Source organism: Mesoplodon densirostris, chromosome 6 (genome assembly GCF_025265405.1).
Source record: "Mesoplodon densirostris isolate mMesDen1 chromosome 6, mMesDen1 primary haplotype, whole genome shotgun sequence".
NCBI classification, from domain to species: Eukaryota; Metazoa; Chordata; class Mammalia; order Artiodactyla; family Ziphiidae; genus Mesoplodon; species Mesoplodon densirostris.
This window is the reverse complement of record NC_082666.1, coordinates 132,201,033-132,345,211: the sequence shown is the minus strand read 5'-3', so window position 1 is coordinate 132,345,211 and position 144,179 is coordinate 132,201,033.

Below are 144,179 nucleotides of genomic sequence, written 5' to 3'. Positions count from 1 at the left end.
GTCTGTTTCTGGAAATTGTCCATTTTTTCTAGGATGTCCAGTTTATTGGCATATAACTATTTGTAGTATCCTCTTATGATTTTATGTATCTGTGTGGTATTGGTTGGTATTTCTTCTCTTTCATTTCTTATTTTGTTTATTTGGGTCCTCTCTCTTTTCTTCATGGTGAGCCTGGCTAAAGGTTTATCAGTTTTGTTTATCTTTTCAAACAAACAGGTCTTGGTTTCATTAATCTTTTCTACTGTTTTTTTGATCTCTATTTTATTTTCTCTAATCTTTATTATTTCCTTCCTTCTGTTGATTTTGGACTTTGTTTATTCTTCTTTTTCTAACTCCTTCAGGTGGTAGTTTAGGTTGTTTATTTAAAATTTTTCTTGTTTCTTGAGGAAGGCCTGTATCACTATAAACTTCCCTCTTGGAACTGCTTTTGCTACATCCCATACATTTTGGGGTGTTGTATTTCCATTTTCATTTGTCTTTAGATACTTGCTGATTTCCACTTTGGTTTTTTCATTGACCCATTGGTTTTTTAGTATCATGCTGTTTAGTCTCCACTTGTTTGTGCTTTTCCCATTTTTCTTTCTATAATTGATTTCTAGTTCCATACCATTGTGGTCAGAGAAAATGCTTGATACCGTTTCTGTGCTCTTAAATTGGCTGAGACTTGTTTTCATGGCTTAGCATGTGATCTATCCTGGAAAATGTTCACATGCACTTGAATAGAATGTGTATTCTGCTGTTTTTGGATGTAATGTCCAATAGAGACCTGTTAAGTACAACTGGTCTACTAAGACCACTGTTGCCTTATTGATTTTCTGTCTGGGTCATCTGTCCATTGATGTAAGTGGGGAGTTAAAATCCACTACTGTTACTGTGTTATTGTTAGTTTCTCCATTTGTCTGTCAGTATTTGCTTTATATATAAATATATATATATATTTGCTTTATATATGTTTGCTTTGTATATTTAAGAAAAGGCATATTGGTTTGAGAATTTGGAATAAGTTTAGGGAACATAAACTTATAGTTTGTGTTGAATATAGATGGTATGAAGGGAGAAGTAAAAGATAAAGATGGAACTGTAGGTCAATAATTATGCTAAAAAGTTTACTCTGGGGAGAAGGTAGGCCATTGAAGCATTTTGAGGAGTAATGTCTCCCAATGAATATAGTGCTTTTGAATGTTTCAGTCTGATTGCTGTATGTAGCATGGATTAGTAGTGAAAACCTAATAATGGTAAGCCATTGGAAAGCAAATTACAGTTATTCAGGTATTGGAAAGAGGGAATAATCTGGCAGTGTAGATTTCTACTCTAAGTAAATTAGATGTTTTATATAACTTTTTAGAGTATCTATTTCTGAATTATTACAGTAATAGTGACCTCAATAAGAAAGGAAAGTCAGAAGGACCTTATTGGGAGGTTATAGTGAATGTTAAAAATTGCTGGGACATTTGGTTAAAATATCTAATATTGAGTTTGAAATATGTATCTTGGGCTTAGGAGAAAGCTTAGAGCTAATAATATAGATTTTGGTGTCAGCTATATAAAATGGTATTTAAAGCCATGGGAAAGAAAATGCAGATGAAATTTTCAAGGAGAACCTATAGAATAGGGAGTGGGGGTAACAGGCACAAACTCTAGGGTTGTGGGGATTCCCGGACTTAGAATATTAGAGGAAGAAGAAAAGCCATAGAAGTTGGATGAAAGATGAATCAGGAAAATCTGTTATCAGCTATGCCCTGCAGAGCAGCAACTACATAATATGGTGGAAGAAAAGGGGGAGGTAATGGGGAGAGGGGGAGTTATTGAAAAAATCATTGGAATGTGTTTCATGGTTCGTTTATTCATTTGTTCATCACCCAAATATCTTTGGCCACCATGATTTGGTTATTAATGCCTTGTGGCAGGTTGGATTTTCCAAAGATGGCAGCAACAATAGCTCCCATTCCCCAGGCTCTTATAGAGCCTTGCCCCTTTTCCACCAAGAGGGAGTCCAAATCCCCTTCTCTTGAATCTGCTTGGGCTGGTGACTGGTGTGTACCAAGAGAATGTGCCAGCATTGTCATTGAATGACTTCTGAGGCTAAGTCATAAAAAGTGAAGCACCTTGCACGTTTCTTCCTGGAATATTCACCTGTGTAGTCTTAACCTGCCAGGTAAGCAATCCATCTGCCCCAAGCCTGCCCTGCTATGAGGAAATGCAAGCTAGTCCACAAGCTGGGGCTGTAGAAGAAGGCCTGAGACCATGTCAAGAGAGACAGGTGCCCGGCTAGTCCCTAGCTGCTCCCACCCCACTTGCTGTATTCTACCTACAGTCTGACTGCACCTACGTAATGGACCCAAAGCCAGAACCACCCAATCTAGTCATCCCCAAATTCCTGACCTATGGAGACCATAAAAGATAATAAAACGATCATTGTTCTTTCAAGCCACTGCATTTTTTTTTTTTACAACCCAGAATTTAAAAAATATTTTTCAACCTATTTTGCTATGAATTCGTAGGGCATAGGCCCCAGCAGCTCAAGTTCTTTTCCACTGCTTCTCATGACATGTGTGTCTCTGGGTGGGGCCAGTTGACTCTTCAGTTGAACCCAGGTTTGTATCTTTCACTTTGGCTTCTTTCTTTTTCTGGTAGTTTTCCCTCACACATTTCAGGAAGTTATCTCCACTCTTGGAGTGTATAATATTTTCAATATGTGCATTAATTTTCTTGGCAAGAATCTTGCCCTTAACCTGTTTGTTTACAACTGTGCCAGCAGCATACTGAGCACCACGGTAGACTCCTCTGGTTCTGCCGTGGTAACAGTGTGGGCTGTTCCTCTTTGAACAGTGACCCTTCCCTTAATGTCTGAAATGTCGCCTTTCTTGTCGATCCACACGTATGTGGCCAAAGGAACAATTTTATGTTTTCCCAAAGGCCTAGAGAATATATGGCAGGTGCCCCTTCTCTTTGCTTTTTGTTTGCCATTTTGGAGAATTCCTGGAAGATGGAGGTTCTGGTCAAAAGGCTGCAGTGAGTTGTTTTCAGTGATAGTAACGGGAACAGGTCACAATAAAAGAACCAGCATTCATATTTTTTGGCTTTGTATCCATCTGTTCCCTAAGAAATCCCACTGCCTCAGTTTCTTCCCCTGAATTCTGAGTCCTCATGTAAATTATATCACACTTCCCCAAACAGTTGTCCTAGGGTGGCTGCACTTTTCCCTGTCTCTTATTCTGACTCTGCAGAGCTGGTTGGGGTGGAGGGAGTTGATAGGTGCATCCGAGAGGTGCCCAGGTGTCCTCTCCTCCAGTCCAGATGTGTGATATATCTGGAGTGCCGTCCAAACAGTGCCCTCTACCCATGCTGGACTCTTATCTTCTTTTAGAGGCTTCAAGAAATGCAGTAATATGCTTTTGGTGTCTTACAGGTTTTTGTTGTTGTTGTTGTTATATTCTTTTATTTTTTTTTTAGATTCCACATGTAAATGGAAATGTATGGTATTTGCCTTTCCCCGTCTGACTTATTTCACTAAACATAATACCCTCTAGATCCATTCATGTTGCTGCAAGTGGCAATATTTCATTCTTTTTTATGGCTGCGTAATATTCCATTGTATATCTGTACTACATCTTCTTTATCCATTCACCTGTCAATGGGCACTTATGTTGCTTCTGTGTTTTGGCTGCTGTAAATAGTGCTCCTGATGCTTTATCAAACGTTCAGGCTCAGGCTTCCCTGGTGGTGCAGTGGTTGAGAATCTGCCTGCTAATGCAGGGGACACAGGTTTGAGCCCTGGCCTGGGAGGATCCCACATGCCGCGGAGCAACTGGGCCCATGAGCCACGACTACTGAGCCTGCGCGTCTGGAGCTTGTGTTCCACAACAAGAGAGGCCGTGCTAGTGAGAGGCCTGTGCACCGCGATGAAGAGTGGCCCCTGCTTGCCACAACTAGAGAAAGCCCTCGCATAGAAACGAAGACCCAACACAGCAAAAATAAATAAATTAATTAATAAACTCCTACCCCCAACATAAAAAAAAAAAAGGTTCAGGCTCTTGTTCATATGGTCCAAAAAGAATTTGGGGGACACACACACTGAGGAGCAAAGAGAACAAAGAGAAGTTTATTCAGGTCAGAAGTGAAAGGACACAGGAGAGTGTGGTTGTCCTTGCAAGTCAGGGGCTCCTCTCAGGGTTTTTTTTTTTTTTGCGATACGCGGGCCTCTCACTGCTGTGGCCTCTCCCATTGCGGAGCACAGGCTCCGGACGCGCAGGCTCAGCGGCCATGGCTCACGGGCCCAGCCGCTCCACGGCATGTGGGATCTTCCTGGACTGGGGCACGAACCCGTGTCCCCTGCATCGGCAGGCGGACTCTCAACCACTGCACCACAGGGAAGCCCTAAAATTTCAGGTTTCTTTTTTCTTTCTTTTTTTTTGCGGTACGCGAGCTTCTTACTGTTGTGGGCTCTCCCGTTATGGAGCACAGGCTCTGGACGCGCAGGCTCAGCAGCCACGGCTCACGGGCCCAGCCGCTCCGCGGCATGTGGGATCTTCCCGGACTGGGGTATCAGGGTTTTTTGATCCCCCTTTTATTTTAAGCCCTTTGCATGGGTGGCGCTCTTTTTAGTTAGGGGTGGAATATTCATGGTGGGGGGTTGGGGTGTGGCCTGGAGTGCACCAGGTTGCATCAGCTCCTGGTCCTGTGGATTCAGCTCCAGAAGCTGCTGCACATGCGCTCTAAGCGCTGTGTTCCCTTCAATTTTCCCTCACTAGTCGAGAGCCACACGTGGAAGGTCAGTATAGGTTCATCAGCGACTTGTGCATTTGCATTGCGCATGCTCCACGGTTTTCAAGGCCAGAGTTTCTTTCTTTTTTTTTTTTTTTTTTTTTTTTTTTTTGCGGTACGCGGGCCTCTCACTGCTGCGGTCTCTCCCGTTGTGGAGCACAGGCTCCGGACGCGCAGGCTCAGCGGCCATGGCTCACGGGCCCAGCTGCTCCGCGGCATGCATGATCTTCCCGGACCGGGGCACGAACCCGCATCCCCTGCATCGGCAGGCGGACTCTCAACCACTGCGCCACCAGGGAAGCCCCAAGGCCAGAGTTCCTTGCTCAGATGCTACAGAGTTTGTTTTAGATGCCATTTCTCCATGTGTCATGGCCTCACTAAGTCCAAACCAGGGAGGAGGCTTTGCCTTACGCTTGATGCCCTGCACATGAGGAGGCTGTCCTTGGGCCCTGCCCCATCTTTCCTGCCTCAGAACATCGGGGTGCCTATATCTCTTCAAATTAGTGTTTTTGTTTTCTTGAGGTATAAACCCAGCAGTGGAATAGATGGATTATATGGAAATTCTGTTTTTCATTTTTTGAGGAACACCCATACTGTTTTCCACATTAGTGGTTTCACTAATTTACATTCCCAGGAACGGTGTTCTAGGGTTCCCTTTTCTCCATATCCTTGCCGACGTTTATTTGTTGTCTATTTGACACTGGCCATTCTGACGGGTGTGAGGGGATACCTTATTATGGTTTTGATTTGCATTTGTCTGACAATTAGTGATGCTGAGCAGCTTTTCCTGTGCCTGTTGGCCATCTGCAGGTCTTCTTTGGAGAAATGTCTACTCATTTCTTCTGCCCATTTTTAAATCAGGTTTTTTTTTGGATGTTGAGTTGTATGAGCTCTTTATATATTTTGGACATTAACCCCTTGACAGTCACATCGTTTGCAAATATCTTCTCCAATTCAGTAGGTTGTCTTTTTGTTTTGCTGATGGTTTTCTTTGCTGTGCAAAAGCTTTTAAGTTTAATTAGATCTAATTTGTTTATTTTTGCTTTTGTTTCCCTTGCCTGAGGAGACTTATGCCTAAATATTGCTAAGACTTATTTTCACAGATACTTTGAATGTTAGCTTCTATTCCTTTATTGTGGTTACCTCTTTTTTTAAGGAAACCATGAGTCCACAGAAACCACACAGGAGGACAATCTGAGTGATAGTTACAATTGCCCCCTCCCTTTATAATAGCACTGTATTGTTCTCAAAACAAACTTGCTAACTCTTATTTTCCTTATCTAGAACAGGGGGACAATCACAGTAGTTGCCTTATGGGGTTGTCTGAGGACTCAATGTGGCGATGTTGACTAAGTTACTGATAGAGAGTCTGAAACAGACCGTTTCTCACAGTGGCTTCTTCCCTGTTTTGAACTTTAAGTCCTGAATGAACACTTATTTTATAAATTTTATAACTATAAGCTTATATAACATAACTAAACTTATAACTATAACTAAATTTATTTTAAAAAACTGGTAGAAATCTATACCTGAGTATACCGTAAGCTTACCTTCTTAAAATGTGCCTTAACCACAGATATCTGAGCAGCCACCTGTAATTTTCTACATTTCAAGTGCTGCTGCTGTTTTTAGCCTCTTCACAATGGTGACTTAGAAGCTCTTCTCTCAAAGTCCTTCATCACCTAACTGTTGGTCGCTTCCTTTGAATATAATGACAGAAGGCTAGCCTGTATTCCTAAATGAAGTGATTATGGTTACGTAGAGCAGAAGGCAAAAGGATCACGTGTAGGTTTTTTATATTGTGCCAAATATTTATCGCGGTGTTAGTAAAAGAGCCGTAAACTTGAGAAGACTTCTGAGATGCTGCCGTGGAGAAGACAGAGCCGTGACAATGTGGGAAAATGCATGGCTTTCGTCAGGGCCTGAGGGAAACAGCACTGGGTTAGAGTTGTGGGAATCAGGAGACCCGGTTCTTCATCTTACAGGAGAAAGCGATGCTGAAATGGCTCAGATTTACACGTCATAAATAGCAGTACTGGACTTTGGCTGTTCGTCCCCGCCCCCGAAGTTAAATTTCTCATGTTAGAATTAACAACACAAGGAAAAAAACTCCATGAATGGGAATCAGCTGATGCCAACTGCTGTGCAGAGAAACTCAAGAGTTCATATGTTTAGACGTGCCATCCTCTCATATTTTAGTAAATATGAGAGGAGTGATATTAGCGAGGGTTTACAATGACAACTCATTTTCATGGTTTTGGTTCATTGGCTGAGGTACAGAAATTAATAGCTTTATTTTATTTTGTAGCACAAGCAGCACTTTGTGGGTGATATCTCGGCTGCTTGGGTGATGGATGTATTCATGGCATCTTATGGCTTATGGTAATGAGTGCAGGTATCATGCACCAAGAACTAAAACAGATAAGTCCTATGATGTCCTCATCTCGCTTTATTTTCATTATGATTTTCCATCCACATAAACAGCACATGATGTACATACTTGACTACTTGCCTGCAATCTCCTATATTTCAAACTCCAAATATTGCTGTTTTGGAAGTCTACTGGGATGGGCTTTCTACTCCACACTCTTTGAAATTGATCTGCTAGGAATAGCATCATATGTCAAACCACCTCATGCCATAAGCCTTAGAAGCGTACTGAAGAGGCTTTTTGTGCTGATGACAGCCTGGTTACAGAGACTTACCAACACAGTCATAGCCTTGGCATGTCTCAGGACTCTGGTGACCACACAGTGTTTACAAATTAAGTGGCATTCTCTACTAAGTTCTAAGTAACTGGATTTCAGGAATGATATCTTAGTATCTGGTACTTGTTTTCTCCTGACTTTCTAAAACTCTTTTACCTTCCTGAAATATCTGGTAATAAGCCTGCAACAAGTGAAAAGAAATTCAGGATTCAAGGGTAAGGGGCTTGTGTATGTTTCCATAGGAGGGCAGTATTGTATTGGAAAGAAAATGTAAGAACTGGGAGGGATTTCCTGCACTCTGGCCTTATAATTAAACCACTTCCTGAAGGGGAATGGATGGTATTTCAAATCACACTAATAAATCTATGGATTAATAAAATGTGAGTCAGAACAGCATGCACTGAAAGCACTGCTGTTGGTCTCTTTGTCTCTCTTTGCATGGTGTATTGATTTTTTCCAAGAACGTAACAAAGGAAAGAACTTTATAAAATGTTCTCATCTTGAAACTCTGCCTGTTAATGTATTTCTGTTGCCGCTCATCTGTTAGTAATTTCCTGACCCGTAACTATTGCTATTACAATTGAAAATCGTCTTGAAAAGCAGTTGTGTTTCTGGTGAGAATTCTTAGCACTGGCAGCTGCCTGCATAGTGAATTGCACGGACCAGGTGGTTCCAGCTGAGATCAGACCTGACCATTAACTCACCTATCTGCAAACTGAGCATTTCTGGGACTCCCCGGTTAGGGCAATCTTCTCTTTTCTCACTTTTTACAAGGCTCAGCTTTCTTCTGTTAGGTTCGCACACATTTCATAATTACGTTGTCTTGTGGGACCTTTACAGCAGACGAAAAAGCATCTTTATTAAATCAGAAGTGTGGGAACAGAGAGAATTGTTGGTGCTTTCCGATTAAAAAAATAAGCTAAGCAAGCAGTCAAATGCGGTATAGAATATTTTAGAGACTGACAGCTTCTCTCATTAAAACGGATTTTGGGATAATTTCTTTCGCTGACATGGAATCTACCGAATGGCAGGCCTGAGTATTTGAGCTCAGACGACCCAGCGCTTCTCCACTCTTGGAAAATGAAGTAGATTACAAGTTCACATTTTTAGCAACTGATGATTATTTCTGTTTGCTCATCCTGCTTCACTATTTTTTCTCCTTTGCAGAAGCAGGGATAGAATCTGAGGAGTGATGAGGCTGAGGAAGGTTGAGCGTTGTTTTGGAAACAGGGCCGTGAGGACGATGGGGCCCAGGCAAGGGTGGAGCGACAGCGACATTCCACTAAACCAGGGCTTCACAGAAAGTTGGTACAAGCACACCTCGTTTCATTGTGCTTTGCAGATGCTGCGGTTTTACAAATGGAAGGTTTGCGACGACCCTGCCTTGAGCAAGTTTATTGGTGCTATTTTTCCAACAGCATTTTCTCACGTCATGTCTCTGTGTCACATTGTTGCTGAAACCCGGCCTCCCTACACTGGCACCGAATTGAATCTCAGAGGCAAGGGTTTGGGGTGAGGCAGAAGAGAATAGCTTTTATTTTTGCTTTGCTAGGCAAAGGGGGCCACATAGGCTCATGCCCTCAAGACTGTATTCCATCTCGGAGGAGGTACCGAGGAGTGTTATAGTAATGGTTCAAGGAGCAGGGTTGCTGATCATGATCAGGGTCCTTACAGGGCTTGCATTCTTTTCCACCCAGAGATCATCTGAAGACCATCAAGGCTGGTGTCAGGCGGTCTTTTTACGGGCTCCTGTGATTCTCGAGGTTATCAAACTGTGACCTCCTCTGGAATGAAGAAGGCTTACAAAGAACGGAGTGCAAAGTGGAGTGTTGAAAAGAGAAGAATACCAGGTATAATGATAGGGCTAAGCAAAAAGAAAAACAAGTCATCTGTGAAAAGCAAGTCAGAATGAGTTAAAACAGATTGGAGTGTGATGAGGGCTGTGTGCTCGTGGTCGTCAAGTAGTTAATTTCTTCCATTTGGTGGGGAATTTCCACATCTGTAAAACAACTCGGGAAATGTGCATCAGATACTGTTATCCGGGTACTTCAGAGAGGCGCTAAAGCAGAGGATATGGGGGGAGGGCCTGTCCTGGGAAGGCCCCACAGGGTCCTGCTCAGTTACAACACGTTGGTAATTCTCTCAGTATTCCAAATGTTTTCATGATTCTCATATTTGTTATGGTATCTGTGATCATTGATCTTTGATGTTACCACACAACCTGCCAAAGCCTCAGAGGATGGTTGGCATCTTTAGCAAGAAGGTATTTTTAAATTAAGGTACGAACGTGATTTCTTTTAGACATAATGCTATTACACATTTTCATGCACTGGGAGATCAACACAATTCGTGTGACTTGCTTTATTGCGATATTGGCTTCATTGTGGTGTCTGGAACCCAGCCTGCAGTATCTCCCAGGTCTTCCTGGACCCTGAAATCTGGTGGAATGGTGAAAAGGGAAATGGATATGAAAATAAGAATCGCCTTTAAAAGGGGCCTTTGACAGTCTTTGCTGCTGATGATTATATAAATGTCACCTTGGCTCAGTCGCGGGAGCTGATGGATTTTGTTGTTGCCAAACGTGAGCTTGGATCTGAATTGGGGCATGGGGGCTGGAGATGGTGGATCCAGCTGCTTTATGTGCAAGAAAAAGCATTTCCAGGGGCATCCGAGAGAGTGGAGGTGAGTGGAGATGGAACGGGCAGTGCGACAGTAAACCAGCGCGTGGGCGGGCCCTAATGGAGAGAAGTGTCAGTGGGGGGTGTTCAGTGGGTGTATCACAACTGCTGGCATTTCTCCAGCGTTCATTCTCTCCGCCCCTCTGACCTTCATTAAACTCGGCTCTGTGGGAGGGGGGAGGGGTGATGGTGGTCACTTTTGAGTCGATGTGGCTTAAGGGTTTATATTCATAGGATGAGAAGAAGACTCATAATAGCAACTGGCTGAGCAGACAAGTCACCCCTCCCGTCTGTCCTCTTAAGGGCCCATTTATCTTTACAAAAGTCTATTCGTTTGCCTAGAAGTGCCCTTCTCCCTTTCCTCTCCCCCATGAAGGCGGTATATAAGCCCTAAACCCTACCCTTTGAGGGATATTGTTCTGTGAATCCCCGATCTCTTCTCTTGCTCTTCTGACTTTCATCGGTTCCAAGGCCCATCCCTCCATCACTGACCCGAAGAGAGTCGAGGTTTCCGTCCCTGCGGAGCCACCACTAAGCAAGCTGCCTCAAGTTGTGTGAGTGCCAGACTTGCCTGCTGCTGTGTGGAGTGGGAATTCAGGCCAGGGCTGTGGAGGAAAACAATGTCCCTTCTCCCCAACACGCGCACTTCACTGTAGGGCCCCCTGTGACTCAGCGCATGAAACCGTCCCCCTTGGTCGCTGTGGCTGAGATTCTGATCTGTTAAGGATTCTACTGTGCTTCAAAAACAACACACAGAATTCACATTCTCAGCCCCCCTTCAAATACTTGAGCTGTTAAAAGCCAACCTCCAACTGAGTAAATGTTAAAGATCTCACTGGCTTTATTCAGTGATGCATGAGTCAGGCAGCATCCCATCAGCAGAGAGAAAGGAGCCCAAGGAGCTGTGCAAATGGAAGATGTTATGGGCGGGGGAGCAGGACGCGGCAGTGACACCAGTAAGGAGGGCGGGCTGGGTCAGGGTCCCTGACCTCTGGGGCCGGCGGGGGCTATGTGGCCCATGGGCTCGCTCGTGTTGGCCTGGGGATGCCCGGCTGACTGGTGTAAGAGTCCACTTCCGGGAGAGCCAAAGCTGTAAGTAAGCTAAGCCTGAGTCTTGCTTTGGGTATGTGGGGCTTAGCATAAAAAACTCCATTTGGGGCCTGTTGTCTTGTTGCTAACAGTGCAACATTTCTTTGAGTAAATCTGTTTTATTTCTTCCAACTGCATAGTTTTTGATCTTCTGCCCTCAGTTGGATAGGTGAGGTGTCTTTCTGTGTACTTTTTGGAAACATGCTGACTGTAAATAATAAATAGATGCACATGCCCTTGTTCACGTCTTGCACATGTGACATCTTAAGTAACTCCTATATGTTCTTTCTCTTCTGAGTATCATCATATGATCATTTATTGAGCACCTACTACACCCCAGGCACCATTCTGCTCTGGTGCCAACATACAGTCACTCTGTCCAAGGGACATGTAGGAAGAGGTAAGAACTGGAGGATATTTGCAGTTGAATTCTTTTCTTATTTCTTGCTGTGGCAGCTACTGTCTGCTGACCATGAAGGGGGACTTAGATATTGTTGAATGACCGAACGATTGTCCGTATAGTGGCCTCCATTCCTTTCTTACTGCCAATTGATATTTCATCTATTCTCTTTGCCTAAAAATTTCTTGAACTCGTAATTAAAAAAAGGCAGAAGTCCTTAATATACTACTTACTCTAACATTTTATAAAAATGGTCAAACTTTCCACGTGACTCTTGTTACTGTCATCTAGCTGTGCAGCTCTACCCTTAAGGGATTGTAATTATTTGCTCTTGTGTTTCATCTTGTCCCTTAACCCTGAATTACTCTGGCACCTGGATCCGGGGTTTCTAAACTGGCAGTACAGTGAATTTACAGCAGCATTCCAGGGTATGTTAAATTTTTGAGGGAAACACAGTGACATTTGTCAGATGCTCTGTGCACTGTTGGCTTATTTGTGCTACATTCCTTTAGATGATGTCATCTTTGTGAAGCTGGGTTTTCTGCAGTTGCAGTTATAAAAACAAGCACCATGTGAAAATTAAGTGGAGCAGGAAATGGAGGTGTGGGATGGAAGGTTCGATTCCTAAGGCTTGAGAAGTTGTTTGAAAAGTTCGGGAAGGTTTGAGAAGGAGTGTGGGGCCTGACAGGCTTGGGCACCCTATTAGTAAATAATTGTGCTCATTTAAAAATGAAATAAAGGTATTATTTTATTTCACTTTATTTATTTTTAAAACTGATAATTAGTGATGTTGAGCATCTTTTTATGTGCCTCTTGGTCATCTGTATGTCTTCTTTGGAAAAATGTCTATTTAGATATTCTGCCCATTTTTTGATTGGTTTGTTTGTTTTTTTTTGATATTGAGCTGCATGAGCTGTAGGTATATTTTGGAGATTAATCCCTTGTCGGTTGCTTCGTTTGCAAATATTTTCTCCCATTCTGTGGGCTGTCTGTTCATTTTGTTTGTGGTTTCCTTTGCTGTGCAAAAGGTTTAATTAGGTCGCGTTTGTTTATTTTTGTTTTTATTTCCATTACTCTAGGAGGTGGGTCAAGAGAGATCTCACTGTGATTTATGTCAGAGCATTCTGCCTATGTTTTCCTCTAAGAGTTTGATAGTGTCTGGCCTTACATTTAGGTCTTCAATCCATTTTGAGTTTATTTTTGTGAATGGTGTTAGGAAGTGTTCTAATTTCATTCTTTTACATGTAGTGGTCCAATTTTCCCAGCACCACTTATTGAAGAGGCTGTCTTTTCTCCACTGTGTAGTCTTGCCTCCTTTGTCATAGATTAGGTGACAATAGGTGTGTGGGTGTATCTCTGGGCTTTCTATTCTGTTCCATTGATCTATATTTCTATTTTTTGGTGCCAGTACCATACTGTCTTGATTACTGTAGCTTTGTAGTATAGCCTGAAATCAGGGGTTTGATTCCTCGAGCTCCGTTTTTCTTTATCAAGATTGCTTTGGACTGTTGTAAGACATGACTATTTTATAGGTTGTTTGGACTTCAGTACTTAGTGAAGGGAACTGTTAGATGACCTTTGGCTTCAAGGCACCATGAAAAAAACAATGATGGAGGCACTGAGGAAATTTGGGAACCTTTGACCTTGACACTGACTTTGCATCCTCTCTGCCTGGCATAGATCTGATTCACAGTGAATCAGGTGCTTATAGAAATTTTCTTAACATAAATAACTTCATTTAGAAATTTCTCCCATGCATACATGTAGAGAGACTCACAGTATTAGACACAGGACACATATTTTGCAATGATTATAGTTTTATATAGGAGTAGAAAAGAAAATGTTTTTATACCATATTTTGACTCAATAATAATACAGTAAAACCAAAGTAATTGAAGGTCTTATAAGTGCATAACTGAGGTTGACAATATTAATTATATTAAAATTTAGAATAGAAATTCTCAGTTAATTAATGAAATTATTATATATTAACATATACATCAGAAAAAATTGAATACAATTTAACTATTGCTAACATTTCTAGAACAAAAGTGTCCATTTTTTAATGATTATCTTTATAATTTCCTATCCTAGAGTTGTAATGGTACCTATTGAATTCTTTCTTGCATTTAGTAAACCTGTGTCTTTTACTATATCTACTCTTCCAAAATTGATACCATTTTGCTTATTATTGGTGCAAGTGAATTCATTCACTTAGCCATTCAACAAACATTTATTGACTACCTGCCATTTGCAGACTCTGTGTTGGTACATATTGAAGGTCATGGGAAAAAATTAATAGCTTACTTGGGAACACTTTTCTTCAAAGATTCTCTAAGAAGTTACTGGTTTTAACTAAAACAAAGGCATTTAAGCTTTACTGGGGACTGCTGGGGAAACTCCGTGAAGAGTTTTAATCATGAGATTTTGAATTATCATTGTTGGTGAAGGACAAGCCCTTTGCCTGCCAGAAGGAACCACAGAAATCCCTTCGTGTTCTAGGCCTTTCTACGAATTCCCTCGAATAACAATCTCCTTGTTTGAATTGATAATTTTCCTATTTTATCTGATGCTTTTTCTATTTTTAAAAGTTTTTCTTCTCCTATTATAGGCTCCTTTGATTTGCCAAACAAAAAAGCAAAGGACTCAGTGTGAGCTTTAGGAAGACTTGGGCTGCTTTCAAGGGTTTGATAACATCTCTGGGGTGATACTGTGGACCTGACTTCTTCTATATACCACTTTGTAGAAATTTTCTTTCCTGTGTCCTAAACACATTTCTTTATAGTTTATTTTCTCTGTTTTGCAATCACCTTCAATAATAAGTCTCCTGTTGCATATGCTATTGTTTGAATACCAGCTGATAGCCTTGGTAGTGAAAAACAGAAATCATATCTCACTGTTCAGTTTATGTTTCTATGGGAAAAGTGATTTGTTTATGCTTGGTTTGCATAAGTTAGCACTTGAAGGAATTGAATGAGTCCTCAACTATCAGCTTGAAAAATATATTTAAATCAAATTAAGTAGTGAAGTTTCCAGATACTAATGGCTTTAATTTTGTTAGAATATTTATAAATATATAATTATACTTGACAATAGAAATATAAGCAAGATTCAATTTCAACAAAAATTTTTATTATTTTGAATATTGTTTCCTTTTACTCGTATATAGGTAATCAGGGTGGTCTCTAGTAAGCTTTAATTTGCTAATTTTTCCTTAAAATTAAAAAAAACTTTTTTTCCTCTTGCTATTTTGGAAAATATAAATGAAAGCTGAAAGTGTGTAATATACCAAAAACTACATTCACTAAAAACTGATTTCCAAAAAACAATATATGAAAACATAATATGTAACATTATTCTTAAAATATATTTCATTCTCCGTGTAAACCTTGAACTAGCTTTGTATGAAAACATGTTGGAAAGTGAAAGCCTACTGAAATTCATAGATCATACATTATCCAAACAGAATTATTTTCCCACTGGCATTACTTTCTTTGTTTAAAAAAAATGCTTACATAAAATAATTTAAAAACTAGGCAGTTTGGGCCTCCCTGGTGGCGCAAGTGGTTGAGAGTCCGCCTGCCGATGCAGGGGATACGGGTTCGTGCCCCGGTCTGGGAGGATCCCATATGCCGCGGAGCGGCTGGGCCCGTGAGCCATGGCCGCTGAGCCTGCGCGTCCGGAGCCTGCGCGTCCGGAGCCTGTGCTCCGCAACGGGGGAGGCCACAACAGTGAGAGGCCCGCATACCAAAAAAAAAAAAAAAAAAAAAAAACTAGGCAGTTTTCTGGTTAGAAATATAAATGAAGGAAGCTAAACAAGTTTTCAATGATTCATAGATGACAAACAACTTCTCTAAGTTATTTAGACATTTTTCCCCACCTCTATTTCTTACCTCTAATTGACACATTAAATTGGTCAATTAATTTATGACAAAGGAGCCAAGGATGTATAAAGGGGAAAGGACAGTCTTTTTAATGGTGATGGGAAAACTGGACCTCTATCTTACACCATACACAAAAATTAACTCAAAATGGATTAACAACTTGAATGAAGACCTGAAACCATGAAACTCCTAGAAGAAAACATAGGCAGTAAGCTTCTTGCTATAAGTCTTGGTGATCATTTTTATAGTCTTGACACCAAGAGCAAAAGCAACAAAAGCAAAAATAAACAAGTGGGACTACATTAAACTAAAAAGCTTTTGCATAGCAAAGAAACCAACGGAATGAAATTGCAACATACTGAGTGGGAAAAAAAGTATTTGCAAACCATATATCTGATAAGGGGCTAATATCCAAAATATATGAAGAACTCATACAACTCAATAGCAAAGAAACAAACAACCCAATTAAAAAATGGGCAGAAGATCTGAATAGACATTTTTCCATAGAAGACAAACAGATGGCCAACAGGTACATGAAAAGATGCTCAAAATCATTAATCATCATGGACATGCAAATCAAAACCACAATGAGATACCACCTCACACCTGTCAGAATGGCCATGATCAAAGAGACAAGAGGTAAATGTTGGTGAGGGTGTGGAAAAAGGGCACCTTTATACACTGTTGGTGGGAATGTAAGTGGGTGCAGCCTCAATGGAAAACGGTATGGAGGGTCCTCAAAAAACTAAAAATAGAGCTACCATATGATCCCGCTGTTCAACTCCTGGGTACTTAGGGCAGTAATGGTAATCATGTGGGCCCTGTGATGGGCCTCAGGGGTCATTGAACAGGCTAAAGTTATACCACCTTTCTTCACTGCCCTTCCTCCTGCATCCAAAACTCCCATCAAAACTGCCAACCTTATTCAGACACCTATCAGGGAAATACTGGGTTGGCCGGTAACATCTTACGGAAAAACCCGAACGAACTTTTTGGCCAAGCCAATATTTTCTGTCCAGATGACTTTGCCTTTACGTGTGTAGGAATGATCAGTATTTAACAGCAAACGTAAAAAGTCCAACCTGGACTTCTCCACAAACCTCTAGACTCATACACTCCGTGTTTCTACTGAAATCTATACTTGGATGTATAATTACCTCATTCTCAGCATGTCCAGGCTTAACCTCTGATCTCCCCTCTCGTCCTCCAGCAGCCATTTACTGCCTGCCTCATTTGAGGGGAGCTCTATCCTACTCAGCATTCTGTCCGAAAAACCTTGGGGTACCTCTTCCCCACCTCTTTCCCTCCCACCTACTTCTGGTCATCAGGCAGTCTTACTGTGTAAACTTTAATTTATCTCTGGAATCTGGTCCTTTCTTACTACTTGCAACAAGTACCATCTTGAGAAATTTTAATATCATTTCTTGCCTGGACTATTGCATTAGGTAATAAACATTCCAGTAGGGTCTTCTCCTTCAGCTTTCACCCGTCTGGGGCTATTCTCAACATGGACGTCAGAATAGTCCTTTTAAAATGTCAGTTCACTTCACTCAAAACCTGTAGGGCTCCCCATTTGACTTAGAGTAAAAGCTGATGTCTGGACCACACTCTGCAGTGCCCTCCATGATCAGGGTCTTTAACCCCTGTTCTGTTTGGTCAGGTCTCCCACGACTTTTCTCCTCCCTCCCAATTTGCAGCCAAATACTAGGTTCTTCTGTAACACACTAGGCTACTAGGTGTCCTCTGTCCTCGGGGCCTTCACTCTGGCTAGTTCCTCTGTCTGAACCCCTGCCCACACCCCTTCTCACCCCAGCATCCCCTTGGTTCACTCCCTCACCTCCTCCATCAAGTCTGTGTCCAAGCCTCACCTCTCCACGAGGCTTACCTTGACCGTGGGACTGAAGACTGTGATCTGCCCCTTATCCCACCCCACCCACTCTTATAAATACTCCTTATTCCGTTCTGTTTCCCCCAAAGCACATATCATCTCTAATTCCATGTAATTTACTCATTATTTACCATATTTTTCTTATTTTCTCTCACTACCAGAAAGCTCCATGAAGGTGGAGTTTTTATTCATTGATGTTTTCCCAGGACCGAGTATAGTATCTCACACATAGACACTTGATAAATATTTGTTTAAAAATGGATAATGTATTAAGTCTTCCTGAGGTATTTACATGTTTAAAAACGTTGCTAATTTATCCACAGGAATTGGTCTCCGATAACAAAATTTCATGTCGGGTGGAAGGTTTCTGGGGCCATCCTGGGACCTTTCCATCACTCCTCATATTACACAGTTTGCATTTCTGAAACTTGTCCAATTAACATTTCTGAAACTTCAGAATTAAAATCTGGGTATATAAATATAAATGGAAGTAGATATATGCAAAACTGTTAATATGTTTAGAGACATACAAACAAATTCAAATTATATTGTGAATATATATATACACACACACTCAGGAAATGTTTTAATAAATTATTTGGGGGTTATGTGATAATTAGTAAAAAGCTCTTAAAAGACACTTATAGCTTAGCAGTTGATACCTCAGGTTCTGGAGTCTCAGGTAAACGTTGGTTATTCTGTTTCCTGGTGTGTGACCTTGGGCAAGTAATTAGACCTCTCTCTGCCTCTGTAAAAACTGTGCCTTCCTGCAGTTGGGTCTGCAGTGAGCTATGGAAAAAAAGCAACACAGTGGGCTGTATCCTTCTTACAACCTGCAGAATAATATGCCCAAATTTGTGTGTGGGTGTTTATATCTTTGGAATGTAAGTTCTTGGGTGAGCCAGTGAATTGTAGAGTAGGTGAGCCTTCAGTGATAACATTGTAAAGACATGATGGTAATAGTACGTCTCATGGCATTATTGTAAGAAAGAACATAATCCGTGTAAAACACTTAGATCAGTACCTGCTACATAGTAAGTGCTCAGTCTCTTGAGGTCAAAAATAGAAAAAAGAAAAATAGAGCACATGAACATTAAGTTCTTTAATCAAGCACTTTATTAAAATATATGCCAATTATTTTTGTTCTACTAACCTGTATTGCAGTATATGTATCATTTTATTCTCTGAAGATTTAAATCCATAGTATTTGCCAGGCAAAGAACAAAATGCAGTTCTGTTTCATTTCACTGACGCACATGTGCGTTTGTTATTTTCTTTATAACAAAGACAATATTTGTTGTTGAAAAGTTGCCTAGAAATGCATGATGAAGGCAGATCGAAAATATCAAGGAAACAAGTTACATTTTTCAGGGTGAAGCAGATCTTGGGAACTGCACACGCCAGCCCCACAGGACGTCCAATTAACCTGTTCCATGAAAAGTTCCCATTGTTGAAGGGCATGGAGGATCTTTCACACTTAAAAGTGTGTTTGTCTCTTTTCTTCACCCTCACACGTCCTTTCATGCTGCTGCAGTTTTTCAACTTCTCTGTATATCCTCCCCAAAAATCAAAATCGAAGGCAAAAATAAATGAAGAAAAGAAACCCAGACACAACATTTAAGGTTCAAGAATAAACTGTACAAAGGAATTAAAGAATTCAAATGGGGTCTTAAATCACTTCCTCAAAGCATTGAAATTCCTATTTGAGGTCACCCTCTGTGTTAAATCACCCCAGAATTTTACTACAGTGAGTGACCATTGGGAAGTAGATGAAGAGAAATGGGGGGAGAAGATGCTATATTTTACTTCTTTCGATTGTGGTTTGTAATAGATGGTAGAGACTGATGCTGGGGGCAGGGTGGCGCATGGGGGCCTCTGAGTTGCTGGTCAGTTTCCAGGTTTTGGTCTATGTGGACATTACTTTGTTCTCTTTTGTAATCACTTGGTGCAGTTCGCCAAGCTCTGCGTAAATAATTTGTGTACTTTAAAAAATGTCTGAATCGGGCTTCCCTGGTGGCGCAGTGGTTGAGAGTCCGCCCGCCGATGCAGGCGACATGGGTTCATGCCCCGGTCTGGGAAGATCCCACATGCCGCGGAGCGGCTGGGCCCGTGAGCCATGGCCGCTGAGCCTGCGCGTCTGGAGCCTGTGCTCCGCAACAGGAGAGGCCACAACAGTGAGAGGCCTGCGTACCGCAAAAAAAAAAAAAAAAAAAAAATGTCTGAATCAAAAGTTTATGTAAAACTTATTGTATAATATACAACAACAGGAGTGAACCTTGATGATATGATCTAAGTGAAATAAGCCAATCCTAGAAAGACAAATACTTCATGATTCCACTTTTATAAGAAACCTAAAATAGAGTCATAGAATCAAAAAGTGGCAGGGTGGTCGCTAGGCCCTGGGAGAAGGGTGGACATGGGGAAAGCTCTTGAGCTCTGCAACATTGTTACAGAGTCAACAACAATGTATTGTACACTTAACAAATTTGTGAAGAGAGTAGATCTCAGGTACGTGTACCTTCCACAATAAAAATTCATAATAAAAGGAGCACCAGATGTATTAAAATGAGGGAGGGATGAAATTTATCTTGTGCCTTCCTTTAGTTGAATATAGCAGTTAGCTTATGAGAGCTATGGAAAAAAGAAACATAATGGGCTGTATACTGCTTTTTACCTAGTTATACAGAGTACCTATCTTTCTGTGTCAAGGTTTATCTTTTTGGCAAATATGTTCTTGTGTGAGCCAATGAATTGTAGAGTAGGCGAGTCTTCAGTAATTATGTTTCAAAGGCACATTTCAAATGTATACTTCCTTTATTTGATCCTCTGTCAAAGTTGGGGCATACCATTAAATCTTAACTCACTAGACATTATGCTGTAGGAAGTTAAGATATTGAAGTCTAGGTATATTCCTTTCTGTTGATTTAACGAAATAAGGCACAGACACGTGATATCCAGGACAGTAGGTGGTAAATACATTCACGATTATCTGTTTTTAAAATGTTAGTTATCTGACAAGCCATTTGCTCAGCACTGTGGGGAATCACTGTGGGGAACATCATGGCCAGTTTCTCTGTTGAGAGTCAGACTCCTCTGCCCTAGTGAAGGGCTGGTCAATTCCTGTGCTTTAAATTCCTGGTGGACAGTAGGTAGAGTCACAGTGTGATCTGGAGAAACCAAAACTTCTAAGTTTTAGATTCTATAAAATGGGCTTTACTACAAAGGCATCTGGAAATTCCTCTCTGTTTCTTTGTTCTTTCATTTTCCCATAACAGACCAAATAGAGTAGCAAAATGTTATTCTGGAATGAATAGCAGAGTGTATTGGGAAACATTTCCTGAGTAGATGAAGTCTAGGATGCTTCAAACAGAATAGATATAGCCTCAAAAGCCTAAATCAAAGTAAGACAGGAAAACACCCAGGTGGATTTTTTATAAAAATTAAACGATTGTGTTTGATATCTTGCTAATTTTCTGCCTTTTAAGTTGTTATCATGGTTATTAGTTAAAGTCCTAATTGTCCAAAAATATATGTTTAAAAATATTTTTTCTGAAAGGGAAAATGAGATTCAAGGATGCAGGGCTTATTCGTTCTACAGAGCATATCATCTAGATCATAGTCATTATAGCACTCTTTTCTCTTTTTCATGATTGAGGGCACTAACTGTATATACCCTCTTGAAAAGAGAGAAGTATAATAAGCTCTAAAAACGGGTCTAATCCACTATGTCCAGAGCGAGGAAAGAGACAGGTCCCAGGCTGCCGCCTTGCATCTAGTTAGGGCTGGTCATGGAGTCAGCCATATGGGGAAGGTGTAAAATAGATTTCCAATTAATTCAACAGATGTTTGAGTGCCTTTAAGGGATCAAGGATAAATGAAGAAACTGTTATTTTTGCACAAGTAGCCAGTCAAGTGGGAGACACAGATGAATGGACCTATAATTGCAGCACAGTAAGGAGCTGTAATAGAAGCTCAAGGGCACTATTCAGAAAGGAAGGTCAGGGAGGCTCTGAGAAGAAGGTGGAGGAGCGCATGGGCTTCAGTTTTGGAAGAGCGGGTTCCTGCTGGCTTGCTGACGACGGGAAAGGGTTCCCACGGTAGAATGGCTGGGAGCCCTCAAACAGCCTGACACCTCCAGGGAGCTGGTGCCCCGAGAAAATCCAGGGCCAGTCATAGTGGAGGGTGGAACAGATGAGTGGACAGCTGAGTGTTCCATAAAGTAAGGTGCCTTGCTGGATGGGCAGGGCTCGAAACAGTGCTTGAAATAGGGTCATTTGAGGTAAGCTTGATGTCTGAGTGCGTTGAAGGCAGGACTGAGAAGCAGCCTTCCCAGTATTAGCTTCTTAGGTGGCGTTCTCTAGGGAGTGGCTGCTGGTGGTACGGGTCCTGGTGTGTGTGTAGAGAAGCATCAGACACCCAGGTAGCAGCAGCCTGAGTCCTGCTGGAGAAGCCGGTGTCGGCCTGTTTGATTTTTGCATGAGTTTTAGAAGACCGTAGTCATTTCTGGGGAAATGGAAATTTTCAGTCTTTTTTTTTTTTTTTTTGCTGTGGAGAGGATGTGATTTTAGCAGCAGCGAGAGAAGCAATATACTCAATTATATGTCATCCTTTTTCATTATTTAATAATTATTATACATAATCATTAAATAGCAAAGTAATAAGAAACAAAAGCCCTGATTTCCGTGAAGGGGTGATCTCAGCTGTGATTCCATGACGACGGCCGGCCGGGTGTGTGGGGAGATGGTGAGCCTGGATGGGCTTTGCACCCTTGGCTGTCTCATCGCCTGATGCCTCACGACTCCCTGACCTAGTGTGACTCCAGAGCAGCTCCGCTCTGCACATCTAACTGTGGCAGGTGAACAAGGTGGCCTGCTTCTCTCCTGAGCGCCACTGAACTTTAGACAGGTTTCTTCCTGACTCTGGGCCCCTGACTTCTCTTTTCATGGAGGATTTGCTTTAGAAAACTTTCAATTTTTCTGCCATTTCGGATGTAAATACTTTAAAAAGCCTCTTGCCAATTTTATGATCCAGGAATGTCTTTCTCAAGGACCTGGAACCCATTCTTCTTTTTTTTAAACATCTTTATTGGAGTATAATTGCTTTACAATGGTGTGTTAGTTTCTGCTCTATAACAAAGTGAATCAGCTATACGTATACATATGTCCGCATATCTCCTCCCTCTTGCGTCTCCCTCCCACCCTCCCTATCCCACCCCTCTAGGTGGTCTCAAAGCACCGAACTGATCTCCCCGTGCTATGCGGCTGCTTCCCACTAGCTATCTATTTCACCTTTGGTAGTGTATATATGTCCATGCCAGTCTCTCACTTCGTCCCAGCTTATCCTTGCCCCTCCCCGTGTCCTCAAGTCCATCCTCTACATCTGTGTCTTTATTCCTGTCCTGCCCCTAGGTGGAACCCATTCTTCTGAACCGAGATCATCAGGGAAGATAGAGCTCCTAGCCCCCTGCCCCCTGCCCCGGGGCTCTGCGGGAGGGGAGGAGCCTAACTTCCACCAGGACCAGTTAGAGCACAGATGGCCTCATCACATGGTCCAGCCCAGCACCTCCTCCATGTCCTTCAGTACTTTTCTTTTTTTTTTTTTTTTTTTCTTTTTGCGGTATGTGGGCCTCTCACTGTTGTGGCCTCTCCCGTTGCGGAGCACAGGCTCCGGACGCGCAGGCCCAGTGGCCATGGCTCACGGGCCCAGCCGCTCCGCGGCATATGGGATCCTCCCAGACCGGGGCACGAACCCGTATCCCCTGCATCGGCAGGCGGACTCTCAACCACTTGCGCCACCAGGGAGGCCCAGTACTTTTCTACTAGTTCACCCTGGCTTAAAAACTCCCCCACTTTTGGTTTCTGGGGAGTTGAGTTCAGTCTCTCTCCCTTATTGCAATCATCTTGAAAAAAGTCTGCCTTTCTTGTTTAACTTGTCCATTGCACTTATGTTTTGACACAGGGTGGGCTTAGCATCTCACTGAAAGATGGCCGCCTAGAACTATGGCCAACAGAGGGTCCAGTGTCAGGTTCATGGTACCATGTATTCATGCTCCGTGACTGGAGATAGTGAAAACTTAAGGAGAAAGCATGCTTTCTCTCCTTGAGATCTACATGCACAGAGTGAATCTTTGAGTGGTATTCCAGTGGGCTGAAGTCTAGGCCAGAAGATCTTTAACAACCTAGAAAAATAAAAATGAGTTGGGGCAGAATGCTAAGCTGTGCAGATGGGAAGTGAATGTGGAACCTTGAGATGAGGATGGAGGGTGAAGGTGATGCTCCCTCCCTCTGCAGGTTGACGTCTCCTTGAGTTATCCTTTCCAGAGATAAGATGGACAGTTAGGTTATATATGCAACAAGTCACTTTTTATGATGTTGAGTTTTCTTTGGACGTTTTCCCCCAGCCTTCCAACTAGTGGAGACAATAAGATAGGGTGTTTCAATGGTTCTTAAATGCCAACTTTGCTTGCAAAAACAAAGTGGGTCAAAAATGCAAACTTAGCCTTCTGCTTTAATGCAAAGATGGGACATAACATAAGCAATTATCTGACAAATGGCAGTTGTTTAAACTGCAGGATACTAAACTGGTATCTTAGCAGGGGTGTCATTATATATAGGCCATTAAAAGTTTGTTTTTTAAATTATTTTTATTGGCTTAGGTTTTAAAAAGGGAAAGATAAACTCCCCAACTGAAGACTTTATTACTTTTACTACATGAATGATGCTCTATTACTATAAAAGATATGTTATTTGATTAAAATACCCAAAAGATTAGCCCCAAGTTTCTTATTATTTGCCCTTAGAGATAAGAGAACTATCTGAATGTGTGGGTGTGTATAATGGTGAAGCTAACACACCTTTTATGTTGACATTATCCTTGTTAAAATTTCCCTTCACAATTCATACAAATTATCAATTCCTGAAAATTTTTTCATATTCTTACTAAGGTTTGGATATAGTTAGCATTTCAGGACAGGACACTCTTCATCCTAAGCTTCTGCTTGTCCACATGGAAGTGGGTATGAGATGGGGCTAATTGTAGTGAAACGGCCAAATAGATGAGGTTACCTTTCATTACTCTTATTTACTTCTTTTTTTTCTCACTCTTAAGTACCACCTCCCTACCTCATTTCAGCTATCCAGTATCCTACTAATTATAATCCAAGCTTCCCTGGAGAGAAATGGTCATTACCTGTGGGTTCATGAATACCAGCTGATGCTCTTACCTCATTATTTCCTTTGACAGGATAACTGCACTGATAGATCAGAACAAAATATGTACATTTAGGGTGTTGACTTCATCAAGACACTTTGCATATTACCTCTGATATATCTGTGGATTAGTTCTAGAAATATAAGCTAGATGCCAGAACCCCTAATCAAATGTGTGTGTTTTTGAGGTGCCTGTTAGTGAACTATTGTCAACAGAAAGAAAAACAAATCTGTTTAAGGTGTAGCTGTATCCTTGTTCCTTTGCAATATAATTTTTAAAATTAATACACCTAATGCATATGTAGAAACTCGTTTTCTAAAAATATGGTGAAAGAAAAGTGAGCCTGTTGTGCACAGTGGTGTCAGGATCTGTTTAGAAGTGATTAGATGGAGTTTGGGGGAGAGTGGATACACGTATACGCGTGGCTGAGTCGCTTTGCTGTGCACCTGAAATGTCACAACATTGTTAATCAGCTCTACCCCAATATCAAATAAAAAGAAAAACTGTAGCAATCATTTTGCAGTCTTGAAGGCACAAGCCTATAACCTGATGAATCAATGTTAGAAGCACCATTCCTTTGAATTTCTTGTTATATGAAATATTAAACATCCTTATTGTTTAAAGCATTAAAAAATGGATCAGATTGCAGTGTTTTGTGAGGTCTGAGATTCCTGCTCCATTGAAGATGAATGAGATCCTACACTTGTGGCCTCCAGCACTGTGAGGGCGGGATTGTGGCACAGAACCTCCTTCTGGGAGGAATCGAGATTTCGGTTGAAACACAGATGACATGATTATCTGATGTGGGTGTCACAGGGGCAAGTGCAGCTTTGGCTGCATGAACAGAAATGTTAAGAGAATGAAGAAGGCGATACTCTCTTCTCTTCTGGGTGTCAGGCCACACTCTCCTGATGGCTTTTAGCCCAAGTGCCACAGTTTAGGGGGAACATGCAGAAGCTGAGGACACTTAAAGGAGAGACTTGGGAAGGAGAGGGTCCCAGGCCATAGAAGAACCTAGGGGACCTCGGAGATATTTAATTTGATGAAAAGAAGTGTGTGTGGGGTGTGTGTGTGTGTGTGTGTGGTTGGCGAGCTGAATGTGAAATGGGTGTGTGGGAAGATCTGTATATTCCACTGGGATCCAGTAAGTAGAATTGAGATCAAAGAGTGTGTTCTAAATGAGAAATTCTTTTCTCTAATAAAACTGTGAGGCGTTTTCAAAGATCTGCTTCAGGTTGGAATGCAGTCTCTCCTGCTGAAGGGTATCCACACATCTCACGACACCTATTTTACATTTCCCGCCAGACTTACGTTCTTTCAGTAGGAATTCCTCATTAGTTTTCTCGCTTTACCTCTTTTCTCAGCTGCTTCTCTGTGCCTTTATGAGAAAGCTGATGGCAGTTGCTTGTTTGAAGAATGAGTTTTTTTTATTAAAGAGGTGTTGACTGCCAGTCTTATGGAAAAGTTGCTAAAATTGCTTGCAGTTTTTGTTAGTTACCAAATTATAAATTCCATTATCTTTTAATAGCCTCATTTAACCTGTATTATAGTTGATGTTGATATCACACGACTAGTCAGATAATTCCAAATATGTGGATAGAATGTAAGATTTTAATGAGTCACTGAAAGATCTGTATGATGGTTCTTTCTCTTGTTTTTGTCTTGCAACTCCAGAAGCTGTTCATTTGATAATTTTGTCTGGAATTAACGTCTTTTGACTGGATCATAGTTGTAGCTCAGCTATGGCTTTGAAAAGTCAGGCTCCCAACTTCAACTGAGATACAGAGAAGAGTCCACATTTCTACTCAGATTTTTGCCGTGAAAGTAGGACTGTTAATTAAATAGTCAATAATTGATATTAACATAAGCCTAAAAAATTTGATATTCAGTAAGATGTAAGATTTAAAGAAATGTGAACACTAGTTGCAAGTTAGTGAGAAAACATCAAACGTCTCTCTTACATGCCTCACACTACTTCTACCCATACTTGAATACAGCAGATTCATTCTGAAAGTGTCTTGAATTCAGGTTCCATTTTCCGGGGCCCATAGCTGGCAGCTGCTTTCCATTTACAGCCACAGATGGCTTCTTCCCTCCTCCAGGCTGTCCATTGGAGAGGCAAGGCCTTCTGTGTTTCATTCATTCCTGATGAGCTGCTGGAAGGTTTCTGCTTTCTTCCTAAAACTTTCTCATTTGACACAGTGGAAAGAGGAAGAAACAGTTGAGTGGATTGTCTGTGTGAATCCTCCTATGATTTTTATCACCACCATCACCAGCTTCCCTGCAGGTCCATTTCAATGTTCTATTCCCTTAGTTAGTGCGTTATTGGTAATTTAAAAATAAAAATGTGGCTTCCTCATTAAATGCTGCTCTGCTGGTTTCCTTAGCAGTGGTCCTATAAGGTTTCCAGATCATTTACTAACCTGCATCTGCTTCATTCTGCTTTCAGTTACAGCCCAAGCTTCTTGGTACATACATTTTAAAGCATATTTAAACATAACAGCATTCATAGTTTAAAAACAGACATGTAAAAATCGTGGCTTTGCAGTTAGGTAGACTGGCTCCTGAATGATTTACTAATGATTTCACTTTTTAAAAATACATTTTACTAAAATTAGTCTGGATGTTCTGGCTGGTTTGTGAGTTAAGTGTTAGTTCCTTAGAGAGATCCATCCCATGGAGTTTATAATCAGGTTAAGAGAGGCAGGGGATCATTTAATTGACATTAATATATTCATAAAATAGAATGGATATTCTTTAAACTCACCTGTTAGACTGACTCAGTGAAATCTTCTAAGTTCTCTGTTCCCTTGGAAACATATACTGACTTATGGTCAGGATAAGTAGTAGATTACAAGATTACATACAAGCCTGAATACTTCTTCCTATACAGGTTGAGTCATTTTCTTGCCAAGAATGACTTGGTTTCCAAACCATTTTATGACAGTTGTATATATCTTTGTATTTATGTAAGTTGATACTATAGAAACTAATGACATAGAATGTGGATAAAAAGGGTATTTTTTTCTATGAAGACTAAGTTGAATACTCTGGAGATGATAAAGGTAAATAAAACATAATCTCTTGAATTACGTATATAGGCAAGATGACTACAAAAGATTGGGGAATATCTTAAATTCCCTAAAGGTTTTACACTCAAATTAGTTATTTAAGGAGTCTTTAGGTTTTCACTCTATTTCAGTAGCATGTATACTGGGACTCATGGGTTACTGCAAGAAAGATATTTCAGGATTTCAATCAGCAGATTCATAAAGAAAAGGCCTTGGTTCTATGTCAATATATTGACAAATTATGTGTTTTCAGGTAAAATAAAATATGTCAGTTTTTGATTCCTTTTTTTTTTTTTTTTTTTTGCGGTATGCGGGCCTCTCACTGTTGTGGCCTCTCCCGCTGCGGAGCACAGGCTCCGGACAGACAGGCTCAGTGGCCATGGCTCATGGGCCCAGCCACTCCGCAGCATGTGGGATCTTCCGGGACCAGGGCACGAACCCGTGTCCCCTGCATCGGCAGGCGGGCTCTCAGCCACTGTGCCACCAGGGAAGCCCCTGATTCCTTTCTTAAACTAACTTTTAAAATTAACTTAGTAACTCTTAGCTTTGCCCATGTGTGTTAAGAGGACTTTTACAAAGATAAGCAATAAGAACTAACTGAGGATATGAATTGTTTTGGTTCAGAAATTGGCAGAGCCATGAAATAAGGCACACGCATGAAGAGAATTCTTTGGAATAGAATTTACTCCTGTTAATTGGGCTGGTTACTCTTAAGACTTTGATTTGTATTTTTCTTTTCTTTTTTTAAAAAATTGAAGTATAGTTGATTTACAATGTTGTGTTAGTTTCTGCTGTACAGCGAAGTGATTCAGTTATACATGTATGTATATTCTTTTCCATTATGGTTTATTACAGCATATAGAATATAGTTCTCTGTGCTATCCTTGTTATTTATCTATTTTATATATAGTAGTTTGTATCTGCTAATCCCAAACCCCTAATTTATACCCCTCCTCCCCTTTCCCCTTTGGTAACCATAAGTTTGTTTTCTGTGTCTGTGAGTCTGTTTCTGTTCTGTAAATAAGTTCATTTGTGTCATCTTTTAGATTCCACAAATAAGTGATATCATATGGTATTTGTCTGTCTCTGACTTATTTCACTTAGTATGATAATCTCTAGGTCCATCCATGTGGCTGCAAATGGCATTATTTCATTCTTTTTTTATGGCTGAGTAACATTCCATTGTGTATATGTACCATATCTTCTTTATCCATTCATCTGTCAGTGGATATTTAGGTTGCTTCCATGTCTCAGCTATTGTGAATAGTGCTGCTATGAACATTGGGGTGCATGTAACTTTTGGAATTAGAGTTTTCTCCAGATATATGCCCAGGAGTGGGATTGCTGGATCATATGGTACTTCTATTTTTAGTTTTTTAAGGAACCTCCCTACTGTTCTCCATGGTGGCTGCACCAATTTACATTCTTACCAACAGTGCAAGAGGGTTCCCTTTGCTCCACATCTTTGCCAAGTTATTTCTTGCCTTTTTATGATAGCCATTCTGACCGGTATGAGGTGGTACCTTATTGTAGTTTTGATCTGCATTTCTCTACTAATTAGCGATGTTGAGCATCTTTCCATATACCTGTTGGCCATCTATATGTCTTCTTTGGAGAAATGTCTATCTAGGTCTGGTTTGTATTTTTCACAGTCTTTCCTAATAACAGTCTCACATAGAATACAGAGAAACTTCTTCAGTAGCTCATAGGAAAACCATCATCTGTTCCACTTGAATGTAGACGCCTTCAAGTTTAAAATGGAGTCGTATTGGTGGCAGGTGATTCTTCCTGAGCATGGATCTTGGACTTATTCCAGGATTATTAACCCCTCAAATGCAGATGTCTCCTGTTTCTGCCACAGTAAGAGGGCAAATGGAGAGTCAGGAAAATTCCAAGTTTAAGTGTTGTTGGCTTGACTGTCTTAATGTCACACCTGTCAGCGGGACAAATGGGTACAACTTCTCACCCTATTTGACAGCCCTGTTGGGGGCTAAGTGAGACAATGCAGTGGACATTGCTGTGCAGAAGGAAAGCCTGCAAGCTCTTTTTTGGCTTGGGCACAGTAGGGGTTTAATGACTTTGTCCAAACAGACTTGAGAGGGAGTGTTTACTTGCTGTGTTCCATCCACATATATTTCACGAATGGCAGAGTCCTCTTTGGGGATTTGAACATGAATTCATCCAGAGCCCAGTTTTCTGTTTCAGCCCTGTGGGGCACAGAAGTGATCTCTCCATGTAGCCAAAAGGAAAAAAATGCTGTGTCAACACTGCATCAGGAAATCTGCCTTCTAATCTCTATGTAAAATGTCCACTTGGCCTTCTGAAATGCTTACCGAAGTCTGAATTCTTCTCATTTTACCTATTGATGAGCCTGTCAAAACTCCGTAAAAGAGTACCAATAATCACATTGGATTCTAAAACATGTATGGTGATCCTTATAAATGGATGGATGATAAACTCTCATTAAAAGAGACAATAGAAAACGTTATCGGGTGTGATCAATACTCTTCTCTGGAGACAGGCATTGAATTTCCTCTTTAGGTCTCTTTGGTTTTGTTTTGTTTTTTCCTTGCTTCATCTTTGATAAATAGTAAATTCTGGTATACATAGAAGAAGTTATTGTAATATGCCTCTTCCTTTCAGGCACCTCCTGCCCATTTCCTTAGTGTGGAAACTTATTCTTACTGAAAAGGTCAATTGAAATGAGGGTATTATTTACTTAGGGGTGATGGGGCTTAGGCCACACTACCCCAAAATATGGCTCCATGGCATATTGATTATTATAAACTGGAGGACTTTGAGAAATGGCAGGTGCAGGAAGGCTTTTCTAAACTTCTCCTGAGGCAGGTTGTAAGACCCTCATGTGAGAGGTGCCCTCCCTGTACCCAGAGGAAGGAGCCTCCTTAGCTCTGAAGATAAAAGGGCACCGAGGGTCATCCAAGCAAACAGGCCTTGCTGTTTTCCAGGGTTCACTGCACTGAGCTCAAACTCCGTCTTCTCCCATCTTTCCACGACTCTCCAGGCTTCATCAAACCTAGATTAACACTGTTTCTTCATTTCCTTATGAAGGCTCTCGTGTCACATAAAACTTATGTTAAATAAACTTGTATGCTTTTCTCCTATTAATCTATCTTTTGTTATAGGGGTCCCAGTCAAGAACTTAGAAGGATAGAGGAAAAAGATTTTTCCTTCCCTACAAGGGGATGTATGTCAATGTTGCTTTCATAAAAGTTACCACTAAATACTACAGCTCAGTATCATCAAAAAGTTGACTAATAAGATGTGGACGAAGAATGTCACCTGCCATAACAGCAAACAGTGAATGTTGTGGCCACCAAGCCAGCAGCCTCTGTAGCCACCCCTGACTGTGTACCCTGAGGGCACTCAGGATGGAGAAAAGCAGGACCTGGATAGCTGAGGTGCATATTAGAGGAAAGGTTTCAGTGAGTCCAGACTCTTGCATATGGGACGATGAGCTTAAAATCCATTAGAATTTATAGAAAAGCGCTAAATTCATTAATTTGAGATGTTTGTTTTTTCTTTCATTAGCAGTAATCGTTTTTGTAATTGAAGGATAGTTGATTTACAGTGTTGTGTTAGTTTTGGTGTACAGCTAAGTGGTTCAGTTATATATATATATATATATCTTCAATTAATATATATACACACACACACATATTCTTTTCCATTAGTTTATTGCAAGATACTGAATATAGTTCCCTGTGCTATACAGCAGGTCTTTGTTGTTTACCTGTTTTATATATGGTAGTTTGTATCTGCTAATCCCAAACTCCTAACTTATACTCCCCACCCACCTTTCCCCTTTGGTAACCATAAGTTTGTTTTCCGTCTGTGAGTCTAGCATTAACCTTTTGATGTTCGACTATCTTTCTTTTCTTTGCAAAAAATTCCTGTATGTCCTGGCCCCTGCCTGACCTCTGCAGAGCAGCCCCTCGGAGCCATCTGAGAGCCTGTCTCCCAGGCTTAAGTCCTCAGTATGTCTGCCAAAGAAAACTTAATTCTCAACTTCTAGGTTGTGCATTTTTTTTCAGTTGACAGTTTCTATTATTAATATGGGTTTTTAGGTTTCACCTAAAAACAAAACCCAGTTGTCATTGAGAGTTTACAGGCTCTAGAGCCTAAATACATGACTTAACCCCTATATCAACCCTGAGAGGTAGGTGTTTTTTACACGTTAGGAAACAGACTTAGGTGAAGTGACTTAAAGTCAAAGAAATTTTAAGAAGATGAAACAGACTTGAATCCAAAACTGAATCCTAAGAAGGGGCTCTTGACCCTGTGGTTTCAATCCTGGATGCACAGGAGAATCACCTGGGACACATTTGGAACTTCCCCTTGTCTGGGTGACACACCTGGAAATTCATTGAATTTGGATGAGGCCTGTGATGCCAGTGTGCAGTCAGGGTTAACATACAGGTTAGTCAGTATCTTTGGTTCCCTCAAGTGTAATGACGGAGCAGATGGGAAACATGGTCCCCTCTTGCCTCTTCTGTGTCATCATTTCAGGAATTATGAAGAGAGCTGCAGTTGGGGGTTCTGCCTGGTTCCCATGTGTTGGCTAAGCCTTAGGAAGAGCTTCAGAAATAGCACAACTAGAGCCCTCAGCACACTGAACAGAAGACAATAAAAAGTGTGCTGTTATATCTGTCTTATAAGCCTAGGTGTGTTCATTAAATGGAAATTCCAGTAAATCAGAGGTTAGTGTGAGATTGTATCATTTTTCTAGGCAAAGATGGACTTACAAATAAAATTAATATCATGAAGTCAGTTGGTCATTACCCTAACTGAGGCTAAATCTTGTTTAAAACATTTCAGCTAAAAGTAGTGAAGGTACATTTCTTGGTCAAAGTATTAAGGTGCTTCATCCCAGCAGTTTTTTTTTTAATTTATCTATCTATCTATCTTTGGCTGCTTTGGGTCTTCATTGCTGTGCGTGGTCTCTAGTTGTGGTGAGCAGGGCTACCCTTGGTTGCCGTGCGCAGCCTTCTCATCATGGTGGCTTCTCTTGTTGCAGAGCATGGGCTCTAGGTGCACAGGCTCAGTAGTTGCGGCGCATGGGCCCAGTTGCTCTGAGGCACGTGGGATCTTCCCGGACCAGGGCTCGAACCCGTGTCCCCTGCATTGGCAGGTGGATTCCCAACCACTGCGCCACCAGGGAAGTCCCATCCCAGCAGTTTTATAGCTCAGCATATCCATTTAATCTACAGAATCAGCCAAATAAGGAATGTTTGAATTTGTCGTTCTAGCTTCAGTATTCTGTTATCTCCAGTTACTTGTGTTCCTGACATGTTAAAAATGCTTATATTGTTTTAACCTCTACTAGTAAAATATGTCCATTGGTAGAATGTGAAATTTTATTCTGATTTTCATCTGGAAGGAAGTCCTGATCTGAACACATGAGAAACAGAGGCTGATGGAATTTTCTTGCTTTTACGGCTGCACACTTCTCTACTCTGGTGGGTCCACTCTTCCCCACCTGTGAATTCCATCTGCCCAGGGGTTGGCCTCTGTGTTGCCCTGGGTAGGGAATAAAGAGCCTTTGCCTTAGAGAATAAATATGCTCTTCTTTACCTTGGCCTCTTTTATCAGGTGCCTAGATTTCTGCCTGGGTTCTAATGCCAGTTCCTCAAATGCCAGACCCCATGCCTTGGATTATGCTTTCCTAGTCCTCTGGGTCCCAGTGTTACCAACCAGGGTTCTTGACTTTCCCTAGTCAATAGAAATTGATGAGGCCAGACAGGAAATTCAAGCAAGGCTTTATTGGGGCCCCTGCTGCAGCAGGGGGAAGCAAGAACAAACAACAGGTTCCCTTGCTCGCTCCCCAAGGTGGGAGGTGCCAGCTGGTTTCTTGTATGGGGTGAGGGTGGGGATGTGTCCAGGGGTTAGGCTGGAGGGGTAGCTTGGGTGTTTTGCCCACCCCTATGGTGGTGTTGAGTGCACGGGGCATGCACAGTACCCTGCTTTTGCTCCTGGCTCTTCAGAAGTGGCAGTTGTGCTTTTTGGTCTTCTGTATCTTTGCATCCATACTTTGCCCCAACTGTGCATGCATGCAGTTATTTTTAGTCCCTTATTGTTTCTTTGTATTTTATTGCTGGAGGAGATGTTTGTCCAGGTGCCAGCCCTGCAACAAAGGGTCCCAGGTCCCAGCCTGTCTCACCAGAACCCTGAGGCCAATTGGAAACCCACTCTCCTTCTTGAAGCTTGGGGTATCCTTACAGACTCTGGATATATGTAAGGATTCCTCCCCCATCCCAATTTCTGACCTTTTAAACCAGACTCATAGCTCTGATGTTTCTGGATTCCACTATCCTGATGTACCTCGGCCATTCACGTCTTTCTCTGTATTAGCTAATACCCCATCCAGACTCTTCATGTTTTTAAGGAATCCCTTCCCTCTTCCAACACCTACCTACTAACTAGATGGACGGTCCTGTGTCTCAGCCACCTAAGGCTGATCCACCAGGGAAACAAGCTTTCTGCTGTCCCCTTTGGCATTACTGTTGATCAAGTGTCAAGGCTGACATGACATATGCGTACATTGTAAACTGAGTCATAATCTCTGGCCTCTGCCTGGGTAATATAAAGGAAATACTCGTGTTTCTAACAGCAACAAGGTTACTATGAGTTTTTATGTTGGAAATTCTCAGTGATTCTTGTGATTACCTTTTAATCTAATGCAATTTATTTTTCATTACATTTTAGTTCAAAAAACAGATCAAAAGCAAAAGGAAAAAGAATAAAAAAAGTAAAATAATATGACATAAAAGATATATTAAAGCTTAAGCAAAGCATTTTAATGAACAGTGACTTTTTTTTTTTTTTTTTTTTTTGCGGTACGCGGGCCTCTCACTGTTGTGGCCTGTCCCACTGCGGAGCACAGGCTCCGGACACACAGGCTCAGTGGCCATGGCTCACGGGCCCAGCCGCTCCGTGGCATGTGGGATCTTCCTGGACCGGGGCACGAACCCATGTCCCCTGCATCGGCAGGGGGACTCTCAACCACTGCGCCACCAGGGAAGCCCTGAACAGTGACTTTTAAAAGCCTAATCTTAGCTTTTTCACTTGTATTTGACAGAACCTCCCTGTGATCATTATTTTTAGAGGCCAAGTCACAGGTGAAGTATATTTTATAAAACAAAAAATTCAGGTGCTTATTTAGCAATTCATACACAAGTATGTAAATGTCTAAAATAAAGCCCAAGCTATTCTCTGTGGTTTCCTACTTCTTAAAAAGTAAATGTAGCCCAAATGTCTGTAGCATCTTTTCTCTCCAGATTATTCCTTGACTCAACATAGGAAAATGAGATGACTTTTTTATTTTTTGTAGAAAATATTGTGAAAAACAAAGTGAGTTAATATGAATTGACAGTTTTTACTGCCCAGATTTTCCTTAGTAATGGGATTTGGTTTTTGTGTCCTGCTTTTCAGCACATTTTGTGTTTACATCTTTTGGGGATTTGAAGGGTCCAGATAAATAATAGAGTAGTATTTTCTATCATGATGTTATTTTTTTCCTCCCCATTTTATTCTGGGAAATTTCTACAACATAATAAGTTTGTTTTTATTATTTTCATTTTGGCTAAGAGATGACTACTAAAATCTGATTTTTCATAGGAATCCAATATTTTAATAAATCTTTTTGCAAAAAAATAATTTTAAAAGCTTTTCAGTAGTTAATATTTTTGCCCTCTTGTTTCTGTGTCCCCCCCCACCCCCACTTCTGCCTCCATGGGCCAGTTCTTTTTTTGGTTTGCTTGTGGCCAAGGGGGATTTAAAGTTCCCCTGCCCTTGACTAAACTTGTGATCCTGACCTCCCTTTTCTTAGAGGCTTAGAAAATTTATAATTGTGATTTCTCTCTCTGCCCCTTGGAGATGCAGATCACTTTAAAAGCCTCTTGTAGACCTGGGAATGTCTTGCCCAAGGACCTGGGAGCCATGTTTTGAAATGCAAACATCATGGAAGACCACACCCATCTCCTGGGGAGTGTGACTGGGCAGGGGTCTAGCTTTCCTGGCTGCCTTGCTCCGTGTTGTGAAACTGCCCCCTGTCTTGAAATACGAGGGAGCGAACTCCTTTGGCAAGTCCAGTTGTCAAAAGCAGATGGCCACTGGTCCTCCCCCTCTTAAAAACTCTCTCGTCCCTTGTCTTAGTGGAGTTCAGAGTGAATCTGGCCTCTCTCTCCTGTGGCAATAGCCTTGGATAGTTTTCCTTGCCTGTTTAACTTTGCCTGGTGTGATTTTTGCTTTAACACTTGTTTTTAATCAGTCTGTTGCCCTTTTAAAATGTCCTTAATTGAGGTATAATTTATACATCATAAAATTTACCCACTTTAATTGTAAAAGTCAATAATTTTTAGTAATTTTATAACATTGTCTTTCCCCTGAATAGGAAGCCTGACCAACAGTTCTACATGAACGGTTAGGGCTTGGCAAATGGCAGATTTATTTGAGGCTGAGCCAGTGGGAAGCCAGGGATGAAGCTGTAGGATTCCAAGTACTTTTCTTTGATCCTCTCACAAGTGTTTTGATCTGAGGCCTTCAGATCTGTTTTTTGGTTGTTTTTTGTTTTTCCCTTTTTTTGTTTTTTGATGTTTTGTCAAAATTAACTTTATCCTTCAGCTTTATTTCATTGGGATGTGGTAACAAATTGGCATGAGAAGGAAGCTGATATTGGACCTAATTACAGAAGGTGTCTCTGGCTAGGTGGTAGGAATATCAAAGTGGCCAAGATAAACATGAAGTTGGAACTGTTAAAAAGTGAGCTCAGTGTTAGTTCTGCCACATTTTTTAAAAATTAATTAATTTATTTTTTTACATCTTTATTGGAGTATAATTGCTTCACAATGGTGAGTTAGTTTCTGCTTTATAACAAAGTGAATCAGTTATACATATACATATGTTCCCATATCCCCTCCCTCTTGCGTCTCCCTCCCAACCTCCCTATCCCACCCCTCCAGGCAGTCACAAAGCACCGAGCTGATCTCCCTGTGCCACATGTTTTAGGTGACAGGAGATGAGTTGTCCTCCCTAAGCGTATTTCCTCATCTGTCGGTGTTTGGCTTTAGATCACTCATGTTCACATTGTTCCATTCTGAGCTTTTTGTCACTGGCGTGTCACTTCGTGGCCACATGAGGACACGCTCATCTGAGCTGTGGAGAGAAGACCATAGTGGCTGAGGTGCTCTGAGGACCTGGGCTTGGCTCAGGTTGTATAGCTTGGGCCCAAAGCCAGGTGGCCCAGCAGGCTGGTGACACCACACCCAACCTTAGCTGTTAGGGCACAGAGGGATGGGGAAGGGTCGGCACCTTCAGGATTCTGGAGGGAGGGACCCAATGAAGGTTGCACTCTTCAAATCTAATTTTTCTACCCAGGTTGTTTGTCTTAAACCAGGTTCTGCCCAAATGGAAAACATCTGAATTCTTCTGCAAACTGTTCTCCCCCATATGTTGTTTTAAAAAAATCTGTCTTTATTTTGACAAACCTCCAAGTAATCATGGCAGCCTCTCTGTAGGCGGTGCCTCCAACCACATCCTGGCGTACCTTAGGACCCTCATCTCCCTGATGGTCTGCCATTCTCTCCCTAAACTAATATGGGCTCTCCCAGGGCTCTGCTGTTTTCTTCTAGTTTGAGGTCCTCCCCTCCCAGTGTCCAAAATGCTACATATGCTCAGAGTAGATGCTGTTGAGGAGGTGAATAACCCTTCCCCCACCTCCACCGCCTTGGGCTTGTTACCACGTCCAGGCTCATAGTGCTCACCACACAACAGGCCAATCAGTCGAGAGATGAGGTGTAGGAGCAAGGAATAGTGACTTTATTAGGAAAACCAGCAGACCAAGAAGCTGGTGGACTCATGTCCCAAAGAACCATCTCGCCTGGGTTTGGATGCTCATTTCTTTCATAGAACAAAGAGGGAGAGGTGAAGTTAAAAAAAAAAAAAGGGGGAGTAAAGTAAAAAAAAAAAAAAAAAAAAAAAAAAGTGATAAGTTGGTGCAAATATTTCCAGTGTGGTTCCAGCCAGCCTCTGGAGGGGATGTGTTAGTTTCTTCTTTCCTGCAGCCATTCACAGGTGGGCCTGGTCAGGATGTTTCCTGTGAGCTAAATACAGAGGTATTTTATCTTAATATTCAGGCATGGGAGGAGGGCCATGAGATGGGCCACTGTGTACACTTTCAGCTATAGGCAACATCCCTTTAGTGATTAACTTGTAGTGAAAGCAATAGAATACAAAGGTTAAAGTAAAAGGAACAGATGCAATGTGGAGTCAGATTTGTCCTTCCCTATTGTAGGCTGAAAGGCTGTGGGGAGCAGGGAGGGCATGAGTGGGGAGGATGAGCCCAGGAGTTCAGGCGAGCCCCCTGGGGCACATTCCTAGTTTGCTCTCTAGAGATGGGGTTAAGCTGTTTTTATCTTTTAAAAAACTATATTTCAGTATTAGGCCGATAAGCTTTGTAAGAGGTTATCCTGAATTCCTAGCTGGTCTCCAGCGGAGAAAGGTACTTGAACAGAGTTGACAGTGTAAGATGCCTAATGACAGGAGTGATAATCCCAAACTGCGCTGATTTTATCTTCCTATTTCTGGTTTAGAGCTATGAAGTGATTATATTTAACCCACTGCTTGTGCTCAGAAATAATGCTGTAACATAATTTAGGTTACAGAATATTTCTCACAGCCTTTATGTTCTTTATGACTGAAGCTTGTGTTTTCCTTGTGACTGCAAATTCCATATCTCACCACTTGTGCTCACTGACTGCTATTTTATTAAACTTGGAATTACAAGTAGGGGAGCAAAGGGAAACCCCTGGGGACCCCATTTATTTCTAGGAAGGAGAAAAGACTGAGTTGCCCCATCTGCTCACTTGCTTGTGGAACAAGATGTGGACTCCTCGTCCTAAGAGTGTCCTGTTCGTTGGGTGGTGGTTAGAGGAGGTGAATCAAAAGCTGAAGGGATTTTTAACAGCCAGCAACCCTGTCTACTAGCTGTTGAGGCGAGACCTGAGACCAGGTGCCCACTTGGTACCCCGGATGGAACAGGAGACCCAAATCGGTAGATCCCTCGGGGCCCGATGTCTCCAAGACCACAGTCCTGTGCCCTGCCTGCTTCTGAAAGTGGGGAAATCACTCTTTCAAGAGCTGAGGCAGACGTGGGTCACACCCAGCCCCCAAGTGAGCTGAGCGCCCAGGCACTGCCTTGGCCGGGCCTCAGATTCTGAGCACTGGCTTCCTTTCTAAATCTCTCTCGGAAGGCTCCGCAGATCCATCTCCTTCCAGCCTGTGGATACCCGAGGTTTGCAGGCGAGGGTATGGAAGGCACCGCGGGGTCCCGTGAGGTGGGCTCAGCCCTCACCTGGTGGAACATCACTGCTAAATCTCTCCTGGTTTCTGGGCTCAGTAGAGCTTCCCTCTCTGCTCACCAACCACCTGCCCCTGCGAAAGCAGAAAAGGGAAGCAACAGAGTGCTTGCAGCTGCCCCAAACTCTCCATCCTTCTGAAGCTGAATCTGGCCTCTCCACCCCGACACCGAATTAAATCTCAGAGACCGAGTTCTGGGTGAAGTAGAAAAGAACAGCTTTATTGCTTTGCCAGGCAAAGGGGGGCCATAGCGGACTAATGCCCTCAAAACTGTGTGTCCCAACCTGGAGGGAGTAGTGAGGAGTCTTATAGGAATGGTTCGAAGAGGGCGTGGTCAGCTCGTGGACATTCTTCTGATTGGTTGGTGGTGAGGTCATCGGGAATCAGCATCATCAGCCTTCTGGTTCCAGCCAGTCTGGGGTCTCTGTCCTTGTGGGCAGCATGCAGTTAACTTCTCCCACCTGGTGGAGGCTTCAGTATCTGCAAAACAGCTCAAAGATACTGTTCTGTGTATCCCTTGAAGGGGAACCCGGACCCTGCCCAAGGCCGCACTACTGTTTCTTGGCTGCTCCTCCCTGGTCTCTGCAGCCCCTCCCTTCCCTGATTAGCAGCTGTTTGAACCTGCCTGTTGGAACTCAGGGAAGGTCATGGAGGCTGAATGAAGCCTATTTCTAGGAATCAAGAAACGGGGGATGCAGAAAGGCTTTTGTGCCCAGGAGCCCCACAGGGCCCTGCTTGGTATCACCCCCTCCTGGGGCCCGCTTCTCTTTGGGTCCTGGATCTGCTCCTGGAAGATAAAGGGTAGGGTTCGGGTCAGAGCCTCATCTCCTCAGCCCGCCCGTGCTGGATCCTGGGTTGTAGCAGCATTGTCCCCAAGCTCCCTCTGCTCCGGCTTCCGGCTCCTCTTGCAGGTGGGGCTGTTGTTCCTGGTCGGGGGAGGGCAGCTTGTAGCCAGAGCGCGGGACCCCTGCAGCGAGTGGGTGCATTGAGGGTGGCTGAGCGCAGGGCTGGACTGGACTCTGGGCCTTGCTGGGCCCCAGGGGCAGCATGGGGGGCCGCCTTGGGTAACTCTGTCCAGGTGTCCTGGGAACAAGATGGTGCACCAGCTGGACACTGGGATGTCCACTGGGCCATTCCTGAAGGCAGGCGTGTGGGCGCTGCAGGCTGTGTAGACGTGGTGGAGAGCCCATCCAAGTTCCCTTGTGATCAGTCTGCGCGGGGATGTGGATTGTCTGTGTCACCCATGCAGTGTAGTCACTTTCTAGGAACCTGACTATGAAGAAATGACCCAGGAAGCCTTTTGTTCCCAAGAAGGGTACATAGGTGAGGAGGATGTAGAATAGAAAGTGACCGTCCAGGCCATGTCTACCCACTTCCGCTGGCTATAAAAACAGGAAGCACGTCGGTGGAAGCGGAGAGGCAGCTGGTGGGGGCCTGGTCAGGGGGAGGCGTCTGTGCTGGTGGTTGTGTGGCAGGTACTCGTTCTTGGTCCCCAGGCTCCACAGAGGCCATCCTTGGCCAGGCAGAGAGGAAGGGGCGCCGTCAGTGTCTGGTCTCCGGGAAGCAGCCGGGCATGGGGTGCCACCCCTGGGCCTGCCAGGCAGGCGGCCAGCCAGGGAGCCAGGTGGCAGGTGGTTCCAGGTGGAGGTGCCACCGCCAGATGCTGCAGGCGGCCAGCCAGGGCCTTGACTGCCTGGCACAGTGACACACAGGCCAGGAAGGGCAGAGGGTGTCCGGGGCCCTGGGAGTGAGCAGGCAGTGATGTCCAGCGGTGGGTGCAGCGGGGAGGATGTGGTGGTCATGGGGGCCCATCCATCCCCTGCAGTGTGCCGCTGCTGTATTCTTGGTGAGATGGAGCTGCGCAGAGCCGGCCCTCACATCAGGAGGCCCTTGTGGGTGTGGGTGCCGCAAAGGCCTTCCGCCACGGGGGCTGGTGACCAGGGCCGGGCTGGTGCTGACCTCACCGATGTGTCCACCTTTGGGTTCTTCAGGAGCCAGTGCATCCTAGCACTGTGCCGCTGGACCTGCAGGTAGTGGGACTGTGTTTGTCCTTGTTTTAAATCAGTAAATACCCTTGCTCTTCCTCCCCGTCCTCCAACACTATTTGAAGGCCTCTAGTCTGCTCATGTTCCTTCTTGTTCTCTTTACTGTCATGGTTTATTTAATTTTTTTTAGCATTTTTTTTGGAAGTTGGGAGGCAGTTGTGTGTGTTTCCTGCCATCGTGAATTTCAGCTTAGTTGTCTTCCAAATAAAAGTTCTTGCAGGCTGGGGTGTCCGCCGGGAGACCTACAACACGGCGGCCAAATGGTGTCGCTCCTTGTGGGGAGGGTGAAAGGAAGAGGTGCCCTCACCCTCCCACCTTCCCTGGGGGAAGGTATTTGGCCCCGGTGCCTTAGAGAACAGGGTGGAGGGAATTACGCTGAGAATTTAAAACGTCAAGCCTGCTGTGTTCAGAGGCCAAACTCATGTATTTTGTATTGCTCATAAAACTTTAAGCCACACATGCATTGAATTGCATTGATTTCGTGATGCAGCTTCTTTTCCTCCCATTTTAACACCTGTAAAGTCAAAGCGCATCCTTCTGTCAAGAGCTTACAGTCAATGAAATACTGCAGTTTAAAATTTCCTGGCAGAAGCTAAAGCAAATTCTCTCTGAAGCAACCCAACTTCATCCCAGTCTTGAAGAATTCCTACAGATAACATTTTGTGGAAAGTAGCTTGCTGTAAACAATTCTTACCCATACAAGTAACAGAGAGCACATCTGTGGGCCAGCACGAAAACACAGCCGGAACACGTCCTGTAAATTGGTTAGGTTATTAGAAATTGAATGATTGTTAAAGAAGGAAACTTTGACACAGCTGTTTAAAGAGATAACAGACAAGATTGTGAAAACATCTTCAGAGAACAAGGAATTGTAAAACAGACCTAACAGATTTGAAAGAGAACCAAATAGATAATCCATAAATTCTTTGTATTTGTTTAGTTATATGGAGTAGTTTTCTTTGTTTTTCTTTTCATGATGTCGAAGTAAGGGCATTATTAGGATTCTCCAGAGAATCGGTAGGGTGTGTGTGTGCGTGTGTGTGTGTCTGTAAAGATAGGGAGAGATTTATTTTAAGAAGTGGCTAAAGTGATTGTGAAGACAGCCAAATCCAAAATCTGCAGGGTAGGCTAGCAGACTGCAGACCCGGGGAAGAGCTGATGTTGCCACTCAGGTTCAAAGACAGACCCACAGGCAGAATTTTCTCTGCCTTGAGGGGAAGGTCAGTCTTTTTCCTCTTAAGACCTTCAACTGATTGGACGAGGCCCACCCACACCGTGGCAGGTAATCTGCTGTACTCAAAGTCTACTGATCTAAATGTTAATCTCATCTAAAAATACCTTCACGGGGCTTCCCTGGTGGCGCAGTAGTTGAGAGTCTGCCTGCTGATGCAGGGGACATGGATTCGTGCCCCAGTCCAGGAAGATCCCACATGCCGCGGAGCGGCTAGGCCCGTGAACCATGGCCACTGAGCCTGCGCATCTGGAGCCTGTGCTCCGCAACGGGAGAGGCCACAACAGTGAGAGGCCCACACACCGCAAAAAAAAAAAAAAGAAAAAAAACCTTCACAGCAACATCCAGATTAGTGTCTGACCAAACATCTGGGTACCGTGGCCTTGTCAGGTTGATATATAAAATCAACCATCACAATTATATTTCTCATTCTGTACATTTTTGACTTTCTAGAATTACTCTTCAAGCTTGAGAATATTTTCCTTTTGAAGACAACTTTCTGGACCATTTTACTTAGACTAATTTCAGTAACATGATTCCTTTTTGTAGGAGACTATTGTCTCTTACTCTTGTGTGGGGAAAACACTTTATATATTTTAGAGCCATATCTTCAGTAAAAAGATATTTTCCTATATTCTTTTCTATCTCAGAAGTCTGAAAAGTATCCTTGTGACGTGTTAGATAGGATTTCTGGGCCGTAATATTGCTCCTGTAAATTATGATTCTAGACTGAGCATAACAGGGACCATACTCTGCCTATATGACAGGGGGTCAGCACATTTTTCTATGTAGTTTTTCAGTATCACATTGACTCACTAGCCCAGAGATATCTACCTTCTTTTTTTTTTTTTTTTTTTTCTTTTTGCGGTATGTGGGCCTCTCACTGTTGTGGCCTCTCCCGTTGCGGAGCACAGGCTCCGGATGCGCAGGCCCAGCGGCCATGGCTCACGGGCCCAGCCGCTCCGCGGCATATGGGATCCTCCCAGACCGGGGCACGAACCCGTATCCCCTGCATCGGCAGGCGGACTCTTAACCACTTGCGCCACCAGGGAGGCCCTCTACCTTCTTTTTGAAGTGAGCATATTACACAGAAGGTGGAGTTTAGAGTCGTGTTTGGGGACCATGCTGGCAGCACCGTTGGTTAGAACATAAAACTCAGGAGGAAATAAATGTGGCTTCCCCTGTGGGTGTCCATCTTCTTCATTTGAAACTCCAGCTCTAGAGGACTTGTGCCTTTGTACAAAAATGTGAGTTACTGACATATTAGCTGTTAGGTAGATTCAGTACAGAAAAATGATGCAAATTACCCATCATACTGCAGGTGTTTACATAGCTGCATTTTGTATATGAATTACAGCATTTCAAAGAAATTGTTTTGATTTACTTACCTCCATTTTCCTGACTCGGTCTGTACTTGGAAATAGTACCCCAAATGGGAAATCCCTAAGAAATTTTTCATCAAGGACATTTATACATGTTAAATCCCCCAGAATTTTTACACAACAACCTATTTCTGCAGAGGCAGAATTCTTTCTGTAAACTTCTTCAAGTTGATGGGTATAGTTTGTTTTCATACCTTCCCTGTGAAGAACTGTTCTAGCATCACAGCGTGCGTCATAAACATTTCCTTCTTAGGAATTTTTCTTCATAGGAATGGCTAGGTGTAAATGGCAGTTTTCATCTTTGACGGCTGCTAAATCTCTGTGCTTTTTTTTCTGACAAAGAGTAAATGGAATTTGTTTTTCCTCTTAATTTGACAGCATCTCCTTGTCAAAGCCTTCTTTCTTAGGTAGTTCAATAATCATGTGACAATTACAGCAGATGTTTTTTCCCCAAGGAGTTTTCAAAGTTTTTTAGACTTCAAAGTCATGGCAGTCACCATAGCCACATAAAGGCACGTGAAATGGCTGGGGGTTGAGGGGTAGATGAGAAATACTTCATTAGTGCTAGGTGCTACCTCCAAGCCAGAGGAGCCACGATGCCACAGTAGAGGGAGACGTCACCGCTGACATGGATGTTGGTGAGGGTGGAATACACTGTCAGTGACACTTGCTTTGCACTTGATGACTCCCTGTTTCCGAGCGCTCTCCTGGGCCTTGCAGGGTGTTTAGCAGCGTCCCTGGCCTCCGTCTGGGAGATCCACCTGCTTGTGACCATCAGAAGATTTCTGGGCACTGCCAAGTGTTCCCAGGGGGGTAGGGGGGCAAAAATCGCCCCTGGTTGAGAACCCCTGCCCTAAGTCACTGTCATCAATCCTGGTCTCATGAAAGGCTGGGAGAGATACCACGTTTAAGGAGTGACAGTCCACGTGTCTTTGGTGAACATCAACAATAGGAAGTGTCTAAAGTTTTCTTCCAGCCTGTGTTGCCGGACACAGGACATTGTTGGCTTCCAGGACACTGAAGCCCAACTAGGCAGAGCAGACAGATGTGAGAGCTTACAGTAGGGCCTAGTGCTGCCGAGTGAGACCCAAACAGGGAGAAACACCAAGATTCAACTAAATCACTCAAGTCCTCTGAGTCTGCCTAAGTAGCTTTTATTCAGTGCTGGAAACACACGGAGAAACTTAGCCAGAACCTGAAGTACCATGTAACTGCAGCAATATATTTTATGGTTTAGATGAAAAAAAAAAAAAAGGTAGAAAGGAGGTTTTTATTATTATCTACTATTGTGAGTACAGATACTTGGGGTTCACAGAAATAGCAGCTGGCCCTGGATTCCTGTTCAAAGCATGAGTTCATACTGAGTTCCATGCCTTGCTGCCTTAAAAAGTTATAAAAAGCCCAGGTTAAGCCAGACATGAAGCAAATATTATGTGGATAATAATAGTAACAGTGCCATTATTATTAGTAGTATAGCAAGTAACTTACATGTTAAGATGCTGGTCATAGTACATGATTTTAAAGCATAGAGCAAATATAAATTTGTACAATATTTCATACCTCAGGGTTGTGAATTGACGGAAGTCAGCGTGCAGTGGACGCTGGGCCCAGTTCAGTGGAAAATGAAGGCACCAGAGTCTCCTCAAAGACCTGTCAGGGCCACCCCCTTACGGGGAGAGTCACACAGGAGTGGGGTTCGCTTGCATCTGTCTCCGGGTGCCCACTTGTCTTGTCTGGAGGTGTCAGCTGAGTTGGCCTCCTGCTTCAGTTACTCCTCTGAAACTACCTCAGAGGGGTCTCGACGTTTATAAAGACAACCAAAGAGGGTGGTTTCAGTATGTTAAACTCATACCAGCAGGAAAATCTAGTTTACTAAATCATTAGCTACATACACATTTGCTGTGAATTGTACTTGACAAATTTAATTGGGCAAAAAAGCCCCACAGTCTCATATATTTATTTTTTTCAAAACTAAGTATCCAAGCCCTGCCCCCCGCTTCTTCCTGCCATGTTTAAATTAGGGAGACGTTGGATGTGAGCCATTGTTTTGCACGTTCTCTCTCTTATGCCAGTTGTATATGAATCCAGAAGTTTGCGTTTATTGGAAAACAGGAGAAGGCATTTAATTGTCACTGCATCACGGCTGTCCACAAAAAATTGAGGTGGCCAGTTTCACTACAGCCGTGTCTGGCAGGCCACAGGGGCCCCCTGAGCCTGGGGCTCTGGTGTGTAGAGTCCAGCATCAGAGTCTGATCTTATTCTCTCCTCTGTGTCTTACATTTTTCTCTCAGGACATTTGTCCTGAGAGAAGGATATATTTTTTTAAGACAATGCTGATCTTTTTTTTTTTTTTTTTTGCGGTACGCGGGCCTCTCACTGTTGTGGCCTTTCCCGTTGTGGAGCACAGGCTCCGGACGCGCAGGCCCAGCAGCCATGGCTCACGGGCCCAGCTGCTCTGCGGCATGTGGGATCTTCCGGGACCGGGGCACGAGCCCGTGTCCCCTGCATCGGCAGGCGGACTCTCAACCACTGCGCCACCAGGGAAGCCCAATGCTGATCTTTTAACATCACGCATAGCATCATCAATTTTACGTTCCTAGTTTAAATCTCTTTCAGCGACAAGCAAAATGATAAAAGTAATATATCCTTATTGTACTTTGTCTTATGAATGTTGAAACAACCATGGCTATTTATAACAAGGTTGAACATTGCTGCTAGATGTCGACACCCCGGAAGGAGTCATTTCAAGATGCTGCGCTGTCCCTAGCGGGCGTGTGCTGTGAGGTCTGTGCTACTTTGCATATGGTGGACCCTTCTCTTCTTTGTGAAGCCCTTCCATGACACCTCTTCTCCATCTTGCCTCTCCCGTTCTTGGATGTGCGTGGAAACGTCCTGAAGCTGTACAGGGCACATCCGGCCGAATGCCACTTGCCACTTCATGATGTCGTTGTCCAGAGACCTCTGTGGGGCTTCAGTGGCCTTGAGGGCATCCAGGCACGATCAGTTCAGTGGTGCTTTCTGGGCTTGCCTGTTCTTAGCGTTGGGAGTTTAGGTGGCAGAGGTATGGTGGGGTAGGAGGCTTTCTGGGTATGTGTTCTCCAAATTTCTCCTACCTTGCACCTTGACCAAAGCTTTTGAAATGGAAAAAGAAAGGAGACCCACAAATTAAAGACTGTTTTTAGGTGTTGTGGAAATAGAACATGAGTTCTATCACTAGAACTTTAAACTCTTACTTACTCATTGACTCTGGTGGTAGGTGACAGGCAAGGGGGACTCTGAACGGGGAGCACTTTTGGTCTCATTGGAGGCAGTGGCCTGCTGCTAATTATTACAGACGTTATCAACCATATTTACAGCTTCACCTGTGTTCCTAGTTTGCTACCAAAGGTGTGTTTTCCTTCCGCGCAGGCTCTGAAAGTGTCATTCCCACTGCCAGCTACCAGATAGGGCTCTGCTCTTCTTTTTTTTTTTTTTTTTTTTTTTTGCGGTACGCGGGCCTCTCACTGTTGTGGCCTCTCCCGTTGCAGAGCACAGGCTCCAGACGCGCAGGCTCAGCGGCCATGGCTCACGGGCCCAGCCGCTCCGCGGCATGTGGGATCCTCCCGGACCGGGACATGAACCTGTGTCCCCTGCATCGGCAGGCGGACTCTCAACCACTGCGCCACCAGGGAAGCCCCATGGCTCTGCTCTTCTTAAAAATCCTCTTAGCCTTGTGTCGCCTCTTCTTTGCACCGGCGGTCGGAGAGCGTGAGAGACAGCCTTGGCTTTTTGGCAGGAATAGAGCAGCTTCGAGGCAAAGTCAAACCTGAAAAAACCTCCCACTGTGCAGAAGTCCTTCCTTTCTGATGCTTTCGGTGTCAGGCCATCCAGACCTTTGTGGCTGCAGAAGCCCAGGGTTTAATTGCTCTGTGGGTTCTCTGGATAAAGCAGAAGGAAGAAAAGCCAGGTTTTGATCTCCCATTTAGCAAGGAGACATGAGTGATAGATGTCCACATTTTCCTAATTTTTATTTGGGCAGTATTTTAGTCTTTCTCCTCTGAACATATTTTTTCCTGACTTTTAAATCTCTCATACATTTTCCCAAAGGGCCAGCCTTGTCTATTTCCTTCACTTAAAAGCGTATGAAGAAGTTGTTTTCGTTTGATCTCTTGTGTGACCACCTCGCCAGTAGATGTTGAAACAGACCGCTGTTTAAATCTTAATTCACACCCCTTGCAGGGGAATGGGAGAGCTCACGGAGTTAAAGTTTAAGAGATGGTACGATTAACATGCATCAAGCTGAGGCAAAAACGGGACATTTAGCTTGCAGTGGGCTCATGGAGTGTTAGAATAACTCCATTTAAACACATTTGTTTATTTATTATCATGATGCTGATAACTGGCAGTAATTAAATGAGACACTTTATTCCCTGCTCTATTATTATGCCTATTGTTTTTATTTATTTATTTTCTTTAAAAATTGTATTGTTTAAATTTTATAGTTGATTTACAATGTTATGTTAATTTCTGCTGTACAGCAAAGTGATTCAGTTATACATATACATATTCTTTTTCATTTTATTTTCCGTTATGTTTTGTCACAGGATATTGACTATAGTTCCCTGTGCTGTACAGTAGGACCTTGTTTATCCATCCTGTATATAACAGTTTGCCTCCGCTAATCCCACACTCCCAGTCCATCCCTCCCCCACCATCCCCCGCTTGGCCGGCACAAGTCTGTTCTCTATGTCTTGTTAAACCTACTGTCGTAAGTAATCACTGACATAACTGCTGCCACAGGGTTATTGAAACACATCTATTTGGGTCTTCCTGTTTTAAAATAAAATGTGAAAGAATGTTTTGCCGATTGTGGTCCTCAACAGTGTATATTTTGAGTGAAGTTTATTGAATCTGAAATGTCCTTTCACAAGGATTCAACATCCTATAACCATAGAAACAGAAATTTTATTTTTGCTCATTGAATGCACCCCTTCAGAATCTAAGAGAACCACCTGTAGTTGGTACATCTTCTTCCGTTTATATTAATCTTGGCTTTACCCACTTAGTCTAAAGGAGAAGGGAATATCATTGTTGGGACATACATAAAACCAGGGTCTTTTGAAAATGAAAGCTAACTATTTTGTAGTTTCCATTTGAACCCTTGAATGAGAATCAAAATCTTCTTTTAAAGGCAACTCTGAATAATTAACTCAAATTGCGGAGACTCTGATTTTTTTTTCTAAGATGATTTGGTTAATTTGGATTTAGATTTAGCACATACTAAGAATCCTCTCATTGAAGACCACCCGATCGGCTGGACCCTTTCTACTGCTGTCCAGAAAATCATCTTTAGAGTGAAGATTGAATTTTGTCAGAAAGGGAACCAGAAGAGTTAGGACTGTAAACCGCTTTCGAGGACACTTGGGTGGAAATTGCACGTAGTCCCACTTCAGATGCTGCTCTAAGGATCGTTGAGTGGCAGGTCCCGTGACAATTAGACTGGTGCCTGAAAGTGAGAGGGGACTTTGATACGTTTTGAAGCTCCCATGGTATGTTCTTGACTCTTGTAGGCACCTGAAATATATAACGTAAGACTGTACACTGTACTGCTTTATCTAACATGGGGACATTTGATGAATTTACTGAAGTTTTGGAGGTGCTTTTGTCTCCGGTGTCATTTTTCATCCACAAAGATTTAAAATAATGGAAACTGAATCAGCAGTCATTCTGCTGCTCCTGCTTCAGTCACACCTCTGTTGGGCATATTTCTAGATTTCATCCGGGGAGGGTCACCAGCAGCACGTTTAACTGAATCCACTTGGCACTCACCATGGCCCAAGAAAATGCCCAGGCTGAGGAGACGACATCATCACGTGTTCAGAATTTAAGGATCAAATGCCCGTAGAAATGCAAACTCTAATATCTGTGTACAATTAGGTAGTCAGCATTGAAAGATTTCTTCGTATATCCTGGTGTTATCAAATGCTGGGTCCCACTGCTTGCTGCTCACAAAAGCAATTACATACTCACAAATGTCGGTAGAAAGGCAAGGTTCCTTTAATAAGAATGCCGGCAATCTGGGGAGATGGTGGACTCAGCATGCCCCGAAAACCACTTCCAAAGATTCTTCTAGGCCATGGAAGTTTTTTTGTTTTTGTTTTTGTTTTTCCCGGTACGCAGGCCTCTCACTGTTGTGGCCTCTCCCGTTGCAGAGCACAGGCTCCGGACGCGCAGTCTCAGCGGCCATGGCTCACGGGCCCAGCCGCTCTGTGGCATGTGGGATCTTCCTGGACCGGGGCACGAACCCGTGTCCCCTGCATCGGCAGGCGGACTCTCAACCACTGTGCCACTAGGGAAGCCCCGCCTATGGAAGTTTTAAAGGGGTGGAGGGGAGTAATCTCAGTTAATCACTGAGATGGGGGGGTCAGGGTCATTGCCGTCCCCCACTGTGTGCAGGCTCGTGGAATCCTCGTGATCTTCCTCTAGGTGTTCTCTTGTTCACACAGTTTGTTCGGGAGATTACTGAAGGGGAAGCCTGGGAAGAGATCTGGTCACCTGTTAATTACTGACTCTTCATTGCTACGTCTTTGATCTATGGGAAGAACTGACAAGTTAGGCAAAGTATTGTGTGATCTACAGACTTGAAAGGTGTACTTGGGCTGGAGATAAGTAGAGCATGGGGTACCTGGTGAAAAGTCACAATACAGCTCTGCTAAAGTGACAAGGAAAGGGGCTTCCTGCTGAGGGCGTTTTCCTACAAAGAGCTGCTTACAAATCCCTGCTTGTCAGACATCATTCCATTTCTATGGGATTAGGGGTGAAGATCTATCTTCGGTAATTTCTTTATGCTGACATAGGGCACCAAATTCTCAGAGTGGATCAACATGGGTCTGTAGCATCTCTTTGCTGACAATTTTAGTTGCCTGCTTACATACACAGGCAGAGCAAGCTACAATTATTTTGATACCCACAAAAGTATAGGTTAGTATGAGCAATATTGTTAATCTCATTCTCTTGAGGCCAGTTCTTGGAACTGTACCAGCCATAGGTTCAGTGCTGCTCAAGATGGAGCAGCTTATGTCATGGCTACAGTCCAGTCATCATGCAGTTAGCTCTTCCCCTCTGGTGGCAGTTACAGTATCTGTAAAACAACTCAGGAATATGCCTTAGATGCTGAGTCCGTGCCTCTGTTGTCGTAATCGTTAACTGCTTGGTTTTGTACTTGGGGGGGCCCGCAGGGTTCTGCTGGGTTCCACTGGCCTCCACGCTGTCTGTTCCCAGGTAAGCAGTGTATCAGAGTGACATACAGGGACTATGGCAACCTCACCTGTGTCCAGGGGTGTGTAATCACACAATGAATTGGAAGTTGGGGAAGATCTTTCGTGACAGTCTCTCCTTCACCCGCCACAAGGTTTGGCAGGTGGCAGCCATTCAATAAGCATTGCCAAGTAGAGTGAAGAGCTTCCCTGAGGAAACAGGTTTCATTAATTCAATGCACTGGGAAGCGAAATTGTATCTTTTGCTTCAAATTTGAAAAAAAAATTCAGAAAGCTTTAAGCATCGGCTCAAACAAAGAACTATTACTTTGTTCATGGAGCCATCATCAGATATTTATTAAGCGTCTGTTGTATTTCAAGCTCACTGCCAGATACTACAAATCAAAAATGAGTGGCACATGATCTCTGAATGCAATAGTTCTCTGACCAATGGGGAAAAGACACGTGGAACCCTTTATAGAGTCAGCTATGATGGACAAACACCCTTTATAGAGTGAGCTGGGATGCTATAGGCATGCAGAGAGTGTGTACATGGCGCTTTGGCTGGCAGACTGGAGCAGAAAGGTTGGTGAGGGGTGACTGATGAAAGATGTTGAAGATTTTTCCAAGTGGACAAGGGAATGGTCCTCTGGGCAGAGGAAGTGACTTTTCTAGAGGTATAGAGGATTGAGAGGCTCTAGTTTGGAACTGCAGTGTACGGATGGGTTGTGGGAAGGTGATGCTGGAAGGAAGTGGATCTTATACGTCGTAGTAAGTCTGGATTTTCCTATAGGAGATGGAACAATGACCCATATTAATTTTATAGATCTAATGTGGGCCAAATTACCTTGGTGGTGGTCATTCTTTCTCAATATGGCCCAAAGGTCTACCAGTTCATCTCAGAGCTCAGCTTTAACCATAACAGTGTATTCATCTGTTCATGCATTCTTTCACAAAATATTTAATAAACATCTATTTTTTTTTTTTTTTTTTTTTTTTTTTTTTTTTTTTTTTTGCTGTACGCGGGCCTCTCCCTGCTGTGGCCTCTCCCGTTGTGGAGCACAGGCTCCAGACGCGCAGGCTCAGCGGCCATGGCTCACGGGCCCAGCCGCTCTGCGGCATGTGGGATCCTCCCGGACCGGTGCACGAACCCACGTCCCCTGCATCAGCAGGCGGACTCTCAACCACTGCGCCACCAGGGAAGCCCTAAACATCTAATTTAAGCCAGGCACTAGAGCAGGCTTAATGATGAAAGATTCCTGTGTTGACAGACTTCCAAATGAGTATCTACTTAAGCTGTAATAATCTTGGCCACTAGTGGCCTTCTTATGCACAAACCCAGTGGATTTTGATACTGACCCTGCTCCAAACACAGAGGAGTCATATATAAAGTAAGAAAAAAGAAAATTTAAAATATGTAGATGGGGGCCTCCCTGGTGGCGCAAGTGGTTGAGAGTCCGCCTGCCGATGCAGGGGATACGGGTTCGTGCCCCGGTCTGGGAGGATCCCATATGCCGCGGAGCGGCTGGGCCCGTGAGCCATGGCCGCTGAGCCTGCGCGTCCAGAGCCTGCGCGTCCGGAGCCTGTGCTCCGCAACGGGGGAGGCCACAACAGTGAGAGGCCCGCATACCGCAAAAAAAATAAATAAATAAATAAATAAATAAAATATGTAGATGAATTTAAACAAGGTCTATGTCTTCATAGACCACACACAAAACAACACAATAAAACAAAGTGGTAAGTAGGGCTGAAGACTGCTAAGATCTAGACTCCTTCAGGATTAAAATAGCCCCTCTGAGGTAGACAGTACTGATTTCTTGTTTTCTTTCTTTATGTAATTAATTTCTAAATTCTTTAAAAATTAAAAAAAATTATTAATGTATGATTTTTTTTTTTTTTTTTTTGTGGTACGTGGGCCTCTCACCGCTGTGGCCTCTCCCATTGTGGAGCACAGGCTCCGGACGCACAGGCTCAGCGGCCATGGCTCACGGGCCCAGCCGCTCCATGGCATGTGGAATCTTCCTGGACCGGGGCATGAACCCGTGTCCCCTGCATCGGCAGGTGGACTCTCAACCACTGTGCCACCAGGGAAGCCCTTAATGTATGATTTACTTAAGTATTATATTAGTTTCAGGTGCACAACATGGTGATGAATATTTTTATAGATTACACACCATACAAAGTTGTTTTAAAGTATTGAATGTGTTCCCTGTGCTTTACATTTTTTCCATGTACCTGATAACAAATAACTCGTGGTTTGTACTTCTTAATCCCCTTCACCTATTTTGCCCCTCATCACACACACACACACACACACACACACACACACACACACACACACACACACACACACACACACACACACACACACACACACACACACAGGAATATTACTCAGCCAAAAAAAGAAATCTTGCCATTTGTGATAATATGGATGGACCTGGATGGCATTATGCTTAGTGAAATAAGTCAGACAGACAAAGACCAATATTGCACGTTTTCACTTGTATGTGGAGTCTAAAAAACAAAGCTAACAAATATAACAGAAAAGAAATAGACCCACAGTACTGATAGCTTCTTAATACAGGAGACTGGGGTGAAGTTTCCTTTCTCAGAAGAGGAAGCTGAAAAAAAATGCTGCAGCACCTTTACAGGTCAGTGGATTATACAAAGCTGCACACCTACAAAGGGAGAAAGAAAGGATTAGAGGCAGGTACCCAACCAAATCTAATGTCAACTGGCTCTCCGGTATCTGCCGTATTCCATGGGATAGAAAACCTGCACTGCAAGTATAAGACGTGGTCCTGAATTGGGGCTTCAGGGAGAGACCCAGTGAGGACGCTTACAAACCTCTAGATAAGAAAGCAGGGAGGAGGAGGAAGAGTCAGGCAAAGAGAGACACTTTCTCAGGCGAGTCAGTATAAATTACTAAGACACGTCAGAAGATCTGATATTAAGGAGGATAGACAACACAGTCAACAATAAGGAGACAAATTTAAAAAGAGACAAAGTTGATAATGACTTTGAAAGCTAAAGGAGTGACATCCATAAAAGAGCAAGAAATTATGAAACAGTGAGCAGAATTAAAATAGATGAATACAAAAGAGAACAAGTTAGAAATTCTAGAAATAAATAACAGGATCACTGATATAAAACAGATTTATTAAACTGGATGAACTGATGGCGAGACCGAGTCAGAGAGAAATTAATAAATTGAAAGGTGATACTAAGGAATTCATACCATATAGTGGAATGAAAAGGTGTGAAACAGTTTATCCATTCTCCTGTTGATGGACGTCTTAGTTATTTTGGGCTGTTATCACAAAATATCATGGACTGAGTGGCTTATGAACAGCAGAGATATATTGCTCACAGTTCTGGAGCTGGAAGTCCAAGATGAAGGTGCCAGCCTGGTTGGGTTCTGGTGGGAGCCCTTTTCTGGGTTACAGACTGCTCATTTCTTGCTATGTCCTCACATGGTGGAAGGGGCAAGGGAGCTCTCGTGGGTCATTTTTATAAGGGCACTAATCCCATGCATGGGGGTTTGCCCTCATGATCTAATCACCTCCCAAAGGTGATTACACCTCCTAACACCATCATTTTGGAGGTTAGGTTTCAACATAATGAGTTTGAGGGGACACTAACATTCAGACCATAGCAGTGAACATTTGGGTTGTTGTCAGTTTTTGACTGTTATGAAGTTGCTGCCGTAAACTTTTTCGTAGAAGTCTTTTTGCACACCTGTGTGTTTATTTCTCTTGAGTTGATAACTAGGAGTAGAATTGCTGGATTACAGGGTAGGTTGGTTTTGCAAGAAACTACCAAAATTTTTTTGAGGAGGTTGTATCGTTCTATCCTCATCAGCAAAGTGTGAGAGTTCTCGTTGCTCCACGTCCTTGTTTGTACTTGACACTGTCAGTCTTTTCAATTTTATCCATTCTAACGTGTGTGCCTTGGTATCTCACGGTGATTTTAATTTGTGTTCCTCTGATAACTTAAGATTTTCAACAGCATTTCATATTATATTGGCCTGTTTGTCATCGTTTGTGACGTGTCCCAGTATTTTGTTCATTTGTAAAAAAAATTTATTTTTCTTATTTTTGTGTTGTAGGAATTACTCACATATTCTGCATCTGAGTTCTTTGTCATATATGTGTATTGCATGTGTCTTCTAGTCTATAGCTTGCATATTCATTTTATTAATGGTATACCTTGATTTTTTATTTTCTTTGAGGTCCAATTTGGCAACCTTTAATGTTATGGTTATTTTTTTTTAATATACGGTCTAAGACTACAAATATATTCTCTTATGTCCTAGAAAAGAATATTTACAAATTCATAATTATGCCTTCATATATGGACAGGTGGATTCTTTATAGAGATTTACAATGTTTATTAAAAATATTATTTTAATATTTGCTTGTACTATAGAACGTTGCTTATAAAGGGGCCCATTTAAAATTTAATATTTCAGGGACTTCCCTGGTGGCACAATGGTTAAGAATCCACCTGCCAATGCAGGGGACACGGGTTTGAGGCCTGGGAAGGTCCCACATGCCACGGAGCAACTAAGCCCTTGCGCCACAACTACTTAGGCCGCATGCTGCAACTACTGAGGCCTGCGCGCCTAGAGTCCGTGCTCCACAACAAGAGAAGCCACTGTACTGAGAAGCCCACGCACCACAATGAAGAGTCGCCCCCACTTGCCACAACTAGAGAAAGCCTGCGTGTAGCAACTAAGACCCAGCACAGCCAAAAATAAATAAGTAAAATAAATAAATTTAAAAAATTTTTAATATTTCAATAATAGATCTGTAGGCTTAAATGGAGGAATTTTCATTTTTAACAGTGTACTTCAGAATGAGAGAATCTGATATTATGTACTATGTTATTTTTATATATTCATTTTAGACTACACAAATAATGTATATGCTACTGTTTCCATAATATTTGTTCTTTCCAAGTATACATTTTAAAATTTGCTTTTTTGCCTTTAACATTGCATGTTTTTCTGCAAAATGTAAGTTGTGAGACATGAACTTTTATATGTTAGCTACTGTGGACATAGGGAGCATGTGTGCTAAGTGTTATTAGTATAGCTGTTGGGAAGGAATTTAGAAAGAATTAAATATTTCATTAATTTAAAACATTTGACGACACCACTTGTATCTTGTTTTGATCCAATATATTTTCTTTCCAATATGGTGAAAATACAACAGGGGTCATAATCAAACTCGCCCCCCTTTTTATTTTCCTTCTGTATTTTCAGAAGCTGGAAAACACGAAGGGAAAGGGATTCACAGCTTTTGTTCCTTTGTGTGCCAAGGTTGCCCTTGATATTTACTCCAAAAGGGCCAATGGGACTGTTGTCATACTAAGTTACAGAGGTGACTGTCTGGATTTTTTTCTCTGGAATCAATGAGAGTTGTATCTTCCTATTTATTTGCTTTGCTTGTGTTTATTTTTTAACAGCTTTATTGAGATATTATTCACATACTGTTCAATTCCCCAACTTGAATTGTATAATTTGACGTTTTTTAGTATACCATGAGTTGTGCAACCATCATCATGATCAGTTTTAGAGCACTTTTGTCACCCTTAAAAAGAAAGCTGGAACTCATTAACAATCACTGTCGACTTCCTCCCTGCCCTTACCCACTCCCCAGTCCTGGGCAACCAGTGGTCTACTTTCTGTCTTTATGGATTTTTCTATTTTGGACATTTCATGTAAGTGCAGTCAAACAATGAGTGATCTTTTGTGCCTTGCCTCTTTCACTTAGCATAATGTTTTCATAGTTCATCTACATTGTAGGCTGTATCAGTCCCTCATTCCTTTTTTTTGGCTGAATAATATTTCATTATATGGCCATGCCACTTTGTTTCTCCATTCACCAGGTGGTGGAGATTTGGGTTGTTTCCACTTTTTGGCTATTGCGGATTATGCTGCTCTGAACATTCATGTATGAGTTTTTTGTGTTGACATTTGTTTTCATTCATCTTGGATACATACTTAGGAATGGGATTTTCGGGTCACATGGTAACTCTGCTTTGCATTTTGAGGAATTGTCATTCTGGTTTTCTAAAGTGATAATTTGATTTATTTTAAAATTTACCTTAATCCACTTTCAAAAAGGAGTACATCAACTTGTGATAGATGTTGGGTTTGGCTTTCTCTTTCCTCTCTCTGTCTTCTGGATAACACATTTCTTCAGCTCACTCTTTATGTGTTCTGCAAAAATACATGATTAAAATAGTTGGAGATTTTGTCTCATTTTAGGGATATATGCCAGAATTTGGCATTATTGACTTTTAAAAAACTGAAATACAGTTGATTTACAATGTTATATTAGTTTCCGGTGTACAACGTAGTGAATTATGTTTTTACAGATTATACTTCATTTAAAGTTACTATGAAATATTGGTTATTTTCCCTGTGCTGTACATTACGTCCTTTTATCTTATTTAATTTTATGCCTCGTAGCCTGTACCTCTTAATCCCCTTCCCCTTCCTTGCCCCTCCCCCCACCCCTGTCATGTGGTACTTTTATTGAGGTGGTGCCTTAGGTACCTAGGATCTTGCCCGAGCTTCTGTTTGTGTTCAGTTGCCCGCACGTGGTGAGATTTTACTTTGTCCAAGCAAGGGTTGCAGGCTGAAAAGGTGGAGCTAGTTGCCACAAACTTCTGCTTCATCCTTGTATATGTGAGTTGAATATTATTCCTTGACAAAGTGTAGGTTACCCAGGGATGTTCTTACAGCTTTATTTGTAGGTGTGCTATTGCTCCTTATGAGCAGGCATACAAGGAAACATTGGGGGTTCTTGATCAGTGTATTAAAGCCCTGAGATTAGACAGAACTGGAGGTAGGGTTGCCAGTGTGGTCTAGATCAAGGGCTCAGGTGGAGCTTTCCCTGGACAGAAGGAAATCTATGCAGAGGTCAGGGGGCTGAGGGGCAGTTACATGTGCTGCAGAGACCAGCTGCCCTGTTCAATCTAGAGGGCTTTGAATCCTTTAAAACAGGGGTCCCCAACCCCTGGGCCGTGGACTGGTACCGGTCCAAGGACTGTTACGACCTGGGCTGCACAGTAGCAGGTGAGCGGCAGGCGAGCGAGCGAAGCTTCATCTGCCGCTCCGCATCGCTCTCCATCGCTTACATTACCGCCTGAACCATCCCCCTCACCTGCCCTGTCCGCAGAAAAACTGTCTTCCATGAAGCTGGTCCCTGGTGCCAAAAATGTTGGGGACTGCTGCTTTAAATAACCTTTTTTTGACATCCCACAGTGGTCCCTGGGTGTCCCGGAAGAGGTGTTTGAGTGCTGTCCTCCCAGGACCACTGTGGGATGTCAAGAAACGTTATTTAGTGACTCAAAGCCCTCTGGGTTGCACACGGCAGCTGGTCTCTGCAGCACGTGTAACCACCCCTCAGCCCCCTCCCCTGTGCACAGATTTCCTCCAGTTTAGTGGCGGTGTGACGTACTCTCCGCTCCTCCAGGAGCAGCTCTCGGATGACACGAGGTGGGAGAAACCCAGTGACGGCTGTCGCAGGCAGCTGGTGAGGGCCCCCTGGGGCTGATGCCAGCAGGAGCAGCTGAAGGGGACAACTAGCATCTGGGGAGAACGTTCTCTGGGACCTGCATCCAGAGTCACTGCCCTCCACATCTTCTCCTGGGACAATACAATTAAGTACCAATTTGGAGAGGATGCATTTTTCACTGGTACCTCCCAGCCTTTGCCGATTGAGCACAAGCCATTTAAGGGAGAATGTGGTGGGTTACTCTTTGCAGTTGCCAACCTAATACTTGTCTTTTATTATTTACTGAGAAGAAAGAGTAAATAATTGCTTTCCAAGAAACTTGGATGGATGTGGATCCTCCCAGAAGCACCTGGTTTTATTAACCAGTTCTTAGACTTCTGGTGATGAATGCACTCCAGAAGGAAAAGATCATTTCTGTATCAAAACTCTAGAACCTGTTTTAACATATTTCAGAAATTATAAAATAAAAATTCAGAAAATAAAGAATAGAGAGAAAATCTTCACACTTACAAGTATTTTTGTTCTGCATTGATATGTCTGCCACATGACTGTTTCTTCCAACATTTTATCTAGCCACGCTGCAGTTTAAATGTATCTTTTTAAAAAATTTACAATGAGGGCAAGAAGCTTTCTGTTATAGCCCTTTACTGCTTCATATTATAATTATAAGGAGGAGCATGAGATTTGGGGTTAGTCACATCTGAGTTAGAATTCCATTCCAGGACATCATAATTTTAGATGTGGAAAAGGACAATTTTCTCAAGTCTACACTTTCCTTAGCTGTTGAATGTGGAAAAGACCTGTACTGGGAACTTTTCATGTGAGCATGGTGTTCTGATGGCCAGGAGTCTTTGTTTTTATCCAGATCAGCAGCTGAGATACCTATTTTTATGTTCAATGTGGGTTTAGAGCAGTGGTTCCCAATGTGGGGAGACTCTGCCCTCCAGTATACAGCGGGTGATGCCCGGATATGTTCTTGGTTCTCGGCTTGATATGGGTGTGCTAGACTGTACTTGTGGCATCCAGTGGGTAGAGGCCAGGGATGCTGCTACACGTCCCATTTTGCCCAGGATGGCTCCCCCCTCTCCCCAACACAGACGTATCCAGCCCCAAATGTTGACTGTAATGAGCTGGATGAACCCTGGTTAGGGGATGAGAAAGAAGGGAGCTTTCACTGGGCAAAGTCCTGTCTGAAGGGAGACAGTCTGTGGTGGAATATCCCTCTTCTTAAGAGCCGATGGTGAAAGGCAATCTACAGATTCAATGTAATCCCTATCAAACTACCAATGGCATTTTTCACAGAACTAGAACAAAAATTTCACAATTCACACTGTAAGTGTAAGCGAGCGTCAGACCTCACTCGTGTATTCCGGTTGCCGACGAGCTACTTAACTCCTCTGAACCTCAGTTTGCCCTATCTCCTCTTTGCTGGTCTTTCTGCATAAGAACAACTGATCACTTTTTAGTTTCAAGCCATTTCCCTCCAGTCATGTATATAAAACCCCTTTCAAACTAAACTTTGTCTAGACAGCCTCCCTGTTCTCTAGACAAAGGGTGTTTCCCCGCCACGTCATCCAGGCTTGAAGTCTGTTCTTGTCGCTCCTCTGGTTTCTTAAACCCTGTCCTTCCTCCACATTCATGTGTTAATCCTTTATTCATACTGTGTTTTTATTTATTGCCGTGATCGGATCGCACTCCTACCTGCTAGGCTATCCCGTCACAATGTCCAGGCTTGAGCGTCTGCGTAGCCCCTGGTGGTGTTCTTCCCTTCAGCGTGCTGTCCACACCCGTCGGGGCGCCCAGTTGGCGTCTGTGCCACATAGTCCTCTTCCATGGAAGGTGCTTCCTGGCTTCCGCACAGCTGGCGATGTGACACTCACTGTATAGGTCCCCTCTGCCTCCAGGCCGACTGGTCACTGCATCCCACATCTCACCCGGTTACCAGCCCTGGAGCCCCACTGTGAGGTTTCCACACATATTTTGTGCCGTGTGTATATGACACCTACAGTGTAGACACATAAGACCTAGATGGTGTTTCTCACGTGGCGTGACGTTTCTGTTTTATCCATTTCCTACTCTAACCTGTGAGCTCCTTGAGGATGAGGGCCATATATTTTCAACTTGGTACCCAAGAACGTGGCATGGTGCCTTGTACACGCACGTGATCAAAGGTTGAATGAACCCGTGTGTGAACCACATACTCTAAGCTCACAGTGTTGATGTTACATTTTTTACATGATGAAGCTCTGATATTCAAGCATGGTCTGAAGTAACACCGTTTTCCTCTGTGAATCTTGTTTGGGTGTTGTTTTTTTTATTGACTTCTGAGATTTCTTTCCAAGGGAAAGGATATACATTAGTTTAACACTCCCGGGCTCTGATTCGGGGTCTCCTACCTGGAGTGAAGAGGTGGAGTCTGGTGGGTAGTTTGGAAACAGAACTGGAGCCCATGGACCTAAGCTCCTCTCTCTTCACCTGTTTTTGGGTGACACGTGGTCCCTGGAAACACGGTCTAGCTTACTACTCACACCACGGAACCAGGCTGTGGTTGTTCAGTGTTGCCTTGGCTGGCTGGGTCAGTCTGTCTAATTTGGGGATGTAGAATTTGTAGACCCTTTAGAATTGTAGTTCTAGGCACTTTAAAATTTAAATATGTTTACCTATATTCTGACTTCATATATTTCCTTTTCCTATAGACATTGAAGCTCTCCTGTGTTCTATCTGCATGTTTATATATTAAATGCTCAATAATTTGTGAAATAATTCTAATTACTTTCTATAAGAATAAGTAAAACCTTTTAAAAATAGTTACATCTACATGGTAACCTCATTAACATTTTACTAAACTAATTTTTGATTTATATCTAACTTCGCTGACATTTACTGTATTTTCTTTCATGTAGCCTAGGGTACTACAAACTCTTATGTGATTTAAATGTGAGAAGCCCTTTGTAAGCTGTCAGGTGCAATTATTTACACCAATTTGTTATTAAGATTAGAAAATTTCAAAAGTAATTTCCTTGATGATTATATAGCCTAATATTTTTTAAATTAAGAGGGTTTTTTTTTTCTGTCTTGCCTTATTTTCTTTACTTCGTGCTAGCGAGTCTCCATTGGGTCCCTATTTTTCTTCTCTTTCATATTCTTACTAGTTAATCATACACAGTTGGCTATGGGGAGATTGCTGCTTTAAGGCTAAATTCATCAGCTTGGTGGTGTGGTATTTTGGTGATTTATGGATGTTTATGACTCAAGTATGGATACAAACAAGGGCTGTCAAAATACCTTTGTTTTCCTTCCCAGCTCGCTGTGGTGCCTGACCATCCATGAACCAAACCCAATAGACAAAAATCTATAATTGCAAAAGCAGTCACACCTCCAGCAGGAAAGACCCCAAGACAGATTGCCGCAGACAGCCTTAGGTAAACCAGCAGAGCACGATGGCACGGGCGGCCTTGAACTGCATTGGTTCCAGAAGCAAGAATTAGTAAGATAGTCAAACGTTCTCATTACACGCACGTGGGTCGTTAGGAGGCATGTCGTTAACTTCGGTTTTTCTGGTTTACCTTTTTCAGACTTTGCAGAAGCGCTGCTTGAGGGAAAGAGAGAGGAAATGTAAACATCTGTATGTGCTGAATTTTTTGCATTAGTTAATCAGCAGTTCACCCTTATTGGATGGTGTGTGGGTGATGGTGATGTGGCCCGAGGGCATCCAGAAAAAAAAAAAGTTCCAAACTCAGTTAGTGAAACTGTCCAGTGCTGACAAGGACATATAAACAGGCAGGGGGAGATATAAAAGAAATGGTCCTTGGCCCATGATGTATGTACTGCGCCTGGGACATTTAATGATGAAGATTATTGGAAGCCATCAGCCTGTTATCTAATCCATTATTTCAACCCTCTTGTTTGGGGCAGATAAAAATGACTGCTTCTAATTGAAAGAAAGGTGAAAGAATGTACAGTGGTTTCTATTAAATGAAAATGTTTTTCGTGGCTAAATCAAATAAGCATCATGTTTTAGGGAAATTAAACATACTCTTAACTGCCAGACTTCTGTCAATCATGTTGAAATTAAATAAGGAATATATACATTTAAAAGAGCCAAGGGTGATTATTTAAGTAATGAAAATGATGATTATAGAATTTTACTCTTAAAAAAGTGTTACATTGAAATTAACCATCTGTATTACAGCCTTATTACTAATATAGTAAATATTTTACATTTTTTCTGAAATACTGTAATAAGACATTATAGCAATTTAAATTTGTATATAAGAAATGGCTCTCCTATGGCTGGCCCATATTCTTAAATGGTTTAATATGTAAGTAAGTCCTCTGTAAAGTGTGATATGCAATTCCCCTGTAAAAAATAGAATGAGAACGTTTCCAAAGGTTTGGAAGGCTTCAGATACTCTGAAGGTTATCTGGCACTAAAAAAGGACTTGGAAGACACATCAACCCCCCAAAAAATAGCAAAGTAGGCAATGCAACTTTCCAAAATATTAACTCTTAAATGTTAATATACTCCTAAGACTTTAAATGCTTAAGAGCTTAATGGCATTTTGTAATCATTTTATTACTTCAGAATTTCAAATACACACACACACTCTCTCTCTCTCTCATGGCTTTCTATTTCCAAATCTGCCTCATAGTTCACCTTTTCCTTCTGATTTTCCTACTTTTTCCCCTTGTCTTTGGAGATTATACTTTTAAGTATTTCTCTCCAGACTTTGATCATGTCTGTAACGTGTGGCATTTCTGTATGAACTCAGAGGGAATGAAGAATCTTTGACTTCACTAATGTCAGCTCCGTAACAGGACAGGGATGTGTCTGACAGATTTGCCAACACAGTTCAAGAATGTAAGGGTCCTTGGATGACAAAAAATACTCGTGCTCAAAAGACATCAGGATGGACGGGAGCCTGTGTCATGGAATCCGCATGGCAGGCAGGGGCTCCCTGGGCCCCATACAATGCAGGAAACCTCAGCCATCTGTGATCACTCCTGCGTGAATTACTGATACCAGGAGCTGCAGGAAGGTCGGACCTGATTATCAGGTGTTCTTCCTATAGTCCTGGCCTCTCATGAGAGTCTGGTCAGGAGAAAACACCTGGACGGCATCCCCAAAGCTGGGAGTGGGTCTAGATGTTTGAGGAGTATGTATGGTTTCCTAAAGCTCCGGAACAAAGTACCACCAGCTGAGTGGCTTAGACAACAGAAATTGACTCTCACAGTTTGGAGGTCAGAAGCCCGAGATCAAGATGTCTGCAGGTTGGCTCCTTAGGAGGCTCTGTGGCCTTTTTTCCCTCTCTCTGTGTCCTGTTTTTCTTGTCTTGCAGCAGAATGCTCAACATAGAACATAACTGCAAATATTTGGCCATGCCACAGAGGGTAGTGCTTAAGTACAAATGGGAGATGTGATTTAAAAAGTGAATATTTAAACACAGCTTGGGTCCTACAGGCACTTGGACCCCAGGGCTACAGGGTGGAGCTGCCTTGCCTGAGGTGCAAACAAGTCTGTTCCAGCCTCTCTCCTGGCTTCTGGGGCTTTGCTGGCAGCGACTGGGGTTCCTTTCCTGGAGATGCATCACCCCAGTCTTTGCCTCTGTGTTCGCACATGGTGTCCCCCTGTGTGCGTGTCTTTGTACACATTTCCCCCCCCCCCTTTTTTTTTGTGGTACACGGGCCTCTCACTGTTGTGGCCTCTCCCGTTGCAGAACACAGGCTCCGGATGCGCAGGCTCAGCGGCCATGGCTCATGGGCCCAGCCGCTCCAGGGCATGTGGGATCCTCCCGGACCGGGGCATGAACCCGTGTCCCCTGCATCAGCAGGTGGACTCTCAACCACTGCGCCACCAGGGAAGCCCCCACATTTCCCCTTTTTATAAGGACATTTGGATTAGGGGCCCACCGTGTCCCCAGCCTGACTGCATTTTAGCTAACCACATCTGCAATGATCCTATTTCTAAATAAGGTCACCATCTGAGGCACCGTGAGTTAGGACTTGAGCATATGAATTTTTGGAGACACACTTCCATCCGTAACAGAATGCCTAGGAGGCCAGTGGTTCTGGAAACCATGAATGGGGTGCAGTGTGAGGGTGGTGGGGGGCTGAGGTCAGAGAAATAACAGCTGCCAGGTTGTCTCGGGCCTTATGGGTCAGTATACCCTCTAAGGTTTTTACTTTGAGGGACATAGGGTTTTGAATAGCAGATTGACATGACTGATCTTAAAAAGACAACACCAGCTGGTGGGTTGAGAACAGACCAAAGGCTGGTGGGGGTAAAAAGAGGGAGACAGTCAGCAGCCGTCGTGGGTGCCCAGGAAGAGATACCAGGGCAGAGAACTGTGAGGCTGATACAGCCACGGACCGTGGTCAGGTCTGACCATAGGTACTTGTGATGGCAGATGGGGCAGGACTTGCTGAGGAACTGCACGTGGGTGGTGAGGACCAGGAGAGTCAGGTGAGGTTCCCACGTTTTGTTCTGAGTAGCAGGAGGGAGAGAGTTGCCATGGAGTGATGTGTGTGGGTGTAGCAGGTGTGAGGCGGCGGGGGTCAGGGGAGGGCTGGGCCTCCCGCCATCTGCATGTCAGTTCTCCTGGTTCTTGTGGCTTCTACTTCTTTCTGTCTTTCCTCATTTTCTGTTGCTTGTTTTTGTTTATTTTTTCCATTTTTTTGAGGTATAACGACAAATGAAAATTGTATATATTTGAGGTGTACAATGTAATGCTTTGATCTACGTAAATGTTGTGAGTCAGTCACCACAACCAAGCTAATTGACATGTCCACCTCTTCACATCGTTTCTATTTTTTCTTTTATGGTGTGTACACTTCAGATCAACTCTTTTAGTGCATTTCACATATGAGATATGGTATCAGGTTGCTGTGTGTAGATCTCCAGCACTCACTCATCCTGCAGCACTGAATCTTGTGCCCTTTGAGCAACATCCCCCCATTTCTTCCAGCCACCTTTGTGGTATTTCCTTACTTGACCTTTCAGGACACATCCCAGTCTTGACAGTGTCATTCTCATCTTTAATTCATTTTTACATCATGCTTTTCTTCCTTTACAAGGTTTCACTATAATAGTCACCACTTTGCAAGAAAAGGATGACTACTTATTACATTTCAGAGAAATGTACCTGTTTGATTTTCCCAGTTCTTTAGTCTCTGCCTTTGCTTTCTTTCTTGTCATGGTCCAGCAAACAAAGGAAAACAATATGGTGCAGTATGACACACTGACTTAATTTAAACATACACAAAAGACTTTTATAGCTGTCTTACTAATATGCTTACAAGTTTCCCTCTTCCATTTACTTAGTTTTCTTTACAAACAGCACACACAAGATGACTCTGCACGGGATAAAGATAGCCTTCTTTAGAAGTGATTTTTTTACCTCTTTGCAGAAAGTAATATTTAGAAACATTCACATAGATTTTTAATGAGTATATGGACATTTTTCTGTAGACACTTGAAGCCAGTTATTTATAATGTTTAACATCTAGCTTATCTGGCTTTAATTAATTAGTTTATTGTTGATTCAATTGAAATTCCTTGTTGACTTTCTACATGTGTCAGGGATTGTGGAGAATGAAGCACAAAACTTATTTTGACCTGTTTATTTCCCTTGGGAAGCTCTTAAAATGCCTTGGAGATACCACTTCTAAAACAGAGCACACTCATTTACTGATGAGGCTCACATGGGGAATTTGGGTTTTCAAGCCTGCGTATCGTTGGCCTGCTTTCCCTTGGCTCTCAGCTGTTGGTTTTCTGTCGTTCAGTTCTGGTGTCCTTGTCTCTGCTCTGTCTTCCTAGTGGACAAGCAGTGGCGTCCAGTTAGGAGATCCTGGGAGCCGAATCAAGTGGAGCGAGGTGGGGAGAGAGAAGGTAAAGCTGATGTGGTTCAAGGATGGAGTTCTGGACAGAGAGGCAGAACTGGTGAACCACACAGAATTACTCAGTCGTAATTTGGAGACAAAATGTGCTAATGAGAGAAGGACATACACGGGCAGCAGACTTGACAGCAGAAGAAATGAGGGTCAGTGTGAATTATGGACTAGTTTCCAGGGATGCCACACCACCCCCTCCCAGTGTATCCATTGGACCGCCCCCCCCCCATACACAGACTCAGGTACTTTTGGAACTACAGTGCTTTCAACTTGATAACGACAGACTCATGAGTGGATGAGAACACACGTCTTTAGTGACTACAACGTGCCTTCATGGCTGGTTTAAATCACTGTATGGTATGTGTCTCTAGATGGGTCTGACCAGTAACCCCTGAGCAATCCAAGGTAAGAAGAGGTTGTCTTTAATTCTCATCGGTCAGCCTCCCTCTGTTGTTTATCTCAGGCCCAGGCCCCAGAACCCTCCTGGATTGCTGTTCACACTCTTAAGTTATGCCAGTTATGCTAAGTTCCTTTCTGCTCTGTCTGTTGGTTTTATACTGACTCGTGTTTATGAGCCCACCGGCCTCAGTCCTGATAGACATACACCCCGTTCTGACTTCTTGGGCCCTCTGTGCGGTGCATATCATGTTGATCTCATGCTGTCTGACTAACCTCAGCTCAAGACGGAGGGATGACCCCAGTCTACTTCCCCTACTTAGGACACACTTGGTTACAAGAGATGGAGGGAGCTTCTTACCTGTTCTGTAAACTAATGTTTACATAAGCATTGGCTAAGCTCAGAGTCACTGTTTTCCTTACTGTTCAGAACAATCTTCATTTTCTTCCAGGGTCGTAGTTAGAAGTCTGACTCAGATAAGAATTTCATCTTTGCTGGTGGGAGGATGAGTAGCGTGCATCAACTGATTATTACAGTTTCTCATGGGTATTCCACACTGTGTTTACACTGTTGTTACATGACCTTTTTACACCAACCACAAACTTTCATATTCTGATTTTTCCTACTTGGGAGTGAAGGAGAGGAAGAAATATGACTCAGTAGGAATGCATTTTTTGGTATTTGTATTTGCTTTTCCTAGTGCTAATTGGACTTTATGTCTCAGCAAATGTTGAGGTGTTCTCTGGATGCAAACAATTATAAATGTATACAGTTGGAAGTAAAAGTTGGGATTAAAGAGAAATCGGAAAATGACATAAAGTTAGGAAAAATCCTCTTAACATACAGCCAAATTAATAAAATCTAAGGATCCATGTATTGTGCAGAAATACTGAAGTGGGTCTTAAAGAAAGAAAGCTCCTCATGTCTTTGAGGTTGATGAGAGAAAACCTTATGAAAGCAGAATGACTTCATGTTCACACATCTCTGAGGAAAGGCAGGGACTCTTGGGTCGACAGGAGTGTTGGATATCATTGTAAGAAAGGACGATCTGACACGTCAATCTTCCTACCTGTCGTGCCCTTCAGTACCTTCCAAAATGGTAGTTGTCGTGTATTCTTTAATTGCTCTCCAGGGACTTATCGGGAAACATTGTTTTGTCATATATTACTAAAACAGTTTTTAAAATATCTTGATACTGTTACCAGACAAAAGTTCATGTAGCAAGGCCAAATAAACCTAAATGTTGGAGCTTGGAGCAGAGAAAGGTTTACTGCAGGGCCAAGCAAGGAGAATGGGTGGCTTGTGCTCAAAAACCCTGAACTCCCCCATGGTTTTCGGAGAAGACTTTTTACAGGCAAAATTGGGGATGAGGGCTGCAGTGTGTGTGACTTTTTTCTGATTGGTTGGTGGTGAGGTAACAGGGTGAAGCTCCAGGAATCTTGTACTCAACCTGAAGTTACCATCCTCTACCTGGTTGGTGGGCGGGAAGCCTTAGTCCCTGCAGAAGAACTCAGAGATACTGTTCTGTGTATCCCTTGAGGGGAACCAGGACCCTGCCCCAAGGCTGCACTGTTGCTTCTTGGCTGCTCCTCCCTTGTCTCTGCATCCCCTCCCTTCCCTGATCAGCAGCTGTTTGAATCTGCCCTTTGGAACTCAGGGAAGATCATGGAGGGTGAATGAAGCCTATTTCCTACAAATAAGAAAATGGGGTGAGGGGGGACAGAAAGGCTTTTGTGCCCAGAAGGGCCCCACAGGGTCCTGCTTGGTTACAATATTTTAGAATCAAATGCTAAGATAAAAGCTTTTGCTAGACCACGTGACAGTTTAAATTTGAAAACAGAGGCCTAAATATTACAATTTTTTCAAAACATAATTTACTTATACCTTTTTTTTTTTTTCGGATGGGACAAGTGGGTCTTTCATTGAGTTTTGAAGGTGAATCAGGACTTGTAGGCAGAACTGTGCATCAGGCTATAGCAAACTCTGTGTGGATTTTGCTGCCTCTAATGAGATTATAATGCCCTCACCATTTGTGGTTTTACATAAAGCTTGGGACGAGCAAGGGATGGAGTGAAACTTATTTTTATTAATATATTTTTATCTTTGTCGAGCTGATATTTTCTTTTGAAAGCTCCCCAAAATGACACCTATGTCAGGAAGAAATGTTTTCAACCTGATCATGTCCCTGAAGATGGCTGTAGTGAGATTGCAGAGGATCAGAGGATATCAAGGGAGATTTGATAGAGTTTCTCCAAGGATTTAAGGCATTTAAACATGTTCCAAAACTGTGTGAAACATATATCACAGATATTGATACTTGGGGATGACTATGGGTTCAGTAGCCAAAGGTTGTGTCTAAGGGTGAAACTGTCATCAGCAGAATTTAGCCTGAGCTACGCAGTGCTGGAAATCTTACAGTCAGTAGCTGCAGGGGCTTGTATTTAGCTGGATCTTTGTGGGTTTGACCTTTTCCTACTGGAGAATGCCAAATTGTCCCCTTTTTTGTCTTTTACAGGGATTCAACTCTTCTACTTCCTTCCTCCCATCTATTTTCTTATCAATTCCTATTCCTAGGCTTTTGAGGACATATATTGGCTTTTCTTAAAATGTTTCAGGGAGGGAAATTGTGACTTAATACGTTTTCTAAAGTGACTGTGTAAATTAGCAAGTCAGAAACTGCACATGATGGGGTAATAGGCTCCTAGCTGATAAACAAAGGACATGATTCCAGTGGTGCATTCCCAGATACAAGGGGAGACGTCGAGATTTCCCCATGGAGGTCCTGTTGTCCGTCCTCAGCTTCTGATCTAGAGGTGCCAGCTTTCTTCCAATGTTTCGCTCAGTCTGTGAAGGCTGCTGTAACAGAATACCATAAACTGGGTGACTTAAACAACAGACGTTTGTCTCTCACAGTTCTGGAGGCTGGAAGGCTAAGAGCAAGGTGCTGGCAGATTCAGAGACTGGTCAGGCCAGCTTCCTGGTTCACAGCTGGCTGTCTTGTCACTGCGTCCTCACACGGCAGTAGGGACTGGGAGCCCTCTGGGACCTCTTTTATAAGGGTACGAATCCCATTCCTGAGTCCTCCACCCTCCTGACCTCATCACCTCCTAAAGGCCCCACCTCCAAATACCATCACATTTGGGGATTAGGTTTCAACCTACGATTTTCAGTCTACAGCAACCTTCCTTCCAGAAAATGGTTTACATGAGTCGAGCTGGTATGGAAATATAACATTAAAGTGGGGACAGTGACCTTTGGGAATTACCTAACCGAACAAACTAACCTTTTAAGACTGCAACGTGGAGCGTTCCAGAATGTTCTGGCTCCTGGTAGGCTTCTTTTGGAAGCTCCACTTTCTCTGTCCTAAAGGAAATGCCATATTTCTTTTCTTCCAACTAAGACTTGGGTCTCTGCGGGGTGTACAAAACCAATCATGATAGTAGAGGAATCCCCTGGAGGGGACGAGTTTTTTATTTTTTCTTTAAATCAAGCAAATGAATTCAAGTCTTTATGTTTCCAGATTTATAGCCATAAGATAATGTCCTTTTCATGTAAAGAGTCTTTAGAGCACTTTTTATTTAAAGTTTTATATTGGTTTCTATGGCAATCTATTTCAGTGGCTGCAGGCTCTGCTTTTTTGGCACAAAAGTTTTGCTGTGCTGTTCAAATCAAGCCATGTTCAAGCCATGCCCCGGCATCTGCTCTGCAGGGCCCAGAGTGGCTACTGCTGTTTGCCTTCTTGCTGATATAAGTGCTTGTCCCTCAGGAAAGGCACCAGAGGGGCGCCGTGTAGTTAGCAATCAGTAGAGATTCTCACAGAAAGACAGAAACTATAAATACCAGTCATTTGTTTGAACTCGTGAAGGCAAAAGAGTTCCTTTCTAAGCTTACAGGGTCCAGGAAGAATGCAAGGGAAATCGTGGAATACAGACAGTAAAGGATTTGTAGTAAATTCAGAACCTTTGACAGGAAGGCAATGGGGACCTCACATGTGAAATTTTTTATCCTATTTCCATCTTAAAACAGGTGGAATAGAAGTCTACTGTGTTTATTGTTCCAGGAAAGTGAGTTTTGTTTCCAATCTAACAAAATAGAACCTTTGGGGTCCATTCTTTTCAGTAATTTAACTTTTTTTTTTTTTTTTTTTTCTGTACGTGGGCCTCTCACTGTTGTGGCCTCTCCTGTTGTGGAGCACAGGCTCCAGACGTGCAGGCTCAGCGGCCATGGCTCACGGGCCCAGCCGCTCTGCGGCATGTGGGATCCTCCTGGACCAGGGCACAAACCCGTGTCCCCTGCATCAGCAGGTGGACTCTCAACCACTGCGCCACCAGGGAAGCCCTAACTTTTTGATTAAACTTTCTGGTGAGAGGTTCTATGTAAGAAGAGGTGAAGCTCACTCAACAGATGTACTTCCTTGTGTCCTGACCACAAGGGGAGGGAGTCCCACGCCCTCTCCAGGGGTGGCGGGCTCTGGCTCAGGGCTGTTGTGTCTCCACACCGCACCTGTCCTGGACCTACAGGCTTTCTGGGTTTCTGCGCAAGTTTAGTGAGTGGTTGGGAAGTGCCTGCAGGAGATGCCAGGGAATAAAATCCCCTGTTATCAGAGAGCTTTTAGGCAAGTGGTGAGTTGATAGTTCTGATGTATGTTTTTTCCCCAACACCAAGCAATTCTCTGATACTCAGCAGACACCGACTGGGTATCCTACAAATGTGATTCAATTCTAACGCCGTCCGTCTACCTGGAGCGGCCTCAGTTCACACAGAGTAAGGTCTCAGTCCCACAAGACTGCCCCCTTTTCAGATGCCAGTCACAAGTCCAGGTTGTCACCTGCGCTTCTGACTGACTGGTTACATATTGGAGGTTCTCACGACCCCTTCCTTGGGTTTGATTAATTTTGTTAATTCTCACAGCAGAGAAACATTTACTTATTTTATTATTTTTTTATTCTCGTTTTATTTTAACCTTATTGAAGTATAGTTGATTTACAATGTAGTGTTAATTTCTGCTGTACAGTAACGTGACTCATTTATACATATATATATATATTCTTTTTTGTATTCTTTTCCATTATGGTTTAACCCAGGATATTAAATATAGTTCCCTGTGCTCTACAGTAGGACCTTGTTGTTTATCCATCCTGTATATAATAGTTTGCATCTGCTAACCCCAAACTGCCAATCCTTCCCTCCCTCACCCCTCACCTGCCTTGGAAACCACAAGTCTGTTGTCTATGTCTGTGAGTCTGTTTCTGTTTTGCAGATAAGTTCATTTGTGTCTTATTTTAGATTCCACATAGAAGTGATATCATATGGTGTTTTAAATGGTAGAAAAATCAATGATTTTAAGTATATAAGGGAAATTACTGCTTAGATTTCCATCTAATTCTGTGATAAAACAGATCATATAATATGTGAGAAAATACCTCATAAATTGAAAAAAGCTGTAATAGTATTAATGCTTTCATTTTGTATTTTAACTCTACTTTTAGTTATCAGGAGCAAGGTGACCTTATAATGAATCAACAGAGCGTGTTGGTTTCCAACATCCCTTTGTGTTCACAGGTGGGTGCTCACCTGCCCGAGAGGAGCTGTTACATAGAGAATGGTGTGAGGGTGGCCTGGGTGGACCGGTCTCAGTGACTGATAAGCCCCCATCTAGGCATCCCCATTTTCACCACCATCAGGAGGCAGGTATACGTCCCCATCTTGAGAGCTGAAGCTTGCTTAGGTGACCTAGGACACAGCCAGGACTTCCATCTCCCGCCAAGTCCTGTGGAGCAGGACTACTGACGTTTTGGACTGGGCGCACCTGTGTTGTGGGGGCTCTTCTACACTTCGTCGCATGTTTAGCAGCATTCTTGGCCTCTACGCCCTGGATGCCACTAGCATCCCCTCTACCGGTAACGACAACTAAAATCATCTCCAGACATGGCAAAATCACCCCCGACTGACAACCACTGTTCTAGAGGGTAAATCCTTGACTACATAGATGTCTCTGGGACTGTAATACCGAAAACGGAAGCGTCCAGGTGTCTGTGCGTGTGACAGGTAGCCCGAGGAAGGTGTGATACAGTGATGTGATGAAGGGTGTGGGCAAAGTTGAAAATGGCAGACAAGTGAATTCTGGAGGACGGGCTGTTAGAATTTTCACTTCCATTTTCTTTTTGAAGTAAACCTAAGTAAGTGTCATTGAAATTCAAGACCTTGCTCTGGAGAACTGCTCCTGAGTATATTGTGATAGCAGCTTTCTATTTTATCTAAAACAGTGCCTTTCATCTTTCTTTACACATCCTATTTCCCAAGCACTTAATCACATTGATGCTCACTTTTGGATGGTTTCCAGGGTTGGCATGTCTGGGTAAAGTCTTGGGATGCTGAGAAAGAAAAGGTGGAGGAAGAGGGAGGGTATCAGAGGGATTTCTGAATTAGAGTAAGATATCAAAATATTTTGCTAATAACTGCAGTGAGAAGTAAGGGATTTGCAAGGAAGAAGGATAAAACACCGATGGAGGGACCTTCTTGTATCTCCTCTTGAAATTTAATAAGACGTAGTAGTGTGACATCATGACTTAAAAGTTTTGAGACTTAGTGAAGAAATAACCTACGAAATAGTATAAAATTAACATGAGCCAGTAGATAGTAAGCTAGGAAAAAATCACTCTACTGACACGCATATTACTAACCTGATTTTTCTCTTAAGCAGAGTTTCATTTAGGTTTTGGAGTGAAAGGATCTTATAAATCATTCTCAGGGAAATGCAGTTTCATGATAGATGCACATCCCCTACCCCCTGAAACTTGATTCAGCTGTTCTAAGGCTTTTTTGCTGTTTAGTGTGGTGCCACTTTATGATGTCACATCCACAAAGCCTCCATTCTTTTCATTTCTTTTTTAAACATCTTTATTGGAGTATAATTGCTTTACAATGGTGTGTTAGTTTCTGCTTTATAACAAGTGAATCAGCTATACATATACATATACCCCCATATCTCCTCACTCTTGCGTCTCCCTCCCACCCTCCCTATCCCACCCCTCTAGGAGGTCACAAAGCACTGAGCTGATCTCCCTGTGCTATGTGACTGCTTCCCACTAGCTATCTGTTTTACGTTTGGTAGTGTATATATGTCCATGCCACTCTCTCACTTCATCTCACCTTACCCTTCCCCCTGCCCCTGTCCTCAAGTCCATTCTCTACATCTGTGTCTTTAGTCTTGTCCTGAGCCTAGGTTCTTCAGAACCATTATTATTATTATTATTTTTAGACTCCATATATATGTGTTAGCATACGGTATTTGTTTTTGTCTTTCTGACTTACTTCACTCTGTATGACAGATGTTAGGTCCATCCACATCACTACAAATAACTCAATTTCGTTTCTTTGTATGCCTGAGTAATATTCCACTGTATATATGTGTCACATCTTTTTTATCCGTTGATCTGTTAATGGACACTTAGCTTGCTTCCATGTCCTGGCTATTGTAAATAGTGCTGCAGTGAACACTGGGGTACATGACTCTTCTTGAATTATGGTTTTCTCAGGGTATATGCCCAGTAGTGGGACTGCTGGGTCCTATGGTAGTTCTATTTTTAGTTTTTTAAGGAACCTCCATACTGTTCTCCATAGTGGCTGTATCAATTTACATTCCCACCAACAGTGCAAGAGGGTTCCCTTTTCTCCACACCCTCTCCAGCATTTATTGTTTGTAGATTTTTTGATGATGGCCATTCTGACTGGTATGAGGTGATCCCTCATTGCAGTGTTGATTTGCATTTCTCTAATGATTAATGATGTTGAGCATTCTTTCATGTGTTTCTTGGCAATCTGTATATCTTCTTCGGAGAAATGTCTATTTAGGTCTTCTGCCCATTTTTGGATTGGTTTGTTTGTGTTTTTAATATTGAGCTGTCTGAGCTGCTGTAAATTTTGGAGATTAATCCTTTGTCAGTTGTGTCATTTGCAAATATTTTCTCCCATTCTGAGGGTTGCCTTTTCGTCTTGTTTATGGTATCCTTTGCTGTGCAAAAGCTCAAAAAGCTTTTAAGCTTCATTAGGTCCCATTTGTTTATTTTTGTTTTTCTTTCCATCTCTCTAGGAGGTGGGTCAAAAAGGATCTTGCTGTGATTTATGTCATAGAGTATTGTGCCTATGTTTCCTCTAAGAGTTTCATAGTGTCTGGTGTTACATTTTGGTCTTTAATCCATTTTGAGTTTATTTTTGTGTATGGTGTTAGAGAATGTTCTAATTACATTCTTTACATGTAGCTGTCCAGTTTTCCCAACACCACTTATTGAAGAGGCTGTCTTTTCACCATTGTATATTCTTGCCTCCTTTATGAAAAATAAGGTGACCATATGTGTGTGGGTTTATCTCTGGGCTTTCTATCCTGTTCCATTGATCTATATTTCTGTTTTTGTGTCAGTACCATACTGTCTTGATTACTGTAGCTTTGTAGTATAGTCTGAAGTCCAGGAGCGTGATTCCTCCAGCTCTGTTTTTCTTTCTCAAGATTGCTTTGGCTATTCGGGGTCTTTTGTGTTTCCATACAAATTGTGAAATTATTTGTTCTAGTTCTGTGAAAAATGCCATTGGTAGTTTGTTAGGGATTGCATTGAATCTGTAGATTGCTTTGGGTAGTAGAGTCATTTTCACAATGTTGATTCTTCCCATCCAAGAACATGGTATATCTCTCCATCTGTTTGTATCAACTTTAATTTCTTTCATCATTGTCTTATAGTTTTCTGCATACAGGTTTTTTGTCTCCTTAGGTAGGTTTATTCCTAGGTATTTTATTCTTTTTGTTGCAGTGGTAAATAGCAGCGTTTCCTTAATTTCTCTTTCAGGTTTTTCATCATTAGTGTATAGGAATGCAAGAGATTTCTGCACATTAATTTTGCATCCTGCTACTTTACCAAATCCATTGTTTAGTTGTAGTAGTTTTCTGGTAGCATCTTTAGGATTCTCTATGTGTGGTATCATGTCAGCTGCAAACAGTGACAGCTTTACTTCTTCTTTCTGATTTGGATTCCTTTTAATTTTCTTCTTTTGTGATTGCTGTGGCTAAAACTTCCAAAACTATGTTGAATAATAGTGGTGAGTGTGGACAACCTTGTCTTGTTCCTGAACTTAGTGGAAATGGTTTCAGTTTTTCACCACTGAGAATGATGTTGGCTATGGGTTTATCATATGTAGCCTTTATTATGTTGAGGTAGGTTCCCTCTGTGCCTACTTTCTGGAGAGTTTTTATCATAAATTGGTGTTGAATTTTGTCAAAATCTTTCTCTGCATCTCTTGAGATGATCATATGGTTTTTCTACTTCAATTTGTTAATATGGTTTATCACACTGATTGATTTGCATATATTGAAGAATTCTTGCATTCCTGAGATAAACCCCACTTGATCATGGTGTATGATCCTTTTAATGTGCTCTTGGATTCTCTTTGCTAGTATTTTGTTGAGGATTTTTGCATCTATGTTCATCAGTGATATTGGCCTGTAGTTTTCTTTCTTTGTGACATCTTTGTCTGGTTTTGGTATCAGGGTGATGGTGGCCTCATAGAATGAGTTTGGGAGTGTTCCTCCCTCTGCTATATTTTGGAAGAGTTTGAGAAGGATAGGTGTCAGCTCTTCTCTAAATGTTTGGAAGAAGTCGCCTGTGAAGCCATCTGGTCCTGAGCTTTTGTTTGTTGGAAGATGTTTAATCACAGTCTCAATTTCAGTGCTTCTGATTGATCTGATGATATTTTCTACTTCCTGGGTCAGTGAGGGAAGGTTGTGCTTTTCAAAGAATTTGTCCATTTCTTCTAGGTTGTCCATTTTATTGGCATATAGTTGCTTGTAATAATCTCTCATGATCCTTTGTATTTCTGCCCTGTCAGTTGTTACTTCTACTTTTTCATTTCAAATTCTATTGATTTTAGTCTTCTCCCTTTTTTTCTTGATGAGTCTGGCTAATGGTTTATCTATTTTGTTTATCTTCTCAAAGAACCAGCTTTTAGTTTTATTGATCTTTGCTATTGTTTCCTTCCTTTCTTTTTCATTTATTTCTGATCTGATTTTTATGATTTCTTTCCTTCTGCTAACTTTGGGTTTTGTTTGTTCTTCTTTGTCTAATTGCTTCAGGTGTAAGGTTAGGTTGTTTATTTGAGATGTTTCTTGTTTCTTGAGGTAGGATTGTATTGCTCTCAACTTCCCTCTTAGAACTGCTTTTTCTGCATCTCATAGGTTTTGGGTCATCGTGTTTTCATTGTCAGTTTTTTCTAGGTATTTTTTGATTTTCTCTTTGATTTGTTCAGTGATTTCTTCATTATTTAGTAGTATATTGTTTAGCCTCCATGTGTTTGTATTTTTTACACTTTTTATCCTGTAATTGATACCTAGTCTCATAGCGTTGTTGTCAGAAAAGGTACTTGATATGATTTCAATTTTCTTAAATTTAGCAAGGCTTGATTTGTGACCCAAGATATGATGTATCCTGGAGAATGTTTCATGAGCACTTGAGAAGAAAGTGTATTCTGTTGTTTTTGGATGGAATGTCCTATAAATATCAATGAAGTCCATCTTGTTTAATGTGCCATTTAAAGCTTGTGTTTCCTTATTTATTTTCATTTTGGATGATCTGTCCATTGGTGAAAGTGGGGTGTTAAAGTCCCCTACTATGATTGTGTTACTGTCGATTTCCCCTTTTGGGGCTGTTAGCATTTGCCTTATGTATTGAAGTGCTCCTATGTTGGGTGCATAATTATTTACAGTCGTTATATCTCCTTCTTGCATCATTAGGTTGTGTCCTTCTTTGTCTCTTGTAGTACTCTTTATTTTAAAGTCTATTTTGTCTGATATGAGAATTGCTACTCCAGCTTTCTTTTGATTTCCATTTGCATGGAATATCTTTTTGCATCCCCTCACTTTCAGTCTGTATGTGTCCCTAGGTATGAAGTGGTTCTCTTGTCGACAGCATATATACGGGTCTTGTTTTTGTATCCATTCAGAGTCTGTGTCTTTTGGTTGGAGCACTTAATCCATTTACATTTAAGGTAGTTATTGATATGTATGTCCCTATTAACATTTTCTTAATAGTTTGGGTTTGTTATTGTAGGTCTTTTCCTTGTCTGTGTTTCCTGCCTAGAGAAGTTCCTTTTGCATTTGTTGTAAAGCTGGTTTGCTGGTGCTGAATTCTCTTAGCTTTTGCTTGTCTGTAAAGGTTTTAATTTGTCCTTCAAATCTGAATGAGATTCTTGCTGGGTGGAATAATCTTGCTTGTAGGTTTTTCCCTTTCATCACTTTAAATACGTCCTGACACTCCCTTCTGGCTTGTAGAGTTTCTGCTGAAAGATCAGCTGTTAACCTTCTAGGGATTCCCTTGTATGTTATTTGTTGTTTTTCCCTTTCAGCTTTTAATATTTTTTCTTTGTATTTAATTTTTGATAGTTTGATTAATATGTCTTGGTGTGTTTCTCTTTGGATTTATCCTGTATGGGACTCTCTGTGCTTCCTGGACTTGATTGATTATTTCCTTTCACATATTAGGGAATTTTTCAACTATAATATCTTCAAATATTTTCTCACTCCATTTCTTTTTCTCTTCTTCTTCTGGGACCCCTATAATTCGAATGTTGGTGTGTTTAATGTTGTCCCAGAGGTCTCTGAGACTGTCCTCAATTATTTTCATTCTCTTTTCTTTACTCTGCTCTGCAGTAGTTATTTCCACTATTTTATCTTCCAGGTCACTTATCCGTTCTTCTGCCTCAGTTATTCTGCAATTCAGTCCTTGTAGAGAGTTTTTCATTTCATTTATTGTGTTGTTCATCATTGTTTCTTTGCTCTTTAGTTCTTCTAGGTCCTTGTTAAACGTTTCTTGTATTTTCTCCATTCTATTTCCACGATTTTGGATCATCTTTACTATTAATACTTTGAATTCTTTTTCAGATAGACTGCCTATTTCCTCTTCATTTGTTAGGTCTGGTGGGTTTTCATCTTGCTCCTTCATCTGCTGTGTATTTCTCTGTCTTCTCATTTTGCTTAAGTTACTGTGTTTGGTGTCTCCTTTTTGCAGGCTGCAGGTTCGTAGATCCCATTGTTTTTGATGTCTGGCCCCAGTGGCTAAGGTTGGTTCAGTGGGTTGTGTAGGCTTCCTGGTGGAGAGGACTGGTGCCTGTGTTCTGGTGGATCAGGTGGGATCTGTGTTTCTGGTGGGCAGGACTGTGTCCAGTGGTGTGTTTTGGGGTGTTTGTGACCTTATTATGGTTTTAGGCAGCCTCTCTGCTAATGGGTGGGGTTGTGTTCCTGTTTTCCTAGTTGTTTGGCCTAGGGTGTCCAGCACTGTAGCTTGGTGGTTGTTGAGTGGAGCTGGGTCGTAGCATTGAGATGGAGAGCTCTCAGAGAGTTTTCACTATTTGATATTATGTGGGGCTGGGAAGTCTTGGTGGACCAGTGTTCTGAACTTGGCTCTTCCACATAAGATGCTCAGGCCTGACACCCGGCTGGAGCACAAAGACCTTGTTAGCCACATGGCTCAGAAGAAAAAGGAGGGTAAAAAAGAAAGAAAACAAAATAAATATAATAATGAAAAAGTTAAAAATTACTAAAAATTAAAAAGTACTAAAAAGAAAAAGAAAGAAAGAAGAAAGCAACCAAACCAATGAACAAATCCACCAATGATAACAAGAGCTAAAATCTATACTGAAAAAAACAAAAACAAGAACAGACAGAACCGTAGGACAAATGGTAAAAGCAAAGTTATACAGATAAAATCACACAAAGGAGCATACACACACACCCTCACAAAAAGAGAAAAAGGAAAAAATATACATTTAAAAAAAAAAGGAAGGGCACATCCAAATCAGTAAATAAATCTACCAGTGATAATAAGGTCTAAATACTAAGCTAAGATAAACATAAAACCAGAAACAAATTAGATGCAGGAAGCAAACCCCAAGTCTACAGTTATTCCCAAAGTCTGTTGCCTCAATTTCGGGATGATATGTTGTCTATTCAGGTATTTCAGAGATGCAGGGTACATCAATTTGATTGTGGAGATTTAATCCACTGCTCTTGAGGCTGCTGGGAGAGATTCCCCTTTCACTTCTTTGTTCGCACAGCTCCCGGGGCTCAGCTTTGGATTCGGCCCCGCCTCTGCGTGTAGGTCGCCGGAGGACGTCTGTTCTTCGCTCAGACAGGACGGGGTTAAAGGAGCCGCTGATTCGGGCGCTCTGGCTCCCTCAGGCCGCGGGGGAGGGAGGGGCACGGAGGCGGGGCGAGCGTGCGTCGGCGGAGGCCGGCGTGACGTTGCGTCAGCACGAGGCGCGCCCGTGCGTTCTCCCGGGGATGTGGTCTGTGGAGCCCGGGACCGTGGCGGTGGCTGGCAGCACAGGCTCCCGGGAGGGGAGGTGTGGAGAGTGACCTGCGCTCGCACACGGGCTTCTTGGTGGCGGCAGCAGCAGCCCTAGCGTCCCACGCCCGTCTCTGGGGTCCGCGCTGATAGCCGCGCCTCGCGCCCGTCTCTGGAACTCCTTTAAGCGGCGCTCTTAATCCCCTCTCCTCACGCACCAGGAAACAAAGAGGGAAGGAAAAGTCTCTTGCCTCTTCGGCAGCTCTAGACTTTTCCCCGGACTCCCTCCCAGCTAGCTGTGGTGCGCCAGCCCCCTTCAGGCTGTGTTCACGCCGCCAACCCCAGTCCTCTCCCTGGGATCTGACCTCCAAAGCCTGAGCCTCAGCTGCCAGCTTCTGCCCACCCTGGCAGTTGAGCAGACAAGCCTCTCGGGCTGGTGAGTGCCGGTCGGCTGATCCTCTGTCCAGGAATCTCTCCGCTTTGCCCTCCGCACCCCTGTGGCTGCGCTCTCCTCCGTGGCTCTGAAGCTTCCTCCCTGCCGCCCGCAGTCTCTGCCAGTGAAGGGCCTTCCTAGTGTGTGGAAGCCTTTCCTCCTTCACGGCTCCCTCCCACTGGTGCAGGTCCCATCCTATTCTTTTGTCTCTGTTTTTTTCTTTTTTCTCTTGCCCTACCCAGGTACGTGGGGAGTTTCTTGCCTTTTGGGAAGTCTGAGGTCTTCTGCCAGCGTCCAGTAGGTGTTCTGTAGGAGTTGTTCCACATGTAGGTGTATTTCTGATGTATTTGTGGGGAGGAAGCTGATCTCCACATCTTACTCCTCCACCATCTTGAAGGTCTCCCCCTATTTTCTTTTTTAAAAATTCTATTGGAGCATAGTTGATTTACAATGTTGTGTTAGTTTCAGGTGAATAACAAAGTGATTCAGTTATACATATATTCATTCTTTTTCAGATTATTTTCCCATATAGGTTATTGCAGAATATTGAGCAGATTTCCCTGTGCTGTACAGTAGGTCCTTGTTGGTTATCTATTTTATATATAGTACTGTGTGTATGTTAATAATTTGGGTGATTTCTAGGTTTGAGTGTGAATAGCTCAGTGCCATAATGTGATCTGATTCCCAAGCTTTTAGCTTTTCCCTCTGAGTTAGAATTTGTGCCTATAATGATTTCAGCAGTTTTAATCGCAAAATGTATGTCCTCTAATGAGGTCCCAGGTGACATGAAACCCTCCTCTTTCAGGTCAGATAAAAAATTGGTATGTCTTCACCAGGGAGCTAATATAATAATAAGATTCAATGTATGGTTATATCAGGGTAACTGATCAAGTCCTAAAAGTGTGCGCTGAAATGAGACTGGACTTCTTTTGCTAGGTCCTTTCAACTGACACGTGGACAGTGATTTGGGCCTTTTATTATCCACTGTGTGCCAATACCTGTCTCATCCAGGAGCAGTTTTCTGGACTGGGGACTGTACCTGTCAAGCATTTCATATATCATAACTTATCTAAGCACTTGGTGCCTAAAATTCTGCTCCAGTAGCCAAATGGGTCTCCTGAAGGGACACTTCAACAATTCCTCAGTGTTTTAATATTCTAGAGATGCAGCACAGAGGGTTTTTTCCTTTCATTTTATTTTGTTTTGCTTTTTTTTTTACTTAATGTATTTTTTTTAAAGTGAGGTCAGCTGAGGTCATTTGCCTACCAGATATGTCTTCAATAATTTATTGTGAAGTGTGTCTATTATTTTTCCTTGACACTATTAAGGAAAGGTTTGCTGTGAAGGTATTATTTGGAAGAGTACAGATGAAGCATGTGTTTCAGTCAGCTAGTCTGGTCCAAGAGGTGATTCTGAGGTTCATTAGCTCAACACCTCCATCATCCAGTAACGGGCATCCCAGAGTTGCTGCCCGAGAAAGGAACGCAGTGCTTCCTGCCTACTGCTTTTATGGAGAAATGCTTTAAAATCAATCTGAGAGAGATTGTTTGAAAAGGATCCTCGTTTACCTGACATTTGCATAATCCATGGTTTTTTTAATCAATGCTCCATGTACTGAGAAAATAAAGTGTTTTTGCATCCTATATCCATTATTCACCAAAACGCTTTCAGGAAAAGCTTCACTGTAAAACAGTGTGGCTCATTTCATGGAGGAATCGACTGACATTTTAGTGACTTGTCATAAATAGTGCAGGGCACTAAGTAAACTGAGTTTAATGACGAGTTTTACAAAGTAGTTTGTTCCTCTTCCTTCATGGGCTCCATGACCTTTCCCCGAGAGAGAGGGATTTATGTCAAGTCTCTGTCTCTCTCTTACATTCTTCTGAACCATTGGTTCTCTAACTAGGAGTGGAGGAGACAAGATGGAATAAAACAAAAAATTTAAAAGAAAGAAAGAGAGACAATGCTTTTACCAAGTGAAAGGAATCTACAGTATCCAGAAGACAGCTTTTCTCTGTGAGGGAAAAATTAGAATGTTAGGGCTGAGGGGATCCTGAGTGATCAACCAGAGTAAAGGGGAGTCTAGATTCCCCCACACCCCTGTGCTCTGCAGTAAATGGCACCCCCACCCTCACTGCTGCTTGGCTCAAACCCTGACATCTCCCTTGGTTACCCTTGCCTTCACCCACCTCCCGCCCCCCATCCCCACCCTCCTGCTCCATTTCCCGTCTCCACCACTGGTCCTTTTCAGTCCTTCAACTTTCAAAGTATATCCCATCTGTTTATCTTAACTGAACACTCTAGTCCTAACCACCAACTCCCTTCACCTTATTTTCTTTCTTGGACCACCGAAATCCATCTTCTAACTAGTCTCACTGCTTCTACTTGGGCTGCCCACAACGCATCCTCTGTGGGGTAGCTAAAGGGATCCTTGCAGAGCTAACTCTTCATGTCACTCCCCTGCTGAAATAGGAAATGGCTTCTCAGTTCACTTAGAATAAGAATCTCAAGTAAATAAGAATCTTAAGTAAACATCAGAATTTATTCTATCACACTATATGGGCATATACTGTATGGATTATATATATGTTTATATACACAATCATGCATGTTATAGATGGAATGTCTCAAAAGTCCACGATGGAACATCCAATTACCTAGACATTTTCTATTTCTCAGACATTGTATGGAAATGAGATCTTATGAAAATATCTTGTTATGCTAATGAACATATATCTTAAAATGTTTCTTGTAGTATAAGGTGAGTCTTCCTTTCTCCTGATCTTAGCTTGTAGGTCATTTGAATATTCATTTGGAGAGACCTGGTTGTGTGCCAAGCATTTTGCTGGAAGTTGAAATAAAAAAGATGACCCTGGACTGCAAGGAATCTGGTATCTAATGTGGGCATAGCTGCAAATAGCAAGTTCTTAGATTTCTATTCACTCTTATACTTCGATTCTGGTTATGACATAGGATGACAAAAATAATAGTAATTGCAACAGCATAGGTTAACATTTATTGATGGCTTTTTCATCTCTGACATTATATGAAGACCTTTATATGCATTGTCTTATTGCACACTCATAGTCATCCATGAGGTTATTATTATTTCCATTTTACAAAACTGAGTTTTGAGAAGTGTTTTGGCCACAATGGCCTAGCTAAAAGGTGCCAGAGAGCAATTTCTACTCCAGGTTTTTGAAATTCTGAAGCCTGACTAAACCATCATATAATGGCAAGTGAGAATTAGGAAGATGGGAAAAGAAATGATCAGTATTCACATCTATGCTTACAATATTGCTGTACTAGTGTCTAAAATCATGATGGTCATTCCAGATAAACTAGGCTGTCTCTTTAAGAAAAAAACACACATTGAAATTATTATCTCAAGGAAATTTTGCCTTGAGAAAATGGGGTCTCCTGTCAGTGCGTGTGGAGAACGCCACTGTTCATCATGACCAAGAAATGTGACACATCGGACAACAGGTCGTCATTTGGCTTTGCCGGTGAGGTAGACCTTAAACCTCTTGGTGTTCATAAAACGCACTCTTACATGGATTTCTCTTCAGTAAGCAGTAAAGAAAGTAGCAAAATAGGAAGCTCTGCTTTCACACTTCAATAAAGGGAGCTTTTATATCGGATGAGGCTGCAATATCTTTAATGTAAGTTACATTTTACCCCAAAGTTAGAACAGGAAAAACACCACTCCACGGATGTTTGACATAGTCATGATGATGTGGTTATTGATGGCACTGACCCTTTGCTGGAAGCTTCTGTTAGCATTTTATTTTTAACGGGACCTCATTCCTCAAAAGTGAATTCATCATTGTCTTCCCATCAAAGTAACTCTCTTTTCAAGTCCCTTTGGTCCAGAATGACACTAGTTTAAAACCTCTGAAACCTTATGTCTGTTAATTGTTTTTGTGATGTTTTCTCCTTCATTACCTATACCCAATGTCACAGAATCCTGTCAGTTTTACATTCAGGTGCCTCTCACATAATTAAAACAACAACAAAAAGGTTTCTCTCACAGGCCTTGTTGTCATTCAGGCATTCCTTTAAGTGCCTTTTAATTAATCTCCCTACTTAAATTGTTTGCCCAATTAGACTAATACTACGTGCAGTCCACAGATCTATTTCTCTAAGTACCTGGTTCATGTTATCACTGTGCTTCTAAAACCTTCAGTCATTCCCTATCATACACAAGACACAATCTAAATCCTTTAGTCTAAACTTCAAAGCCTGTCATAATCTGTCCTTGCTACCTCTTCACACACATTTCCCAAAATATTGAACAGAACCTATGTCTCATTCTGGCTATGTGAAAATTTTTGCTATGCATAAAATACATCACACTGTCCACTCCCAATACAAATTGACTTCCCCTCTCCCATCTCAGACACTGCTTTTTAATTATTTTGAAAAATTAGCAAATATCACTGATCTCTTAACTATTTTGTGTTAATAAATTTGTTTAACATTATTATGTAGTGGGGCTGTGGGAATTTTAAAAGTAATTTATTATATGGTTTCTTCATGGGGCTTTTTTCAATTGGAGTATACTTGATTTACAATGTTATGTTTCAGCCTGTGCTATACAGTAGGTCCTTGTTGGTTATCTATTTTATACATAGTAGTGTATATATGTTAATTCCAACCTCCTAATTTATCCCTCCCCCCACTATCCCCTTTGGTAACCATAAGTCTGTTTTCCATGTCTGTGGGTCTATTTCTGTTTTGTAAATAAATTCATGTGTATCCTTTTTTTAGATTCCACATGTAAGTGGTATCATATGGTATTTGTCTGGATTACTTCACTTGGTATGATCTTTAGTATAGTTGGCGTCGTAGGGAAGAATAGAATTCGGTGTTCAATTGCTTCAGTCTGTAAATTTTCAGTAGTTGGAAACATAACTGTCCAGCCTGTGTTTATGTATCATATGTGTTCCTTTTTTCTTTGCTCGTTTGTTTTAATTATATTTTAAGCTCCTGAAAGGACAGATGCTGTCTTCTACATTTGTGAATATGTGTTTTTGGATTTCTTCATACTGTTGAATAGGTGCTTGAGAAAAATGTATTGCATGAGCTTGTAGAGCTGGGAAGGAAGTGCTTTTTCTTGCCTAATAGCTTAAGCAAGTTAGAAATACTTACTTCTCATAAGCAAGGCCTTAGAGCACAGTTAATAATTGCAGATGCCCATGGAAACAAGGCAGTAGGATGAGGGTGTGGCTGGCAGGTTGGAGAGTGAAGATGGGTCTCACTGGAGGGTGGTAGGTAACCTTTTCCAAAGGGTAAGCTGGTCAGCAGGAGCTGTTATTGCCACAGTCAAGTCCAGTGGTACCTGATCTAATTTTTCAAGAGGAGATGGAGATTGGAATTTTTACGTGAAATGTCCAAATTTTATTTTTCCTCTGGAATTTGACTGGCCAAATTCCACACCCATATAAGCTGCATTTGTCCTGCAGGCTGCTAGTTTGCAATTTCAACTCTAGAGAGAAGTTTGTTGTTCTTGATGATGTGATTATAGTAGAATTCTCATCTGACATAATCAAAGTTGGTAGCTGGTCAAGGCAGGTAAAGCTGGAAAGGCAGGTAAAGTGGCAAAGCATAAACAAATGGTTGACCTGTATTGTGAAATTCTTAGAATAATACACCATGATGTCTATGCCAAACATTTTATGTTACATTAGAACATATGAATTCAGCCATCCTTTCATGTGCGGGTAAGGCTTTTTCTCTGGGTATGAGTTCACTGACTGTATTGCTAAATTTTCCTGTGTAGGCCACACACAGTGTCCTCCATTTCTAGCTTCCATTTCCTTAAAGCAGAGGGGGAAATACAAACACTAGCCAGGCAGGCTGAGGGCAGAATCCTTTTAAATTTCTATGATGTTCTTCCAACTTTCACATTTTCTGGTCCCCAAATGAGGCTGCTTTATTTTTAGTGACTTTAACCAAAGCATTTAAATTAGTTTTCTTAGAAGCAGTTCTCTTTTCACACGCTTAGTTCATCAGTTTACACACTATTTAATTAATCTATATAATTACAATGTAAAATAAGTCAAGCATGAACAAGTTTGGGAACAGATGAAACTGACTCCTGGCAACCATGCAGTTCAACACATGGAAGCAGGAGGGCTCAGGAGAATAAAGATTAGCCTTCTTTTCACATGATTCAGCAGGTTGTCCACAACAATCAGTAAGTTTTGGGAGAAGACTGGAGAACATGGATAAATCCAGTCACTCAATTAAGTGAAAGTTCATTAAGTGAGCAACATGGTAGAACATTACAGTTCATTGTGCTGACCTATAGTATTGGCCCCTACTGTGCAACCCTTGGGTTAGCACAACATCAGTACCATCTGTGAATCCAGGTGATGCTCCAGAGTTGGGTTATGTAGGCTTTGATAAATGCTTTTAGTGACTCTCATGGGGAGAGAGAGGGGGGTTACTTCTAAACCAGTGACAAGATATTTGCTTCCGAGGAGGTTGTCTTGAGTAGGAATCATTCTTCTACTATGAGAACAAAAATACTTTAGTGCAACTTTGCTTTTTGCAGGTATAACGAACCATGCTTTGGAAAGAGATAATGTGTGAATGTATTATAAGAGCAAGAACAGAGAATGTCCCAAAGTTCAAGTTGCTTCTCTAGGACAAAAAAAATCTGTGTTCTCACCCACAAATTTTATCCCATTTTTTTCTCAGTTCTTCCAAAGAGCAATTATTTATGACCACAAAAGAAAAAAAAAGATTCACACTCAGATTAGAATTTAGATTTTCTTTGTCCTTGTAAAGCAGTTTGTGCTCTTTGAAGGAATCTAAAAATATCCTGTGCATTTCTTCCCTTCATCCTCATTATTTTTAACCTATTGTGGACGATTGTTCTGTACACAGTGGTCTGAATACATTAAATCCTAGAGGCATTGTTTAGACTCACAGACATTATGTGCATTTACTTTTTTTTTTTTTTTTTTTTTTTTTGCTCTACGCGGGCCTCTCACTGTTGTTGTGGCCTCTCCTGTTGCGGAGCACAGGCTCCGGACGCGCAGGCTCAGCGGCCATGGCTCACGGGCCCAGCCACTCCGCGGCATGTGGGATCTTCCTGGACCGGGGCACGAACTCGTGTCCCCTGCATCGGCAGGCGGACTCTCAACCACTGCGCCACCAGGGAAGCCCTGTGCATTTACTTTTAAATAAAGGATACATTTGAATTGCAGAATTACAAAAAAGTTAACGTTTAGCTAAAAAACTAGTTGTTTTTAAAAATACTTGTGACAAACTGACCTTTCCTATAGGTTTAATAATTTCCAATAGGAATGATAAATTGTTATAGTAGAGATTTTAACACTTACTCACCAGCAAGCATTTACAAATCATCTGTTAAGTGAGACATCTTTCCTTGGGGAGTGCGCAGTGCTTCTCCAAATGATTTACAAACCTCCTGCTCAAGTTTGTTCAGCTTTCAGTTTTGTGGAATCCATTCCAGGTCGGTGGCCTTGAGTCTTTAGCTGTAGACTCTGGGATCTGCATGTTTATCAAAACCCGATGGTGATTTCTACATGGAGTGACATTGAGAATTAGTACTCTTGGCATTTTCCATCCACAGAGAAAATAGAAATTATATCCTTCCAGGAGTAGGTCCAAAGTGGTGGCTAAAATCTGGCAGGGGTACAAGTCACCTTTTCATAAGATGAGAGCACCCACTGAAATTTTCCTGCCTTGGCCTTTCTGCCTGTTGAACTTGGGAAATTTGCACCAGTCAAGCTGAGAAATGGCTTACAATCAAATAGAATACACCCAGAATACAGCTAAGCAAGGGGTGGCAATGTGTTTAGAAACAAAAGAGATTCAACCAAGAATGTTACCCAGGTCTAAAGAAGCAAAGATGCAGGCAGAATCCCTTAGTGCAGGAACACAATAAAGCAGAATCCATAGTTGAATGTTTCTCTCATAGACCTCCTGTGGGGCATGGCAGGTCCTAGACCTACAGACATTGCTTACAGCCAGTAAGAGATTCAGAAACCTGCAAATAAGTCCTATTCGTGACTGCCTGCCAACCTAGGAGCTAGGATGGCCACACAGCCTGGCTTGAATCTCAAGATCTTATCAGTTTTTTCAGGGTGCATAGCTCAGAGGCCATCCCCATGCTGGGGGACATTTAGAAGCTGAGCTTTATTGATAGTTCATTGTAAAGAGTCTGTGGGCTGTGTAAAAGCCATCAGTGAAACAGCAGCATAAAGGAATCTTTGTTCTGTTTATGTATTTTGCTTCAAAAGGAGACTCATTCTCTTTTTCACAGATAAGTACCATCCTGGAATTGATTATAGAGTCCATTAAAACCTTTCAGAGGTCTGATGTTTAAACATAAGAATGATTCTTCAGTTCTTTATTCAATATATGTGTGATAGGCAGAGGCTTGTGCCTCTTAAAGTTTTATTTGCTCAGAATATCGTGAAGTACTCAAAGACTTAATATTCTAATTTCTACCTATGTTCACTTTGAAGGATCCATATCATCCTCTTTCTAGTGAGTCACATTTTGCTCCATTTCACCTTTTGAAAATGTTGTGTTCAAACTTGTAAAATTAAAGACCAAATGGCTGATAGGAAGCCTCACACAGCACAGCAGAGGTGAGGGTTTAGGGTGTGTGCTGGCCGCCAAGAGAGGCTACATGGAGTCATAGGCCATGGATCTTGGATGAAAAAAAAGGGTGGATGCTGTTTTTTTTTAAATGCTTCCACAGCAAATAAAGAAGAGCAAAGGGAAGGCTGTGTGAGTTATGAGTTGGTTCCAGCACAGACAACTCGGTCCCCACTGTCTGCTGTCAGGAGAGTTCTGCTCCTGCCCACAGACCTCAGCCTTGTCCTGGGACCCCTGCCACCTCTCCATCTTTCCCAATCCTCCCATTTAACTGCACAGGCTATAAAGCATTGTATGTTTCATCGTTTTGAAACGTGGTGTCTCATTTTTTTTCCAAGGCTGGATGAGCAGAATTTTCATCGTTATCCCATCTAATCCAGGGATTTTAATCTCCAGGAATTCGTTAATTCTTCGGGGTTATTGATTTCTTTGGCCTAGGTTAAACCTAATTTGGTCCTAAATTTAAGCACAGAACTAAAATTGGGACCAAACTAAGTTTGACGAGACCAAAGAAATCAGGACCCTGAAGGACTAACAAATTCCTGATCATATTTATGTGTCAGGAAAGGACATTTTAGTTATTTGCTTGATTCATGTGAAAACGTTAAAGATTTGAAGATTTTGAAAATACACTATGGTACCTCTGTAGTCTAGAAGTTGCCCTTAGCTCAGATTATTCTACTTTTCCTTACTCATTTAAATTATATTCCTATTCTTTAGTTGATGTACTTTTTTGTATTAAAAAGTCTTGAAAAGAAAGAATTTTCCTACTGAAAAAATTAAGTTCCTTCTGGTTTAGTACAAATTAAGTGCCAGTATACTTCAAGCAGGAAGTTGATATTCATATAACTTGAACATGTGCGACACTATAGAGAATAAAGGGTGCTAATTCTTTTTTTTAATATAAATTTATTTTATTATTTTATTTTATTTTATGTTTTGGCTGCGTTGGGTCTTTGTTGCTGCGTACGGGCTTTCTCTAGTTGCGGCGAGCAGGGCTACTCTTCGTTGCGGTGTGTGGGCTTCTCATTGCGGTAGCTTCTCTTGTTGCACAGCACGGGCTCTAGGCACGTGGGCTCAGTAATTGTGGCTCACGGGCTCTAGAGCACAGGCTCAGTAGTTGTGTCGCACAGGCTTAGTTGCTCCGCGACATGTGGGATCTTCCCAGACCAGGGCTCGAAACTGTGTCCCCTACATTGGCAGGTGGATTCTTAACCACTGCACCACCAGGGAAGCCCAAGGGTGCTAACTGTTTAAGAAAGGGATTTCTTAAGAGAAATGCATACTGGTTCTAGAGTCTAGTCTCATGCCTTATGTAACCAACAGATTTTTGGTTTCTAAAGATATATTGTACAGCACAGGGAAATACAGCCATTATTTTGTAATAAATTTAAATGGAGTATAATCTATAAAATATTGAGTCACTATGTTGTACACCTGAAACTAATATAATATTGTGAATCAGCTATACTTCACTTAAAAAAAGGTGCATTTGTACCTAGAAATTAATTTGTTACCCATATTTTCAATAGGTGATAGCCCAGGATTTTAAAGGCACGTGTTATGCACTAAATGGTGACTTTGTTAGTTTTAGTTTTTGTGTTTCCTCCTTAAAATATAAAAATCATGTAAAAATAGTTATTTTATCAATGAAAAGGAATAGTGACAAGCTTATTTTTTTATATTGGGAAGTTGTCCAGGAAACAATTTAAATATATTTTGAAAGTATTTTTCTTTCTATATTACCATTTTACCATATATACTATATGCCATATATACCATAGAGTCCAAAGACAATTAATATCCATGGTATACTTTCACAGTGATATGTATTTAAAAGTTTGGCATTTGGGGAACTTACTCAACTTGGTAAAGAACATCTCAAAAACCCTATACCTCACATCATAATTAATTGTGTGTTTTTTTAAAAAAATAAATTTATTTATTTGTTTTTGGCTGTGTTAGGTCTTCATTGCTGCGTGTGGGCTTTCTCTAGTTGTGGCGAGCAGGGGCTACTCTTCGTAGTGGTGTGTGGGCTTCTCATTGCGGTGGCTTGTCTTTGTTGCAGAGCACGGGCTCTAGGCATGCGGGCTTCAGTAGTTGTGGCACATGGGCTCAGTAGTTGTGGCTCACGGGCTTAGCTGCTCCGTGGCATGTGGGATCTGCCTGGATCAGGGCTTTAACCCGTGTCCCCTGCATTGGCAGGTGGATTCTTTACCACTGTGCCACCAAGGAAGTCCTAATGGTGTTAACTGGACACTTTTCCCCTAAGATCAGGATCAAGGCAAGGATTTCCTCTCTTACCACTCCTACTCAGTGTTGCATTGGAGGTCTTAGCAATGCAGTAACACAAGAAAAGAAAAGAAAAGGAGTATAGAATTGGAAGGAAGAAATAAAATTGTATATGTTTGCAGATGATGTGATATGTCTATTAGGTATAAATCTAACAAAATATGTGGAATCTATATGTCAAAAATTACTCTGAACAAAATCAAGCAATACCTAAATAAAAGGAGAGTTATTTCCACGTCCATGGATTGGAAGACTCAGTACTGTCAAGTTTATATGGAGAGGCAAAACACCCCAGTAGTCAAAAGACATGAAAGAAAGAAGAATAAAGTTGTTGAAGTGATATTACCTGACTTGAAGACTTATTATAAAGCTATAATCATCAAGATAGCATGGCATTTATGAAATAACAGACACATAGATAAATGGAACAAAATAGAGAGCACAGAAATCAACCCATACACATATAGCCATTTAATCTTTAGCAGTGGAGCAAAGGCAGTTCAATGAACAAAGGACAGTCTTTCAACAAATGGTGCTGGAGCAATTAGATTTTTTATGCAAGAAAAACTCTAGACACAGACTTTATATATTTTATGAATCGATTCAACTTAAAATGGATCATGGATCTGAGTGTAGAATGCAAAATTATAAAACTTCTGGAAGGAAACATAGAAAATCTAGGTAACCTGTGTTTGGTAATGTGTTCATAGATATAACAACAAAAGCACGCTCCATGAAAGAAAAAAATGGTTATGCTCAACTGTACCAAAATTAAAAACTTCTGTCATAAGAAAGATACTGTCAAGAGGATGAAAAGACAAGCTGCAGACTAGGAGAAATTGTTTGTGAAACACGTTTGATAAAGGAATGTATCTAAAATATTCAAAGAACTCTTAAAACGGAACAATAAGAAAACATACAATCCAATTAACACATAGGCAAAAGGTCTGAAGACACCTCAACATATATATACAGATGGCAAGTAATCATATGAAAAGCTTCTCAAAATCATTTGTTGTTAGGGAATTACAAATTAAAAAATATGAGATAGCATTATGTACTCATTAAAATGGCTCCAATCCAAAAAACTAACAATACCCAATGCACACAAGGATGTGGGACAACAGGAAAGAATGCAAACTGGCACAGACACTTTGGAAGACAGTTTGGCAGTTCTCAGAAGGCAGTCTTACCATATGATCAAACAATTATGCTTCTAGATATTTACCTGATCGAGTTGAAAACTTGTGTCACACAAAAACATGCGTGCAGATGTTGATTGCAGCTTTATTAATAATTGACAGAAACTGGACGCATCTGTTGTCCTTCAGCAGGTGAACTGATCAACTGTGGTCCATCCAGACAATGGAATGTTATGGCAATAGAAAGAAATGAGCTATCAGACCACAACAAGACATGCAGAAACCTTAAATGCATATTGCTGACTGAGAGAGACTAGTCTGAAAAGGTCCATACTGTATGATTCCAATTATACTACCCTCTGGAAAAGGCAAGATTATAGAGACAATAAAAAAGTCAGTGGCTGCCAGGGGTTCAGAGGAAGGGGAGAGGAGTGAACGGGTGAAGCACAGGGGATTTTAAGGTAGTGAGACTCTTCTGTACAATATGTAATGGTGGATACTATGATGATATTATGCATTTGTCACAAAGGCACAAGACCAAGACCGAACCCTAATGTAAACTGAGGACTTTAGTTAATCATAATGTAATGATATTGGCTTATCAGTTGTAATAAATATACTAGTGTAAAAGGTAAATAATAGTGGGAACTGTGGAGAGGGGAGAGGAAGGAAGGATGTGGGACTTCCTGTACTTTCTGCATGATTTTTCTATAAACCTAAAACTGCTCGAAAAGAAAAAAATGACTTTATGTAGCACTCATGCAGCTTCAACATTTTCCAGTATTTTGCAAATCCTTTTACTCATCCACCCCTGCTGAGACCAAAGTTGAGAGCAGTGGGGTGAGCTGGTGACAAAGTGCCAGAGGGCATTTGGGGAGAGGTGGGTCCATGAGATGTGTTGCCGTGTTTCTGTCTGTGATGAGGCCATCTGTGCTTGCTGGTTGGTACCCATGGAAGTTAGGCTTCTTCCCTCCCACAGAGCCTGGGAGACAATGGAAGTATCTTTCTTCATGATCACACTTCAAAGGGACAGCTCCCAGGTCCTGGAGAAAGATAACTCCTAGGTTGCCAAACTGGCAAGTGACTTTTCAAAATATTTTCATCTCACAAGGATAGAGAAATAATTTATAATTACAAATGTTCTAAACTTAATGTTATAGGAGAAGGGAAGCCAGGAGTCTAGAGTTGGGAAGAAGCCTTTCTGAAGTTTAGTGCAGCTGAGGGAAAGGCTTTAAGGCTGTCTCGATCACTTTCATCTCTTGCTCCTCTTGTTCTTATAAAAATACTTGTTCTTATAAGAATTTCTCTTATGATTTATAAGGAGCTCAAGTCCTATTTGTGAATCCCATTCTTTCACTTGCTCAGCTTCCAGCTCTAATTTATGGATGCTCTTTTTTATTAAAGAACATTTCCACATCAAGACGAGAAGCATGGGTTGGATAAGACCGACTGCGTTCTTTTTTTTTTTTTTTTTTTTTTTTTTGCTGTACGCGGGCCTCTCACTGTTGTGGCCTCCCCCATTGCGGAGCACAGGCTCCGGACGCACAGGCCCAGCGGCCATGGCTCACGGGCCCAGCCTCTCCGCGGCATGTGGGATCTTCCCAGACCGGGGCACGAACCCGTATCCCCTGCATCGGCAGGCGGACTCTCAACCACTGCGCCACCAGGGAAGCCCTGGGTTCTTAATAAGCATTGAAAATATTATGTTGCCCCAAACCCCTAATATGTAATTTAAAACAATTAAAATTCATAGGAAATACCAACAGCATTCTGATTTTTCACATGATTTCTGTTTCAATGCTGTTTCTTAAATGTTAATTTTCAAATTATTATAAAACATTGGCGTTGGTCCCTCTGGTTTGTGGGAGCTTCAGGCTTTGCTGCCTGTTGGGTGTCTACACTGAGGAACAGTGGTCTATGTAGGACAAATGACCCGGCTGCCTTAGGCTAGCTTCTTATTTTGGTGACAGGGGATCGTTCACATGAAATTCTGTATTTTATCTCCTGCCATTTGTACCAAAACCATTGGCACAGTGTTACCTTTTGTTCCTTAAACTTAGAGTCATGAATATATTTCCCCCTACTTTCTTTCTTGGGCTGCGTACAGGGGAAGCCTTATCATTCAAATGTTCTTTTAATCATCCCATCTATAATATTACCAGCAATCAGAACAGATTTGTAATTTGTGAGCCATGTGCAAGGAAGAGATATCCTGCTTCACTGAGAAAATACACAATTTTGTGAAATATTGGCCATTTATCTGCCAAAGTGGGCCATTATACATTGAACCACAGTGAGAAGCCTCTATGCACCTTCAGTTCTTGTCATTTATGCTTTAGTGAAGTTTTTTGTATCTGTTGTAAGGCTGATCCAAATTCTGCTATCTTTGAATCACTTTTGACAAAACTAGGTATATGAAAATCTTAAACAGGAGAATACAATTAGAAGAACAAAATTAGAATGCAGAGTCAGGCCAAATGCATTTTTTTAAATGAAAAATATATCAATCATCAAGAAAACAATGAGAGAGAAGAGAATGGAAAATGGTGTGATTTATCCTTTTCTCTCCACTGCCTCTACTTCATAAGTTGGGTGTCTTCTTTTTTTTGGCTGTGCTGGGTCTTTGTTGCTGCGCGCGGGCTTTCTCTAGTTGCGGCGAGCGGGGGCTACACTTCGTTGTGGTGCACAGGCTTCTCATTTGAGGTGGCTTCCCTTGTTGCGGAGCACGGGGTCTAGGCATGTGGGCTTCAGTAGTTGTGGCACGTGGGCTCAGAAGTTGTGGCTCGCGGGCTCTAGAGCACAGGCTCAGTAGTTGTGGCGCACAGGCTTCGTTACTCCGCGGTGTGTGGGATCTTCCTGGACCAAGGATCGAACCCGTGTCCTCTGCATTGGCAGGCAGATTCTTAACCACTGCGCCACCAGGGAAATCCAAGCTGGGTGTCTTCTAAGGCCACAGCCATGAGGCTGTCATAGTGTCTGCATTTAGGGTCCATTATTCTGGGTGGAACATTCAAAATGCTGGAGGCTCTCCATGATATGTTGGAATAGGTATAGAAAGCAAGTCAGAAGACTTATTTTTAATTCTTGCTCTATAGTCTGCAACATATAAGTTATGTGACACTGGATGAGTTATTAAATCTTTCTGAGCCCTGATTTCCTCATCTGAAAAATGAGAATACTAAAAATATTCTTGTTTTCTCTGTTACAAAGTTGTAACAAGCAGCAAATAATGTAATGTACATAAAAAAAATCATAGTGTAAACTGAAAAGCACCATGATTATTATTTATGCTTCAGTGCATGCATTGAACGTGGTCTGCGTAATCCATCATGTTGACATTTGCTAATTTTAAATCATGCTGCAAATGAGTGATTCAGATTGGAACACCTGCTATCATCATTTTTAAAGAAAATGACTATCATTTGATATACAAGAACATTTTATCTTAATAAGTTCAGTTCAGCATTTATTAGCATGTATTAGCCTGAAATTCCCTTAACAGAAAATCATATCTAATTCTTTTCTCAGACATCAGAGTAATAAGCATATTTTTCGCAAACACTGTGCTCTGTGGGAATTGCTGGCCTCAATAATTCCCATTATTTTCCCAGGAGGACTTTAAAAATTGTAAGTTTTGGAAAAAAATCAAGGAAAAGATTATAGTGTGGCTTAAGAGGATATAAACCTTTGGACATCATATTTCTATATTATGTAAATAGGATAACTGCATTCTGTATCTGTTCAGAGCAAGGAAGTGTTATGTTTGGGGGAAGACTCCTGAATACATGGGAGAGCTGGGTTGAAGATGCACACAAATTGGAAGAGGGAAGAGAAGATAAAGAAGTTGCAGAGTGGAAGAACCACATAAGCTCAACTAGCACCAGAAAGGAAGATTTATGAAGTACTGTTCTTCAAAGAGTGTATTGTGACTTGCTGCCTACAAAGACTTTATGGTGTTTATCTCTGAAAATACGATTGTGTTAAGTGAAGACAATTTAAAGAGCCAGTGAAAAATTCATCATCACTGTTGCCTTTACATGGAGCTAAATGTAACATACTCATTTTTTGGTTATTTTTAAACCTCCTTAAAAGAAGACCATCCAACCGTTCATTTTATAGCATTTAAGCTTCATAATGAATATCGTTGCTCCCACATAAACGTTGGCGTTGGACCATCTTGAGACATCCTGACCTATGTGTTTTGAAGTTGTATGTTTTCTCAACTCAAAGCCTCAGAAGTTGTGAATGGCTTCTAAAGTGTGGTGTTGAAATAACACTATTGTTTGTGAGTTCTTTTGTCCACCCTGAATAGGTTCTAGTAAAGAGCGGTTCTTGAAAGCTCTGCGGTACAAGAAGATTTAACAAAACCGAAGTTGTTTTGCCTCCTTCAAATACTATCCTTTACAGGGCCTGACACTCGGGAAGATTTTCTTTCTTAGCATTGTTTAGCATTTTGAATAGCAGTATCACTTAGAGGATAGGATCATCTTCAGATCAGTGGCCCTTTAAGTGGTATCAATAAATAAATACTCCAAACTTTGTTCCATTTTGTCAAGAATCTTCCCGAATCTTTCTCACTGTGCATAGAATGATGGAGTCCATACACATATTCTGTAACAGCCTGAGGGGAGGGAGGGTAGGACATGTGTGTGTGATGTCTTTGCTACTCCAGGACATGTTGGCATTTTACAAATGGTCTAGGCATGGAGAAGGAACCTTTAGAAATCAGGTTTCTACTCTAAACTTTTAAGGACATCCTGAAATATAGTACTTTAGGAGTACATGCAGTTCAAGGATAGAGGAGTAATTTGCCATTTGTACCAAATTAAATCAGACTTTCAGTGCAATCAAAACAGCTTGCAGCTGGATGCAATAATCTGATTTCCTGACACTCAGAGAAAAATTGAAGGCCTCCAAAAGACCCCTGCTGATCTTCAACATGAAATACGGTTTGCTGGCAATTTCACTCAACCTCTGAATGCCTTCACTTTTAATAAGCTAAAAGAAAAATGCAAATAAAGCATAAGGTTAGCTGGAGACGGCTCTCAGGTAGCGTTTTATTCCAACTAAATGAAACCCAGTACAGTGCCTCTAAAGGATCATACCCTTGTTCTTTATCAAAGCAGACATTTTGCTAAATACACCATTAGATGAATCTCTGTATTAGTGTCCTGGGAGTACTGTTTTGACATTGGATGTGTGTTGAAAACATACTAAAAGCCTTCAGAGAACAAATGCTAGAAATCAGTATGAAAAACTTGATATTTTCTTGGGAAGGTAATAAGGCAGATAAAGATAAATCCTCAAGTATCCATTAACAGCTGATTATTCCAGCTAGGGAGGATCTGAACTTACAGATATATCTAGTCCTGACAGATTAGTTCAGTTCATGACGATGTGTATTTATCTTGAGTTTTGACTATATAAATTGGTAAATGTAGGTCTTTCAGGATGTCGAGTGGACTGTTTCTGCCGCCCCCAAATTGAAAATTGCTGAATTAAGAACAAAGGAGCATGAAGTGATACACGGTCTAAAGAAGCCTTTTTGCGTGTGAAGTCTAGGACTCCCTCAGGGCTTATACTGAGGTCTTCAAACTGACCCTGATCCATTATCACAAGTCTATCCCCTTCTTAATAGGCACCCAATTTAAAGGAGAGACAGAGGTCAAAAGGACATTGTTCTCAGCAATCAGAGGTGCTGGCATTTTTCCTCCTTTCTGTTTGAGGCAGGAAAAGTCTTTGGCCCTTAGTGTCGGGCACATCCTGACAGTAAGCAGATAGTGTGCACTCAAATAGGGCAGCTCAAGAGAGATTGATGAAGGGACGGTTCACCAGGTGTGACTAGAGCTGGGGAAGCCAGCAAGGCGCGGTGAAGCATCCTGGCCATCACAGCAGGGGTAGCTTGAACCACCGCAAACCCAGAGGCCAGGAGGGGACATGGTGACTAGGACCCAGAGCTGGAGCTGAAGAAGAGGTCAGCCCAGCAGGACCGATGGGCTTCTGAAGACGGACTTGGTCATTGGCAATCTCCAGCCTGGCAAGGAGAGGGTCAAGGAAATAAATACCTCAGTATCTTTGTCCAAACTCTGGTCTCCCACCAGAAGGCAGGGAGCAAAAGAGCTCAGTTGAAGCTTCAGGTAGAAGTCAGCCTCCTGGGCGCCCAGAACAGAAATGAGAAGCTGGGTGTCGGTCTGGAGGGGCAAACAGAGGTTGCTCAGCACCCCAAGATGGGGTGCTCCAAGAATCACTCATGAAGCCTGGAGAGATCTAGGAGGGAGCTTCGGGGTCTCGTTTTCTGGCTAGAATCTTAGCTACGGTGCTGGGGGAATAGCCGTGAAGAAGGTGATCCAGCCCTTGCACTCGTCTGAACCCTGTGGGTGATGCTGGGGAGGGGGAGGGGAAGACATCAAGCAGATGTGATGTTGATATAATATTGTGGTGGTAAACTGCATCGAGTTGAATTGGAACTTTTACTCCCTGGAAGTGAGTGGGAAGCCTTAGGATTTATTTAGGATGTTGTTAAGGGGATAAGAAACGGTGGCAGAGAACGGTTGTAGTCCGTGATTGTAGAAAAGCAAAATGGTTACCTGTTTGTACTGCGCCAAGTTCAGACTCTTCAGTAAACTGGTTACATTGGAAAGTTTGGGAACAATAACACAGGCGTACAATCTATATGACAAGTGACAATGATGATCTTCCAATCTCATTGTGGCAACACTCCAAAAGTATAAACTGCCCATTCTCGGTTCTGATTTGTTAGCTGAAAAACTAGGACCAACACTTCTTTGCCTAAAAACTAGTTTGGGCCAGTAAGTCATCATTTAAGGTGGTGTTTCTAATTTTCAGGTCAGGGCACCTGCGCTCGAGAGCCTGGAGTTGTTATTGCTGCTGCCACACACCTTAGCCTCCTGTTGCTGATGTCCCGGGGGGGAGGGGGTCTGGGCGGCGCAGGTGCTGGAAGTCAGGAAACAGAGATCTCTGTCTCAGAGGCTGTGCGCACAGCCATCCGATATGCAGGGGCCCAGAAAGGTCACCTGAGTTCCTCAGCCTGATTGGGAGCCATGCCCATGGATGGACGTGCAGTGTGATGATAGTTTGACATTTGGGGAGAAAAAATAGCCATGCAATGCTCTATTCGTCCTCCTGGGCTGCCAGAACCTGTGAGATATTTAAAACCTCTTTTGGTAAAAGAGTGGAGCCTTTTACAGTGTGCCCCGCCTCTTAAATAGACATGACCACTTGACCCAGCTCCCCTGCAGTAGCGTTCTGTAAAGTTCCTTTCTTCTCGGACTCTTCGTAATTTCTTTGCGGTATGAAAGTGGAAGAGAAGCGGTCTGGTGTCAGGATTGCTGACACCAGATGTCACTCCTCTGATTAATGGTTCCCAGAAGAGACCTCTGAGCAGAGGCCTCCGCTCCCATTTCTCCAAATCCATGGTGACAACGAGGTCAGGACTGGAAGTTCAAAGTTCTTTATGGGAAAGCTGCAGAGCTCACTAAAAACACTAGACATTTCTTGAAAAAAATATGAATGAATTCTTTTGCAAAACCGCTAAGAACCAACAGGCTACTTTGTGTGGTCCTGAGCTACTCAAAACAATCAGGCCACACCCTTTAACTAGGTCCTGAAATATTATTTCTTATTTTTATTATACCAATTATACATACACATATTCTTTTAAAATACAGCTCAGGATGCTGTTAACTTCCTTTTGACCACATCTTGGTCTGAGTTGTCTCTTGGCCTTTCTTCAAGGTGACAGACCCAGGAGCTTTTTGAGCACAGGAGCTGAAACTTAACACGGATTCTTCTCACACAGACCCTTCCTGGATAGTTTTCCTGTCCTGCAGTGTTTCCAGTTCACCTGCCCCTTTGTTCAGTTCCCTGAACACTGTTGCAATCGAGCATCTTGTTTCCTATCTGGGGTCTGACCTGTTGGTACTCTTGTCACCTGTTAATGCTCGTCATCCTCTCGGGGATAATGACCCCTCACATTTCTTGGTCAATTACCTGATGAGCCCCATCTCCAATCTGCCCCTCATAGAATCCCAGCCTTAGACTATAATTGTTGCTTGTCTTGCAGAAGCTCATTTTTGAAACCCTCCTTTCTTGGGGGGAATGGAATACAAAGTCCATCACTGCCCCCCCCCAACCCAGCCACAATGTGCTGAGTCATTCAGTGATAGTTTAATCCAGGAGCATCAGTAACAAGGTCCTGAGGTACGTGCAGAGTGATATATATTGATATACACTAAATAGAGTTCTCTCTGCTGTACAGCAGGACCTTGTTGTTTATCCATCCTCTATACAGTAGTTTGCATCTGCGAACCCCAGACTCACACTCTTTCTGCACCTTCTCCCCCTTGGCAACCACCAGCCTGTCCTCTGTGTCTGTGAGTCTGTTTCTGGTTCATCTGTGTCATACTTGAGGTTGCACATGGAAGTGATAGCATATGCTATTTGTCTTTCTCAGGGAGGGAACTTCTTTAACCTCAATTCTTTCATACTTCTGAGGTGGATTGGAGCCAAGGCTTGCAAGTCATCTTTTTGAAGCCCTCCTCTGAAAGTTCTGTGTGGTCAGCCCAGGTCCTCCCTCTGCGGTGCAGGCGTAGGTGCCATGGTGGCTGTGTTCTCACCCTGCCGTGGCCCCACCCATCCACCCACACGTACTCATTGTCATGTCCAACATCACAGTGATTTTTCATATTCTTTGTAAGGTGTTCCTTTATATAAATGCCTTCCCTCTCTCTTTCCTTCCTTCCTTCTTTCTTTCTTTACTTTTTTCCTTCTTTCTCTATTTGCTTTTTCTTTCGCCATTTGGTTTTTGCACATGCATTTTCGTCTTTTTGGAATTGTATTTCCTCCTTTCTGGTCCTTTCACCTGGATACCCCTGACTCAGTCTTCAGGAATGAGAAGACTCCTCTGGCCCCCATGAAACAACTCTGCAGGATCCTGCACCTGCCCCTCTGATAGCTCTTCTCCTTGCTGTTAGGTTGTCTGTTGTGTTTGTATCACATCTGTTAGAATTCCGGCCCTTTGAGGAAGGGAGGTTGGCCTTCCCCATTGCATCGTTAGAACCTAGTATAATGACTGGGACAGAGTGCCAGAAATAATTGTTTAGAATGAAATGTGACGTCTAGAAAACCACCCAGTTGCCCTCTTAATTATGAATATTGGTGGGTTCACTGGAGCAGTGGACTCCAAGATTTGTGCTCATTTACCCTGTAGGAGAATGTCGAAAAGTTTTGTGTGCTCTCATGCATTTTAATGGTGATATCTAAAAGTTCTAATCATACGTTAAAATAGTTATTTTTTAACATGTTTATTGGAGTATAATTGCTCTACAATGGTGTGTTAGTTTCTGCTTTATAACAAAGTGAATCAGTTATACATATACATATGTTCCCATATATCTTTCCTCTTGCGTCTCCCTCCCTCCCACCCTCCCTATCCCACCCCTCTAGGAGGTCACAAAGCACTGAGCTGATCTCCCTGTGCTATGTGGCTGCTTCCCACTAGCTATCTGTTTTACGTTTGGTAGTGTATATATGTCCATGCCACTCTCTCACTTTGTCCCAGCTTACCCTTCCCCCTCCCCATATCCTCAAGTCCATTCTCTACATCTGTGTCTTTATTCTTGTCCTGTGCCTAGGTTCTTCAGAACCATTATGTTTTTATTTTTTATTGTTTTAGATTCCATATATATGTGTTAGCATACAGTATTTGTTTTTCTCTTTCTGACTTACTTCACTCTGTATGACACAACCTAGGTCCATCCAACTCACTACAAGTAACTCAATTTCGTTTCTTTGTATGCCTGAGTAATATACCACTGTATATATGTGTCACATCTTCTTTATCCGTTGATCTGTTGTTGATGGACACTTAGGCTGCTTCCATGTCCTGGCTATTGTAAAGACTGCTACAGTGAACATTGTGGTACATGACTCTTTTTGAATTATGGTTTTCTCAGGGTATATGCTCAGTAGTGGGATTGCTGGGTCGTATGGTAGTTCTATTTTTAGTTTTTTAAGGAACCTCCATACTGTTCTCCATAGTGGCTGTATCAATTTACATTCCCACCAACAGTGCAAGAGGGTTCCCTTTTCTCCACACCCTCTCCAGCATTTATTGTTTGTAGATTTTTTGATGATGGCCATTCTGACCAGTGTGAGGTGATACCTCATTGTAGTTTTGATTTGTATTTGTCTAATGTTTAGTGATGTTCAGCATCCTTTCATGTGTTTGTTGGCAATCTGTATATCTTCTTTGGAGAAATGTCTACTTAGGTCTTATGTCCATTTTTGGATTGGGTTGTTTTTTTGATATTGAGCTGCTTATAAATTTTGGAGATTAATCCTTGTGTCAGTTGCTTCATTTGCAAATATTTTCTGCCATTCTGAGGACTGTCTTTTTGTCTTGTTTATGGTTTCCTTTGCTGTGCAAAAGCTTTTTAGTTTCATTAGGTCCCATTTACTTTTGTTTTTATTTCCATTCCTCTAGGAGGTGGGTCAAAAAGGATCTTGCTGTGATTTATGTCATAGAGTGTTCTGCCTATGTTTTCCTCTAAGAGTTTGATAGTGTCTGGACTTACCTTTAGGTTTTTAATCCATTTTGAGTTTATTTTTGTGTATGGTGTTAGGGAGTGTTCTAATTTCATACTTTTACATGTACCTCTCCAGTTTTCCCAGCACCACATATTGAAAAGCCTGTTTTTTCTCCACTGTATATTCTTGCCTCCTTTATCAAAGATAAGGTGACCATATGTGCATGGGTTTATCCCTGGGCTTTCTCTCCTGTTTGATTGATCTGTATTTCTGTTTTTGTGCCAGTACCATGCTGTCTTGGTTAATGTAGCTTTGTAGTATAGTCTGAAGTCAGGGAGCCTCATTCCTCCAGCTCTGTTTTTCTTAAGATTGCTTTGGCTATTCGGGGTCTTTTGTGTTTCCATACAGATTGTGAAATTTTTTGTTCTAGTTCTGTGAAAAATGCCAGTGGTAGTTTGATAGGGACTGCATTGAATGTGTAGATTGCTTTGGGTAGTAGAGTCATTTTCACAATATTGATTCTTCCAATCCAAGAACATGGTATATCTCTCCATCTATTTGTATCATCTTTAATTTCTTTCATCAGTGTTTTATAATTTTCTGCATACAGGCCTTTTGTCTGCTTAGGTAGGTTTATTCCTAGATATTTTATTCTTTTTGTTGCAATGGTAAATGGGAGTGTTTCCTTAATTTCACTTTCAGATTTTTCATCATTAGTGTATAGGAATGCTAGAGATTTCTGTGCATTAATTTTGTATCCTGCTACTTTACCAAATTCATTGATTAGCTCTAGTAGTTTTCTGGTAGCATCTTTAGGATTCTCTATGTATAGTATCATGTCATCGGCAAACAGTGACAGCTTTACTTCTTCTTTTCTGATTTGGATTCCTTTTATTTCTTTTTCCTCTCTGATTGCTGTGGCTAAAACTTCCAAAACTATGTTGAATAATAGTGGTGAGAGTGGGCAACCTTGTTTTGTTCCTGATCTTAGTGGCAATGGTTTCAGCTTTTCACCATTGAGGATGATGTTGGCTATGGGTTTGACATATATGGCCTTTATTATGTTGAGGAAAGTTCCCTCAGTGCCTACTTTCTAGAGGGTTTTTTTTTTTTATCATAAATGGGTGTTGAATTTTGTCGAAAGCTTTTTTTGCATCTATTGAGATGATCATATGGTTTTCCTCCTTCAATTTGTTAATATGGTGTATCACATTGATTGATTTGCATATATTGAAGAATCCTTGCATTCCTGGGATAAACCCCACCTGATCATGGTGTATGATTCTTTTAATGTGTTGTTGGCTTCTGTTTGCTAGTATTTTGTTGAGGATTTTTGCATCTATGTTCATCAGTGATATTGGCCTGTAGTTTTCTTTCTTTGTGACATCTTTGTCTGGTTTTGGTATCAGGGTGATGGTGGCCTCGTAGAATGAGTTTGGGAGTGTTCCTCCCTCTGCTGTATTTTGGAGGAGTTTGAGAAGGATAGGTGTTAGCTCTTCTCTAAATGTTTGATAGAATTCGCCTGTGAATCCATCTGGTCCTGGGCTTTTGTTTGTTGGAAGATTTTTAATCACAGTTTCAATTTCAGTGCTTGTAATTGGACTGTTTATATTTTCTATTTCTTCCTGGTTCAGTCTCGGCAGGCTGTGCATTTCTAAGAATTTGTCCATTTCTTCCAGGTTGTCCATTTTATTGGCATAGAGTTGCTTGTAGTAATCTCTCATGATCTTTTGTATTTCTGCAGTGTCCGTTGTTACTTCTCCTTTTCATTTCTAATTCTATTGATTTGAGTCTTCTCCCTTTTTTTCTTGATGAGTCTGGCTAATGGTTTATCAATTTTGTTTATCTTCTGAAAGGTCCAGCTTTTAGTTTTATTGATCTTTGCTATTGTTTCCTTCATTTCTTTTTCATTTATTTCTGCTCTGGTCTTTATGATTTCTTTCCTTCTGCTTACTTTGGGGTATTTTTGTTCTTCTTTCTCTAATTGCTTTAGGTGTAAGGGTAGGTTGTTTATTTGAGATTTTTCTTGTTTCTTGAGGTAGGACTGTATTGGTTTAAACTTCCCTCTTAGAACTTCTTATGCTGCATCACATAGGTTTTGGGTCGTTGTGTTTTCGTTGTCATTTTTCTCTAGGTATTTTTTGATTTCCTCTTTGATTTCTTCAGGGATCTCTTGGTTATTTAGTGACGTATTGTTTAGCCTACATGTGTTTGTGTTTTTTTACGTTTTTTTCCTTGTAATTGATTTCTAATCTCATAGCGTTGTGGTTGGAAAAGATACTTGATACGATTTCAATTTTCTTAAACTTACCAAGGCTTGATTTGTGACCCAAGATATGATCTATCCTGGAGAATGTTCCATGAGCACTTGAGAAGAATGTGTATTCTGTTTTTTATGGATGGAATGTCCTATAAATATCAATGAAGTCCATCTTGTTTAATGTGCCATTTAAAGCTTGTGTTTCCTTATTTATTTTCATTTTGGATGATCTGTCCATTGGTGAAAGTGGGGTGTTAAATTCCCCTACTATGATTGTGTTACTGTCGATTTCCCCTTTTAGGGCTGTTAGCATTTCCCTTATGTACTGAGGTGCTCCTGTGTTGGGTGCTTAAGTATTTACAATTGTTATATCTTCTTGTTGAATTGATCCCTTGATCATTATGTAGTGTCCTTCTTTGTCTCGTGTAATAGTCTTTATTTTAAATTCTCTTTTGTCTGATATGAGAACTGCTACTCCAGCTTTCTTTTGATTTCCATTTGCATAGAATATCTTTTTCCATCCCCTCACTTTCAGTCTGTATGTGTCCCTAGGTCTGAAGTGGGTGTCTTGTAGACAGCATATATACAGGTCTTGTTTTTGTATCCATTCAGCCAGTCTGTATCTTTTGGTTGGAGCATTTAATCCATTTACATTTAAGGTAATTATCGATATGTATGTTCCTATTCCCATTTTCTTAATTGTTTTGGGTTTGTTATTGTAGGTCTTTTCCTTGTCTTGTGTTTCCTGCCTAGAGAAGTTCCTTTAGCATTTGTTGTAAAGCTGGTTTGGTGGTGCTGAATTCTCTCAGCTTTTGCTTGTCTGTAAAGGTTTTAATATCACCATCAAATCTGAATGAGATCCTTGCTGGGTAGAGTAATCTTGGTTGTAGGTGTTTCTCCTTCATCACTTTAAATATGTCCTGCAACTCCCTTCTGGCTTGTAGAGTTTCTGCTGAAAGATCAGCTGTTAACCTTATGGGGATTCCCTTGTATGTTATTTGGTGCTTTTCCCTTGCTGCTTTTAATATTTTTTCTTTGTATTTAATTTTTGATAGTTTGATTAATATGTGTCTTGGTGTGTTTCTCCTTGGATTTATCCTGTTTGGGACTCTCTGTGCTTCCTGGACTTGATTAACTATTTCCTTTCCCATATTAGGGAAATTTTCAACTATAATCTCTTCAAGTATTTTCTCAGTCCCTTTCTTTTTCTCTTCTTCTTCTGGGACCCCTATAATTCAAATGTTGGTGCATTTAATGTTGTCCCAGAGGTCTCTGAGACTGTCCTCAATTCTTTTCATTCTTTTTTCTTCATTCTGCTCTGCAGTAGTTATTTCCACTATTTTTTCTTCCAGGTCACTTATCCGTTCTTCTGCCTCAGTTATTCTGCTATTGATTCCTTCTAGAGTATTTTTAATTTCATGTATTGTGTTGTTCTTCACTGTTTGTTTGCTCTTTAGTTCTTCTACGTCGTTGTTAAATGTTTCTTGTATTTCCTGTATTCTATTTCCATGATTTTGGATCAACTTTACTATCATTATTCTTAATTTTTTTTTCAGGTAGACTGCCTATTTCCTCTTCATTTGTTAGGTCTGGTGGGTTTTTATCTTGCTCCTTCACCTGCTGTGTGTTTTTCTGTCTTCTCATTTTGCTTATCTTACTGTGTTTGGGGTCTCCTTTTTGCAGGCTGTGGGTTCGTAGTTCCCGTTGTTTTTGGTGTCTGTCCCCAGTGGCTAAGGTTGGTTCAGTGGGTTGTGTAGGCTTCCTGGTGGAGGGGACTAGTGCCTGTGTTCTGGTGGATGAGGCTGGATCTTGTCTTTATGGTGGGCAGGACCACATCTTGCGGTGTGTTTTGGGGTGTCTGTGGCCTTATTATGATTTTAGGCAGCCTCTGTGCTAATGGATAGGGTTGTGATCCTGTCTTGCTAGTTGTTTGGCATAGGGTGTCCAGCACTGTAGCTTCCTCGTCATTGAGTGAAGCTGGGTCTTGGCGTTGAGGTGGAGATCTCTGGGAGATTTTCGCCGTTTGATATTACGTGGAGCTGGGAGGTCTCTTGTGGACCAGTGTTCTGAAGTTGGCTCTCCCACCTCAGAGGCACAGCCCTGATGACTGGCTGGAGCACCAAGAGCCTTTCACCCACACGGCTCAGAATGAAAGGGAGAGAAAATACAAAGAAAGAAAGAATAAAGTAAAATAAAATAAAGTTATTAAAATAAAAAATTATTTTAAAAATTTAAAAGTAATAATTAAAAAAAAATGGACATACAGAACCCCAGGACAAATGGTAAAAGTAAAGCTATAAATCACAGACAGAAGCATACACATACACCCTCACAAAAAGAGAAAAAGGGGAAAAATATATATATATTTGCCCCCAAAGTCAACCTCCTTAATTTGGGATGATTCGTTGTCTATTCAGGTGTTCCACAGATGCAGGGTACATCAAGTCGATCGTGGAGATTTAATCTGCTGTTCCTGAGGCTGCTGGGAGAGATTTCCCTTTCTCTTCTTTGTCCGCACAGCTCCTGAGTCTCAGCTTTGGATTTGGCCTCGCCTCTGCGTGTAGGTCGCCTGAGGGTGTCTGTTCTTCTCTCAGACAGGATGGGGTTAAAGGAGCAGCTGAATTGGGGGCTCTGGCTCACTCAGGCCTGGGGGAGGGAGGGATATGGAGGTGGCGTGAGCCTGCAGCGGCAAAGGCTGGCGTGATGTTGCACCAGCTTGAGGCGCGCCGTGCGTTTTCCCGCGGAAGTTGTCCCTGGATCCCAGGACCCCGGCAGTGGCGGGCTGCACAGGCTCCCGGGAGCGGAGGTGTGGAGAGTGACCTGCGCTCGCACACAGGCTTCTCGGTGGCGGCAGCAGCAGCCCCAGCGTCCCACGCCCGTCTCTGGGGTCCGCGCTGTTAGCTGCGGCTCGTGCCCGTCTCTGGAGCTCCTTTAAGCAGCGCTCTTAATTCCCTCTCTTTGCGCACCAGGAAACAAAGAGGGAAGAAAAAGTCTCTTGCCTCTTCGGCAGGTCCAGACTTTTCCCCGAACTCCCTCCAGGCCAGCCGTGGTGCACTAACCCCCTGCAGGCTGTGTTCACGCCGCCAACCCCAGTCCTCTCCCTGTGCTCCGACCGAAGCCTGAGCCTCAGCTCCCAGCCCCGCCTGCCCCGGCGGCCGAGCAGACAAGCCTCTCGGGCTGGTGAGTGCTGGTTGGCACCGATCCTGTGTGCGGGAATCTCTCCACTGTGCCCTCCGCTCCCCTGTTGCTGCGCTCTCCTCCGCGGCTCTGAAGCTTTCCCCCGTCTGCCACCTGCAGTCTCTGACTGCGAAGGGGCTCCTAGTGTGTGGAAACCTTTCCTCCTTCACGGCTCCCTCCCACTGGTGCAGGTCCTGTCCCTATCCTTTTGTCTCTGTTTATTCTTTTTTCTTTTGCCCTACCCAGGTACGTGGGGACTTTCTTGCCTTTTCGGAGGTCTGAGGTCTTCTGCCAGTGTTCAGTGGGTGTTCTGTAGGAGTTGTTCCACGTGCAGATGTATTTATGATGTATTTGTGGGGAGGAAGGTGATCACGTCTTACTCTTCCGCCATCTTGAAGCCCCTCTCCTAAAATAGTTTTAAGGAATGTAGTTTACAGTGCTAGTGACTACTGACATTTTAAAATGAAACCACTGTGTCATTCTTTAAATGTATCAGTGCAATATAAATATCATGGTGATTTGATGACCTGTCATCATTCATTTTAAAAATATGTGAATAAGCTCATTTTTAAAGTCAGAAAATTTACCTTGTTCCTTTCTCTCCTTGACCTTGTATTTTCATTCCTTGTCCCTCAAAAAATTTCTTTACTTTATTACATTGTTATGATTAAATGTGCTCTTGATAACCCTATATTGGTTGCAAAGAAATATGATAATAAAAAATATATATATTTGTATATATATGGTATATATTTATACTGGTATATATTTATATATGTGTATATATACATATATACACACACATAATTAATTCATGTATGTGTATAGTGTGTATGTATTTTATTTGTCTTGTACATATATATTGTACATATATAGAGATTTAAATTTTTCAGTGTTTTATTTTTAATTATTAGACTCTAGATATTAAAAAATTCTTCTACCATAACAATCACTTATTTCCATAAGTGGTCAAAGCAGCACAACTATATTAAAAAGTTTGATAAATAATTGTTAAATATGAAAATAAAATTTTATCAGAAATGCATTTGGTAATGTAAACAATACACAATATACACACAGAATTTATATGTACATTAATCTGCTTAAAGGTTTTTGTTGATTATCCTTTTTGTTTGCAACCAAAGAGGGTAATCAGACATTCTTTTTAATGATCTATTAGCTAGCAACATGATTAAGCCACCCCTTAAATATTCTTGAAAGCAAAACACCTGACTTGATTTGTTACCTGGTTCACTACTGAATTTTCTCTCTCAGTTTCTGAGTAATGTGTTTTTCAAGATATATCCAATGTATATAAAAGATTTTATTCATTTGTTTAGAGACATTAGGTTTGACCTGGTTTACCTAGGAAAGACTGAGAAAATTAAATTTTGTTATTTAAATGCATTTGGCCGAAAGAACTTTTGGTCAGAAATGCTTTTACCTAATCATGTTTTAAATTTGTTTGTTTGTTTTAAATCATAGTGCTGTAGAATTAGGGCATTTTGTTTGTGGAAAATATTTAGTTTATAATGTAGATGCCAAAGCCATTTCCCATAGTCAAAAACAATCTACTAAATCACACGTAATTTCAGTCAGAAAAGGTCTGACTTCATTTTTCAATTCAAGTAGATGTGTTAACACATGTCTCAGAGGCAGAAATCTCACTTCTGAGGCAGGTTGTGTTGTCATGGGTCGTTGTCTAGGTGACCCTGTGAAGCAATGTATTTCTCCCACTTTAGTGTTTCTCACTATTGTTCTCTTCCCTTGGCTCTCACCGGACTCCCCTCAGGAGCAGTGTACTCTTATCACCCAGAGGTGGAGGAGGTGAGGTTATTATGTGAAAATTGCCATCCCCCCTCCCTGCTCCTTCATATATCTAAGTCCAAGACATCACCACATGAACCAAAATACCAGGTTTCTAAGGCAGCTCCACCCTTAACAGAAATGGGAGTGCACAAGACATCAAGCCTTTTCTGCTCTGTTCTTGTTACTTCTTTGACTTTTCTAAATTTTCAGAAATGAACACATAGTACATTTATTAGGAGGAAGCCGGAAATCAAAGAGGATGATTTTCAACATTTAAAAATGACACATCAATATTAGTATAAAAACTGGGTTATGCAGCACTGCACCAACCAGAAATCTCTGGAAACAGCTATTATTGAAATCCTCGGATTGAAATTCTCAGTTTTCTGCCTGGCAAAACCCCCTGAGGTTAGAGCAGTTCACTGCAGCATTGAATTTCGGTGAGATTAGTCTGGGTTTGCTGAAGACTGTTATTTTTGGTTTGTTTGTTTTGTTTTGTTTTTAACATCCTTATTGGAGTCTAATTGCTTTCCAGTGGTGTGTTCGTTTCTGCTGTATCACAAAGTGAATCAGCTCTACGTATACCTATATCCCCATATCCCCTCCCTCTTGCGTCTCCCTCCCCCCCTCCCTATCCCACCCCTCTAGGGGTCACAGAGCATGAGCTGATCTCCCTGTGCTCTGCGGCTTCCAATGAAAATGGATGATCGCCTGTGGCTTTGCACAGAGCTGTGTTCACATGTGTCTCTACTGCCCCTTCTTTGTCTTTAAGATCTTAGTGGGATGGTGAGTGCGCAGATGGCAGTTGAGAGAGTGGCGATCGGTATAGGCTTATGAGGGGCTTCCCTGGTAGTCCAGTGGTTAGGTCTCAGTGCTTCCACTGCCAGGTTCAGTCCCCAGTTGGGGAACTAAGATCCCGCAAGCCATGCGGTGTGGCCAGAAAAAAAGAAAAAAAATTGAAGGAAAAAAAGAAGAGGCTTATCAAACAGTCTTAAAAATAGAGTTCTCTCCATAGAATGGAATGGGAAATGGACATGGTACAACAAAATTGGAAATACGTATGGCTTAAAATTAGGAGAAGGACTATTTCTCGGTGTCTCAGATAATGCCATGTGTGTGACAATGAAACCAATGAAAAGTTTGTTCATGGGAGTGACTCAAATGGATGAAAAGAAAAAGAAATAAAATAGATGAAATAAAAATCTAATGGTATATCTGTCATTTTTCGGGTATAGTATTTTAGTATTTTTATGTATAGTATAGTACAAAAATACTATATATAGAATTTTTCAGTGGTAGCATATTTTACATATATATCTTCATCTATTCCTCATAGCAACACTAGGAAATCATTACAACTTTGCAGATGAATAAATTGAAATGTAGGGAAGTTAAGTAAAAAAAATAATTGGTTTACAGTCCAGCTAGAAAGTAATAGAGGCAAACTTCAAATTCTAGCCGGGTCTTGCTCCAATGCCCATGTTTTGCCCAATTATGCCTTATGTAACTGAGTACACAACTGATTTGGATTGGTGGTTATTGGGCAAAAGGCAGAATAAAGCTTCTCTGAAACATGGATGTGCCATTGAAGCAGGTCTGTATGATGTAAAACGACCACAGAAATCTAAAGTAAGACACAAACGAACATATCTATGCAACAAACAGACTCACAGACATAGAGAACAGACTGGTGGTTTCCGAGGGTGTGTGTGAGAGGGATGGAGTGGGAGTGTGGGATTAGCAGATGCAAACTAGTACATACAGGATGGATAAAGAACAAGGTCCTACTGTAGAGCACAGGGAACTATATTCAACATCCTGTGATAAACCATAATGGAAAAGAATATGAAAAAGAATATATGTGTAACTAAATCACATTGCTGTACAGCAGAAATTAGCACAACATCGTAAGTCAACTATACTTAAGTAAAATATTTTAAAAATAGATAAGATGACCATAGAATCTCAGATTTCAATGATGCATACTCTGGGGGATGGGAATGATTGATCAATGCACAGTGGCAAAGCAGAAAAGGAAAAAAGTGTCAAACAAGAAAGTATTAGAATCAGCAGGAGATGACACTTAAGAAAATATATACAGAAAACTTAGAAACGATAAAATTACTAATCAGTCTTCAGTAAACTCAGCAGGCAATAAGTTGCAAAGATCTGCTAATGAATTATTTAACTGAAATGTGGCCCTGGATTAAGATAAAATGGAGCTTGAAAATGAAGTCTTCCAAATGATGTGAAACAAATGTGACAATCAGCAACTTTGAAAATGTTGCTAGGCTGTAAGGGGGTGCTATTTGCTTCACATGTTTCTCCATCAGTTATGCATTTCCAAGTAAACTTAAAGAGGTTCCTAATTAAGCTCCTTGTGCAGCTGTCAGAGAACTTTTTTCTTTATTTAGTACCAAGCTTAGAGCCTGTGATCAAACATCCATGATTACAAATACCAAGTGAAAGAGCAAATGAATTAAAAATGCACCCAAGATTCTGAGCACCATTCAGGTAGCTTCTGAGGAGAGTTGTCTACAATACTGCAAACAACTAGAGTTGGTATTTTCCAAGATCTGATTCTCCCTCCTTTATTTCTTTTTTCTTTTTTTTTTTTTTTTTTTTTTTTTTGCTGTACGCGGGCCTCTCACCGTTGTGGCCTCTCCCTTTGTGGAGCACATGCTCCGGACGTGCAGGCTCAGCGGCCACAGCCCACGGGCCTAGCCGCTCCGCGGCACGTGGGATCCTCCCGGACCAGGGCACGAACCCGTGTCCCCTGCATCGGCAGGCAGACTCTCAACCACTGCGCCACCAGGGAAGCCCTCCTTCCTTTATTTCTATATAGACGTGTTTCTGTTGGCATGTGATGCTACTGTAAATAACAGTGTGAAATTATTAGACCACCGAGAAGGCTTATTACCCTCTAGGGAAGGAGAGGGCATGCACCACCTGGAACAGAGAGGTTGTGAGAAGCCATCCATCAGCTCGAAATCTCAGTGCTGTTTTTGGGAGATCGCACTCTCCCAAGGAGTCGGGCTTTGTAAAGAGAGAAAGGTTAGAATTTCTCCCTAAATAGATCAAGAGGCGTTGTGCTGGAATCAAGCTAAAGAGCTTTCCTTTACATTCAGGGCAAGAGAAAGTGACCAGCAGAAAGGCACACCCTCTGAGTGGATGGAAGCAGAACAGACAGAGGAGGGACAGGAGGTCAGAGGAATCTGCTGAGAGATGGGGCTGGGCAGAAGGTATGTTTTGGAAATCCTTGGCTAAGTTTTGGTCAGCAGAAACCCCTGATATGTTGAGGGACAATCCAAGGACATCTGGGGGTGGTGTCCTCTGCTTACTTGTTCTACGTTCGATCACATGTCACCAGGCACAGGCACAGTATCAGAGGTTAGAGGAAGTACACAGATAAGTGATTGTAGCTGAGTTCCTGCAGCCTATGGAGAGAGGGCAGGAAATCCAGGAAGGCTCCCAGGGAGCAGAAGTGGTCAGAGTCCTGGTGGACCAGCAGAGTCCTAGGGTCGGGACTGGGAGAACACAGAGGTACAATGCCAGTGTCCACCCTCAACCAGGGGTAGTGGTTGGTGGGCAGACACCTCGGGATCAGGGGAGACCACTGATGTGGCCCCAGGGAACACAGAGGTTGATGTCCGGAGAGCAGTGTGATGAGGCACCTTGACCAGGGGACAGCGAAGCCCCAGAAGACAGCACATAGAAAAGAGGCTCCTCTGGCCACGACTATGAAGATAACTGCTCGCTTTGGGAGAATCAGATGACATCTTGAGAAAATGAAGCAGGAGTGGGGAAGGTGCCATGGACGACTGAGCATTGACCCTAAAGAGAATTTCAAGTCTCTTTTAAGTTACTTTGAAGAAGACTGACTGACTTTCCTTTTTTTAAAATATCTTATTGGAGTATAATTGTTTTACAATGGTGTGTCTGTTTCTGCTTTATAACAAAGTGAATCAGTTATACATATACGTATGTGTCCATATCTCTTCCCTTTTGCGTCTCCCTCCCACCCTCCCTATCCCACCCCTCTAGGGGGTCACAAAGCACTGAGCTGATCTCCCTGTGCTATGTGGCTGCTTCCCATTAGTTATCTATTTTACGTTTGGTAGTGTATATATGTCCATGTGACTCTCTCACTTTGTCCAAGCCTACCCTTCCCCTTCCCCGTGTCCTCAAGTCCATTCTCTAGTAGGTCTGCGTCTTTATTCCCATCTTGCATGGTGCTGGGAAAACTGGACAGCTACATGTAAAAGAATGAAATTAGAACACTCCCTAACACCATATACAAAAATAAACTCAGAATGGATTAAAGAACTAGATGTAAGGCCAGACACTATCAAACTCTTAGAGGAAAACATAGGAAGAACACTCTATGACTTAAATCACAGCAAGATCCTTTCTGACTGACTTTTAATTGGCAAGACCCGGTGGGCTCTCTGTGTCCCTCTGCCGGAGCCTACTCCACAGCGCGATGAGCGTGGTTACAGAACATAGAGAAGTGGGTTTTGATTTAATTTAACCAAGAATGGAAACTCCTTCTCTTGTGTAAAAGTCCAGGGCTGTGTGAACAAGGGCCTCTCCATGATGCCGTGTTCCACCATCTCTACGATGTCACATTTTCCTGCTGGTCCAAGATGGTGGCACTTGCCTCTAAAGGAGAAGGCTGGAGAAAGGGAAGAAGAAAGGGGTGGACATGCACCAGATTCCTTTTAAGGAAGGGTCTCAGGAGCTACTTAAGGCACATCCTCTTATGTTTCAGTGGCCGGGAGTTCGCCTCATGGCCACTTGGAGCTGCAAAGGATGTTGGGAAATGCGAACTTTATTTTGAGTCACCATGACTAGCTAACACTTCTACTATTTCAGAATAAAGAGATGTTGGGGAAAAATTAACAACTCTGCCATAGGGCCCTGGATGTAAGACATTAGAGGGAGCTGATGACAGGCCACGAAATGATTTGTGATTTATTCCTCCTTCAGATATGGATGAAAAATGCCACCTGCCATATTAGTAAATGATGGATGTTGCAGCCATCAAGCCCCCAGCCACTACACCCCTTGAACTGTGCAATCTGAGGGGATTCAGGATGGAGAAAAGCAGGACACTGGCTGTAGAGAGCTGAGGTTCAGGCCAAAGGAATGATTTCAATGAGCCCAGACTCTTGCATCTTCATACATAGAAAAGTGCTAAATTCATTAACTTGAGGTGTCTGGTTTTCTTGAATTAACAGAAATCTTTTGATGTTCCGACTACCTGGTGTTTGTTGCAAAAACTCCTATGTATCCTCGCTTCCCCCTTACCTCTTCGGAGCAGTCCTTCAGAGCTATCTGAGATGCTGTGTCCTGGGCTAAAGTCCTCAGTTTTGAGTGCCAAATAAGACATAATTCTCAACTTTTAGGTTGTGCTTTTTTTTTTTCCGATTGACGGAGTTTCTTACACATTTGGCAGTAGCTGGACTGCAAATGCTAGCTTTTAATAGAGACTTGCATGTTTTTCTTCATCTTTACAGGTATTGCACAGAGGGATTAGGAGAGGTGTGTCCAGTTCTGGTGGCCAAATACCACTCTGAAATCTGTCTCTGAAGATTTGGTTCTTTAGGAGTTACACAGAAGAAAGTGGCTCGGTGTCAGAAACTGTATCTTTCACTTATTTGGGGACTTTATTCTTCTTACTGCTACTCTTTAGTCTCAAAGGAATCAAATTAAATTTTTCCTCAATTCATTCCCCACTAAGCTACTGACTAATTTTTCTTCTCTTCTCATTTGGAATTCTCACAGGATTGGTCTTTATTTTTGTTCCCTGCAACCTGTCTGCCTCTCTTTTCATTCTGGAAACAAGATTTAAAAAAAAAAAACTGTATCAAGGCACTTTTAAAAAATAACTTCATTGAGGCATGATTTTATAATTTTTAAAATAAATTTATTGAGTTATAATGCTTTATACTTTTACTGGTGACAAAGAAAAAGCACCACCCATCCCAGGTGTGCAATTCAATGATATTTTTGGTAAACTGACCAACTTGTTCAGCCATCACTATAAATCAGTTCTGGATTATTTCCGTCATCCTAATAAGATTGCTTATGCCCACTTACTATTAAATTGTAATCATCTTTCCCCTTCACTCCAAGCAACCAGTAATCTGAATTCTGTCTCCATAGATTGGCCATTTTTGGATATTGCATGTAAACTGAACCATACAGTATACGATCTCTGTGTCTGGCTTCTTTTACTGAATGTAATGCTTTATTTCCATGTCTTAGCTTGTATCAGTTCTTCATTCCTATCTATTGTCAAGTAATATTGCCAAATAGTATTCAACAGTTGTAAGAATATACCATATTATTCTATCCATTTATTAGTTGATGAATATTTAGGTTGTTTCCAATTTGGGGTTGTTAATAAGTAACGCTGCTAAAACTTCTGCGTGCAAGTCTTTTAGTGGATATATGCTTTCAGTCGTCTTGACTAGATACCCAGGAAGAGAATTCCTGGGTCACATGGTAATTATTTTTATCAACTGAGTAGCTTTCGAATTGCTTTCCACAGTGGCTGTAGTAGTTTGCTAGGGCCCCATAGCGAAGTACCATGAACTGCGTGGCTAAAACAACAGAAATATGTTTTCTCTCTGTTGTAGAGACTGGCAGTGTGAGCTCAAGGTGCTGCTGGAACCATTCTCCTCTGAGGGCTCTCCTCTCGGCCTGCACTTGGCCACCCTCTCCTGTACCCTAACTCGGCATCTTCTCCGTGTGTCCCAGTTTCCTCTTCTCATAAGGACCTGAGTCGTACTGGATTTGGGCCCATCCTAACAGCCTCATTTTAACTTGATCATCTCTTTAAGGGCCCTGTCTCTAAAGACAGTTAGATTCTGAGGTCCTGGGATTTAGGGCTTTAATATATGAATTTTGAGGAGACACAATTCAGTCCTAACAGTGGTCATACCAGTTTATGTTTATACTAGAAATGTATGAGGGTTCCAGTTCCTCCACATTCCTGGAAACATTTATTCTTGTCTGTTTTATTTTTTATTTTATGATAGCTTCTCATGGCTGTGATATGCTCTTTTGTGGTTTTAAGTTGCGTTTTCCTAATGCCAAATGATGTTGAGCATCATTTCATATGCTTATTAGCCATTAGTATGTCTTCGTTGGTGGACTGTCTATTCAAATCCTTTGCCTACTTTTTAACTGGTGTTTGGCCAGCAAAACTGGATACAACTTCTTTTAGTCTGTCTTTGTAGTGCTTACAATGATAAAGAAAAAACACCTTGGAAGAGCAGAGAAAGATACTCCCAGAATGTACAAAGAAGTCGTATACCTCAAAGACATGAAAATCATGTTCAAAGTTTTCCAAAATATAGTTATTATAATTAATTAGCATCTTCTCGTACCTCCAAGCAATGTGGTCCATCGGTCCCTGAATGGGGGCTGAGTCCTGGGAATACTCTGAAGCATTCTCCCAGCATAGAAATATTCTACTGGATAAGAACATGCTGACTTTTTCCTATTCTCCTTCACCATTTGGTATATGATGATTCCTGCTCTTCTAACACTGGAAACATCTGACCCCTACTAGGGTTTCTAGGCAGGCTTTGGAAATCAGGATGCCATGTGCCTGATATTCACTAGTAGATGTTTGTTTGGCTTGAACAGTGTTGGACCATATCTTGTCTTTAAAATGTTTACTGCTAATTAATTGATTGCTGACATCAAAATACTAAATTAAGAGATTTTATATATATATGTAATATGTATGTATGTAATGAGTTTTTGGCTCTTTTTTCTTTTTTAACACTGATCTACATGTCCTCATGCAGTAGCTGCCTGACCGCATCGGTCCCTTGCATTGAGACTGAATGTCGCTGCCGTTTGTCTCTATGCTAGTCCTGTTATTTTACTTATATTGCACTTAAGATAAAAATGAACCTTTTATATCCATCCAGTTTCTGAGTTTGCAATTTACAGGCATTTGTTTGCTCCTCACATCCTGAAGTTGCGGCAAAGTTTTCTCCTTTGGTTCTCTAAACAGTCTCCAAACAATTGCTCTGGTGCTGCCTTGTTCAGGAAAGCATACTGTTGCAAACTCCATGATGGCAAGGCGGTTTTTATATATGTTTCCGTTGTATCCCAACACCTAGACTGATGCCCAGCATGTAATCCACATGGACGTGTTGTTTGTATAATGGGTGACATACTAGGATATGATACCATTATTCTCTGTGGTCTGTATTTCTAACTCATAGTCAAGGTCGATCAGTTTTATCCCCCAGATATCTCTCAATCCAGCCACTTCTCTCCATGTTTACCTTCAGCCTAATCCAAATCACCACCTGTCTTAACAGGACTATGAAAAAGTCCCTTAACAGACCTTCCTGGCTCAGGACTGCACCTTCTCCATCTTGTTCTCCACAGGGCATCCAGGATGTGCAGATATGATCATTCCCCTCCTCTGCCACCCTGCCTCTCATTGTTCCTCGGGACTCTTCACAGGAGAGAAGCTACGGCACGTAGTACATTATCTATGGTGTTATTGGATGGATGGATGGATGGGGGAAAAGACTCCCTGATTCTTCATGGAGAAACCCACTGGCAATCTAACTATCACAATTCTCATTTGATGCCGCCATGTTTACATGTGGGCTCGCCAGCTTTCAAGAGAAGGCAAAAACTGCTGGGGCTTCGTTTCTAGGAATGGGCCCACATTGGTGAATGAGGTTGAATGAGTCTTCAGAGGTGCCTGCTGGCTGTGTCCTGAAGCCTCAAAGACCATGTCCAGATCACTAAGCTGCTGCTTCTTGGTAGTTTCCCATGGGTTTACCTCTTCTTGCTGTCAGAGAAGTAACTTTGGGAGGAGATAGACCCAAGGGAGACAGAGAGAAGGAGGTCCCTTAGCAGCCGTGGTGAAAAGCCGCTTACGTCTGCCTTGATCCTAGGCCAGGAGATGGGGTGAGTGTGGGGACACCAGCTAGACGGCTGAGCCCAAATCTTATAGTGGAGTGATGGAATTCCTTAGCCCAGTCGTATTTCTCTCTCTCCCTCTTCCTCTCAATTAGCATTGGAAGATCAAGAGTTTAGAAGTCAGGACTTTAATTCAAAATCCATGGAAAAAGAATCCAGGAACTATTCATGGAATTTTCTTCTCTGAAAGGAATTGTAGTTACAATTAATAATCCTTCCTGATTTGCTTCTGGGGGAACCCTAGGGCCCCAAGGAATACGGGTCTACAGTATTGTGGGAATAGCATCCTCTCTGAAACAGTTACCATAGGGATATACAAGGAGTTCCTCTGTTTGCTACTGAAAAGTACAATGTAAAGTTCTCCGTTGAAAAAGAATAGACTTTTGCTGTCTCACGTTAGATGCGAGCATCACTGTATCATGAGTCAGCTTCCCCCGTCTTCTTCTGTGTTACCTGCTTCCCGTCCCTCCCCTGTTCATTTATGCGGACAGCATAAACTCAAACAGGTGTAAGGTTAATAATTTTTATGTATGAGCCATTGCATTATTTTTTCTTTGCATCCATTATTTTGGCCTAGGTGGATTGTGAATGATTAGGGGCCACAGATTCAATTTATTTGTTGTTGGGAAATTTGAATCTATTACTCAGTCCTCGACTAGCTCGTGCAACTTGCTAACCTTTTCTCTATTCTCATTTTATATGAAATTACTTTCTGGGCTAGGATAATGATTTATGTCTCCTCTTAATTGGGAAGTATATACATTCATGAGAGAATTGTGCTAAGGTGTTTTTCTTCTACATGGGAAATAGCATTTTTGGAAAATATTTTATTGTGGAGAAAAACTAGATGTGTTTTACATGCAGGTTCAAAAGCAGTAAATGAAATAAAAAGAGAAATGGAGGGCACAGGACTGTAAATATAGAGGATTCTTGATGTGAATGTGCCTGAATAACACCTCTTTGGGTAGTAATTGTGGGTGTCTAGATACATATATAAAAATATGGCCTTGTTCTTACTTGTTAGGTTTTCACACTGCACTTGGTACTAAAGTCCCCCAAGCCTATTTCTGTCATCCCCTTATTGAGTCACTTCGGGTCAAGAAGAAATATAATAAGCAGTGTGTTCACTCTAGGGAAGCTAGTAGTTCTTTCTGCAATGATGGAAAAGTTCTATATCTGTCCAATATCCAATATGAGAACTAGCACTTGAAATGTGACTAGTTTGAAGAATTGAATTTTAAATTTTATTTAACTTTGAGTTTAATTTCAATAACCATATATGGTTGGTGATTACCATACTGAACAATGCAGCTCTAGAAGCTGTCTTTTTCCCCCATCTTATTGAGAAATAATTGACATACATCACTGTATAAGTTGAAGGCATACCGCATGATGGTTTGATTTATACATGTTGTGCGGTGATTACTACAGTCAGTTCAGCTAACATCCATCTCTTCATATAGATACAATAAAAAGACAAGAAGAAAAGAAAAAAGAAAATATTTCCCTTGTGATTAGAACTCTTAGGATTAACTCTCTTAACTACTTTCCTGTGTATCATACAGCAGTTATAACTATAGTAAACCTGTTGTATGCTATACCCCTTGTGTTTATTTATCTTATAACTAGAAGTTTATACCTTTTGACCACCTTTCCCCAGCCCCCCACCCCACCCCTCGCCCCACCTCTGACAACTGCAAATCTGACCTCTTTTTCTCTGAGGTGTTTTTTGTTTTGTTATGTTTTTTAAAGATTCCATGTATAAGTAAGATCATATAGTATTTGTCTTTCTCTGACTTATTTCATTTAACATAATGCCCTCAAGGTTCATCCATGTCATCACAAATGATAGGATTTCCTCATTTTTTATGGCTGAATGATATTCCATTGTGTGTGTGTGTGTATACATACATACATATATACATACTATAACTTCATTATCCATTCATCCATCAATGTCTGCTTAGGTTGTTTCCATGTCTTGGCTATTGTAAATAGTGCTGCAATGAACATGCAGGTACAGATATCTTTTGGGGTTAGTGTTTTTGTTTCTTTTGGATATATTCCCAGAAGTGCAATTGCTGAATCATGTGTTAGTTCCATTTTTAATTTTTTGAGGATCCTCCATACTCTTTTCCATAGTGGTTGTACAATGTCACCAACAGTGCACAAGGGTTCCCTTTTCTCCACATCCATGACATTTGTTATCTCTCTTTTTTATTTTTTTGCGGTACGCGGGCCTCTCACTGTTGTGGCCTCTCCCATTGCAGAGCACAGGCTCTGGACACGCAGGCTCAGTGGCCATGGCTCACGGGCCTAGCTGCTCTGTGGCATGTGGGATCTTCCCGGACCGGGGCACGAACCCGTGTCCCCTGCATCAGCAGGCAGACTCTCAACCACTGCACCACCAGGGAAGCCCCCAACCACATTATTCTTAATTCAGTTTATTAAAAGAACTTTTTTTTGTCAGAGGAATTATGTAATTTTTTTTTCCATAAATGCACTTTAAAAAAAAATTGGAGTTGCTGTACAATATAGTGATTCACAATTTTTAAAGGTTATACTCCACTTATTGTTGTTATAAAATATTGGATATATTCCTTGGAGTTTATTTTATACCTAACAGTTTGTACTCTATATTGCTTTTTCCCCCTCCTCGCTCCCCACTAGTAACCACTAGTTTGTCTTCTGTATCTGTAAGTCTACTTCTTTTTTGTTATATTCAATAGTTTGTTGTATTTTTAAATTCCACATATAAGTGATATCATATAGTATTTCTTTTTCTGACTTATTTCACTTAGCATAATGCCCTCCAAGTCCATCCATGTTGCTGCAGGTGTCAAAATTTCATTTTTTTTTTATGACTAATAGTCCATTGTTTATATATTCCACATTTTCTTTATCCATTCATCTGTTGATGGACCCTTAGGTTGCTTCCATATCTTGGCTATTGTAAATAATGTTGTTATTGACATTGGGGTGCTGGTGCCTTATTGAGTTACAGCTTTTGTATTTTTTTGGATATATCCCCAGGAGTAGAATTGCTGGGTCATATGGTAACTCTATTTTTAGTGTTTTTGAGAAACCTCCATACTGTTTTTCACAGTGGTTGCACTAATTTGCCTTCCCACCAACAGTGTAGGAGGAACCCCCTTTCTCCACATTCTCACCAACACTTTTCATTTGTGGTCTTTTTGATGATAGCCATTCTGACAGGTGTGAGGTGATATCTCATTTTGATTTTGATTTGCATTTCCCCATTCATTAGAAATGTTGAACATCTTTTCATGTGCCTGTTGACCATCTGCATTTCCTCTTTGGAAAAATGTCTACTCAGTTCTTCTGCCCATTTTTTAAATTAATTAATTTATTTTTGGCTGTGTTGGGTCTTTGTTGCTGTGCGTGGGCTTTCTTTAGTTGCAGCGAGCAGGGGCTACTGTTCATTGTGGTGCACGGGCTTCTCATTATGGTGGCTTCTCTTGTTGTGCAGAATGGGCTCTAGGTGAGCAGGCTCAGAAGTTGTGGCTTGCAGGCTCTAGAGCACAGACTCAGTAGTTATGACGCACAGGCTTAGTTGTTCCGCAGCATGTGGGATCTTCCCGGACCAGGACTCAAACCTGTTTCTCCTGCATTGGCAGGTGGAAGCCCCTTCTGCCCATTTTTTAATTGAGTTGTTTGTTTCTTTGATGTTGAGTTGTAGGAGGTGTTAGTATACACTGGATATTAACCCCTTATCAGTCATATCATTTGCAAATATTTTCTCCCATTCAGTAGGTTGTAGTTTCATTTTGTTGATGGTTTCCTTTGCTGTCAAAAGTTTTTAAGTTTGATTAGGTCTCATTTGTTTATTTTTGCTCTTTTTCCTTTGCTTTAGGAGATGGATCCAAAAAAAATATTGCTATGATTTATGTCAAAGAGTGTTCTGCCTAAATTTTCCTCTAGGAGGTTTGTAGTATCTGGTCTTACATTTAGGTCTTTAATCCATTTTGACTTTATTTCTGTGTGTGGTGTCAGAAAATGTTCTAATTTTATTCTTTTACATGTAGCTATCCAGTTTTCCCAGCACCACTTATTGAAGAGACTGTCTTTTCTCCATTGTATATTCTTGCCTTCTTTGTCATAGATTAATTGACATGGGTTTATTTCTGGGCTTTTTATCCTGTTCCATTGAAGTGTATGTCTGTTTTTATACGAGTACCATACTGTTTTGATTACTGTAGCTTTGTAGTATAGTCTGAAGCCAGGGAGTGTGATTCCTCCAGCTTTGATCTTCTTTCTCAGATTGTTTTGGCTATTAAGGGTCTTTTGTGTTTCCATGCAAATTTTAAAATTATTTTTTTCTACTTCTGTAAAAAATGCTGTTGGTATTCTGATAGGGATTGAACTGAATCTATAGATTGCCTTGGGTAGTATGGTCATTTTAACAATATTAATTCTTCTAATCCAAGAACACGGTATATCTTTCCATGTGTGTCTTCTTCAATTTCTTTCATCAGTTTCTAATAGTTTTCCGAGTACAGGTCTTTTACCTCCTTAAGTAGGTTTATTCCTAGGTATTTGAATTATGTAAATTTTTTTTTTTTTTTTTTTTTGCGGTATGCGGGCCTCTCACTGTTGTGGCCTCCCCCGTTGCGGAGCACAGGCTCCGGACGCGCAGGCTCCGGACGCGCAGGCTCAGCGGCCATGGCTCACGGGCCCAGCCGCTCCGCGGCATATGGGATCCTCCCAGACCGGGGCACGAACCCGTATCCCCTGCATCGGCAGGCGGACTCTCAACCACTTGCGCCACCAGGGAGGCCCTATGTAAATTTTAAAATTAAAATAATCTTGATTTTTTTTTAACTTACTAGTTACATTTTCACTTACTTTAAACTTAAAATTAAAGGTAAAGATTTCTCAACTGGAAATCTTCTCTAATTTGTAGGGATAAATTTCTTAAGAATTAGCCTTTAGTAAAAATTAGGTGTCCTGGGAAGGGTCTTTTTGCCGGCTGAGCAGACTCGAACCAAGATACACAGGGTTAGGCTGTTTACACATCTAGCTTTTAAACAACTACTGATTTCTGTCATGTTGTCCACTTGAAAATTTAAGTTCCTTTTTACTAGTTAAATTCATAGCTCAGCAGGAACACTAACCCTATATAAACCAAAATTAGATGTGAAATTCAAAAGTTAAGTATACAAAGTAGAGCTCAGTTTAAGATTACACTTTAAACTTAGTCCAAATGAGGGGGAAAAAAAAAAAAAAGGAAACTTTTAAATTACGTGTTTAAATACTGATAGTTTTTGTGACTAGGTGGGAGGAAAGGAGGAGGTTAATTGACCTTTTGTCCATGCATGAAATGATTGACCTTTTTATCCCTACAAGTTCCGCAGTTGACCTGGAGACTTATGTGAGAAAGAAGAGAAATACAAAAAGATTTAAAAGAATGGAATTCATTAAGCTTTTTCTCCCCACATTAAAATTTCCAGTAATTCCTGCTCAAATTCTTATTCTCTAGTCAACCGAGTATGTGTACACTTTTTTAAGGCTTTTAATGTAAACTTTTGATAATTAAAAAATCCAGATACATTATTTAATTCTGTTATTTTTACTGAATTGTCCTCTAGTATTTAATTTCTTTTCTCATGCTAGTAAATTTATATTTATGTTCATAACAAATTAAGACACTTACAGACTTGTCTAAGGAAAGTTCTCTCACACTGAATTAGTATACTCTGCTATTTTCCTGCCAAATGAAAGAATGCTTGATTATGTCTTGACAGTTACATATGCAAGAATTTAAACATGACCTTTTCCTTCCATTACTGCAAACTGAATGAAATACATTGAAAAAAAGTTCCTCTTCAAAATACATTTGCTCTGAGGCATTCAAGCCTTTTTACCCAGTAGTAATAAACCCAATTTCCATTAAACTTCAATTAACAAGTTGATTCATATTTAAAAAGGAAAAAGGCACCCACATTTGCTGGAGAGAAGCTTTTCTGTCTCTGTTGATTTGACCTAACAGAAAATGTGCTACATTTTCTTTCCAATAACTTTCAATACCTTTAAGCCTTTCCCTTTACTTTGTCTTAGAGGGAATTCTTACAGGTTCAGTGACAAAAAGAGAAGTGCCCAGCTCCACACATGAACGGTAATGTGACAGGAGTTCTCAACTCTACTCTTAAAATTCCCATTAGGCATTTATAACCTCACTTAGTGTCTGAGGATTTGGCAGTGGTGAAATTTGTCCTGTCAATTCTCTGTTTAAATCTAAATGACAGCAGAAGTTTGCTGGGAGCATAAATAAAATTCTGCATTTTGTCTATTTGTACCATTGTTAGAAGCTCTAGTTTCTGTAAGCTTTCTTAGTCTCTCACAAAAGTGAGGTAGATAATAGAAAATAATCAACACCAAAAAGATACTGTGGCTTTTTCTGACATTTTAGGGAACAGAAAATGTAAAGGGAAAAGGGATACAGAATGCCGTTCCTACTTTACAGTGAAAAGTTACCTGCACATATTCTACTAACATTATTTTCTTAAAAAAATGCTCTCAGGCCAAGAAATTTTGTTAATAATGGAGATTAGAGGTTATATCAAAGATATAGTTGTCATAGTAAAGTTTGACACAAATGTCCTTGGAAAGATGTCACAAATGATGAAAGTCTGCTTCATGAAATATAGAGCAGGGTATGGTTAAATTTAGTCTTATTCAGATCTTGCTTTAACTTGATAAATCAGCCAATCAAGTTCTTACTTATTGTCAGAGTTTTTATCAAGAAAGTAAGTCTCTCCAACACACAATCTGCACGAATGAAGTACCTTTCAGTCCAGGGAGACTGTTTCCTCTTTGGGCAATAGTTTTTGCCTTCCTTGGAAAAATGGAGACCCACATGGACACACAAATGTACACTTTTATATTTTGACTAATTTTACTTTGTAAATAACATTATGGAATATTTGACATACTAAAAAGTCAGAACAGCAAAACAGAAAAAGACTCCCCACGTACCTTCCACACAGCCAAAGATTGAAAATATTACCAAAAAATTAAACACACAATTGTAACCTTCTCTGATCTTGTCTTTGTCTTCTGTTACTATTTTATATTCCAGTGTCTTTAGAGTATTTTTATAGATGGATGGATGAGTAGCTCCAATGAAACCTTTATATTTGAAGCCTTTCTCTTTGTTGTATGTGTTTCTTGTATGTTGGTTTACTTGTTAGTGTTGCTGGAGTGTTGGATCATGTGTTTTATACAAAACCTTTGGATAAAGAAAGATATATCTTTTGGCCATAATTCTAATATTCTTCAGCTTTAATCTATATTTTGCAGTAATTAATTCATTCTGCTGCTTAGATTCCATTGACTTTCTCTCTTTATTTGGACCAGTTCTCTCATATAATAATTTGGATCATTTTGTTTTGTACACATTTTTTGTTTTTATGGAGCTTTTAGTTTACTTACATTTTAAGGAAGGAATTCTTGACCTCTGTCAGATGGCCATTTCCATCAGCCTCTGAGTTACTTTGTATTCTTTGTGCCCCATAGGGCCTCCCTCTCCCACTCTCCATCCTCCCTATTCCAAGCTGGACAGGACGTTCTCAGCGACTGCCCTTCTGAGCTGAGCACACTCTTCCCAGTCGCTCTTTCTTGCTTCACTTCTTCGAGATCCTCAGATAACTTCCTAAGCCAAGGTGTGTCTTTGTTCTGTTGTTACGTGTCTATATTACATTGTTATGTATGTGTGTTATGTTATGTCTTTGTTATCCACTTGTTATGGATTTATATCTTTCCTCCCTCCCTTCCTTCTCTTTGCCTTTTTGTCTTTCTTTCTTCCCTATATTTTAATGGTAGCTCAGGAGGAGGAGATAAAAGCATATGCTCACCTGCAATCTTGGTCCAGGGGTTTAAAAAAATTTTTTTGGAAAACATTTCAGACTTACAGCAAAGTTATAAAACTAATACAGAAAATTCCCAAATGCCCTTTACTCATATTCCCCAAATGTTAGCCTTTTACCACATTTACATTACTTTTTTTCCCTGAGATGTTTGGAAGTTGCAGACAAGATGTCCTTTTTTTTCCTCTAAAGACTTAAGTGTACATTTTCTAAAACAGACATTCTTATACTAGTACAATTATCAAAATCAGGAAATTAGCTTTGATCCTAATACCTTATAGGTAGTTAAAATGTATCAGTTGTCTAACCATTGTCCTCTATTATAGAAGAAAACTTTTTTCTTGCCCAAGGTCTAATTCACAAGTACACATTACATTCAGATGTCATGTCTCTACTTTCCTTTACTTTGGAACACTTCCTGAGATATTTTATCTTTCATAACCTTGGCATATTTTTAATACCAGAGGTTAGATATTTGTAAAATGCCTCTCAGTTTGGGCTTATCGAATGTTTCCTCAGGATTAGATTCAGATTATGCATTTTTGGCAGCAGTACATCAGAAATGCTCTCATATCCACCTCAGCGCACCTATCAAAGTGTGTATGACATCATCTGTCCCGTTACTGGTGATATTAACTATGACTGCATGGTTAGGAGGGTGTTGAGTTCTCTTTAAAAACTTATAAGGGCTCCTACAGAAACGATAGCGAATAGAAATGACAAAGTCAGGGAAGCAGAGCCACAGTGCGGTACTCTGGGAATAAGGGCCTGGGGAGTGAAGACCTGGAAAAGAGAAGATCAGATGAAGAGTTGCTAACCAATCTTCCCAAAACACAGGGTCAGGTGGCTAGCTGATGGACCTTGCAAGGAAATTCAGGATGCCAGGTGTGTGCAGTCACCAAAGTCAGGACCTGAGGGATGAACTTCGGAAAGTTCTACGGGACCCTGTTGCATCTGTGAGTTTGTTGTCTCTGTGGACCCACAGAGAAGTTCTGGTAGTGAGTCTGGTGTTGCTATTGATCCGCAGAGTGGGAACTATGTGGGTAAATACGAAACACATTTTTTCTCAGTTTTAAGTTTCTTTTAAATGTTAATTGACAGCAATGCCATTTATAATTGTATTAAAATATGAAATTCCTAGGGATATATTTAACATAGTATGTGCCAGGTGTACATACTGACAACTACAATCGTTGCTAAAATACAATAAAGAATCTATCTAAGTATATATATATATATATATATATATATATATATATATATATATATATATACACACCACACTAATAGATTGAGAAACTCAATAGTGCTGAAATGCCAGTTATCCCCAAATTAACGTACAGTTAAATGCAATCCAAACCAAAATCCCAGCCAAACTTTTTTGTAGAAATTGACAAGCTTTTAAAAGATAATACAGAAATAAAAAGGACACAGAATAACCAAAATTATTTTGAAAAAGAAAAACTTATAGGATTCAACTACCAGATTTCAAGACTTTTTTTAAAGCTATATTAATCAAGACAGGATAAGTTTTCTATAAGTACAGACATATTGATCGATGGAACAGAATGAAAATTCCAAAAATCAGTCTGTACATATATGGCCAATTGGCCAATTGCTTTTCAGCAAAATTATCTTAGTATTTTAGGAAAGGTCCAGGCAAGTCAGTGAGTAAAAGATAGTTTTTTTTCCCCCACAGAAGACACTGTAACAATTGAAAATCTGTATGCAACAATATGAGCTCTTATCTTTACTTCACCTCATACATAAAAATTAACTCAAAATGGATCAAAGTCCTATAACAGCTAAAATTATAAAATTTCTAGAAAAGAGCATAGGAGACAATCTTAGTGAACTTGCAACAAGTAAAAATTTCTAAGTAGAACATAAGAACCATGACATTTGAAAAATGATATATTCATTTCAACAAAAGAGTGATAATTCTGCAACACATTATTTTTTGTCCCTGAAAAGTCAGATTGTTCTCAATTTCAGAAAGAAAAATGTAAATCAATCCTGTAAATTTTCTATTATTCAGTGTTTAAATGCTACATTATTTATAGTTAGGAATATTCTGCATTGAAAATTATTTTCGGAGCATTACCATTTTTGAGAAAAATAGCAGTATGCCTTTCAGACATGTTATCTGTGTAATTTGGGAGGTTGGGATACAAGAGTCCACTTACCGCTTCAAATTTATTTTCCCTCAGCGTACAGCAGAGGGCACAGTATATAGTCTCAACCAGTTTGTTGTGTGATTGAATTCATAATTTAAAAGACTTAGGAGGACTTCTTGGGATAAACAATCAAAGGAAAGACAATTGAATATATGCTACTTAACTGAATAATACTCAGGGGAGTCCATTTTTAAAAATAGATGTTTACAGTCAGATGGTAAGAAAAATTATTCTTGTGTATTATTTAGAAAAGATGCTTGTTCTCCTTTGCCTCTTCACAGTAAAATATATATGTTGAAAACACTTAAAATGACTGACTATAGATAATTTGTATTTTTCATTAGGTTTAATGAGAATATAATAAATAAATATGAAATAAAGTAATGGTGATATATGCCTATTGGAAGATAAAAGAAGTGAATTTCATGAAGGATTGTGTTTAAAGCTATGCCAAATGATTTCCTGAGATTTTAATCACATAACAAATTGACACAAAGAGTACTTGTCCTTTAAGAATTATAAATAGCATATGTTTTCATACTATTTTTAATTTTTCACATTTGGCATTTACTTTTGTCTGACATTTAAGAAATTTAAGCACAAGAGAAACAACAGCATTCTTAGTATTTTAGAAAAGGTTGATTCATGTCATTTGATATCTGTAAATAACATCTTTCACTTTTAACAATGGGTTTTTGAAATCAGCTAGTTTACTGACTGGTAAATGACAAACCTGTTATAGAAAACAGTCTCATAGGAATTTTTAAGACTCTCATTTCTTTTCGAATTAGCAAAATCAGGAATAGATAACATCCGTGGGCCTGTGAAGTCTCCCTTTTGTTTTGAAGTGTTGGGCTCAATTTTAGTGCAAACATGTAAAAGGCCAGATTAATTCTACTGGACAACCTCCTATGGTGAGTATGGAAGGACAGATGTCTATATTACTCTCCTGACTGAGGAAATACCAATGATCTTGTTAACAGACAGAGTTTACTAGCTTCTTGTCAATTTTTAAAATACGTACAGGCCCTACACTGAGTTCTGGAATACATTCTGTAAAGGTTTTATGCTCAGGTAGCTCATAATGTAGCAGAGAGATACTCCCACTTAATTATAATTGAATGTGACAAGGCATAGCATAAATCTAGCCAGATATGTACTTGAGATGCAAAGGACAGCATCCACCAAGTTTTAGAACCAATGTGTAAGTGCCCTTAGTTTAGGCCTATAGATTTGTTTCTTGCAGACACAGCGGTCTTTAAGAGCAAGTGAGTAAAGATTTAATTTTCACTTTGTTATACTTTGCCTATAATTCTGTTTACATAATCAGTGATTTCCCATCCGATTTAGGATGAAACCCAAAGTTCTTCCCAGGTCTTTTGAGGTAGACGTGATCTGACCCCTGGTCTTGGGTCCAGTGTCAGCACCCTCCACCTCCCTGTGCTGGGCTCTGGCCACGTCAGCCCCCTCGGTATTTCTCAAACTTATTGAACGCTTCCTTCCGGCAGGTATTTGCATGCTCCTCCTGCCTGGAATATTCCTCAGGCACACGTGCACATCACTTACCTTTTCACCTTATTCAGACGTCAGCTCCTCAGAACGCCTCCCCGAGCCATCCCATATACAATAGCGACCCTCCCTTGCATTTTCCATGTTGTGCTTTTTTGCACAGCACTGTTCCTAATTGATACGTATTTGTTTATATATCTGTTTATTACTGACTTCCCCACTAGGATCTAAGTTCCTAAGAGCAAGAACTTCTCCTACTTTATTTATACTGTGTCACCAGCGCTTAAAACACTGTCTGGATTTTAGTAGAAATGTGGTACATACAGAATTAAGTAATTATTGAGATATACCAAGTGGTCTTTCTTCCTTGTGGTTAGTCATTTGAAACTTAGACACAGCTCCTCAAAAGAACGAGAGCCAGAAAGACTCAGCTGTATCTCCCAGTTCTATGTCCCAGATATCTGTCATAATTTAATACTTCCGCTGGGATAGGGGTTTAGTAGCAGCCTTAGGTAGGCACAGCCCTCGGTCTTGTTTACAGTGGCATCGTGCAGAATTACCAGCAGGTTCTGCTTTGTTGTGGCATGATTTCTGGTAACTTACTCCACTTCACTCTCATCTAAAGTATTCTTCATTGTCTTATTGTCAAATCTTCCTATACATTTAGGCCAAAAGAAGAAACTCTCAAATTCTAATTAAAATACAAATTGACATAAGTGCAGAGGCATGTGACAGATGAGAATACTCAAGCCCAAGAAAGTAACTTACGTTAGTATAGGAGAAAAAATGAAAAAGGGAGGAAAACAAGCACCTTAACAGAACTGTCCAATTAAGGACGAATTGGAAATGAACAGTGCACAAATCGACTCTTTAGAATTTGCACTGTGCTGAGGAAAAAAGCCAGATTGTACCCAGGGTACTATGCTAACAGAACTGACCGTTAAAAGCTGACTACAAATGTTCAATTATTTTCTAATGTCAACAAACTATAATTGAATTATGCAAAATGGCATCCCGTTAACACTCAGTTAACTGCTTGAATCAATGGCAATCATTTCCCCTCTATTTTTGTCTAAAATAATTAGCAGTGATTTTATTTTATTTATTTATTTTTTATTCTTTTTTTTTTTTTACATCTTTATTGGAGTATAATTGCTTTACAGTGGTGTGTTAGTTTCTGCTTTATAACAAGGTGAATCAGTTATACATATACATATGTTCCCATATCTCCTCCCTCTTGTGTCCCCCTCCCTCCCACCCTCCCTATCCCACCCATCCAGGTGGTCACAAAGCATGGAGCTGATCTCCCTGTGCTATGCAGCTGCTTCCCACTAGCTATCTATTTTATGTTTGGTAGTGTATATATGTCCATGCCACTCTCTCACTTTGTCCCAGCTTACCTTTCCCCCTCCCCATATCCTCAAGTCCATTCTCTAGTAGGTCTGTGTCTTTATTCCTAGCAGTGATTTTAAAATCCATACCAAGCTTCAGAGTGAGGTTGGCTAAAAATGATTTCTCATTATGTTTAAAGTGATGGGGGGAGGGTCATCAACATATCGATAGGTGGTTCCGTTGTGTAGGGGACAGGTAAGCTCACCTGTGTTAAACCATTCTCTGAATTAGTCCCAATAGGTTGATGGTAGCAGTTCTTTAAATCATTAAGCCTCAAAATTGGGAGCCTGCTCAGATCACACCTTAGATGTATCTCTTACCTTTATAGATGTGGAACAATGATTATAATCAGGTCAAATCAGAAACTTGATGGGGAATAGGAAACTAAAAATTATTGACGAGTTGTTTGATTGCTAAAGAAACAAACTAAAAAGTTTTTTCACTGTAACAAAGACTGAAAATTCACGAAGAGTTTTGATTGTCATTGTGCTGGCTCATGGCGTATGTCGGCACCGCCAAGACAATATGGTATAAAGAATACAATTGAGAGTGAGGCAGACCTGTGATCAAATGAGCAAATCCTCTCCCTGGCAGTTAATGTCAGGGTCCCCATTGGCTAGTAAAATACATTCTTTGGAAGCTTAGTTTTCCTGGATATTTTTCCCTCAGAAGGGAACATGGAAAGTGCCTGACAATGAGTACACTCTCAATTAAAGAGAGCTAATACTTTCACAGTAGTAATATTTCAAGTCTTCTAATACTTTCACAGTAGTAATATTTCAAGTATTCTAAAATAAACCAAAAATATACTAGAGTTCCCCTCTAGCTAGCTAATGCTAATGGTCCCCTGTTTTCAGCAAGAAAAATGAAACAAAAGTATGACTGGTTTTTATCAAAAGAGATCACTTCATTGCTTTTCATATGTTTTTTTAAATCAACTATATTGAAATATAGTTACATACAATAAAATACACCTATTTTGAGTGTACATTTTGACTTGGGTTTTTTTTTTAGTGTCATAAATCCTAAATTTAATTGCAGCTTTGCTTTTTTTTTTTTTTTTTACTGAAGTATAGCTGATTTACAATGTTGTATTAGTTTCAGGTGTACAGCAAAGTGATTCAGTTATATATATACATATATGTTCATTCTCTTTCATTATAGGTTATTACATGATATTGAGTAGAATTCCCTGTACTATACAGTAGGTCATTGTTGGGTATCTGTTTTATATATAGTGGTGTGTATGTGTTAATCCCAAATCCTAATTTATCCCTCCGCCTTCTCCCTTTGGTAACCATAAGGTCGTTTTTTATGTGTATTGATGTGTTTTTACAAATTTACATACATCTGTATAGCCCACTTACTGTAATCAAAATACAGCACATATACACAACAGAAAATTTTCTCTTGTATCCCAACCCAGTCAGTCTTTCTTCCATCGCCCCAAATCCCAAAGCCAGGCAACTACTGATGTACTTTCTCTGGTGTGTATTTGATTCATCTTTTCTAAAGTTTGACATAAATGGAATCATGCAATATGTACTCTTTTGTGTCTGGTTTCTTCCACTTAGCATAATATTTTTGAGATACATCTTTGTTGTCACATGTGTTAGTAGTTTGTTTATTTTCATTGCTGACCAGTATCCCAAGGTACGACTGGGACACTGTTTTTATCTAGTTACCTGTTGATGCACAATTAGGATGTTACTGACGGATAAAGCTTCTATGAACATTCACATAGAAGTCTTTGTGGCAGCACATTTTCATTGATCTTGAGGAAATTCGTAGGAATAGGATTACTGGGTCATACGGTAAAGAAACATTCAACATTATTAGAAACTCCTAAACTGTTTTCCAAAGTAAGTGCCGTGTTGTCTCCCAGTAGCAACGTGTGAGAGTCCCACATTGTTGTCAGCACTTAGTGTAGTGCGTCTTTTTATTTCTTCTCATTAAAATTGTACTTTAATATATTCTTCCCAAGACATATAGACATATAAAATAAGTAACAGTTCTTGATCCACATTGGGGTGCATATTATGTCACCTTCCTGTGCTCATTGCTCTTTCTTTTTCTTAATTTAATTTTTATTTTATATTGGAGTATAGTTGATTTACAATGTTATATTAGTTTCAGGTGTACATTAAAGTGATTCAGTTATACATATATCCACTCTTTTTCAGATTCTTTTCTCATATAGGTTATTACAGAATACTGAGTAGAGTTCCCTGTGCTGTAGGTCCTTGCTGATTATCTATTTTATATATAATGTGTGTATATGTTAATCCCAAACTTCTAATTTATCCCTCCCCACCACATTTTGCCTTTGGTAACCATAAGTTTGTTTTCGAAGTCTGTGAGTCTGTTTCTGTTTTGTAAATAAGTTCATTTGTATCATTTTATTTTATTCCACATATAAGTGATATCATATGGTATTGTCTTTCTCTGTCTTACTTCACTTAGTATGGTAATCTCCAGGTCCATCCATGTTGCTGCAAGTGGCATTATTTGATGCTTTTTTATGGCTGAGTAATATTCCATTGTATACATGTACCACATCTTCTTTATCCATTCATCCGTCAGTGGACATTTAGGTTGCTTGCATGTCTTGGCTATTGTAAATAGTGCTGCTATGAACATTGGGGTGCATGTATCTTTTTGAATTATGGTTTTCTCCAGATATATGCCCAGGAGTGGGATTGCTGGATCATATGGTAGTTCTATTTTTAGTTTTTTAAGGAACCTCCATACTGTTCTCCACAGTGGCTGTACCAATTTACTTTCCCACCAACAGTGTAGAAGGGTTACCTTTTCTCCACACCCTCTCCATTTATTGTCTGTAGACTTTTTGTTGATGGCTATTCTGAGTGGTGTGAGGTGAGTGAGTCTTTTTAATTTTGGACGTTCTCTGAATTAGTGATTATGTCATGGATTCTCATTGTGGTTTTAATTTGAATATCCCTAGCAACTAATGATGTTGAACATCTTTTCATTTGTTTGACATTTAATTATCTTTTTTGGTGAAAAGCCTTTAAATATTTCTATCTTTTAAAAAATTAAGTTGTTTTTCTTCCTAATATTGAGTAGTAAGATTTACTTACATTCTCTTGATATGAACCCTTTATCAGATATGTATCTTTCAAACATTTTTCCCAGTCTGTGGCTTGCCTTTTTATTTTCTTATTAGTATATTTTGAAGAACAAGAGTCTCTTATTTTGACTAAGCCCAATTTAGCAATTATTTATTTCATGCTTTGTACTTTTTGTGTCCTTTATGAGAAGAAATAACCCTGAATCATGAAAGTTTTCTCCTGCTTTCTCCTAGAATTTTATAGCTTTAGCTTTTTCATTTAGATTAATGATCAATTTCAAATCAATTTTTATAATATGAAGTAAGTATAAAGATTTTTCTCCATCTAATTATCAAAAATTTCTAGGACTAGTTGTTTAAATATTATTACTTCCCCATTGAATTTCCTTGGCATCTTTGTCAAAAACCAATTGACTATATACATGAATGTTTATGAACACTATATCGTAGGTATTGGCAAACTTATTTTGTAAAGGGAAGAGTAAAAATTTTAGACTTTTCAGGCCATTCACTCTCTGTTACAGCTACTAAACTCTGCTGCTGTAGCATGAAAGCAGCCATAGATAACATGTAAATAAATGGGCATTGCTGTATTCCAATAAAACTTCATTTACAAAAACGGCAGGAGGCCAGATTCAGCCCATGGGCCATGGTTAGCTGACCCTTGTGTTGTATTTTATTGATCCCTAGCCAATACAACAATATATTAATTATTGTAGCTTTATTATAGACCTTGAAATACTTTTTCTACTTTTGCAAAATTTTTCAAAATTTTTTAGTCTTACAACCTTGCTAAATCTAATTATTCATTATATCAGCTTTTTTTTATAGATTCTTTAAGATTTCTGTATAAGTGATCATGTCATTTACAAATAATAGAGTTTTATCTCTTCCTTTCCATTCCCTAACTTATTGCTCCTTTTCCTACCTTATTCCAGTGCCTTGAACCTCCAGTAAGGTGTTGAGTTAAAGTGGCAGGAACTTGCCTTGTTTGCAGTCTGATGGGTAAAGGATCCTGGTTTTATCCTTTAAAGGTTGATGTTATCAATAGATTTTATTGATGTTATTGGTGGGAGGTAGGATGACTGTTTTCAGGTTGAGGAAATTCCCTTCATTTCCTAGTTTACTGAGAGTTATTAAAAGTGGGTTCTGCATTTTGTGAAGTGCTTTTTTTTTCTTAGCATCTATCAAGACAGTAAAATCGATTTTCCTTATAGCCTATATATTAATTACATTAATAATTATTATATTGATTTAATAAAATTCTGAGATACCCTCTGGTAATGGATGAGAGTTTTATCAACATTTATAAGAGTTCTTTTAAAACTAATATTAGTCATTCTAGTGTATGTGTGTGTGTTGTACATTGTGTGTGTGTGGTATCTCAGTGTGGTTTTAATTTTTATGTTTCTGATGGCTGACAATATTAACCATTTTTTTTCCAGAGTGTACTGGCCATTGTTATATCTTCTTTTCTGAGGCAACTGTTGAGTCTTTCACCACTTTAGAAACTTAGATTGTCTTTTTACTGCAGTTGTAGGAGCTATTTAAATATTTTGGATAATGGTACTCTGTTGAAAATATTTGTTACAAATATATTCTCCCAGTTCATGGCTTTTCTGTTAATCTTCTTAATGGTGTTTTTGTATTTTATGACTTTAATATTCATAATGTTCTAAAGGTTAGCTCTTTTTCCTCTTAGTGATAGTGCTTTTGGGTCTTCCCTAAGGAAATATTGCTACTTCAAGTTTATAAAGATTTTCTCTATTTCTTTCTATGTTGTATAGTTTACTTTTATGTTTTGGTCTATGACTGATCACAAATTTTTGTCCATGGTAGACGTTGAGGTTCATTTACCTACTTATAGATATCCAGTTGTTCTGGTACCATTTATTGAGAAGACACCTTTTCCCATTTACTTTGGTTTATTTGTCAAAATTATTTACCTGTATATTCGTGATACTGTTTGCTATTCTGTTCCATTGATCTATTTAGTCTTTTATCAGTGACACTGTCTTGATTATTGTAGCATCATAGGAAGTCTTTAAATCAGATAAAATGCCTTCCAACTTTATTATATTTCAAGATTGTTTTGTCCATAACTAGATCCTTTGATTTCCGAGTACCTTTTAGAATCAGCTTATTAATTTCTTCAAAAAAGCTTGTTCAGATTTTATTGGGATAAAATTAAATCCCAAATTTGGAGAAGATTTATATTTTAGTTTTATTGACTCTTTTAATCTATGTCCATGTTATTTCCTTTTTTTTTGAATTTTTGAATTTTATTTTATTTTATTTTTTATACAGCAGGTTCTTAGTCGTCATACATTTTATACATATTAGTGTATATTTGTCAATCCCAATCCCCCAATTCGTCACACCACCACCCCCCACCACTTTCCCCCCTTAGTGTCCAATGTTTGTTCTTTACATCTGTGTCTCAATTTCTGCACTGCAGACCGGTTCTTCTGTACCATTTTTCTAGTTTCTACATATATGCATTAATATACGATATTTGTTTTTCTCTTTCTGACTCACTTCACTCGGTATGACAGTCTCTAGATCCATCCATGTCTCAACAAATGACCCAATTTCGTTCCTTTTTATGGCTGAGAAATGTTCCACTGTGTATATGTACCACATCTTCTTTATCCATTCGTCTGTCGATGGGCATTTAGGTTGCTTCCATGTCCTGGCTATTGTAAATAGTGCTGCAGTGAACATTGGTGTGCACGTGTCTTTTTGAATTATGGTTTTCTCTGGGTATACACCCAGTAGTGGATTGCTGGGTCATATGGTAATTCTATTTTTAGTTTTTTAAGGAACCTCCAAACTGTTCTCCATAGAGGCTGTATCAATTTACGTTCCACCAGCAGTGCAAGAGGATTCCCTTTTCTCCACACCCTCTCCAGCATTTGTTGTTTGTAGATTTTCTGATGATGCCAATTCTAACTGGTGTAAGGTGATACCTCATTGTAGTTTTGATTTGCATTTCTCTAATAATTAGTGATGTTGAGCAGCTTTTCATGTACTTCTTGGCCATCTGTATGTCTACGTTGGAGAAATGTCTATTTAGGTCTTCTGCCCATTTTTGGATTGGGTTCTTTGTTTTTTTAATATTGAGCTGCATGAGCTGTTTATATATTTTGGAGATTAATCGTTTGTCTGTTGATTCGTTTGCAAATATTTTCTCCCATTCTGTGCGTTGTTTTTTTGTCTTCTTTGTAGTTTTCTTTGCCTTGCAAAAGCTTTTAAGTTTCATTAGGTCCCATTTGTTTATTTTTATTTTTATTTCCATTACTTCAGGAGGTAGATCAAAAAAGATCTTGCTGTGATTTATGGCAAAGAGTGTTCTTCCTATGTTTTCCTCTGTTTTATAGTGTTCAGTCTTACATTTAGGTCTCTAATCCATTTTGAGTTTATTTTTGTGTATGTGTTATGGAGTGTTCTAATTTCATTCTGTAATGAAACTGTAAATGTAAACTGTAGCTGTCCAGTTTTCCCAGCACCACTTATTGAAGAGACTGTCTTTTCTCCATTGTATATCCTTGCCTCCTTTGTCATAGATTAGTTGACCATAGGTCTGTGGGTTTATCTCTGGGCTTTCTATCCTGTTCCATTGATCTATATTTCTGTTTTTGTGCCAGTACCATCTTGTCTTGATTACTGTAGCTTTGTCATGTAGTCTCAAGTCAGGGAGTCTGATTCCTCCAACTCTGTGTTTTTCCCTCACACTGCTTTGGCTATTCGGGGTCTTTTGTGTCTCCATACAAATTTTAAGATTTTTTGTTCTAATTGTGTAAAAACTGCTACTGATAATTTGATAGGGATTGCACCGAAACTGTAGATTGCTTTGGGTAGTATAGTCATTTTCATAATATTGATTCTTCCAATCTAAGAACATGGTATATCCCTCCATCTGTTTGTATCATCTTTCATTTCTTTCATTTGTGTCTTACAGTTTTCTGCATACGGGTCTTTTGTCTCCCTGGGTAGGTTTATTCCTAGGTATTTTATTCTTTTTGTTGCAATGGTAGATGGGAGTGTTTCCTTAATTTCTCTTTCAGATTTTTCATAATTAGTGTATAGGAATGCAAGAGATTTCTGTGCATTAATTTTGTATCCTGCAACTTTACCAAATTCATTGATGAGCTCTAGTAGTTTTCTGGTGGCATGTTTAGGATTCTCTACATGTAGTGTCATGTCATCTACAGACAGTGACAGTTTTACTTCTTCTTTTCCAATTTGTATTCCTTTTATTTCTTTTTCTTCTCTGATTGCCATGGCTAGGACTTCCAAAACTATGTTGAATAATAGTAGCGAGAGTGGACATCCTTGTCTTGTTCCTGATCTTAGAGGAAATGCTTTCAGTTTTTCACCATTGAGAATGATGTTGGCTGTGGGTTTGTTGTATATGGCCTTTATTATATTGAGGTAGGTTCCCTATATGCCCACTTTCAGGAGAGTTTTTATCATAAATGGGTGTTGACTTTTGTCAAAAGCTTTTTCTGCATCTATTGAGATGGTCATATGGTTTTTCTCCTTCAGTTTGTTAATATGGTGTATCACATTGATTGATTTGCGTATATTGAAGAATCCTTGCATCCCTTGGATGAATCCCACGTGATCATGGTGTATGATCCCGTTAATGTGTTGTTGGATTCTATTTGCTAATATTTTGTTGAGGATTTTTACATCTATGTTCATCAGTGATATTGGTCTATAATTTTCTTTTTTTTGTAGTGTCTGTCTGGTTTTGGTATCAGGGTGGCAGTGGCCTCATAGAATGAGTTTGGGAGTGTTCCTTCCTCTGCAAATTTTTGGAAGATTTTGAGAAGGATGGGTGTTAGCTCTTCTCTAAATGTTTGATAGAATTCACCTATGAAGCCACCTGGTCCTGGACTTTTGTTTGTTGGAAGATTTTTAATCACAGTTTCAATTTCATTACTTGTGATTGGTCTATTCATATTTTCTATTTCTTCCTGGTTCAGTCTTGGAAGGTTACAGCTTTCTAAGAATTTGTCCATTTCTTCCAGATTGTCCATTTTATTGGCATAGAGTTGCTTGTAGTAGTCTCTTAGGATGCTTTGTATTTCTACGGTGTCAGTTGTTACTTCTCCTTTTTCATTTCTAGTTTTATTGATTTGAGTCTTCTCCCTCTTTTTTCTTGATGAGTCTGGCTAATGATTTATCAATTTTGTTTATCTTCTCAAAGAACCTATGTTATTTGAGAATATTTGAGAACAAACGAGAATCAGCTCCATTCATTTTAGTAATAAGTTTCAATGGTTTGGGATATTGTTTGAACTCACTTCAGGGATAGTAAATATTTCTAAACCTTGTGGTTTAAACAGTACATTCAAAATAAACAATGTTAGTACAGTTATTGTAAAGTCAAAGAAAACTTGAGTCAGTCTAATGCTCTCATTTTACACGATTCCTTATTTTTCTTCAGTGCAACCTTTTTCGGACATTTGAAGAAACGTATTCATTCTCTACAATCTTACCTGTTCACTAGAAAATCCTGCAGAATTTAGGAATATAAATCAGTGAAAAGATTTTCTAGATACAGCAATTACAGAGTAACTCCTGCATAAACATCAGTGCAAACCTTTGTAATTACTTAAACGACAGCAATCATTCTTTAATATGATTAATCTAAACACATTTTTCTTTTCCTCTATTTGAAAAGGACATTTTTACTAATTATAGGCTCTAGGCTAACAATTGTTTTTTTCTTTTAGTACTGTAAAGAAACTGTGCCATTTTTTCTGGCCTTCATTGTTTCTGTTGAGACTTCAGCTATCATTTTTATACCTGTGACATGATATATAAAAATATAACATATCTTTTGTTCTCTGATTGATTTTAAAATTCGATCTTGTATCTTTGGATTTCAGCAGTTTGACTATGATGGGCCTAGGTGTGATTTATTTATTCTGCCTAATGTTTTATTAAATTTTGATATGTGGTTTGTTGATTTCATCAACTTTGGAAAACTCTTGGCCATTGTGTTTTAAATTTTTTTTGTCCACTAATGTGCATAGCAACTTTATTTAATTTAATTTTTTAAATTGAAGTACAGTTTATTTACAATGTTGTATTGCTTTCAAGTGTACAGCAAAGTGATTCTATTTTTTTGTCCACTAATGTTCATACAACTTTATTTTTTTATTTATTTAATTTTTTAATTGAAGTATAGTTGATTTATAATTTGTGTGTTTTTCAAATTTTTGCCTTATTTTTAATCTCTTCTCTTTTTGATTCCAATTATACCTATGGTAGTTGATTTGATACTGTTCCAAAGAGTATTTTATTCTTTTTTGCTTATTCATTTTTGCTCCTTATATTTCACCTTGAATAATTTCTGTTGACCCAAGTGTATGTTGACTGTTTATTTTTTTTTTTTTGGTGATGGGCCAGACTGCTAGTAAGTCTATTGAAAGAATCATAATGTTTTATTCTATACCATACATTGTACATTAGAGAGCAGTAGAGACTGAAGTAAATACAATTTCTGCTCAGTCATGAACTTGCCCCTTTCGTCAGAGTGCTAGTGTTGGGAGTTGAATCACATTTGTAGCTAAATGGGTTTTCTGGATTTTTCTCCATTGGCTTCAGCTGCTATGTAGGCCAGATGAGGGCCTCTTTGCAAAGTTAGGGATTAGAGGGCCTGAGGATTCTCCTCATCCTAGAACTCTATCCTGAATCTTGCACAAATGTGATGTGTCTGTGCCTCGGGTGGTGCCTCTCAGCTCTCCTGCCCCTCCTCCAGCCATATGTATCCTCTCCCTGGTATGCAGTGGGGGTCCTCGGAGACTTTCTCTCATAGTTTTCCTGTCCTCCCTCTTTAGTAAATTTAAGTGAGTTTAGTAAATTCATGTTTCTTTGCCTTCTCAGCTCTCCAGTGGGTTTAAGATATGAGTTTGTGGCTTTCTCAGCTTGTTCTTGTCATTTGGATAGTGACAATTTTCTCTTGTGACTTTCTGTGCTAAACAGAAGTGGAAGTCTCAATGTGATGTTTGCTGGAAAGAACTCTTTGATTTTAAAGTGGTTCGTTTACCAAATTTTTCTTTAGAGTTAGTGTATTGTTCATGCTTTTGTGTTAGGTTTGAGAAATCTTTCCCATTCCAAGGACACAATAATATTCACCTTTCTTTTCTTCTAAGAGCTTTATTGTTTCCTGATAATACCTTTAATGAAATTTGAATTCTACTTGAGAGTCGAAGAGAAATACATCAGCTTGAGGGATATTTTGTGTCCCATTGAGAGTGGAGCCCTCACCCTTTATTTATTTATTTATCTTCCTGTAGTTGCTTTCATTGGTTTTGAGAAAAGTTACAAATAATATTAATGCTTTTACTTTGTTCCTTTTGATCAGCGTTTCTTTTATTGCCAAATATTTCTAGATTATAATAATTATCTAACATCCTTGGAATTACATGAATTCATCTGAATTAATTAAGATTTTAACAGCATTATTCCAATTTTTAGTGACATAAGAGGAATTTAAAGTGTATTATTTAATCCCAATGTAAATGTGGTCAGAAAGGAATAGGGTACAGTTTTGAAAGTGTAATATGTCTAAACATACAGCTCAAGAGGTTTTATTGATCTTACCTCTCTAATCAAATTCCAATTACATGGTCCAGTCTAGATTCATATGAAGCAATCCTTCTATTTTTTGTGTTACTTGCCAGATCTATTTATTAGAAGAAAAGTAGGTCATTAGGCTATTTAGAATAAAAATATTTTAGCCTTAATTTAAGACTAATTTCTTTTAGTTTATAGGCTTATTTAAAGCTATATTTATGGGATGTTAATGTTTTAGAGGCAAGATCTCTGTAGTAATTTATATTAATCATTTTTAGCATTTGAAAGATATAATCCTTATAGGTGACATATATCATACATGATTTGTGCTGTTTAAAAGTGATTTAAATTTTCTTTTCTATAAATACATCCACTGGAGTGAAGGAAAAATGGTAAAAAGGCCTAAATTTTTATTATCACAAAGTAATTCTAAAATCTTTTTTTTTTTTTTTTTTTGCGGTATGCGGGCCTCTCACTGTTGTGGCCTCCCCCGTTGCGGAGCACAGGCTCCGGACGCGCAGGCTCCGGACGCGCAGGCTCAGCGGCCATGGCTCACGGGCCCAGCCGCTCCGCGGCATATGGGATCCTCCCAGACCGGGGCACGAACCCGTATCCCCTGCATCGGCAGGCGGACTCTCAACCACTTGCGCCACCAGGGAGGCCCCAATTCTAAAATCTTTAAAAGAAGTTTGTCTTCTTTGCTCCTTTGTTCTTGTAAACAATTATAATACAGTATCTTATCGCTGAAGTCACATAATTTTGTTTTTATAGAAAACATATTGTGTTGCAAAGACAGGGAATATAGGCCAGTTTGCTTTTGTATTAATATGTTAAAAGTATCATTTTTATAGAAAAAGATAAATATTTTTTTTCTTTCTGGAGATATGAATATCTTTCATGGAAGTGTGTTAGAATTCCATCATCCAGATTGTTTATCAGTGAGAAATCATATTTGCTCTTTCAACTACTATTTATTTAATCCACCATTTGTACTAAACTCTCCCAGAGATATAGAGGCACGTGACGACATATAATATTGTTGGAAAAAAAGCATGCAATTTTATGACACATTAAAAACTGTGAATCTAGATATTAGTGCTTTCAAAATTCTAAGGGTTTGAGACCAGTTGAAACTGGAAAGAAAATTAACCACTAATTTCCTAAT